At 38.5% G+C, this 112860-nt stretch overlaps 3 protein-coding genes across 7 annotated transcripts; all 3 read right to left on the bottom strand.

Annotated features, from left to right (window-relative positions):
- Positions 1-9593: 9593 nt before the first annotated feature.
- C1H5orf24 (chromosome 1 C5orf24 homolog) lies at positions 9594-18953 on the bottom strand. 5 transcript variants are annotated; one of them, XM_058540617.1, is made up of 4 exons: positions 18707-18953; positions 13653-14082; positions 11913-11986; positions 9594-11061 (listed from the first exon to the last, which is right to left on the bottom strand). In XM_058540617.1, the coding sequence occupies exons 2-3, from the start codon at positions 14077-14079 to the stop codon at positions 11946-11948; spliced, it is 468 nt and encodes a 155-aa protein (XP_058396600.1). In that variant the 5' UTR covers positions 14080-14082; positions 18707-18953; the 3' UTR covers positions 9594-11061; positions 11913-11945. The 5 variants fall into 5 exon arrangements, with proteins under 5 accessions (XP_058396600.1, XP_058396590.1, XP_058396560.1 ...); XM_058540607.1 differs by having other exon boundaries at positions 9594-11986; positions 18707-18952; XM_058540577.1 differs by having other exon boundaries at positions 9594-14082.
- A 6356-nt stretch (positions 18954-25309) lies between these two features.
- DDX46 (DEAD-box helicase 46) lies at positions 25310-95068 on the bottom strand. Its single transcript, XM_058540489.1, has 23 exons — positions 94917-95068; positions 91635-91823; positions 89826-89969; positions 85883-85979; positions 82286-82451; positions 79687-79838; positions 78778-78891; positions 78055-78220; positions 76647-76767; positions 75888-76063; positions 74834-74955; positions 73135-73213; positions 71311-71393; positions 60751-60915; positions 60069-60231; positions 43196-43389; positions 41351-41488; positions 40916-41065; positions 37579-37752; positions 36002-36220; positions 35272-35416; positions 27576-27649; positions 25310-26306 (listed from the first exon to the last, which is right to left on the bottom strand). Exons 1-23 carry the CDS (start codon positions 94931-94933, stop codon positions 26259-26261), a joined length of 3096 nt encoding a protein of 1031 aa, XP_058396472.1. The 5' UTR covers positions 94934-95068; the 3' UTR covers positions 25310-26258.
- A 3995-nt stretch (positions 95069-99063) lies between these two features.
- CAMLG (calcium modulating ligand) lies at positions 99064-106858 on the bottom strand. Its single transcript, XM_058540550.1, has 4 exons — positions 106585-106858; positions 104442-104902; positions 102717-102782; positions 99064-99681 (listed from the first exon to the last, which is right to left on the bottom strand). Exons 1-4 carry the CDS (start codon positions 106754-106756, stop codon positions 99490-99492), a joined length of 891 nt encoding a protein of 296 aa, XP_058396533.1. The 5' UTR covers positions 106757-106858; the 3' UTR covers positions 99064-99489.
- Positions 106859-112860: the final 6002 nt, after the last annotated feature.

The following is a 112860-nucleotide window of genomic DNA, read 5'->3' as shown; positions in this document are numbered from 1 at the left end:
TAGAGGACGATTGGCACAGATGTTAACTCAGGGCTAATCTTCCTCAAGCAAAAAAAAAAAAAGTGGAAGATTGGCAACTGATGTTAGCTTAGGGCAAATCTTCCTCACAAAAAAAAAAATTGCCATTTTATCAGCCCCTAATGAAATAATGAAGCTAAGCCAAGATCATTAAGACTACTCTGATGGTTAATTTTATGTGTGTACTTGACTGAGCTAAGGGATGTCCAGACAGGTAGTAAAACACTATTTCTGGGTGTGTCCGTCAGGGTGTCTCTGGAAGAGATTAACATTTGAATCAGACTGAGTAAAGATTGCCCTCACTGATGCAGGTGGGCATTATCCAATCTGTTGAGGGTCTAAATAGAACAAAAAGGTGGAGATAGGGCAAATTTGCTCTTTTACTTGAGTTGGGATATCCATCTTATCTTGTCCTCAGACATTGGCACTCCTGGTTCTTGGGACTTTGGACTCGAACCAGGACTTACATTATTGGCCCCCTGACTCTTGGGCCTTTAGTCTGGGACTTAGACCATAGGCTCCCCTGGATCTCAGGCCTTTGGACTCAGATTGAATTACACCACCAGCTTTCCTGGTTCTCTAGCTTACAGATGGCAGATCATAGGACTTCTTGGCCTCCTTAATCTTGTAAGCCAATTCCTGTAATAAATCTCTCTATCTCTCTATCTCTATCTATCTATCTATCTATCTATCTATCTATCTATCTATCTATCTATCTATCTATCTTCCATTGGTTCTGTTTGTCTGGCAAATCCTGACTAATACAGCTATGAAAACCATTAAGTGAAAAGCTGAAGAGGAATTTTAAAATGGATGAATCAAGCTAAGAATACCTGAACCCACAGATTAACTTTAATATCACAATAAGAGACTACCAGTTATTATGTGCAAACTAATATGATGCAATAGGAAATGCAAAACACTACCTAAGATGGCCAAAGTCTCAAATTAGAATCTCATCACACCTCTAGATCTCACTACCAGTTTACAGAAAATACAGAGGTTATAGGGGCCGGCCCCGTGGTGTAGCAGTTAAGTGTGCACGCTCCACTGCTGGCGGCCCAGGTTTGGATCCCCGGTGTGCATGGATGCACCGCTTGTCAAGCCATGCTGTGGCGGCATCCCATATAAAGTAGAGGAAGATGGGCATGGATGTTAGCCTTAGGGCCAATCTTCCTCAGCAAAAAGAGGAGGATTGGCATGGATGTTGGCTCAGGGCTGATCTTCCTCACAAAAAAAAAGAAAGAAAATACAGGGGTTATAGAATTTAAAATAACACCATGGGGATGCAATCAACAAAAAGGGGAAAAATGACCTAGTTTCTTCCACAAATAAATTACAAGGGGGAAAAAAGAGAAATGAAATTCATAAAAGAGACTTAAGAGACATATCAATTCAATGCAGTTGGGGACCTTGTTTGGATGTTGACTCAAATATTTATGTGACAAAAATTCTTAAGAAAATATTACCAAACCAAACCCAGAAATATATAAAGGGAATTATAGACCATGACCAAGTGGGGTTTATCATAGGAATGCAAGAGTGGTTTAACACCCAAAAACCTATTAATGTAATATACTATATTTGTAGGATAAAGTAGAATAAACGATTTGTAGAATAATGTAGAATAAGCCACATTATCAATAGATGTAGAAAAAGCATTTTACAAAATTCAACACCCATTCATGATTAAAAAATGAAAACAAAAACAAAAAAACCTCTCAGAAAACTAGGAACAAAAGGGAACTTCCTCAATCTGATAAAGGGTATCTACCATAAACATACAGCTAACATCATACTTAATGATGAAAGACTGAATATGTTCCCCCTAACATCAGGAAAAAGGCAATGATGTCCATTCTGACTATTTCTATTTAACATCATATTGAAGATTCTAGCTAGCGCAATAACCAGTAAAAAGAAATTAAAGGTATATGGTTTGGAAAGAAAGAACAACTGTCTTTATTCACAAATGATATGATCTTATTTTTTTTTTTAATAATTTTATTTATTTATTTGTTTTTCCCCCAAAGCCCCAGTAGATAGTTGTATGTCATAGCTGCACATCCTTCTAGTTGCTGTAAGTGGGACACAGCCTCAGCATGGCCGGAGAAGCGGTGTGCCAGTGTGCACCCGGGATCCGAACCCGCACTGCCAGTAGCGGAGCACGCGCACTTAACTGCTAAGCCACGGGGCCGGCCCAATATGATCTTATATGTAGACAATTTTATGGAATCTATCCAAAAAACTACCAGAACTAATAAGTGAGTTTAGCTGGGTTGCCAGATATAAGATCAATATACAAAATTGCATTTCTATATACCAGCAACAAACAATACTAAAGTTAAATAAAGAAAGAAATTCCATTCACAATATTATCAAAAATAATAAAATACTTAGGAATAAGTTAAACAAATGAAGTGCAATTTCTGCACACTGAAAACTATAAAACATTGCTGAGAGACATCAAAGAAGACCTAAATAGACACAGATATACCATGTTCATGGATTGGAATATTGTTATGATGGCACATCTCTCCAAACTGATTTATAGATACAACACAATCCCTAACAAAATCATAGGGATTTGTAGAAATTTACAAATTTATCCTAAAATCTATATGGAAACACAAAGGTCAAACAAGCCAAAACAATTTTGTGGAAGAAAAACAAAGTAAGAAGACTTACACTACCTGATTTCAAAACTTATTATAAAACTGCAGAAATCAAGACAGTATAGTATTGGCATATAGATCAATGGGATAGACATGAAAATCTACATATAAACCTACACATTTATGGTCAACTGAGTCTCAATAAGCATGCCAAAGTAATTCAATGGGGGAAAGGATAGCCTTTTTAACAAATGGTGCTGGAATAACTGAACAGCCATACAAAATACAATGAACTGTACTTACAATGGGTGAGCTTTTTGATTTGTAATTATTCTTCAATAAAGAGACATAACAACTAAAGAAACTTTGTATAATAAGGGGACAATTACGACAATTTTAACACTGGATACTTGATGATATTTAGCAATTATTACTTTTTTAAAGTGTAATAATTGTATCATGCTTATGTGTTTCAGAAAGTCTTTAGTTTTAGATATATGTATTGAAATATTTTAGGATGACATGATATGATTTGGAGTATTTGCTTAAAAATAATTGAGGGGGACAGAGATTGGGTGAGGATATAGATTTAAAAAGATGAGTCTTGAATTTTTAATTACTAAAGCTTGGTGATGGTCATGTGGGGGTCATGATACTCTATTTTTACTAAATTTTGTGTATGTTGGAAATTTCCAAAATAAAAAAATTTTAGAACAGAATTTTTACGAAGACTTTTTTTTTTTTTTTGGTGTTTTTGTGCCAGTTTTAGTTACTCTCAAAAACTCATAATCAGTCATCAGCCATTCTGCACCTGGCATACTGAGGATGCATAACACTTTGTAGTTCTTATTGTCTGTTTCTTTATGTGACCGAGGAAGCACAACAGCCATATAAGTAGTTCCTAACATGATTTAAAAGCCAGCATCATCACGATTTGTGAATGCTCTCTTATCTGATACTTGTGCTCTTATAGAGTAAGCACGATAACCAGTTTTTCTGGTGAAATTGATTTCAAAACTAGCCTACACCTTAGGACTTTAGATGGGCTGTAGTTTCACTGGCTCTGTGCTAAAATTAATTAGCTAATTTGAGAGAGAAGGCATGTTAAAAATATCAATTCAGAATAAATAAAAATTGGCATTAGCAGTGACTGGCCCCGTGACATAGTGGTTAAGTTCGATGCATTCTTCTTTGGCGGCCTGGGTTCACCGGTTCAGATCCCAGGCAGCCATGCTGTGGTGGCGACCCACATATAAAGTAGAGGAAGATTGGCACAGATGTTAGCTCAGGGCTAATCTTCCTCAGAAAAAAAAAAATTGGCATTAGCATGGTTTAAGCTCTACACATTAAGGCATTTGTGGGGCTGGCCCAGTGGCGCAGCGGTTAAGTGCACACTCTGCTTCCACGGCCCAGGGTTCACTGGTTCGGATCCTGGGTGCACACTGACGCACCACTTGTCAAGCCATGCTGTGGCGGCGTCCCATATAAAGTAGAAGAAGATGGGCACAGATGTGATCTTCTTCACAGAAGGAAAAAAAACAAAAAACAAGGCATTTGTTTCCTACTATGGATTCCTTGAGGACAGGGACTGGTGTCTTGTTCAGTATGTGAGCTGCTACACTGTAGAGTAGATGCTCAATAATTACTAAGGTTTGTTGAATTTATAAGACCAGTTGAAAGCTTGGGAAAATTACTAATTAAAATGGTTTTTTACTTAAAACACAACAAATTTTGTACATTCAAGAATAGTTCTCACACCTATTAGAATGGCTATTATCAAAAAGATAAGAAATAACAAATGTTGGTGAAATGTGGAGAAATAGGAACTCTTATGCACTGCTGGTGGGAATGTAAATTGGTGCTGCCACTACAAAAAACAGTATGAAGTTTCCTCGAAAAATTAAAAATAGAATCCAAAGAGGCTGTGTACCCCTGCATTCAATGCAGCGTTATTCACTATAGCCAAGACATGGAAGCAACCCGTGTCCCTCAACTGATGAGTGGATAAAGATGTGGTATATATATACAATGGAATACTACTCAGTCATAAAAAAAGATGAAATTGTCCCATTTGCAACAACATGGATGGACCTGGAGGGTATTATGTTAAGCGAAATAAGCCAGAGAAAGACAAACACCACACGATTTCACTCATATGTGGAAGATAAACCAACACACTGACAGAGGGAACTGTTTGGTGATTACCAGGGGCAAAGGGGGGAGGGAGGTGGGCACAAGGAGTGAAGGGATGCATTTATATGGTGACTGACTGATGTACAACAAAAACTTCACAATAAAGAAAATAAATAATAAATTTTAAAAATTAAAAATAGAACTACCATATGATCCAGCAATGCCACTTTTGGGTATTTATCCAAAGAAAACAAAAAGACTAACACAAAGATATATGCACCCCCATGTTCATTGCAGCATTATTTACAATAGCCAAAACATGGAAATAACCTAAGTGTCCACTGATGGATGAATGGATAAAGAAAATGTGGTGTGTGTGTGTGTGTGTGTGTGTGTGTGTGTGTGTGTGTATACAATGGAATATTATTCAGCCATAAAAAAAAAGAATGAAACCTTGCCATTTGCAACAATAAGGATGGACCTTGGGGGAATTATGCTAAGTGAAGTCAGTCAGTCAGAGAAAGACACATGACATATGATCTCACTTATATGTGGAATCTAAAAAAAACAAAAAAACCCCCAAAAGCCAAGCTCATAGATACAGAGAACAAATTGGTTGGGGGTGGGCAAAATGGGTGAAGGTGGTCAAAAGGTACAAACTTACAGATATGAAATAAATAAGTCATGGAGATATAATGTACAGCATGGCGACTACAGTTAATAATACCATATTGCATACTTGAAAATTGCCAAGAGAGTAAATCTTAAAAGTTCTCACCACAACAAAAAAAATTCTGCAACTATGTATGGTGACAGATGTTAACTAGACTTAGTGTGGTGATCATTTCACAATATACACAAATATCAAATCATCATGTTGTACACCTGAAACTAATATGTCAATTATACCTCCCCCCCAAAAAAGAGTAGTTCCTTTTTGAACCACAGTTTTTACTTTCATCTACAAAGAGGCAGATCTTGGGCTATACTAGAAAAAATATACCCCCTTGATATAGGCAGGAGCCAGCTTAATCTGTCATACTTGGTTTGGATCTACTCCATCTAACCACCTCCCCCCACTGTGTGTGAGTGGGTATGCACACACTCACATGGTCCCTAACCTCGTTAATACTACGTCACCACTCAACTTTCACATGCTCCCTAGCCTAGTTAATACTGGCACCACTCATTATCTTTGACTTTTCTCTTTTCCTCATTACTGACACCAAGTTTTATTAACTACCTGTCTCAGATCATAATCTGTCCACTTCTCTCTTCCCTGATGCCCAATTCTAATCTGAATATCTCATCCAAATGAGACTTTACCATTGTGCCTGCCTCCGATCTCTCCTCCTCCATGCCAACCTAAACTACAAATGTGAGCAAGACATTCCCTAATTTAAAAACTTCCAGGGCCAGCCCCGTGGCTTAGCGGTTAAGTGAGCGTGCTCCGCTGCTGGCGGCCTGGGTTCGGATCCTGGGCGTGCACTGACGCACCGCTTCTCCGGCCATGCTGAGGCCGCGTCCCACATACAGCAAGTAGAAGGAGGTGCAGCTATGACATACAACAATCTACTGGGGCTTTGGGGGGAAAATAAATAAATAAAATCTTTAAAAGCTTCCAGGGGCCGGCCCGGTGGCCCAAACGGTTAAGTGTGCGCGCTCCACTGCGGTGGCCCGGGGTTCGCCGGTTCAGATCCCGGGCGCACACCGACGCACCGCTTGACAAGCCATGCTGTGGTGGCGTCCCATATAAAGTGGAGAAAGATGGGCACAGATGTTAGCCCAGGGCCAGTCTTCCTCAGCAAAAAGAGAGGAGGATTGGCAGATGTTAGCTCAGGGCCGATCTTCCTCACTAAATAAATAAATAAATAAATAAATAAATAAATAAAATGAGGCTGACCCCGTTACCTTAATAAATAAATAAATAAATAAAAATAAAAATAAAAACTTCCTGGGGCCAACCCCGTGGCTTAGCGGTTTAGTGCGCGCGCTCCGCTACTGGCAGCCCTGGTTCGGATCCTGGGCGCGCACCGACACACCGCTTGTCCAGCCATGCTGAGGCGGTGTCCCACATACAGCAACTAGAAGGATGTGCAACTGTGACATACAACTATCTACTGGGGCTTTGGGGAGAAAAAGGGAAAAAAAGAAGGAGGATTGGCAATAGATGTTAGCTCAGAGCTGGTCTTCCTCAGCAAAAAGAGGATTAGCATGGATGTTAGCTCAGGGCTGATCTTCCTCACAAAAACAAAACAAACAAAAAAACCCGAAACAAACAAAAACTTCCAATGGCTTACCATTGTCCTCAAAAGAAAAGATACTTTAAATTGATTTTCAGGGCCCTGCTATGATCTGGTCCATTTCGTCTCCCCTTCTCAACCCTTGTTCACCACCACCACTCACCATACACAACTGTTGTTGAAAGAATACGCTTTCTAGGCTCGTGTGTGCGCTTTGCTTTTCCTGTCTCTAATACTCTCCCCTCCTCCACACACCAATCCTTACTCATCTTTCAGCTCTCAGCTTAAATGTCATTTCATTTTGGATATTCTCATAGCCCCCCCTCATCTACTCCAGAAATAGCATTCATCATATTGTATAATTGTCTACTTGTCTGAACCTTTCATTAGACTACAAATCAGTAGCCTAGTGCACCCAGGAGAGTGGCTCAAGGATGGCACTCAAATCTTTAGTGAGTCAACAATTTGTTCAAAAAATGACACCTAGAAATGATTTAAATTAGCTTCAGAAACCTCAATTTGGTTTCACGTAATCCGTAGGATTTTGCTTCTTCATTCCACCCCAACCTTCGCCCACAACCCGTACCTATAGGGATGTTGTAGAAATTGTCACTAAAATCCATTCTCTCCTTCCATAGCTGCACCTGGCTGTTCAAGTAGGGACTACACTTCCCATTGCCTCTTGCAGCTATATGCAGTCATGTAACCAACCTCTCGTCAAAAGAATGTGCAAAGTGACACAACTCATTTACTTAAAAGGGCTTAGACTTCCAAAACTCCTCCCTTCAGGCTGGCTAAAATGAAAACAACTCCAACTCCTTTGGCACCATTCAATAAAAACTTCAATGATTTAATGAAATATAGCATGTAAAGTGTTTATTATTTACACCAAGCACTGTACTAAGAAGCCATTATTACTGTACCCTATGATATTTTCACTCCAATGCAGTTTTGTATTTTGTTTTTTAGAAAAGATTTATAATTGGCATTTTGAAGCAGCTACAAGTTCCCTTTACGGCTGAACTTTTCCAATGGTATCACCAAAAAGGCCACACTATAGTGTATTCCACATTTGCCAACATCTCAACACAGGCCTCTGGGTAAGTCTCTTCACCTCTGCTACTCTAATGCTCTTATAGAAATCAGGCATTAAAATTCCCATTTACTTCATGAGATATGTGATGCACATCTTGAAATATGATTGAATGATATTCTGATGATGAAATCCTCATAAACCAAGAACAAAGAAATTTGGGTGCTAAGAAAGGAAAATGTATGGCAGCAACAAACCTACTTTCATTCTCTCATATGCTTAGCAACAACTATAACATTCTAAATATTTGTACCAAAATTCAAAATTCTATGTTACTATAAAGCTATCAAATGCCAATTGATTTGTATTTTCTAAACATTATTCATGATTCTCACATACCATGGCAACTGTTGAGATCAGAAACACAAGTATGTTAGTAACATTCAAGGAATAAATTCTAGGTGATAAATGGAGATTGCCTTCTCTTCAACCTATAAATCTTCAATTTGCTGGCTTTTTCAACTGAATAGGACACTGATTTGCTGACAAGTGCCAGAGAATGAGAATTTGGCAAATATAATTACAATGAACAAATAAGTTTTTATTATAAAACTCTATATAAGGAGCTATAGAAAATGGGATAAAAACATTGTTAGTGAACAATAAATAAGTAATCCTTTGAGTCCCAGCAAATGATCTAGTACTATGATGGTGCAGATCTTTTCCTAGATTAGTAATAGTATACCTCATCAATAGTACATTCCCATGTATAAGTGAAAGGACTTCAACAATTTGAGCAATAACACACATAAAATCACTTTTAAGTATAATCTGAAGAATATTTAATATAATGCAAAGGCCAATTAACAAAAAAAGCCATCATGTGCTCAGGTTTTGAAATTGAACTTCAAATTTTATTTGCCCTTTCCTACTCCAATTGATCCTTCTAGATGAGGGGTCAGCTCTGCAGGCCTTATGTCACAACTACTCAACTGTGCCACTGTAGTGCAAAAGCAGCAATAGACAATCTGTAAACAAACGGGAATGGCTGTTCCAGTAAAACTTTATTTACAAAAACCACTGTTCTAGATGATCTACAGCCTTCGAAGAAAATGGAAAAGGTAATTACATGTTCAAATAATTGGGGAAAAGTGTTTTTCTTTTTATATCTCCAATATCTGAAAGTTATGAAATATACACATGCTGTTCTCCCTAAGATTAAAAAAAAAACCAGCTATGTTTCATATCTGAACTTTTTAAACCAAAAGGATCAATCATGTTTAAATTTAAACATAAGCCTTTAGTAGAACTTATGAGCCTGACGTATCGTAATAATGGGAAGAAAATGCAAAGAAATGAGATTCATTTATAAGTAATGATTTTAAATTACAAATATATAAATATTACTATTTTGAGAAAAACAAGAGTACAGAGGGGCAGATTTCAGAAAGCACAACCCAAGAAAAATATAAGATCCACAGTCATGAAAAAGGTTTACCATTTACCATTCCTACTTGAAAAATACCCTGCTAAGAAATATAGTAAACATAGTTGGTTTTAAAGTAATGACTTTATTAATAAATATACATCCATATGATGATGTAGATACAAATCATGAACACTACTCCATTCCCATACACATAATTGCACATGAGTAGCTCAAGTTCATGGACATAAAAACATACACAGTATCTATTCAGACTTTTTACAGCAGAGGACAGCGTGCTTATATCAGTTAATTGGTAATTATTTTCTTTGTAATTATCTGTTGAAAAAGGAAACTGTGAAACTTAAAGAATCAAAGTGGTCTGATTACTATAAGTCACACACTTGATTTACTATAGCATTAAATTTTCCAAAAACTAAATACATTGTATGTGAGAGCACAGATTTTTCTACTTGAGAGAGAAGGGGGAAAAAGCAAAGGAAAGATTTAGATACATCCTAGAGTTTAACAGCATATAGTAAGCTATACTAAAAACAAAAAACATAACAGCATCAAAATATTTTATGTCCAAGGAAAAAAATGTTTTCAACAATTCTTGTGAATTCTTATATTTTACCATAAAGGGATCATAAAATTTTACTGCATATAGAGACAATGACTGACAGAGTAGCAGTTATCATCAACATCCCCTGAATTATTCTTTTAAAGCTTCTTAGAACATAAAGGAGAAGGTTTTTTTTTCCCTTTAGCTCATACACTAGTTTTTCTTACACTGGATGGATCACATTTAACCTAATAAATGGATCCAGATAATTTTTTTCTTCCTTAACTCAAAGAGACTCTATTCTTATTTCATGAAAATATACACGTAAATTCCACAAATATTACTTTGGAATGAATATTACTTTAATAGATGTTTCTTTTAAAATGTAAATAAAAAATATAAAGAATTTTTTAGTCTAATTGAAACACTGATTTTAAAAATGTCCCCGAATATTAAAAATTAATCAGATACTTATTTTTTCCCAATATATTGTACCAATAATTTTTTAATATCCAGTGCAAAACTCCAAAGATAGTATCAAAATCATCCCATACTAAAGATTAGTTATGCAAGGTTATATCTGTCAAAAAAGGAAAATTTCATTTGTATTAGCTCCTTATTTGTTAATAATGATAAGAATAATAAATAAGGCATGTTAAAATATTTTTTAAAGAAAAAAAGTAAAGCAAACTTACTTGAATAGCAGATCATTTTCTGACCAACAGTTTTAATATAGAATAGTGAAACCTATTTTGTGAAGAACAGAATTACACAATATAAAATTAGCAATTTACCTTTCAAGAAACAATCATACAGTGGGAGGAAAAGGCCAGTTTCCCCAACTGGTTATATTAAAGTATAGGCAATTGTTTAACATGCTATTTCAGTGTTCATCATGACAAGAGACAGTGTTACAAAAGAGGCCCAATGTAGTCTTTAGATTATAGAAAAGTAAAAATATTTTATATTTTAAGACTTCACTCATGTTATCACTTAGATGTCTTTCTCTTCAGCATGGCACCAATAAACTGTTCACAAGGAGAAAAAGAAGTGGAATCAGGAGATGTTCACCAGTATACATATCTAATACTTAAGGTAACTGTTCACATAAACAGAAAACTCAGCTTTCTTAATGATGTTATCCATTCACAACTGCAGCCACTTGCCCCTTTTTTTTCCTGGGACATAACTCCTGATATTAATAAACACTGTTATGAATATACTTCCTTTAGTTGATTTCACCATTTCATTAACATGTATACAAAATTCATTATACAATAATACACCTGCTTTATCTTCTGACACACAGCACAGCACCACTGAGTAGATGTGCTGGAGGATGGGGAAAGGGGGAGGGGAATGAATGTAGGAAAGGGCAGGGAAAAAGGGAAGGGTCTGTATAACAAAATCAGGAATGAAAATAAACTGAAAGGGAAATGTCAAATGGACATACTAGAAAACACAAAATGCAACCAAGTCTTGACAATAGTATATATTATTCTACGGTAGAACATTTAACTAAACAACTGTTTTCAGGAAACCAAAAGAGGATTTCTAAACAGCCAACTGCTAAATCTCATCTTGAGAAACACTTAAATGACAGATACATAATAAAAGTGGATAGATGAACTATGAATAAAGATGTAAGCATTTGTGTGTGTCAGAAGTTATACAGTTCTGAGTAAATTATTAGAAGTTTTATATTTTAAGCTTCTGCAAGAAGAAACTCTTGTAGCAATTTAGCTGCCAGAATGTTACAACTGATTACGTAGTCATCCAACATTGTTCTCTATGGTTTGTGCAAAGCTAAAATTGTTGAGGTCACTGTCTTAGATGCCAGTGCAAACACAGTCCCCACATACAATGCAACACCTCTTACTGTAAAGAGCAGCATAAAGTCCAGCTCATTGTGTCAGGCATCACTGGAACACCTGAAGGCTTGCTGCTTTTTTCCTGATAAAAAAGGTACGAAACATGACATCCGTTTGCAATCAGAGTTTGCATTAACTGAGAGCAAGCCCAAACACAATATGCGCCCTTTTAAAATCTTAATTATTTTAAAAGTTTTTGGGGCCTGCAAATCTACATTATAATCTCAAAGGCATTTAAAATTGCAAATACATACATTGTAACTTTAAAGTTCAATGGAATTTTTTTTCAAATCCAAAGTTTATAATAGTTTATTTAGAACAAACTCAGAATAAATAAAATGTATATTAACATAGACTATTACTTTCAGAAAGGGGGGAAGAGAGATTTCCCTCTGTCCCTACTATACATAGCTACCCAATACTTTTTTTTCTTTTCTATCTTGCTTCTAAAGCAAATATTGTTGGAAAAACATTTTCTTTTGGATGAAGTGGTCTCACCGGAGACACAATTAGATTTTTAATTAAACTAACCAACATATTTTTACATGTTTCATGCATAGATGGATTCCTATATATTTCTTAATTATTTGGGCTCTGACAGTCAAAAAACTGCATTTTGTTTACAGCAGTTTTACAGTCTACCATTCATATTGTGTCCTTTGGTAGATATGAACCTGAAACCACAGTAAGTGCTAATGCAATGGGACAATTTCTCAGAAAAAACGAACGTTAATAAATGTTTTAAGTATATGAAAGGCAAAATGTAGTGACTATAGCTACATGCAGACTTTAAGAATGTTTCTTTTTCTATTATATTAAATATGCTATTCTCAGAATGCATTGTATTTTACCAAAAATGTAATGTGCAGTTTTTATAAAAAAGTTTAATTTTCTTGTAAATATGAATTGTTTGTAGTGTTTGGTATATATGCTCTTAAGCAATTAAAATATACACAACCTATCAATGCTGAAAGGCAAACACTAAAGAATTCCTTTAAGAATAATAGTTAAATCAATTAATGCCATGTAGATCAATAAATAAGAAGCTGCTTAAACCTAGAACATTAAAAATAAGACCTTTAACATCTGAAGTCTATGTAAATGCCAAAGCATAGAAATAAGTGTCCTGTCTCATGAAAATAAATGTCACAAAACTCACAGCCATTACCTCAAGTAATCCTGAATCATTAATTTGCTTTGTTCCATCAGTTAAAAATACCTTAGATATTATCTTTATTATATTATAGACTTACTTCACAAACTAATAGGTATAATGGTTTTAGTCATTTAGCACATAAAGCATCTATTTAGAATGGCTCAAAAATAGTAATGAAATATGAGACACAACCATAATTCTAAAGGAAAAGCAAAAATGATTTAGTTAGGTGTAACACTTGAACCTATGTACAAATCCAATGCCACTGCTCATGCCCTGAGTGCATCTCTCAGCATATGGCAGTTTCTGAGCAAAACCAAGAAAAAAAATCAAACGGGAAAACAAATTTGGAAAGCCCAGGCCATAAAATCATGTATGTCATAATAAAACCAAGAAGCTTTGGGATTATTCACAATCTTCCTTCTAAACCTAGCCCTCCTTTCCTGCCTCGTTCACTCATTGGGTGGCTTGACTTCGCTGCTGGTTTCCTCTACCCCGTGAACCGCTCTGCCATGCATCACGGGGTAAGGAAAAGCAGCAGTGCCACAACCATAACCAAGATCGGCAAGACGGGATAGAGCTTTAATGCTACCTGGAGGTCTCCCTGGGCTGACTTTGTATCCCGCAGCTTTAGTTGTACCCAAAGGTCTGCCTGGACTTGTCTTAAATCCAGCCGCTTTGGTGGTTCCCAGGGGTCTGCCTGTGCTGGTCCGGTATCCTGCTGATTTGGTCGTTCCTGAAGGCCGGCCACGCTTACCAGATCGGTTGAGATTTTTCTTTTTCTTTAGTTCATCTTTTATCTCTATGCTTCTGCCACTTGTAGTCTGCAAGTGTGTTTCATTTAATGGGTCTTGCCTCTGACAAGCCATTGGTTTGTGGCTGACTGTGTGGCTGTATTTGCTTTGCTGGGAGGAATATATGTCAAACTGATCAGCAGCTCTCATGGCATCTTCACTGAGGCAGGAAGGCTTCCCAGGCCCACAGAAAGCCGGATTACTGCTGGCAACGGGATGCATCATTGTCTACCAAAAATAAAAGACAAATATGCATAAATACACATATACAAATATATATCTGTGTGACAGCATTCGGTGGGAAAATAGTCGGTCTTCCAAGTACTATGCAAGCTACCTAAAATTAAGCTAACAGGTAGGACTCCAGACCACTTATAAACGAACACACATCAGCAGATTCAAAGATGCTTGTTTTTCTCAATTTAATCTCAGTTAGGGACAAATGCCATACAAGATAACTATAACACTAATTTAGGAGCCATAATGTTCTCTGCTTAGGAACTAGACAAGTATATAAGTAGAAAATAAATCTGTTATATTTTGTAGGCTCTCTTCTTCTACATTACTAAACCCCAAAAGGATAACAATAAAGACAAGAACTCTTATTAACCTGATTCTTTCTTTTTCAGTTTGTCTAACATTCTTTGAATGTCTCTCCCTTTGGCCTTTTATTATATTTCTCATATGTATACTTCTGATCTGACCATAGTTTCCACAAGGTGGACACTTCCTCATCATTATCATAATTTAATATTTATACAGAATCCTGAGTGTATGTTACACTTTACAAAAGACAGAATGTGCCAAGCAAAGAACATAATCTCTTGGCCCAAGGTACTGACTCCCTTCAAACTACTCCAACAAAACAGGAAGCAGTACCAGTATAAAGGGTAAACAAAGCTTTCCATTAGCTAAAATGAGTGAACATTTACATAAGCAATTGAGACATACTAAAAAAATATGGGGAACAATCATAATAAAATATTTATTATTTTGAAGATATGGTTATCAAGACAAAAAGTTGAATGTGCGACAGCATTCTCCCTTGATCATAAATATGGTGTGGATCTTTTTGCCTTACAAGAGCCCTGTGACTTATTAACAAACAATCCAAAGTCTCTGTTTTGTCTGTGAGGACAACCCTGTGATTTTTTTTCTCTTTATAAAGGATGTATTACAACCACCACCATAGCAAGCCAGCCCTAAACAGCATTATCGTTTAAACACACAGTAAATGAGAGTTCATACAGACTATAGTATTATATTTCACTGAGGTAAGAAAGATAAAGAAATGGGTTCCAATTCAGATTTAGAAAAAGAGTCACAAATGTATATTAAGGTCTAGCCCCAAGTTGTTAGATGTTTGCCTGCACCCTTCATACATGTAAAATTGCACCAAAACCTGTTATGAAAATAGTTACTCCAGAGGCTAAGAATGGATAATTAATGTAAGCCAAAACCACTGTAAATTTATTTCAGTTTAGAAAAGCAAAGGGAAATGGGAATCAAGTCATAGAATTGAATTCTGTTAAATTACTAAATATTTGCTGAAAATTAACATAGAGCTGTTGGCCAGCTGGCTTAAAAGTCTTAACTATGAAGGAAAAAGATCTACAAGATGCTACTTGTTTATGGCAGAAGGCTTACAAACTTGAGAACATAAAATAAGACTGAGCTAAACACAAATATTAAAAGGAGTAATTCTTCAGCCATTTCAGAAGGATATTATGAGAACAAGGTTATGAATTATTACTTCACTATCTCAAATTCTAATTTCACATGGGAAATAAGACAAGATCATCAAGATGTGTTCCAAATGTAATAATATCAGCTGAAAGTTAACAATTTTTGAGTATTTTCTATGTGCCACGTAATAAGCTTAGCACTTTGCACTTTACCCAATTTAATCCTCACCACAACTGTATGAGGAACATATTATTATTAGCTCTGTTTTACAGAAACTGAGGCACAGACTTTAAGCAACCTGCCAAGGTCACATATTAGGAAATGGTAAAGCCAAATACGAATTCAGATAATCTGTTTTCAGAACCAACAATTTCAGTATACTATACAACTATATCAGGCTTTCTCAATAGCAGCACTATCACTTGGGTCAAATAATTCTTTGTTGTGGGGGGTTGTCCTGTGCATTGTTAAGATGCTTAGCAGCATCCCTGGCCTCTACCCACTAGATGTCAGTAGCTACACTCTCCCCATCCCCCTCCCAATTTGTGACAACCAAAAATTTCTCCAGACATTGCCAAATATTCCTTGGGGGAAAAAAATCCACTCCATACCATGAGAATCATTGAGCTATACTAAAATGAAAACACAAGACCCAATTTAAAATATTACTGCCTAACTTTTTATTCACCTCTTAAGCTCCTACCACCCCAAATATCCACAAAACCTTTCTGTTGATAACATCTACAAAGTCAAACAGATTTGTTTTCCAAATTGAAAAAAAGCCAATGCTGGGATTTGTGAAGGGACGGACCACATTATTCTCTCCTTTAAATTACAAACTAATTGAGAAATATACACAGGAATTAGGAATCAAAAGACTAGTTATTGCCAATAAAGCTGGACTAGAGACCACATGCAAATACAAAGAGAAACACACTCAGACCTTTGAGCAGAAGATTATAAGAGAAAAAGTGATCCCTTTTTCAATTTTATTATGCAGAAATCACCCTGCTGGGAAAGTTCCAGCAAAGAAGTAGAAAGGTAGACGTTCTCTTCTACAGGTAGCACTGCCAGTAGGGGAGAAAACGTTTCTTCCTACAATCTTTTTCGATGCTTTATAGTTCATGCCTTTTAAGTTCCTATAACTAACTTACCAAAACCTTCCCTCTGGACCTTACTTCCCTTAACTTCATTTTCTCTTAATATATCAGAACATTCACCATCTATCAGCACTCAGGATATACAGAGTCTCAGCCTACATTACATTAAGCTTTTAGAGGCAAGATGCTGCCATATATCCTTTACTCAGACACCAACCAACATTAAAAAAAAACACACCATTAAACCAGTAGATCTGCAATTAAAAAAAAAATACACCCATCTCCGATTCCTTTAATCTTCTCCAGTAATTTACATGTTTGGTTTGTATTACGTTAATTTACATTTATTGAGGGCCAACTCCACGCAAAACACTATTCTAAGCACTAGAACACAAAAGAGATAGGAGTAAAGCTTTTTATTCCAACGCAAAGACAATGAGACACTTAACATTTCTAAAGGGCAAGTCTTCTGTATGTTCTATATTTTCCCTCCTTGCTACTGCCAAGAAATCAGTACAGTATTCTGCTTATTCAATAACTGATTAACAAGCTGGACAAGAAATTTACTATGACAGTTACCCATGTAAACAATTAACTAAAAAAGAAAACAGAGCTAAAACCAATCCTTTTCTACTTCTAGATTTCAACCTTTTAAGATGGGAATCACCACCATTAGATTATTGTGTGCCAGTATTTACATTTACAAGCATTAATCCTACACTTAATGCCTCCCTATTCCCACTTCAGGGCTTGTCAGCTAATTGTTCTTTCTTGAAAGAGTCTTCCCATACAGAAGAGTTCACTGCAAGTATACAGTCCACATTTCTTAAGAGAGTCAGAATGAATACTACATTTCTAGAAAATTTGCACTGAATGAAAGCCAGGAGTTACAGAACAGATTGTGTGGACTACCAAAGGTTATCTTTTAAAATGGTTCAATGAACAGAAGGGAGCCAACTGAGAGCTTCTACATATTTTAACTATGACTAAATTAGAATTTTTAAAGCATACACTAAAACCTGCCATCCCTGAAGTTGTTTTACTGTGTGTTTAACCCCTAAAGACTTCCTGTGAGCCGTTCCTTATGAAATAATTCCTTTCCCTTCTCTTGAATGTGGCAGTCATGACTGCCAACATAAAGAACTGTAACTATTTTTAGTAACTTCACAAAGCATTCATGAAGCTTTCTAAACATGGAAAAAATTTTCCTTTCAAGAAATACAAGTTCTGCTCTCTTCGAAAGATCAAACCACATAATTCTCAGATTTATTTCAGGTCATTTGGCTTGTGACAATTAGCTGGAATCATATACGATTTTATAATTCTAAATGAAATTCCATTTGTGACCCACCTCACTCACTCAGAAAGTCTATTCAGCAAAGGCCAAAACAAATGCCAGTAGCCACGCATCCTGCCCCACCACGGAGAGTTTTGATACCAGGACAGAACATAAATAATGGCCTTCTTTGTCTTCCTTCTACTCCTTAATTGCGCCCCAAGGCGCAGTTTCCTCAGTGCCAGAATCCTTATTTGACACGAGGCGTTTAGAAATGTACTACTGGTTGTGCCCGAAAGCGATTATTAATGTATTAGCAATAACTTTGCAGAAGATACACGCCCACACTAGAGAAAGGGCTGTGTACCCTCCGATAGTCAAAATTCCTCGCCCGCTGTCCGTGCACTCGGAGTTTTGCACGCTGTAGAAGTCCAAAGGCTACTCCATCCAGACGTCCATCTCGAAGCCGGCAGGCTTTAATTTAAAGAGGGGCGGGAGGACTGCTGAGAAAAGAAGGACCTCTCTGAGAAAAGAAGAGTGACCCCTCCCCACGTCGCAAGCGGAATTCACCCCCAATAATGGCTCTATGCCGAGGGACGAGCAGGCTACGTCCGGAGCCCCTCCTCTCGCTCCGGGCTAGGCCAGAGCCCCTCCTCAGGCGCGGGTCGGAGACCTCCTCACACCAGCTGGCAAGGCGCCCGTTCTCGCCGCCTCCTCCCCTTCTCCAAGAGCGCCCGCCGCCCCGACTCCGCTCTCGGCCAGGCTGAGAAACGCCCGCGCGCCCACCTACCTCAGCCGCTAGTAGCCCGGCCCCTCAGCGCGCCCAAGGGCTGCCCATCGGCTGGGAATCTCACGCTGGCGCCGCTCCCTTCCCAGCCCGCCGCTTCTGCACTACGCGCAGCAGAGCCCGAGACAGAGGGGCAGGCGGTGGCGGCGAGGTGGGCGCTGGCTCCCAGCTCCGGCCACGGCCACCACGCAGGGTCCTGCCTCACACGGAGGAAGAGGCCGCCACAGCCACAGCCCTGTACTGCGATGGGCGGCGTGCGCGAGCTCGCGAGGACCGCGCACGCGCACGCACACTCTCACGCACATCGCGAGACCCAATCTCCCGCCGACGACCCGCACGCAAGCTTGGGAAGGTTAGCCCGGGGACCCAAGCTGCGCTTGCGCGCCGTGGGGACGGGCAGGAGGCGGGGCTCAGGCCTCAGCTACTGAGGCTTTGCTGCACATCGTGCGCTGAAGCTGAAGGAAGGCAACACACCAAGAGAGGGAGAACTTCTTTACTTACGTGTAGCGATTTTCACCCCAATTCTGTGATGTTGGAACTACTACTGACCCCATTTCTCAGATTACAGGTCTAATAAATGGTAGAGTTAGGATTTGAACCCAGCAGCCTTGTCCAGAAGCTGCTTTTAATCGCTGTTGGCAAAAAGATTTATCAATGCCTTATTGTGCTAGGTGCAGCCCAAAGCATGTTAAAAGGACTCAGCCTCTGCCCTTTAGCTGCTTACTAATGGGTAGGGTGAGACCTCCACTTGCAAACAAAATGGGGAATATTCAAATAATATGAGGTGTTCGGACGCTCAGGCCAAGAATCATATGATAATGAAAAGCCTCCTTTTGTGGAACGCTCCAATTTTTAAAAGTTTTTACATCATGACCTCCTCAGAATTGCCATATTCTTCATTCCACCATCACAGGAAGGGATGGGACAAGTAGTTTGCTTACAAACTCCGCCACTTTAATGTAGTTATTGTGAGATTTCTGACATGTCAGTTACCCCAAACAAGCCACTTAGCAGAAGGGATTAGTTTTCCCAGTTCTTCCGTCCATGAATTCCATGTCAGAAAGGAAGGGATCCAGAAAGGAAGGCCGCTGAGAGGAAGACACTTGATTAGGCGGTGTGAAGAGGCTAGAGGCAGGTGCTTGTCCTTTTTGCCCAGGCAGTGAAGACTAAGGAGATAATTCTTAGCACTGAGTTCTACTACCAGCACAGTACTTTTGGCCTGGTGCGGCTGCCGACAGGAAAGAAAGGAGGAGCAACAACGTTTCCGGGTGAACACACAAGCCAGGAGGGAAACCAAATACAGTACATAAAACAGGTCAGCCCATTCATTTTCTGGCAGGCAGGGTTTCATAACACGATTCTAAATATCATTCTAACTAATTACTCCTACAAAATACTATAAAATAGGACTGATCATACTAGTATTGTTCATATATAAAAGGTAAATTACCAATACAGAAAACAACTAAAATATGTACACAGATTTGAGGGCATATTAAGTAGCCTTCCAAAAAACTTCTTTAAAACAAGTTTTCTCTAAAAAAGGCTTTTTTTTTTCATTCTTGAAGCGGAATTTCAGAATGCCTTGTAGCACTCCCATACCATATCATGACTGTTCCAGATCCGTTAACTCTAAACTTTTGTCTGAGATAGCATTTGCATATAAAACCACTTTAGAAACAGAAACTTGCATACTAACAAGGTCAAATGATTTGCAGGCGCAATGGAAAAGTAGCCAGAGTAACAGAAGAAGTCAGACATTCCTGGGTTTGAATGCTTTTCTGCCATTTGCTTCCTATGGTACCTGGGGCAAGTCACTGCTCTTTCCAAAAGTTTCCATATGTGTGAAATGAAGACAATGTCCTCCTTGTAGGGCTGTGAAATTAAATGAGTTAATAAGTGAAGATAGATGTGGATTTAAATCCTAGGTCTACCACTTACTAGTTGTGTGACTGTGGTCAAGCAATTAGTCAATTCAATTCAGTATATGTTTATTGAATGCAAAGTACTAGGATACAGGACAGACATAGTCCCTGATCCGAGAAAGTTTACATTCTGGTGAGATAGACAAATACTCAAACAGATAATTAGAATACAGTGTTAAATGCAATGATCTGGTGTTTTCTGATAATTATCTCAGGTTGGTCTTAATGAGGTGCTATACTACACACAACACAGGTACAATGTACAACTAGTGCTGAATGTAGAGGCTTTTTCAGGAGCACAGCCATTTATCACTTCATTTGCAACAAGAGCACACTTTAAATGTCACACTATTTGACTTATCTCCCAAAATTTCTTCTTCAAAAGTGTAGCCCCTTGAAATATAGTTTGGACTCAATCTAACATTTTTCATTCCTTCTCCAACAGCTTCAGCCTGGCTCAGGGTAGGCCAGATCATACATAGAAATCACCAGTTAATAAGATTTTTGAATGATAAATGATGATTGTATACATGTGAAAGGAAGGCCATGAAGAGTATTCGTCTAGAGCTGGCTGCCTCTAAAGACCTTCCAATTGAGGCAAAAAGTGTTCTTAAATTACTTTAATATGAACAGAAAGATATACATAGAAAAAATGAATCTCACTTTCTACACTGACTGTCCTTGTTAGGTATATGACTTATAGCAATATTGACAGGTATAGCAATACTGAAAGATAGCATAAGAAAACCCACTCTCATTCACCCATTGTAATGATGATAATATTAATATTTACTGAATGCTTACCATATGCCAGGCACTGTCTTTATAGGCTTTAATGCTTTATGTGTATTATTTCTCCTCATCCTCACAACAACTCTGAGAGATAGGTATTATCATATCCCCATTTTCTGTATGAAAAAACTGAGACTTTGAAAGCATTTAAGCAACATGCCTAAGGTTGTCCAAGTACTCCCCAATATATGTGAATTTATTTATAATTATGTATATAAACTGTTAAAGCAATACTGTAACAATATATCATATACAATATATCATGTAACAACATATTATAAAATCCACTAAAAAAAAATTTAAAGGATGAGATTTAAAAAGAAATACAAATAGAAACTCCAGTATTTTCATCCTGCTTTTCAGTGGCTTACTATGCATGTGCCCCATTTTGGAGACCACTGCTTTAGATCACAGGCAGTCAAAATCCAAAAACAAAAGAAAGTGAAGATTATCAGTGGTTTTCAAACTTGAATGTGTATCACAGACTCATTACCACCCAAACATAATAGCAACATCAGACCAGTAAAAAGTTACAGAGGAACTTGTGCTCTCTTCGAAGCTCCCAGGCATCCATTCCCTTGCTCTTTCTGCCACGCTTTCCAAATTTGAGACTCCGGCCCTGGGCTGGTTTGGGGGATGGCGGAACTCTTTTTCAAAAGTCTACAGTATAGTTCTGGGAGTCTCAGCTCCCAGAAGACTCCCTTAGGCAAAGGCATGGAGAGAAAATATTGCCTTCAAGGATCCTTGCACTGGCTGGACCCACGTACCCAAGAGCCTCCCAGGAATTCAGGAATAAAGACCAAGGACACTTTAACAGCCAAGGCTGCTAGAAGTGCCTGCAATTAAAAGATGGCTGCTAAAAATCTATCTACTACCAAGTGCTAAGTTCAAAGGACATGCTTTTTCTGTGGAGAAAGAGCATATTTTTTGTACTGAATCCTCACATTTTCTTTATTCCATAATAGGCAAAATTGTGAAAAGGGAATAATATTCAAAACATGGACTACCAGGTATTTCCATATATTAAAAATGATTAGGATTTTTTAAATTCTGAAACTCTAGCTTTTACAGAAGTCCTAATAATATCTGAGAGAGTAACTCTGAGTTCCAGTTCTCCAAAGGGGTTAAAACTTTTTTTATTTCATACTTTTTTTTTTCTCCCCAACAGAACAAGGTTAACGCAAATTTAGAATTTCTTTTTAAAGGCTTGAGCTTCAAAATCATAAACTCCCATAAGCTGATGCCATATTTGGAAGAGAACAACATCAAGAAAAATAATCAAAAGTAAATTCCTCACCAGTCATGTGATTTGACAGTATGCACTTATATATACATACACACCAGCTAAGCCCTAAGGTATTATAAAGGTGAGACCATTAATATTGTGGGGATTTTGCAAAGAATACATTTGTTTATACTTTTTCCTCACATTTCTACTTGGATTCCTGCCCGAGGAAAATTATAAGTTGATTTACAGAAAAAAAGGACCTTCGAATATCTGCAATTGGTAACATATTAGGGAATCTTTTACCTAGTGGGGGAAATGTAGCTACCTTTAGCTCCAGAGAGCTGGCCTAAGAGCAGAGCATATGTTTCATTAAGCAGTCTGTAAGAAGATGTTGTTATACCAAGTTAAACGCCTCATTCCAATGAGTTTTATTAAGGTTTTCTGATGATTACAACACCTAAACGGAATAAAAAGTTAAGACATTCCCTCTACCTCTCCACACATAGTCATTCACTCTCTTTCTCTCTCTCTCTTTGTATTTATGTAAATACACATCTTTTTTAAAGATTAACTTCAACTTATCATGCCAGAAGCAGAAGACATAAGAAAATGCCAGTAGATTCCAATTCTTACATAAACCTGTGTACCAAAATGTGAAGAACTGGTAGCTTCAGACTCAAATCTAAAAGGAAGAGTATGCTCATGGACCGCATTGGGCTAGCCACTCAGAACTCTTGCCTGCTATAAGAACTTAGCATCCATCATCTATAAAGCACCAAAACAGGCATTTTACTAAACAAAGTGTAGCTTTTTACCCTAGACTTCAACTATCATTTTTCCCCCAGCTCCTATTTTAAACAAGCACCATGTTATCTATCACTAAAGAACGTTAGCAGATGGTTTTATAAAGCAAAGCAAGGCACCACAGGGAAAGAGCAAGGCACAGCCAAGTTACAACGTTGGAGGCTCTGCTTTCTAGCTTGTGATTCTTAAGATGCTGGTGTATTATTCAGAAGCGTCCCCCACAGCTGACTTCATGGGATTTATAAATCCCAGGTACTCAAAAGCTGGTTCTGCTCAAACAAACAAAAGCCTCTTAACACATAGGGGCTGCCTGCCTCAAAAGAAGGATTGCAGTCACAGGTACACTGTGACTACCAGCTGAACACCATGTGTACACCAACAAGGCTGATAAGACATGAAATATGTCAAATAATAAAGTGTCTAAAAGGAGATGGAGAGAACTTAGCCATTATCATTTCATTCTATATTTCCATTTCATTCTAGACTTCCATTTTTTTAAGAGTGTCACTGTGAATGAGTGTCATGTGCCGACTGGCACATGAACCTATTATTTCACCTATTTCATCTGTCTTATGCCAAATACAAACACCATCAAAGACAAGAGCCTTCTTCAGGAAGATATTTTTGGATAGAATTGTATATTTTGGATAGTAAGTTGCTAGAATTTTTGAATAAAGATACAGAGAGTATAATACTTCTCTCACCTGCCTACCAATGTAAACAACATTAGATAAATAGAAAACATTTCAGAAAAGATAACTTTAGGAAAATGCAGAATGAATTAACTTTATTTTATAAGGAATTTAGAAAACATGAGCAAATATTGATATTGCATTAAAAAAACAAATTAGTCTGTACATCATTCAAATTTTAAAAATCAAAGAGTCAGTATGACACTAAAAAAATGTAATAACAGAGAAATGTGTTTCATTTTAGAACAAAATACTATCAGTGGCTTATTAGAACTAGATATACAAACATAAAGGTAGTAATGCTAAAATGATGTAAAAGTGAATCTCAAAGTGATCCAGCAGGCTGAAGGGAGCACCAATTGTCACCAATGTGGGACTGCCACATACTCTATCAAAGGAAACAAACTATCACTAGGTAATAAAAATAAGCAAACAGGGGCTGGCCGGTGGCGCAAGTGGTTAAGTGCACACGCTCCGCTTTGGCGGCCCAGGGTTCTCGGGTTTGGATCCTGGGCATGCACCAATGCACTACTTGTCATGCCATGCTGTGGTGGCGTCCCATATAAAGTAGAGGAAAGTGGCACAGATGTTAGCTCAGGGCCAATGTTCCTTGACAAAACAGAGGAGGATCAGCATTGGACGTTAGCTCAGGGCTGATCTTCCTCACATACACACACACAAAAAAAAAAGCAAACAAATAAATTTGGGGAAAAAAGGAGCCCAAGATGCCTGGAACTTTAGAATGGTTTATTTAGTTCTGTTGTTACATGTGTTTTGTCTGTTTTCTTCCTCTAAAAGAAAGTGGATATGCGAAGGATCCAAGGATATTTCCCAGTTATATCTTAGTTTTTTCAGTAAGGATAACTTTAACTTAAAGAAATAATGATTGATACTCCTTGTCACTTTAACCACTTAATGTACTATTAAAACGATTTGTTTGAACAGCTGTAGTATGCTTTGATTTTTTTCTTTTTTAAAAACTATAAGTCAAGAATATTCAAAGGAACTTCTATGTCTCTTAATTTAAGAAATGTATCATTAAATTTCTGAAAATTTTCTTTTTTCAAGAAGTGACAACACTATGAAGTTCTAATACACCAAGAGTCTTGAAAAGAATATTAGGCGATTCAATTATAACAAATTAAATTAGAATATTCAGTAAATATATCTGAGAGCTCAAAAATTTAATTTATGATTCCTTGTGAACTAAATTTCACTGAGAGATGCTTAAGTCTAAGTCTAAAACGTGGGTACCATTATGCTTGAAAATTTTTAAGAAAGAAAATTCACAACCTACTCAATAATCCTGAAGAAAAACCAGATTAAAATTAGTAGGGTGTTTATATATACAGATGTATAAACAAACACTTTCAGGGGAAGAAAGAATCATATTAATATTTACAAGCTATAAATCACTTTCTTTTAAGGAAAATTAAAAAATAGTTAGTAGCTAGGCAGAGCCAGAGGTTGTGAGGGGAACCTAAAAGTAGTCAATACTAAAACGCTTTGCAGTGTAAAGAAATGCAAAAAACTTTTATACTACAAATCTTTAATTTTACAAAACCAAAAACCAGTCCAACTATTGTCCATTTATGATGATAAAAACTGAAACAAAAACTCTGAACCCATTTTGTAAAAATTCTATATAACATTCTTAAATCCAGTTCATATTGTTCCACTGAGTCAAGTATGATTTAAGCTCAAGGAGGGGGACACAAAATTAGAAAGAGAATTTTACCTTTTCTGAGCAGATGATCATAATTTCATGGCAAGAGGATAAGGTGAATAGCCCCTTAGCAACTTGTGTACTTTATTACCTTCAATAGAAAGTCCAAATATTTCCATTTTTTTAAACTTCTGGAATATTATCCAGATATTTAAGCTTTACATTAAAGGACGTCACACTCTGAAAACAGGCCTGCTTTAAATATAGTTTGATAATCCTGAGGTACTTACTGAAAGAAGATTTCTTTAGCAAATACTGGTTCCTTATATTTAAAAAATCAGCAAGACAGAATTTTAAAAATCTTAATTTACAATACATTGTAAACTGCAGACAACAACTGCCACATGTATCACAGACCAGTACAGGTAAAAAGTTTTTTCCAGATGTTTTATAAGACTTTGTATCTTCCTTTATTTGTCGGTTGGTATGAATTTTGCTACAATAGAAAATAAAAGATACATGGTCAGAAAAAGAAAAAAAAATATGTTAAGGTAGTTTCTTTTAAAAACTTATAAAACTATCAGATATTTAAAGTAAAAAATGTTATTATTGTACTGAGGAAGTTCTGTTCAATAACTGATCATTTCTTTTTGTTCACTCGACTACTCCTTGACAACTGTTTTAAACCAACTCAAAGGTGGTGGCATCAAGGTTCTTTTTCTATCACTCCTTGGTGAAATAATCTTAAGCACTTGATTTAAAGCTTGTTTTTCTTCTTCCCTCTTGTTTTATGTACCATATTCTTTAAACGTTTTATCCCCCTAAAAGAATGTTCTCTAAGGGGAATTTCAGAAAAACCCTCAAAAACATTCTTAGAGAAAGGATCAAGTTTTCTTTCAAAGGGCCCTCATCCCAATGGACACATTGTAGGGAGAGTTTACAAGCTTCTGCTAACACTAAAGACACAGGGATGTGTCTGCCTCCTTTGGAAAGGGGGTCTATAAAAGGCTGCTTTTGCCAAAATCAAATTAAGTCCTTACCTAAGTTTAAAAACACTGACAACACCTGTATTGGCAAAAATATAGAGAAACTGGAATTTTCATACACTGCTGAAGGGAATGTAAATTGGTATAACCACTTTGGAAAATTTTTTAGCAATAGCAACTTAAAGCTAAACTATACATAACCTATAATTAGCAATTCTACTCCCTGGTGTATACCCAAGAGAAAAAGCATACTAATATGTACCAAAGAGACATGGAAGAACGTTCACAGAAGCATTATTCATAAAAACAAAAAACTAAAATAACCCCAAAGTCCAATATATAAATTAATTGTGGTATATTCACACAACTAAATACTATATAGCCATGAAAAAGAATGAATTACTGCTACATGCAACAACATGGATTGATTTCCTCAAAGTAATGTTGAGTGAAAGAAATTAGATACAAAAGAGTAAATAGCATTTGATTCCACTTATATGGAGTTCAAAAATAGGCGAAACTAATCTATGATGTTAAAAGTCAGAACATTGTTACATTTGGGGGAAATGAAGAGTGACAAGGAGGGGCACAAGGGGGGCTTCTGGGATGCTGGTAATGTCTATATTTCTTGATCTGAGTAGTGATCACACCAGTGTGCTTCCTTTGTGAAAATTCATTGAGCTATATGTTTATGACTTGTGTACGTTTCTGTATTTATATTATAGTTCAATAAAACATGTATTAAAACACATAAATAAGTCCTTGACGTTTTCACTCACCAGCCGGATCAGTTCTTCTTTTATGAGCCTGGTGATTTCCGCCTTTGCTTTCTGCACAGCCAGTTCATTGGCACCTGGTAAGTGAATGGAAAACATTATTCATATTATTAGAAATTACACTGGATGTTGATCCGTGTCATGGAGATCCAGTAGGAAATACTGTAGGTGACTTTCAGGAACACTGTACTGCCTGCCAAGACAGCCTTTCAATACCTGATAGAACATCATCTAGATTATGTATTGGCTGCTTATTATTCTGATTACTTCTAGAGTTTCAAATGTAACCACTGAGGTCACATTACAAGTAGCGTTAAGAGTTCTTGGTATGTTCATTAAAAAGAGCAAAAAAAAGATGATTAGTAATTTGTTCAAAAGAGAATAAGAAAAAGTTAAAGGGAAATATAACTTCCTTGGTTCATTTATTTAACAAATATTTATTGGACATTTAATGTCAGCAAATATTTCAGAAAGGTGTCATCTGAGCAGTCTTAGAGCACTAGCCAAGTTGAGGGAGGAGAGATGACATGGAGAGTATTTTGCAAAGGGAATCACACGCGCAATGGTACAGATTAAGACAGGCATGCTGGGCCGGCCCCGTGGCTTAGCGGTTAAGTGCGCGCGCTCCGCTGCTGGCGGCCCAAGTTCGGATCCCGGGCCGCACCAATGCACCGCTTCCCCGGCCATGCTGAGACCACGTCCCACATACAGCAACTAGAAGGATGTGCAGTTATGACATACAACTATCTACTGGGGCTTTGGGGGAAAAAAATAAATAAATAAAAAAAAAAGAGAGAAAGGCATGCTTAATTACTGAAGAGTAAGAGAAGTGTAGTGTGGTTGAAAGAGTATGAAAGAACATAGCAAGATAGCCAAGTGGATGAGGCAGGCTGGAAACATTCATTCAGTTATTAATTCAAGAAACATTAAGCAGGGGCCGGCCTGGTGGCGCAAGCGGTTGGGTGCGCGCGCTCCGCTGCAGCGGCCCGGGGTTCGCTGGTTCGGATCCCGGGCACGCACCGACGCACTGCTTTGGCAAGCCATGCTGTGGCGGCGTCCCATATAAAGTGGAGGAGGATGGGCACGGATGTTAGCCCAGGGCCGTCTTCCTCGGCAAAAAAAGAGGAGGATTGGCGGATGTTAGCACAGGGCTGATCTCCTCACAAAAAAAAAAAAAAAAAAAGAAAGAAACATTAAGCACCCACCATGTGTGATATACTGTGAGAGATTCATTATACAAAGAATTCGTTCAGGCTCTTTATGATCTTGTAAATATTACAACAGGATGAACAGGTAGGAAGTAGTCTACCACAGTAACTTTTACATATCACTTCTTCCAAGAAGTTTTCCGTAAGTTCTCCAGGCAGAGTTGTGTTTTTGTTCCTCAGTGCTCTCACAGGATTGCGTTCACACCACCACGAAAAGCATATTTTTAAGGTAGAATGAACAAGGTGTTTTTTGACTAGATGTGAACAGGGAAGAAGAGGATCAAAGTAAGATGCTAAAAGTTCAGTAGCAAGTAAAGAAAGTAAGAAGTAATAAAGAAGATACTGAATCCAAGAGGAAGAACAGGTGTTATGAATGGTGATGGTGGGTGAAATTCAACTCTGAGATTGCTGTAGTTGAGGTGCTCATGAGATATCCAGTTAGAAATGTCAATTAAGGCCAATGGAAATATGGACCAGAAGTAGAGGAGAGACGGAGGTTAGAGAGCCATAGGTGTGGAAGGATCTGAAGCCAGGGGACAATGTCAGGGAGTAGGTAAGTCTAAAGAGGTAGCACAATGCACACTGATAAAAGGCAAAGAGCTGGACCAAAGAAGTAGACTAGAGATTAAGGACTAGAAGTGAAATGTCAACGAACAAAAGGAAAACTGCAGTTGCAATGTAGAGAACTACATTTTTATCATCTTATATAAGAAAACCAAATGAGGGAAACAATTCACAAGAAATAAGAAAATTTTCCTCTGTATTAGATAAGAATAACCTTTCTGACCCGAGAGAGAGAGAAGAGGAGGAAAGGAGGGGAGGAGGGGGAAGGAGAGGAGGAGGAAAGGAAGAAGGAAGAGGAGGAGAAGGAGGAAGAAGAGGAGAAAAAGGAAGAGAAAGAAGAAGAAGACACAGTTTAATAACAGGAAGGAGGGCCGGCCCCGTGGCTTGGTGGTTAAGTGCGCGCGCTCCGATGCTGGTGGCCCGGGTTCGGATCCCGGGCGCGCACCGAGGCACCACTTCTCCGTCCATCCTGAGGCCGAGTCCCACATACAGCAACTAGAAGGATGTGCAGCTATGACATACAACTATCTACTGGGGCTTTGGGGGGAAAAAATAAATAAATAAAAATCTTTAAAAAAAAAAAAAATAACAGGAAGGAAAGGGCCATGAGTATGGCTGAGAAATCATAGCAACATATCTAATCAAAGTCCTATGCTTCCACTAGCCACCAACCACAACATTTTAAAACTGTGGGTGCTGGAAGGGAAGAGAGGTGGATGAAAGTGAGGGCAAGGATAGAATCAAGAACCAAGCCAGACTGAAAATTATAACCAAAATGAAATTCAGGAGGAAAATACGCTACTTGGCATGAGCTGGTGTGAAGGCTGTTGCTATTCTGTGCTGTTTTAAAAGGAAGAAAAATGACACTCCCACCTAGATCCAAGTGGAAGAGTAATGTTCCTACTTTAGTTAGAGTCTGACCCTTTGGACCAGTTTAAAGTTTTGACTTATACAGCTTCTTTAGGTAATAGGTTACATATGTTTATAAGCTGCCATGAAAAAGAGGCATTTCCTTTCATTGGCCCTAAAACAACTCTGGCTGCTTTTAAGGGATTCTCCACTAGTAAAAAGAGAGGGTCACAAAACAGGCTATAAATTATGCAAGCTGGCTAGTCACGTAAGTCCTTCCTGTTCTCCTTCCCGCTGCCTGGTGGGAGGCCTGGAACTGCTGCGCCACACAGAGCCTCCAAGGAGCCAGGCAGTGGGTTCCCTCCAATTACAGAACTAAAAACAGATGACACTAGGCTCCTTCCAACACCTGTTTTCATCCTATTAGTGTTCAGTTGATTTGGCTGAAGTTTCAAAAACTAAAAGATCCCTTAAAAATCTAATCATCAATGAAAATTCTCAAAGCTTTAGATCATTTTAATTACCAATCTCCAGCTCTTATTCAGCATCACTATGTCCCTAGAATTCTCAAGATTAATTTCTGACAAGGTTATCTTTTCACTGGGGCAAACAAAGCTTGCGTAGATTATAAAAATTAGACATTATTTCCTGAGTACAAGTTGACAGTGGAAATAAGTGACCAGAACCAGTTTAGGTGGATGGAATAGTCAGCAGAAGCTGTGGGTTTCTCACTTCACTTGGCAGTACAGGAGATGTGTTCTGATAAAGTTACATGTAAATTGAACTTTGATACATTAATTATACTGTACTAAACAAGCATAATTACCTTTAAATTAATAAATTACACAGAGGATTCTCTTTCAAAGCAAATAATCATGTCTCTGATTTACCTCTTCATAAGGCAGGCATTTAAAATACTGGTTTTGTTTAAATGATGCCCATGATATTCAAGATGAGAATAAAAAGATGACTCCATGTAGTACACCAAAAGCTTCATCATCAGGTTCCACTGGATGACATTGTGTCTCCAATCCTATATGGCCTAACGAACACAGTAGTAAGGGAGATCTATCCAGTTCCAAGTGAGATGGACTGTAGAGATGTCAGTGTAATTTTCTCTCCTTGAAGATCTGGATGCCAGCAACCAGTATTTTACTACACAATAAGGAACAGTGTCACATGACTTGGAAACGCACTGAGTCACTGGCAGACCAAAAGTCTTTCAGGACACATAAAAGGGTGCCATGTAAAAATCTGACTTGAAAGAGGTATGAGTCAGTTTCTCAAAGCCATAATCACAAATAAAAAAATGCCATTTGCCTACTTCTGGGCCCACATCTTTTGCACACCATTTAATAATAAGTATGGGGGCCAGCCCCATGGCATAGTAGTTAAGTTCAGTGCACTCCACTTCAGCAGCCCGATTCGCGGGTTTGGATCTCAGGCACGGACCTACACCACTCCTCAGCCATGCTGTGGCAGTGACCCACATACAAAATAGGAGGAAAACTGGCACAGATGTTAATTCAGGGCTAACCTTCTGCGAGCAAAAAAAAAAAAGAGGAATATTGGCAACAGATGTGAGCTCAGGGCAAATCTTCCTCAGCCAAAAAAAAAAAGAAGTATGAATCTTACTTTACAGTAATGGTAGAATGGCAACAACATGGAAAATATAAAGGCTGCATTTGAGTTCTACCTTTGCCACAATTGATCATTATTAATTTAAAAAGTCCAACAGTGAGACAGACAGGCATGAAAATGGCAGAGCAGGGAACTCAAAGGCCTGTCCCTCCACAAAAGCAGCAAATAAACTAGCAAAAACTGTTAAAATCAACTTCATCAGAACTCTGGAAACTAATCACAAGTTTACAGAAACCAGGCAAACACTTATTAAAGGGGGAAAAAAAAAACAGCTGAATCTTGGTAATAGAACTTTCCAGCATTTTAACTTACTCTGACCCCACCAAGCATTTCTGGCCAGAAAACAACTTCTACTTAGGTGAAGATGGGATGCACACTGCACATATGTTTCTCTTCTTGTAGTCTTTATACTAAAAAGCCACACAAAAACAATCTAAGGTCATCACTTAAAAGGAAAGTGACCAAATAGGCACAGTACAGTGGGCCCTCCATATCCGTGGGCTCCACATCTGCAGAATCAACTAACTGTGGGTTGAAAGTCCTATGATGGTTTGCATCTGTACTAAACATGCAGACTTTTCTTCCTTGTCATTATTCCCTAAACAATACAGTATAACAACTATTTACATAGTATTTACTTTGCATTAGGTATTATAAGTAATCTAGAGATGATTTAAAGTATATGGGAGGGCCGGCCCCACGGCTTAGTGGTTAAGTGCACGTGCTCTGCTACTGGTGGCCCGGGTTCGGATCCCGGGCGTACATCGACGCACCGCTTCTCTGGCCATGCTGAGGCCGCGTCCCACATACAGCAACTAGAAGGATGTGCAACTATGACATACAACTATCTACTGGGGCTTCGGGGGAAAAAAAAAGGAGGAGGATTGGCAATAGATGTTAGCTCAGAGCCGGTCTTCCTCAGCAAAAAGAGGAGGATTAGCATGGATGTTAGCTCAGGGCTGATCTTCCTCACACACAAAAAATAAATAAATAAAAATAAAGTATATGGGAGGATGTGTGTAGGTTATATGCAAATACCATGCCATTTTATATAAGGGACTTGAGCATCTACAGATTTTGATATCTGCGGGGGTGTGTGTCCTGGAACCAATCCCCAGTGGATACCAAGGGACAACTGTACTAATTTACTTTGTCACATCTGTGAAATTCTCTTTGTTTTGGCCAGAAAAGAGTCAAATCCTAAAAATAATTCCTAATATACAATTAAATTATTTTCAGTTTCTATTTATTTCAGTAAGGAACTTAAAATTATAAAGTCTTCACAAAAATCAAAGGAATGCCAAAATATAACATGAAAAAATTAACTAGTGACAAACCTTATTTACAATATACTTTCATCTTTTCTTTGTCATAAACATTTGTTTTCTTTTCTTTTTTGTTTTTCCTTTTTTCTCCCCAAAGCCCCAGTACATAGTTATATATCCTAGTTGTAGGTCCTTCTAGTTCTTCTATGTGGGACACTGCCTCAGCATGGCTTGATGAGCGGTCAGCAGCTCTGCATCCAGGATCTGAACCGGCAAACCCCAGGCCGCTGAAGCAGAGCGCGTGAACTTAACCACTATGCCACCAGGCCTGCCCCTACAATATACTATCAATGGATCTAAATACCTTCCATTGATCTTTCCAACAACAAATTTTAAAGCTGAGCTATCCAATACAGTAGCCACCACCCATGTGACTATTTAAATTTAAATTAATAAAAATTAAATAAAATTTGGGGCCGGCCCGGTGGCGCAAGCGGTTAAGTGCGCGCGCTCTGCTGCGGCGGCCCGGGGTTCGCTGGTTCGGATCCCGGGCGCGCACCGACGCACTGCTTGGTAAGCCATGCTGTGGCGGCGTCCCATATAAAGTGGAGGAAGATGGGCACCGATGTTAGCCCAGGGCCGTCTTCCTCAGCAAAAAAAAGAGGAGGATTGGCGGATGTTAGCTCAGGGCTGATCTCCTCACAAAAAAAAAAAAAAAAAAAAAAAATTAAATAAAATTTAAAATTTCTCAGCCACATTGGCCATATTTCAAGTGCTCCATAGCCATCACAGAGAGTTTTACTGGACACTGCTGCTTTAGAAAGCTCAAATGGATATGCCTGTCAAATAATACTTTGTGTCCTGAAGACAAGTGCCTATAGGGCTTAATCAGATGCATTCTTCAGAAAATTCATCAAGTGCCTACCATGTGCCAGGCACTGGGAATACAGCAGATGACAAAGTCACTGCATTCATAGAGCTCTAGTAGGGGAGACAACAAGTGAAAGTATATTATAATTTCCACGTGATGAGTACTGTGAAGAAAAACAAAGCAAGTAAAAAGCTATAGAGTGGTGAAGTGGGATCACGTAAGGTTCCTTGTAAGAGTGATGTGTATGACTCAAAGTACTAGACTGGTGTCTGACATGATACAAATTGTAGGAGCAGCTCCTTTGCAGCCATCTAAGAACTAGGTATGCAGACTCTGGGCTTACAAGACACACGGAGTAAGCCTCTCCACAGCTCCAACAACAGTATTCAACAAATATTTAGTTCATTAAACAGATGAAATGGATCTGGCTAGTCTACACTTAAAAAGTCTATTACAAAGACGTTCAGATAAATATAAATGAAGGGACGCAAGTTGTCCTGCAATGCAGTGGAATAACACATTAGGGGGAAAAAAATCAAAATGGAAACTACCTTGTGAATTCATTCATGAATGTACGAAATAAGGTTAAAAAGCAAACCTGATCACTCTTAGAGAATGCATTACTTATACCCTTAGAGTTATGGTATTGTCTTCTTGTTATTTTTTTTAAAGGTACGCATGAACTTTTATGGGCATAATTTCACAGGCAATATTTGCTTAAACATTCATGAAGTGGACTAATATAGTCTTTTTTTTTTAATTTAATTTTATTTATTTTTCCCCCAAAGCCCCAGTAGATAGTTGTACGTCATAGGTGCACATCCTTCTAGTTGCTGTACGTGGGACGCGGCCTCAGCATGGCCGGAAAAGTGGTGCGTTGGTGCGCGCCCGGGATCCGAACCTGGGTCGCCAGCAGCGGAGCGCGCGCACTTAACTGCTAAGCCACGGGGCCGGCCCAAGGACTAATATAGTTGATTTACTTTCTAACCTAAACTTTGGCGAGAATATTCTACTTACTAGAGGCATAAACAGATCGGTCCTTAAAGTGCATGTTTTCTTTTTAGACCGATTTTCAAATGCGACTGAATTGTCAAAATTGAAAGAGTTCCAAACACAGATCATTCACCTTTGTATATGTACTGAACTTCTAAGTAAAGACCTCAAATGATATATGAAATTATTTTTTTCTCACAGGTGTTCCTTATTTTCAGTCCTCTCTAGAACTGACCTCACTTTCTCTCTGTGTCTATTACATCAACCTTGATCTAACTCAAGAATGAAACAGAACCAAAAGTACATACTTTCAATTGCCAAGTAAATTTTCCGCTCTCCTTCCTTGGGTTCTTTGCCAGGTGGGAAGTAGGTCCCTCTGATTGTAATTGCGGCTTCAGAATATTCACTGATTCTCTGCAGAGCTTCCTTAGAGGTAACTTTCCACCTAGCAGTCTATGAAAAAAAGGGTGGGGAAAAAAATCACTTCATAACAGAATAAAAAAAACTTGGTGTACTGACAAAGAATAGGTTGGCTAAATCATATTATGGTCCATATTAAGATTATAATTAATACCTTCATCATAAATTCATTTAGATCCTAATGTACCTAGAACATATTCATAAAAATGGAATTTCTATTGTTGTCTCCCCCATCTAGATAAAAAGTAAAGTAGCTATTAAAATGTTCATGGGTTGTTTTTTTTTCTTTTTTTTTTTTTTTGTAAGACTAGCCTTGAGCTAACATCCAACGCCAATCCTCCTCTTTTTGCTGAGGAAGACCGGCCCTGGGGTAACACCTGTACCCATCTTCCTCTACTTTATGTGGGACGGCGCCACAGCATGGCTTGACAAGCAGTGAGTGGGTGCATGCAGGGCATCCGAACCTGTGAACCCTGGGCTGCCGCAGCGGAGCACGCGCACTTAACCGCTGCGCCACCAGGCCGGCTCTTGTTCATGGGTTTTAAAGAACGGATTTTCACTTCTAAAGAAGCAAGAGCTTCTATTTCACAATAACAAAGGTTTAAACCTGCTACTTGCCTGTGGGAAGTCATTGATCTCTAATTCTTCCTCATATCTCTTAAAAGATTCATTCTGTCCACCATCCTGTCTCTCCTCTTCTTGTTTCTCCAAAGGCACATAATTGAGCTTGGCATTGATCTTTTCAGCAAGTTGCTCTGCAATGGTTTTTGCAGATACAGTGGGAGCCAGGATGGTGCCACCTCTGAGAATTGCATTGGTGGCCTGTTGCATCACATCCTGCAGTTAAAGAAGATCTACAGTCAAATCTCAAATGAGGGCAGAGACAAGATCTGGGACCCCACCAGAAATTATTCTCCGGAAAGTCATTGACTAAAAGCATCTTTCTAATGTAGAGTTCTACCCATATGTGCAATTTTGCAGCATATATTTATAACTGATAGTTTAATATGTCTCCCTTTGATGATCAAACTAAAGAACATTCAATTTTATATTAAAAATTCTACTGGATCATAGATAACGATGTAACTCTTGATATGAAATATAATACAATATTTCTAAAATCATTTATACGCTTTGTGGCTCCTAAGACTTTACACTGAATTAGAATCTTTGTCCACTACCACCACTGACCTCCTCCTCCCTCCATGGCCCAACCCAACAGGCAATAATTATAGTAAATGACTTACTCAAAGCCTTTTTTAAAATCTGAACTTCATCTTACTATGTGCCTAACGTGGACAGAATTCTGCAGGTAATACATGACTCATACTTCAAGCTTTTCCAACAACAGTGAAAAGTCACAGCTATTTGATTTCCCTAATAAAGAGTTATTAGCAGTAACAATACTAGAGAATCTCAGACTAGGTGCTGTAATCCCTGTTCTCAGAGGAGGCATGGGCTTTAATACAAGAAACACTTCATAATAATTCACAACTAAACAAAACAGATGCAGAGACCCGAGGCTCCGAGCCCTGACTGTGGCTGCCTCACTGACTCAGTCCACTACTTTCTCACTTGGTCATCCCAGCTTGGCCACTACAGACCTGAACCTCTACAGCCTACTGGACAGAGGGCCTTGCAGGTCCCCAGACTCTCAAAATCGGCAAAACACTGTTAAAATTAACAAACTGTTCTTGGGAATGCTATGAAAATTTACCATCAGTTAAAAACTAAGTTAACAGAAAAGCTCCCAAGAGAAAGATGGCATGTGAAATATTTAACCCATTTTCCCACTGTTAAAACCTATATTAGTTTGAGTCATGTAACAGGATATTTGTATTTCCAAGGAATTGTTTGTGTGCCCAACAACCCACCCAATAAAAACAGATCAAGAGAGAAAAAAACTTCTTTAAGATTTTGGTAAGATCAATCAAAATACTACTTTATAACACTATCCATGACTAACATGCCTAATAGGCCTTCCAGAATAGGCACTAAGACCGCAGTTAACCACACTAGAGAAACCATCCAAATGCAATAATCAAAGAATTTTGTATTCAGAATAATGTTAAACTCGCACTAACTCAATGTCTGGGACAACTTGTTCACTTGTGCCAACATAATTCCTGAAAAGCATTTAAATCAAAGAACTTGTAAAAAGTATTGACTAAGACTCGGAACAAATTACTTAATACCTGAGATTCAATGCCCAAATTCTTCTGAGCATTGATTCTAAGAGCCAATCTCTTAGCAATTTCTAATTTCTCAGCATTTCCTGCAGTTGGAGCAGGTACACTAGATGTTCCAGGAGCAGCCATATCCTTCACTCTCTTCTTTGAATTAAACATGCTTTCAATCTGCTCATCAATCTAAACAAGAAAAAAAAAGGATTAGTAAAAATCAGATTAAAAATACCAATTTAGGTATACCTAATAAAGACTATTTCTACCAAAAGACTAGAATCAGACAGTTAAATTCGTGTTAATACAACCACACAGATCAATAGGAAAATAGACAAGCTATTCTTAAGGGTGAGACATTTCATTTTAAAAAATCAGTTGTCTATGGTGAAAATAGAAAATAGAGATACAACGCTGCATGAACCACTTAAAACAGACTCCTGAGTGGCCCAGAAAATACATCCCAGTTAAGCAAATGAGAAACATGTGCTGTCAAGATAAAGCAGCCAATATGATGCAGCTAGGTTGCTCTAGGGCTCAGGCCTTGAGGCCAAATTACATTGAAATGAAAGAGGCTGGAAGAAGGGCAATAACTCAGGCCAGTGGACAACTGACAAAACAGTCAATGATTTGCAGGGGGAATGATACAACATGTTCCTAATGCAGGGCTCCCAAAATTCTTCCCAACTCCTAAAATGCAACTGGATTTGCCTAAAAAACTGGGTAACAGACTCAGAACAGCAGGCTTTACTGTTTTATTCCTTTGAAGCAAGAAAGGAAAGAAATGAAGGTTGGTTTCTCCATCAAAGCAAGAGCAATGCAGAAAACCACAGCTCTCCAGGAGTTACATGAGTCCTACTGCCACTACGTAATCCTCAGGTTAGCCACATCTACCTTATAAACTATTTGCATTTCCTTTAAAGATGCCTTTTGCCCAAAAATGACTACTGACATTGCCAACTAAAGAAATGCAAATCTTTTCATACACTCAGATTAGGCTAATAAGGCTTTATCTTCCAAATCGCAAATGCAGAGAAAAGTTTGTTTCAGGGTTTAAATTAGTTAGGTTAATTTAGAAAGCCCTTTCACTGAAATAGAAATAGCTTAGATTTTTAAAATATTTGTGATCTAATAAGGGGTTTTAGTTATCAACTACTTTTAAACTTAACATTTAACTAAGCAGAACTGTTTTAAATTAAACGGCATATATAGCATTAAAATCTAAAACAAATGCATAAAATCAGGAATGGGAAATGTGTATGCTGCTAGTTGATAGGGGTAACTTTACTTTTGACTTTATTCACTTCAGTACTGTTCTAATTTTTACCAAAAATTATATATTATTTTAATAACCAGAGAAACAATCAACATTTCATTATGAGATTTGAAAAAATGTTCAGGTAACAAAAAAACTGAGGTGATTTAAAACAAGGCCACAAATTCTTTAAAACTCTTCCCTTCAAGAGGTGGAGCCCCTCCTTGAGTGTGGGCTGGACTTAGCGACTTGCTTCTAACAGATAAAGTGGAAGTGCCTGTGTGTGACTTCAGAGACCAGTCACAAAAGGCAGTAAGGCTTCTTCTGCTCTCTCTTCCAGATCACTGGCTCTGGGGAAAGCCAGCTGCCATGCTGTAAGGACTCGCAGGCAGACTAGGAAAGAAAGGAGGCATCCTGCCAACATCAAAGTGAGCAAGCCATCTTGGAAGAAGACGGTCCTGCATCAGTCAAGCCTTCAGATGACTGCAGCCTCATGCAACCTCACGAGACTCTAAGCCAGAACTACCTGGCTAAACTGCTCCTCATTTCCTGACCCTCAGAAACTGTGAGATAATAAATGTTTACTGTTTTAACCTACTACGTTTTGGATTGATTTGTTACACCATAACTGACAACTTACCGACAACTGAATTTTAAGCCAGTAAGGTATACTAGAAGGAAATGGCCTAGGGTTAATAGGAAACCTGGGTTCTGGTCCTGGCTGTGCTTAACAGCTAGTACGGTCATGGACCAAATACTTTTTTCCAGGTCCTCAATTTTCTCAAATGACAAGATCAGATTAAATTCAAGATCAATTAAATTTCCAAAATTGTGTTCTGAGCTAATTTTTAATAGGGTATATAAAAAAATCTTCTATAATCAAAGATTAAATATATGTGAGGATTTCTGGGTTAAACAAAGTCAAACAAGCTTCTCTAATTAAGAACTTTTCACATCCTTTGATATGCTAATACTAGTGGTATACATTAGGCAGATTTTCCAAATTTATTTTATAATGAAAACATCCTCTTCTAAAGCTGAAGCTCCTGGGGTTTTGGTTCCAAAGGATACTCTGTGAAACCCTAAACTAGCTGAGTCCTCAGGGTCCCTCTTTGCTGGGTCACAGATAATGCCATAAGCTAAGAATATGGGCTTTGAAGTAAGAATGAAATGGGTATAGGTCCCAGCTCTTCATCATAATAGCTATGTAAATATGAAAAGGTCATTACTTCTTTCTAAGCTTCAGTCTCGATTATAAAATGGAAATACTCTGAGTATCTACTTCATATGGTTATTGTGAGGAAGTAAATGAAATAATCCCTGTAAAGCATTTGGCACAGTGCATGGCAATTAGTAGCAATCAATAAATGTTGACTATTATTAATAAGGATGTTCTATAACAATTCAATTTCAAAAGATAAAAAACAATATGAGTATGAATGTTGTTAAAGATATGTGGAGCCAGGAATTCTCACATGCAACTATGGTGACCGCAAATTGGTATACTCATCTTGCTGGAGGACAATCTGACAATGTTTTAAGACAAATTAGATATACCCTTTGGCCTAGCAATTCCATTTATACGCTCATCCTCAAGACTTAATCTGATGAATGTGCTAAGTTTAAATGTACAAGGATGAGCAATGAAGTATAGTTTACTATGGAATATACTTTACTATTGGAATACACTTTACTATGAATTAAAGTATATTCCAAATGATAAATATATAAAAACAACCCATGTATTCAAAAATAAGGGTCCACGTCATTAAACTGTGGAAGATCCATGTAATAAAATATTATGTAGCCATCAAGAAAAATGTAAGAGTAACTTTACTAAGATGGGAAAATTTCAACATAAGACTGTTGTTGTAAAGGTTATAAAGCATTATGATCTCATTTTCATGAAAATACATAAATATGAGCATATATGAATATATATATACACATACACACAGACAAAGAAAAAGGTTGGGAAGGGTACACACCAAAAAGGTTTCCAGTAATTGGCTATCTCAACAAGCATATGGCAAGACCTCCAGTACAAAAGGAATAACTGCTTCAACTGGCGAGAATGAGGCTTAGAACAATACTTACGTCAACGGCAGCATCCTCATCATCTGAATCTTGTAGACCAAGAGCTGCTTTTTGTAACTTCTTCCTCTCATTAGCCAAAGCTTGTTCCGTTTCATCAAACTTGAATCCCTTACCAGAGAACCCACTACTCTTTTTAATTATTTTCCCTTCCTTTCAAGGAAAAACAAAATATAGTAAAAAACTTTAATGTTCACAAATTTACGGCAATTAAATATTTTTCACGGTGGTGTATGCCCATTTAACAAAAACACTTCATCTAGCATGACTACATAAAATACTAAGTTAAAGCAAAAGGGAGGATTTTTTCACTCCTTTTCCCCTCATGTCTAAAGAGATAAATGAAAATAATCCTATCAAGATTTATAAGCAGTAAATATTCAAGGTTTAGAACACAATGATGATTTACATAAAAATAACAGGAGCCAAAAAACTCACAGCTTTCTGTTGATCTTTGAAATCACTCCAAAGTTTCTCTAGATCAGGAGGCACGGCAGTCCCTGACAATTCAAGAGCTTTAATTATGTCACCAGCATAGCGAGCTTGATCTTCTGTGATAAAAGTATATGCATAACCCTAATGAACGATGAACAAGTGGAACTATTAGACATTAACAAGATAAAGCCTACTTAGATCACAAATAAGATAAAATGTGAACCACCTAACAAATCCTCTTAAGACTGACTTCATCACCAAAGAATTTTAAAGACCATAAAAAAAGTCCTACTAAATTCTTCAATGGTTCAAAGTGAAATATTTAAGTTTAATATTTAAAAATAAAATAAGTAAAACCATAAAATTTTTAATTTCTCTACGCATAAATAGAAATATATGTGATTTTACATAAATGCACAATTGTGTTATCATAGGTATTAACTTTCTTTAATATAGTATTTTATTTTTCCTTTTTTTGCTTTCATTCCCTTCCTCCACTACCTACTGTGCCATTCTACCCCAGCTAAACCGTATTAAATTCCTAGGATGTAGCTTTCCATATTTTTTTAAGACCAATAAAAGATATAAAAACATGTATGTGTGTCTGTGTATATATGTATGTATATATAATGTGTTTTTAAACGCAAAAAAGTAGTCAGCTACATCATCTCTCTGGGATTCTCTAAAGCCTAAGGCTTCACATGTCCCCAGTAGCTTTTTGATTCAGGCAAGAGAAAGACTGGAGTTGGAAGCAGAGGAACAGCAAATCACAATCAGAGTACCTTCTTCACAAAATACTCTGCCCCTACCAGTGTATAAATTTTAAAATATGGTTTAATATTTTGTTTCAGGAATCTTGGGAAAGTAACATAATTTCTATGTGCCTCAACTTTTCTCATCTATGTGCCTCAACTTTTCTCATCTATTGATTGGGGTAACATCCACCTCAAAGGGAAGTTGAGAGGATGACTTAGAACAGTGCCTGGCACTTAATAAGTACTCCATAAAAAAAACCTACTGCTATTAATATTATTATTGCTTCAGAATGCAGAAAAGTCCAGGGTTGGAATATCAAATATATTATCATCAATGCTTCCAAGAACAGAATATTCCGCTGCCTTCAAAAAGAGTAACTTAGGGCCGGCCCCGTGGCTCAGCGGTTAAGTGCGCGCGCTCTGCTGCTGGCGGCCCGGGTTCTGATCCCGGGTGCGCACCGACGCACTGCTTCTCCGGCCATGCTGAGGCCGCGTCCCACATACAGCAACTAGAAGGATGTGCAACTGTGACATACAACTATCTACTGGGGCTTTGGGGGAAAAATAAATAAATAAAATTATAAAAAAGGAAAAAAAAAGAGTAACTTAGACCTATATACTTACCAGAATACAGGTGAATCAAAAAGGCTAGTAATACAATTGTGTGTTGGGGAGGAAGGGAGAGGAAGGAACAGGGGTGATAGGTGTGGGTATGAATGTATTTTATGATCCCATATTTTTTTAAAAAGTAATGAAAGATCCCAAACTATATGCATGTGTATATATATAGGTATATAAAAATTTTTAGGCAGGAAAAAACAAACCTAAAAGGTTAACATAAACAGTTAACACTATCTGCCTAAAGAGAACAGCTAGGTATCTGATAATTTTAACAATACTCAGACACGTATATGTATATAAATGATGAACATCAACTATTCTCCATTCTCTGATGATTGAGGATTTTCAAAATGTCCCCATAACTCCTATTATCTACTCCTTAAAATCCTAAAGAAACACCTATATTTTAATATAATAGAAATCAACTTTAAAAAAACTTTTTTAAAAGTTGTTTTAGAAAAATTCTTTTTACTTTGTTGCCTGCTCTTCCAGTCCGTCCTGCTCGGTGCACATAATCCTCATAATGGTTAGGGCAGCTGTAATTTACTACAAGAATCAGATGTTTCACATCTAGACCTCGGGCAGCAACAGAGGTAGCCACGAGAAGTTTGCAGGTCCCATTCTTAAAGTCATTTATGATGCTATCTCTGTCATATTGATCAATGCCTGCAAGTAAATTAAAGAGAAGAGTTGTAAAACCACATGTTCAAATCAAGTTTTCCACTGCCTATGATACTCAGAAAAAGAAGTTAAACGTGGAGTAAAGAATAAATCCAACTTATATTGTCCAACAACTACGATACAGAAATAAAACACTAAGGAAATTTAAGGGCAAGATCAAAGGTTCCTGCTATTAACCTATATATGAATCTTCCAAATCTGCCCTTGTTTTGCCATCTTTCTTGTATATAAAGCTTATAATTACAGAAGCCCAATATCAGAATCACTACCCGTTTGAGGGACAAAATGAGAAAAGGCAGGTACATTCAGCCTATATTGATAGGATTCACATCTTTCTCCTTCTCCTGCAGGTTATAGAGCCTTGCTATTCAGTTTTGAACAAGGAACAGAAGCAGCATCCCATGGGAGCTTGTTAGAAATGCAGAATCTCAGATCCTACTCCAAACTACTAAATCAATTCTGCATTTTAATAAGATCCTTCGGTGATTACACATGCACACTAAAGTTTGAGGCATACTGGTAAATACCAAAATGTTTTATTACAAAATGCCCAGGTCATGGGGCCGGCCCTGTGGCTTAGCAGTTAAGTGCGCGTGCTCTGCTACTGGCGGCCCGGGTTCAGATCCCGGGCGCGACCGCTTCTCCGGCCATGCTGAGTCCATGATGGGGTACCCAGGAATCTCTAGTAATTAGAGACGGGCATGGGACAAATCTCAAACCTTGAAACTTATTTTTAAGCAGGAAATATTCTAGGATTTCACATAAAACCTGAGTTTAACATACACAGAATATTTAGTGTTTACATATTTATCAATATTAATCTATATTATTACCCAAAATTTTAAACGTACTTTTCAAAGACTGAATTAAAGAAAGTATTTGGATCTTATATCAAAGAAACTAGGATCCAACCCTGTACTCAAAAATCTCGTAAGAAAAATTAATGGAATCAATATCAACATAAATTAAGTTTATAACTAAAAGATATCAAAACTTTTACTTTAGAATGAGGCATCTTGACTATTAACCCAACGGCACGTTTTACTCCATGGAATTGAATATAATACACTAACTGAGCATATGGGATGGCTGCCCAGCAACCATTAACCTTCGTGTGTGTGTGTGTGTGTGTGTGCGCGTGTGTGTGTGCGTGTGTGTGTGTGTGTGTGTGTGTGTGTGTGTGTAAGATCAGCCCCGAGCTAACATCCATGTCAATCCTCCTCTTTTTTGCTGAGGAAGACCGGCCCTGAGCTAACATCTAGTGCCAATCCTCCTCCTTTTTTTTTTTTCCCCTTTTTCTCCCCAAAGCCCCAGTAGATAATTGTATGTTGTAGTTGCACATCCTGCTAGTTGCTGTATGTGGGACACTGCCTTAGCATGGCTGGACAAGCGGTGCGTTGGTGCGCACCCAGATCTAAACCCAGGCCGCCAGTAGCAGAGCACGCGCACTTAACCACTAAGCAACGGGGCCGGCCCACCCTCTTCCTTTTTAACCTAACCTCAATGTTCACATATCCACCGAACACAGGGTCACATATATCAAACTGGAGATGAGCCTAATTCTCAGTCTCAGGACATGAATCATGATTAGTGTAAATCAGCCCGACTCCAACCTTCTGGGCTCAGATTGCCTTTACACTCTTAAAATTATTAAGGATCAGACCCAGAGAGCTTTAGTTTACATGGGTCATCTCTATCCGTATTTAATGTATTAGAAACTAGAACTGATGGGCGGCCCCGTGGCTTAGCGCTTAAGTGCGCACGCTCCGCTACTGGCGGCCCGGGTTCGGAGCCCAGGCATGCACCAACGCACAGCTTCTCCAGTCATGGGGCAGCCGCGTCCCACATACAGCAACTAGAAGGATGTGCAACTACGACATACAACTATCTACTTGGGCTTTGGGGAAAAAAAGGAGGACTGGCAATAGATGTTAGCTCAGAGCCAGTCTTCCTCAGCAAAAAGAGGAGGATTAGCATGGATGTTAACTCAGGGCTGGTCTTCCTCACAAAAAAAAAAAAAAAAAGAGAGAAACTAGAACTGAGGATATTTTAAAATACTTATTAACTTGTTTAAAAATAGCAATAAAGCAATTGCATGTTAAAATTAAAAACATATTTTTACGAAAAATAACTTTTCCAAAACAATAAATTTATTAAGACACTTTACATTTTTGCAAATCTCTTTAATGTCTGGCTTAATAGAAGATAGTTGGAGTCTCATATCTTCTGCATTCAATCTGTTGCAATGTAACATGCCATGCAGCCTCTAGAAAACTATACTCAAGACCCATGAGAAAGTAAGAGTCAAAGAGGCAAGTAACAGGGTAGGGTTACTATGAAATGCTTCTGACCTCATGAACCCCCTGAAAGTCTCAGAGACCCTTAGGGGTCCTAGGACAACACTTTAAGAATCATTAGGCGTTCCCTTTGCCTATGAATGATTTAGGCATAAGCATGTGACGCAATTCTGACTAAAGAGATAAAAGAAATACAAACAGGGGGTTACAGGGAAAAAGTTCCTTACTTATATAAAAAACACATTTTGGGCTGGCCCCGTGGCTTGGTGGTTAGGCGTGCGTGCTCTGCTGCTGGCGGCCTAGGTTTGGATCCTGGGCGCGCACCAACGCACCACTTCTCCAGCCATGCTGAGGCCTCATCCCACATACAGCAACTAGGAGGATGTGCAGCTATGACATACAACTATCTACTGGGGCTTCGGGGGGAAAATAAATAAATAAATAATAAAAATCTTAAAAAAAAAAAAAACACACACACATTTCCATCAACATAGGAGAAGCTCTTATTGGACCAACCCTCCTGCAGATAACAACTATAAATTCTGGACAAAACATAAAGAACAACTACCTGAAGGCACCAGAGAGTGATTAAGAGCAGGCAGAAACTGGAAGGGAGTTGACACTTATAATTTTATTTATTTATTTATTTTTCCCCCAAAGCCCCAGTGGATAGTTGTATGTCATAGCTGCACATCCTTCTAGTTGCTGTATGTGGGACGCGGCCCCAGCATGGCCGGAGAAGCGGTGCGTCGGTGCGCACCTGGGATCCGAACCCGGGCCGCCAGTAGCAGAGCGCACGCACTTAACCACTAAGCCACGGGGCTGGCCCAGAGTTGACACTTAGAAGAATGTAATGGCACTGGTTGAGTTCACAGGATTTTATTTATTTATTTCGAACTTTTTGTTTGGAGGCAGACCCTGGGCAGCCCAGGTAGGGAAGTCAAAACTTAAATAGAAGCACAGTTTTACTAACAAGAAAAAACAGAAGAAAGAGTTCAGGACAAACTCAGGACCAGAAAATCACGGGATAAATCCAGGAAAGAACAACAGAGTGGGCACGCTCAACTGCACATAAAAACAACGCCCAAATTTCTGATCCCTAAACTACACGTGCACTGGGCAGAATTCGAGCAGCCTAGCAACAGCTAAAAGAAATTAATATAGATTTCAGATGCCGCCCATTACAACAAAGACTGTATTTAAAATGGGTCCAGCCAAGTTCAGCCCCTAATTAAAAAAAAAAATATATATATATATAAAAGAAAACATAACACAATTCAGACTCCACAATGTATGATTCACTCACAAAGGCCAGTATACAAACTAAAATTATTAGACATACAAAGAAACAGAAAATATAAAACAAAATCAAAAGAAAAGACAATCAACAGAAACTGACTTCAGATGACCAAGATGTTATCATTAATAGTCAAAGATTTTAAAGTAACTGTCACAACTGTGATCAAGGAAAAATTTTTTAAATGCTCATAATGAATGGCTAGGAAATCTAATTAAAGAAACAAGAAAATATGAAAGAGAATCAACTGGAAATTCTAGAACTAAAAAAATAATTGAATTTAAAAATTAACTAGATGGGCTTAATAGCAGATAAGAGATGGCAGAAAAAATCCTGAACTTGAAGACAAAGTCAAAGAAATGATCTAAGGGAAAAAAAGGTTGAAAAACAAACACTGAACAAAGCATCAGTGATATGTGAGATAGTATCAAAACGTTGAACATACACACAAGTGGAGCCCCCGGAAAAGAGAGACAATAGGGCAAGAAAACAAATGAAGAAATAACAACCAAGAATTTCACAAATTAGATGCAAGACATAAATTTACAGATTCTAGAAGTTCAGTGAACCCCAAGTAGAATACAAAGAAAACCATACCTAAATTCACCTACCATATGACTCAGCCATCCCATTCCTGCCTATCTAGCTTAGGGAAATAAAACTCATGTTCACACAAACACCTGTGCTTGATTATTTAATAGCAGCTCTATTCATAATTGTAAAAAACTGGAAACAACCCAAATATCCTTCAATAGATGAAGAGACATACAAAGAGTGGTATATCCACACAAATATTACTCAGCAATAAAAAGAAATGAACAATGCAACAACCTGAATGGATCTCAAAGTCATTATGCTGAATGAAAAAAGCCAATTGCACAGCATTAAGCCCTCATAAATCAATAATCACTCATATATTAAATCACAATCAATAAATGGATTGAATTCCCCAAAAGACACAAAGTGGCTGGGGCCGGCCCTGTGGCTTAGCAGTTGGGTGCACGCACTCCGCTGCTGGCAGCCTGGGTTCGGATCCCGGGCATGCACCGACACACCGCTTGTCCGGCCATGCTGAGGCAGCGTCCCACATACAGCAACTAGAAGGATGTGCAACTATGACATACAACTATCTACTGGGGCTTTGGGGAGAAAAAGGGAAAAAAAGGAGGAGGATTGGCAATAGATGTCAGCTCAGAACCGGTCTTCCTCAGCAAAAAGAGGAGGATTGGCATGGATGTTAGCTCAGGGCTCATCTTCCTCCCAAAAAAAAAAAAAAAGACACAAAGTGGCTGGATGGATTAAAAAACAAGACCCAACAATATGCTGCCTCCAGGAAACATATCTCAGCTCTAAAGACAAACACAGGCTCAGAATGAAGGGATGGAAGATGACACTCCAAGCTAATGGCAAACAAAAGAAAGTAGGTGTTGCCATACTTGTATCAGAAAAAGCAGACTTCAAGATAAAACAGGCAATGAGAGACAAAGAGGGGCAATATATAATGATAAAAGGGACACTCCACCAAGAAGAAATAACACTTATAAATATACACTTATAAATATATATGCACCCAACAGAGGAGCACCAAAATACATAAAGCAACTATTAACAAACCTCAAAGGAGATATTAACGACAACACAATAATAGTAGGGAACCTTAATATCCCACTTACATCAATGGATAGATCATCGAGACAGAAAGTCAACAAGGAAATACTGGAATTAAATGAAAAACAAGACCAGATGGACTTAATAGATATACATAGAACATTCAATCCCAAAACAGCAGAATACACATTGTTCTCAAGTGCACATGGAACATTCTCAAGGATAGACCATACGCTGGGAAACAAGGCAAGCCTCTATAAATTTAAGAAGATTGAAATCATAACAAGCATCTTTTCTGACCATAATGCTATGAAACTGGAAATCAACGACAAGAAAAGAACTGGAAAAGTGAAAAATATGTGGAGACTAAACAACACGCTAATGAACAACCAATGGATCATTGAAGAACTTAAAGGAGAAATCAAAAAATATCTGGAGACAAATGAAAATAAAAATACACCATACCAAACTCATGAGATGCAGCTAAAGCAGTCCTGAGAGGGAAACTCATAGCAATACAGGCCCACTTTAACAAACAAGAAAAATCTCAAATAAGCAACCTTAAAGTACATCTAACAGAATTAGAAAAAGAAGAACAAACAAAGCCCAAAGTCAGCAGAAGGAGGGAAATAAAAAAAAATTAGAGCAGAAATACATGAAATTGAAACCAAAAAAAACAGTAGAAATGATCAATGAAACTAAGAGCTGGTTCTTAGAGAAGATAAACAAAACTGACAAATCCTTAGCCAAACTCACTAAGAAAAAAAGAGAAAAGGCTCAAATAAATAAAATTAGAAATGAAAGAGGAGAAATTACAATGGATACCACAGAAATACAAAGGATTATAAGAGAATACTATGAAAAACTATATGCCAACAAATTGGATAGTCTAGAAGAAATGGATAAATTCTTAGACTCATATAACCTCCCAAAACTGAATCAAGAAGAAACAGAGAATCTGAATAGACCAATCACAAGTAAAGAGATTGAAACAGTAATTAAAAACCTCCCAAAAAATTAAAAGTCCAGGACCAGATGGCTTCTCTGGAGAATTCTACCAAACATTCAAAGAAGATTTAATACCTCTCCTTCTCAAACTATTCCAAAAAGTTGAAGAAGATGGAACAATTCCTAACACATTTTACGAGGCCCGTATCACCCTGATCCCAAAGCCAGACAAGGACAACACAAGGAAGGAAAATTACAGACCAATATCATTGATGAACACAGATGCAAAAATCCTCAACAAAATATTGGCAAACCAAATACAGCAATACATTAAAAGGATCATACACCATGATCAAGTGGGATTTATACCAGGGATGCAGGGATGGTTGAACATCTGCAAATCAATCAATGTGATACACCACATTAACAAAATGAGGTATAAAAACCACATGATAGGGCCGGCCCCGTGGCTTAGCAGTTAAGTGCACGCGCTCCGCTGCTGGCGGCCCGGGTTCGGATCCCGGGCGCGCACCGACGCACCGCTTCTCCGCCCATGCTGAGCCCGTGTCCCACAGACAGCAACTAGAAGGATGTGCAGCTATGACATACAACAAACCTACTGGGGCTTTGGGGGAAAAAATAAATAAATAAAAATTTAAAAAAATAAAAAAAATAAAAACCACATGATCATCTCAATAGACACAGAGAAAGCATTTGAAAAGATCCAACGTACATTTATGGTAAAAACTCTCAATAAAAATGGGTATAGAAGGAAATTACCTCAACATAACAAAGGCCATATATGACAAAACCACAGCCAACATCATACTCAGTGGGGAAAAACTGAAACCCCTTCCTCTGAGAACAGGAACAAGACAAGGGTGCCCATCCTCACCGCTCTTATTCAACATAGTACTGGAGGTTTGGGCCAGAGCAATTAGGCAAGAAAAAGAAATAAAAGGAATCCAAATAGGCAATGAAGAAGTGAAACTCTCACGGTCTGCAGACGACATGATTTTATATAGAGAAAACCCTAAAGAATCCATCAGAAAACTACTAGAAATAATCAACAACTACAGCCAAGTTTCAGGGTACAAAATCAACTTACAAAAATTGGTTGCATTTCTATACTCTAATAACGAACTAACAGAAAGAGAACTCAAGAATACAATCCCATTCACAATCATAACAAAAAGAATAAAATATCAAGGAATAAATTTAACCAAGGAGGTGAAAGATTGATACACTGAAAACTATAAGACACTATTGAAAGAAATGGATGATGACATAAAGAAACGGAAAGATATTTCATGCACATGGATTGGAAGAATATAGTTAAAATGTCCACACTACCTAAAGCAATCTACAGATTCAATGCAATCCCAATCAGAATTGCAATGACATTCTTCACTGAAATAGAACAAAGAATTCTAAAATTCATATGGGGCAACAAAAGACTGCCAATAGCTAAGGCAATCCTGAGAAAGAGGAATCATAATCCCTGACTCAAAAATTTACTACAAAGTTATAGTAACAGCATGGTACTGGCATAAAAATAGACACAGAGATCAATGGAACAGTACTGAAAGCCCAGAAATAAAACCACACATCTACAGACAGCTAATCTTCGACAAAGGAGCTAAGAACATACAATGGAGAAAGGAAAGTCTCTTCATAAACGGTGTTGGGAAAACTGGACAGCCACATGCAAAAGAATGAAAGTAGACCACTATCTTTTGCCATACACAAAAATTAACTCAAAATGGATCAAAGACTTGAAGGTAAGATCTGAAACCATAAAACTCCTAGAAGAAAATATAGGCAGTACACTCTTTGACATCAGTCTTTTTTTTTTTTTTTTTTTTTTGTGAGAGAGATCAGCCCTGAGCTAACATCTGTGCTAATCCTCCTCTTTTTGCTGAGGAAGACCGGCTCTGAGCTAACTTCTATTGCCAATCCTCCTCCTTTTTTTCTTCCTCAAAGCCCCAGTAGATAGTTGTATGGCATAGTTGCACATCCTTCTAGTTGGTGTATGTGGGACGCGGCCTTAGCATGGCCGGAGAAGCGGTGCATCGGTGCGTGCCCGAGATCCGAACCTGGGCCGCCAGTAGCGGAGCACGCGCACTTAACTGCTAAGCCACCAGGCCGGCCCGTGACATCAGTCTTAGAAGGATCTTTTCAAATACCATGTCTACCTGGGCGAGGGAAACAAAAGAAAAAATAAACAAGTGGGACTTCATCAGCCTAAAGAGCTTCTGCAAGGCAAAGGAAACCAGGAACAAAACAAAAAGACAACACACCAGCTGGGAGAAAATATTTGCAAATCATATATCTAACAAGGGGTTAATCTCCAAAACATATAAAGAACTCACACAACTCAACAACAAAAAAACAAACCACCCAACTAAAAAATAGAGGATATCAACAGACATTTTTCCAAAGATATACACATGGCCAATAGGCACATGAAAAGATGTTCAACATCACTAATCATCACAGAAACCCAAATCAAAACTACACTGAGGGCCAGCCCCATGGCTTGGCGGTTAAGTGCGCGCGCTCCGCTGATGGTGGCCCGGGTTCGGATCCCGGGCGCGCACCGATGCATGGCTTCTCTGGCCATGCTAAGGCAGAGTCCCATATACAGCAACTAGAAGGATGTGGAACTATGACCTACAACTGTCTACTGGGGCTTTGGGGGGAAAAATAAAATAAATAAAGTTAAAAAAAAAATTAAAAAAAAAAAAAAAAACTACATGAGATATCACCTTACACCTGTTAGAATGACTATAATCACCAAGACAAAAAATAACAAATGTTGGAGAGGATGTGGAGAAAAGAGAACTCTCATACACTGCTGGTGGGAATGCAAACTGGTGCAGCCACTATCGAAAACAGTACGGAGATTTCTCCAAAAATTAAAAATAGAAATACCATACAATCGGGCCGGCCCCATGGCTTAGCGGTTAAGTGCGCGCGCTCCGCTGCTGGCGGCCTGGGTTCGGATCCCAGGCGCACACCGACTCACTGCTTCTCCGGCCATGCTGAGGCTGCGTCCCACATACAGCAACTAGAAGGACGTGTAGCTGTGACATACAACTATGTACTGGGGCTTTGGGGGGAAAAATAAATAAATAAAATTAAAACTTGCCTACAAGGTAGCAGCTTTTAAAAAAAAAAAAAAAGAAATACCATACAATCAATCCAGCTCTCTCACTACTGGATATTTATCCAGAGAACCTGAAATTAACACTTCAAAGAGACTTACGCACTCTTATGTTCACTACAGCATTATTCACAATAGCCAAGACGGGGAAGCAACCCAAGTGCCCATTGACTGATGACTGGATAGAGATGTGGTCTATATATACAACGGAATAGGGCCGGCCCGGTGGCGCAAGCAGTTAAGTGTGCACGCTCAGCTTTGGTGGCCAGGGGGTTGCAGGTTCGGAGCCCGGGCGCACACTGATGCACCGCTTGTCAAGCCATGCTGTGGCGGTGTCCCATATAAAGTAGAGGAAGATGGGCACAGATGTTAGCCCAGGGCCAATCTCCCCCAGTAAAAAAAAAAAAGTTAAAAAAAAAAAAAAGAGGAGGATTAGTATTGGATGTTAGCTCGGGGCTGATCTTCCTCACACACACATACAAAATATATATATATATATGGGGCCGGCCCCGTGGCTTAGCGGTTAAGTGCACGTGCTCCGCTACTGGCGGCCCAGGTTCGGATCCCAGGCGCACACAGACACACCACCTCTCTGGCCATGCTGAGGCTGCGTCCCACATACGGCAACTAGAAGGATATGCAACTATGACATACAACTATATACTGGGCTTTGGGGAAAAAAAAGGAGGATTGGCAATAGATGTTGGCTCAGAGCCGGTCTTCCTCAGCAAAAAAAAAATGAGGAGGATTAGCATGGATGTTAGCTTAGGGCTGATCTTCCTCACACACACACACACACACACACACACAAATATACATATATATACACACACAACGGAATACTAGTCAGCCATAAAAAAAGACAAAACCGTCCCATTTGCAAAGACATGGATGGACCTTGAGGGTATTATGTTAAGCGAAATAAGACAGACGGAGAAAGACAAACACCGTATGATTTCACTCGTATGTGGAAGATGAACAAACACCTGGACAACGAGAACAGATTAGTGGTTACCAGAGGGGAAGGGAGTCTAGGGGTGGGCATAAGGGGTAAAGGGGTGCATTTATATGGTGACACTGACAAATGATAATGTACAAGTGAAATTTTACAATGTTATAAACTGTTATGACCTCAATAAAAATTTTTAAAAAAGAAAAGAAAAAAGCCAATTGCAAAAGGTTACATAATGTATGATTGCATTTACAAACATTCTTATAAGAATACATCAGTGGTTGCCAGGGGTTATGGACAGGAGAAGAGTTAACTTTATAGTTACTTTTAAAGGGATAGGACAAGAGAGTTTTTAGGAGTAATGAACTATTCTATATCTCAATTATGGTGTATCCTGTGGGATGGTTAAAGCAGCCAAAAAACTGGAAACAGCCCAGCTGTCCAACAGGAATGACTAAACAAACCATACTATATTTATACAATAGAGTATTAGCAATAAAAGGGTAAATATCAGAACTACTGATATATGCAACAACATGGGTGAATCTCAAAAATATATACTGAGTGAAAGATACTTGACACAAAATAGTTCATAATGTATGATTAATCTGAAATTCTAAGACAGGTAAAACTAACATATGTTGGAAAAAAATTTTTAAAGTGGTTGCCTCTGAGGAGTAGGGGCAGGGATTAACTGAGGGAAATTTTTGAGGTTATATCTTAATACAGGTTTGGATTTCACAGCTTACACACGTTTATCAAAACTCATCAAATGGTGCACTTAAGATCTGTACATTTCACTATAGTTTATCTATAATTTTTTTATTAAAAACATTTTTCAACTAGTGTTAATAACATGCATATTGAAGTGAAACATGCTGATACTACAACTTACTTTGAAATGTATCAAAAAACTAAGAAAAACTGATGAATGAGTAGAAGAATAGATAGATGACTAAACGTGATAAATACAACAAAATGTTAATTATAGAATCTAGTATTGGATATTCAAGAGTGTTCACTATACAATTTTCTCAGATTTTCTGTGTTTGACAATTTTGGTAATAAAAATAAGGGACAAAAAGACACACAGACAAATGGAAAACAGTCCTTCTTCTTCAAATGAAAGTTGTCCTATCTGGAAGTGATGACTCAAACTGCAGAAACCTTTTTGCTGCCGTGAAAAAAGCTAGCTTAAGAAGTAAGTTAATACGCTCAGGATGGGGGCACAGCAACTACAATATGGTGGTGACGTTGAGCCACCGAATAAAAGAATCCAGGAGTCACTTCGCCATGGGATTTCATGTTTTGTAAAACAATAAAAATTTCTCAGGATTTAGGGCAGCAGAGTTCATATTTTCTGTTACTTGCACAAAAACAAAAGAAAGAAGTAACTGATTAATAGTACATATGAAAGGCCTCAATGAAGCATTGTGCCCTATTAAAAAATAGGTCTCTGTTCTCAAATATCATAATTACTCAGAAGTAGAAACCGTTGTGCTGCTTTCCTAATTTCAACATTATTTACAATATTAAATACAAGTGTATTTTTAAGAAAATTTTAAATTATTTGATGTGAGTGCAAACATGAGGAAATGGATGACTGACAAAATAGAAACTGCAGCCATGGTTTAATGAAATATTTTCAGATTTCTTCTTTCATTTTTTAACCCACTTTAAGGAAATGCAGGTATGTGATAAGTCAAAAGCAGAGTATTAAGAACAACATGCTCTCCATACATTTTGTTCATAAACCACAATTACCTGGCCTTTTGTGCTCTGACAAATCTCTAATAAAAAAATCAAGCAACCATGGAATGCTGTGATTGTTATACTGAGAAAATTATCTCAAGTTAAGAAGACCAGGAATGGGTAGAACACATAATCCACTCTCCTACCTCCTGCCTCCCATCCTCCCCTCACTAGACCTGAGAAACTACAGGTGGCTCTGTAAAAGCGGCAGCACTGAGCTTCCTTCTGCCTATTCAGAAGAGTAAGCAGGAATAAACAGCTATTAGCCCATTAAGTGATAAGTTGTGCAAATTAGCCTGACAGCCCTTTAAGGAGATCAATCTTAAAAGAGCAGAAATACCACAATCTCCACCCTTACAAATGAACATATTCAGTACCTTCCCTCATTTGGTCACAATTCCGAGTTAGTAGCATCTTGTAGTTGTAATAACCATAGCAGGAAGAATGGGCCAAATGTTTTGCAGTTTGTATTTCTTTCCTCTAAAGGGGTACCAAATTGTATGCATTTCAGACACGCTAACACCCACAGTTCTCACTACCAATGCCATTACACTATTTATTATGCATAAAATGCACATTAATTACATGTGCACATTAGGAATTTCATGGTTACACCTTATTTTTAATTCTTAAAAAGCCCTAAATAATTTCTACATTTATATACATATACAGCAAATAGGCCTTTATTTACTTATACATTAAGAGAGCTTAATGACAAGACTTATAATCAAAACAAAATTTCTCTCTGGTTTTCCTTCAGAGATTCAGAACATTCTGTTCTACTATAAAGCGACCTGATAAAAACATCTAACCTAATGCATACATTTTTACAGGGGCACTGAATGAAAGCATTTACTTTGAGACACAAGATCTACATGGACAGACCTGGTATAATCAAAATACTTAAAATTTAAAAGTACAGAAAGACAAATATAGCGCAGACAAGAAATCACGAAGGGAGAGAAAGCTGAGCCCAATGTTTCAAATGTGGCGAATAACTAAAGTTCTGGACTAGAAGCTTCGCAGCTAATGGCAACCAAAACATTTTCAGGATAGTGACACTAATACGGCCAAAAAATACCTTACATGTAAGTCAGTATTGACTATCCTAGTGATTAAAAGTAAATGGGGGGCCGGCCCTGTGGCTTAGCGGTTAAGTGCGCACGCTCCGCTACTGGTGGCCCGGGTTCGGATCCTGGGCACACACCGACGCACTGCTTCTCCGGCCATGCTGAGGCGGCGTCTCACATACAGCAACTAGAAGGATGTGCAGCTGTGACATACAACTATCTACTGGGGCTTTGGGGGAAAAATAAATAAATAAAAATTTTAAAAAATTAAAAAAAAAAGTAAATGGGGACATTCTGGAAAGGGCAAAAATATAGAGACAGTAAAAAGACCAGTGATTGCCAGTGGTTGGGGGAGAGAGGGATGAATAGGCAGAGCACAGAGGATCCTCAGGGCAGTGAAAATTTTCTGTATGATACTATAGTGGTGGATACATGTCATTATACATTTGTCCAAACCTACAGAATGTATAACACCAAGAGTGAACCCTAATGTAAACTATGGACTTTGGGTGACAATGTTGTGTCATTGTAGGTTCATTGATTGTAACAAATGTACCACTGTGGCGTGGGATGTTGACAGTGGGGGAGGCTATGGGTGGGTGGGGGCAGGGGCTATATGGGAACTCTTTAACTTCTGCTCAATAACTGCTCTAAAATTAAAACTGAACCTAAAACTGCTCTAAAAAATAGTCTATTTTTTAAAAAAAAGTAAATGCAAAAAGATCAAAACTAAAATGAAACGACTTTGGCATAACACAAACATATAGACCAATGGAATCAAGTAGAGAGCCCAAAAATGAACCCTCACATAAACGGTCAACTGATTCTGACAAGGGTGCCAAAACCATTCAATGGGGAAAGGACAGTCTTTTCAACAAATGGTGTTGGGCAACCGAATATCCATATGCAAAAGAATGAAGCTGCACCCATATCTTATACCATATACAAAAATTAACTAAAAATAAATCAAAGACCTAAACTTAAGAGCTAAAACTTTAAAACTCTTAGAAGAAAATGGAAAAATTTTCATAACCTTGGATGTGGCAATGATTTCTTGGATACAACACCAAAAGAATAGGTAACAAAATAAATCAATTGGACTTCAAACTTAAAAACTTTTGGCCATCAAAGAACACTACCCAGAGAGAAAAGATAACCCACAGAATGGGAAAAATACGTGCAAATCATATATCTGATAAGAGATTACTATCCAGAATATATAAAGAAATTCTACAACTCAGCAACGAAAAAACACAAACAGGCTGATTAAAAAATAAGCAAAGAGGGCCCAGCCCAGTGGCGCAGCGGCTAAGTTCACGCCCTCTGCTTTGGTGGCCCAGAGTTCGCAGGTTGGGATCCCGGGAATGGACCAAAAAAAAAAAAAAAAAGATTAAAATGGTAAATTTTATGTAATGTATACTTTATCACAAAAAAAAGGGAAACATAATGAGCCATTTTCAAACATTAAAAGTTAACCAAATACATATCCTCAAAGCCCTTTTTTCTTTTTTTCTCAGTAAGGAAGATTAGCCCTGAGCTAACACCTGTGGCCAATCCTCCTCTTTTTGCTGAGGAAGACTGGCCCTGGGCTAACATCTGTGCCCATTTGCCTCTACTTTATATGGGACGCCGCCACAGCATGGCTTGACAAGCGGTGCATCGCTGCACGCCCTGGATCCGCACCTGCGAACCCCGGACAGCCGAAGCGGAGTGCGTGCACTTAACCGCTAGGCCACTGGGCTGGCCCCCTCAGCACCCTCAAAGCCTTTTTAATTGCATCCCCATGAAGCTTGGCGTGGTTGAGTGTATTTTCCAAAGATGAAGCAAAAGTTTATCCTATCCCACATGATTTTCTGCATATGGAATGACACTCTCCCATCAAGAGGTGGAGTCTACGCCTCCATCGCCTTGAATCTGGGCCAGTCCTTGATTATTTTGATATATAGAATATGGTGAAAACAAAAGTTCTGCCAATTCCCAGTATGGTCCTTAACTGGCCTGGCAGCTTTTGGTTCTTTCCTTCTAGCCAAGCAGCCTCATAGAGAAGCCCACAAGGAGAAGAGTCAGGACCCCTGGCCAACAGCCTGACTGGGCTCTCAGTTAAGACCCAGTATCAACTTGCAAGCCATGTAAGTAAGACAAATTCGAAATGGATCCCCAGCCCAAAGCGAGCCATCCCAGTCATCACAGCATGAAACAGAGAGCAGATGATGTGCTGAGCTCTACCCAAACCACAGATTCATAAACAAAATAAATGATTGTCTGTCTTGACATCAGTACAACCATGTTTGGCCGTTCCATGGACCTACAGCCACCAGTACACAAAGAAATAAAAAGCGGCTTTCTATGTGGTGGGAACTGGCCCTTCTCCCGGGGGACTGGCCCATCTCCCACAGATAGTTGCAATTTGTAAGATTACAAGACTCTTTGGGCGTCGTAGCCCGGAGCAGACTGGCCATCTATGCCGGGCTGTGACAACAGCCAGGGGGCTCAATGCACATACACCACTGATAACCATTTGCGCATGAGAACACCAAATGCTTACTCTGCAAAAGCTTACTCTGAAACTTGCCCATGCTATATAAGCTGCTGGAAACTGGGGCCTGGTGAGAGTCTTGCCTGTGTGGGGGACGCCTTGCCCAGGACCACTGTTGATTGGAACGACCGCCTAGCTGTGTCAATTGAAGGGACTCTCCCCAGTGTAAGGGCATGGATGTTGTGAGTACTCGATCTGATGTTTCTCTATTTGGCCAATCTGATGTCTCTCTTTTCAAATGATCTGATGTTATTTCCCTTCGGTCAGTCTGATGTTTCTCTTTTCGATCGACCTGATCTTTTTCCCTCTTGTTATTGGACCTAATTTCAATCTGCTTCTATCTCGGTCGATCTGACGTTTCCCTTTTCAATCGACCTGATGCTTTTCCCTCTTGATATTTGACCTATTCGGATCTGTTTCCTGCCTTTGCCTTTACCCTTCCCTATATAAAAAAGTTTATATTCAGTCCATTCATCTGGGTTGGAAAGTTTCTTTTACGTCTCCAATCGAATCCACTGAACCTCTCAAAACACTGTTGCCACTAAATTTTGGGGTGGTTTGTTACAAAGCCATAGATTGCCAGAACACTTGGTTAATGAGGATAATTCAAACTGTCTCTGTTGCACATCTTTAGTGTTCTAAGTCCCACATATATGTAACAATGGTAATGTTAGACAGAAATTAAAATGTTACTTTAAAATTTCAATTAAAGCTCTAATGTGAATCATGAAAACCTCTAGGTAGCATGGTACAATGGAAAGAATATAACATGAATCAGAAAATCTTTAGTTCAATTCCTCTTTAGCTGATTAATGGCTATGGAATTTGGTCAAACCAATGTATTACTGTCTTATTTTCTTTATCTCTAAGATGGAATAATAATAATGCTTACCCCCACAGAGCTGATGTGAATAAAAACTGAGATAGATGATAAAAAATTTAGTTCTAAGTTAGAGTACCAAATAAATATTATCATTGAGAACACATAACAACACTTGGCCAAGTTAAGTACTTAACAGATATTTCATTAAACATTACCTCCATGAAGAGACATGCAAGGATAAGATGCTCTCATTAAATCTTTCAGAAGACCATCAGCATGTTCCTGCTTATCCACAAATATAATGACCGATCCCGATTCTTGATAATGGCCTAGAAGCTCAAGTAACTTCAAGAATTTCTTTTCTTCTTCAATCACAATCTGAAAACACCAAATTGCACCAAGTTAATGCAGTAAAAATGCCAATATGTCTCTTGAACAAAAATATTCATTTTATTTGTAGCAACTGGATAAATGACCACATCTTACTATATCTTTAGGAAGGGGTAGGAAAATGTTGATTTTAATCAGTAAACCAGTAAGACAAAAAAAAAAATCTGTAACTTCCAGAGAGTAAGAGTTTGCAAATGCAGGCAAATGATAACGTGTTCTCTCTGCCTCCTAACTTCACATTCTATTAACCAAAGAATAAGATAGGTATGTGAGATTTCTATCTACCAGCCCACCACTTCTGGTGATAAAAACTAAAAAGAGCATTTAAACAGTCAGTCCCATGGAGAAGCATATTCAAGTGTATCCTGTAAAATGTTAAAGGCTCTAGTTGATGTATACTATTTAATTTTAGAAATTAGCTGCCTACATCACAAACAATGATCCCTAAAGGATCACATACTACCTAAACATCCAGGGAATTGGGGATTTCCTAAAGATTGTACCCACCACTTGCTGCTCCACATCTGAGCAAACCACACTCCTGCCTCCAACCTGCACTTCAATTGGTTTACTCAAGATTCTGCGAGCCAGCGCCTCCATTGCTCTGGGAAAAGTAGCTGAAAACATAACTGTCTGCCGGTCAGGACGGACATTATCCACAATGCGCATGACCTAAGAAAACATTACAAATAAATATGGTGAGTGTAGTCTCCAAAAATCACACAATGTTAAAACCAAGTAGAAGGGACTTTTGAGAACATCTATTCAGTGACTCTTAAACTTGTTATGTTAGAATATTACAATTGATTTCACCCCATAATTTGCTCCTTTCATAGTTTCCCCCTATCGAGAATTGGCAACTCGACCAGGGGGGTGGGAACAAGGGGTGGAGGGATGCACTTACATGGTGACTGTTTACAAACAATAAAGTACAACAAAAATTTCACAATTTAAAAAAAAAAAAAAAAACGAAAAAAAATAATAAATAAAATAGCTCCAAAAATTTAAGACAAGGAGAAAAAGAAAAGGTTAAAGGGGAAGGATGTTCTAATCTCCTTATATTCCATGGCAGAGAGTAAATTAAGGCTGTTTAGAGATTAAAAAAAAAAAAAAAAAGAACTGCCAACTCTAGTCATCTACATGTTTAGGCCAAAAATCTAGGAGCCATCATGATTACTCCCTTTCTCTTACTCTCTCACACTCAATCCATCAAAAATTCGGTAGTCTGGATGTTCAAACTATATCCAGGATGCAACCACTTTCCATTGGTATCACTGTTTTCCTTTATTTATTCAACACTTTTATTGAGCAACCGTTATGTGCCAGGCATTGTTCTAGGTGCTTGGAATATGCAATAAAAAGAGACCAAAACTTGTCTTCATGGAGCTTATATTCTAATGAGGGTGGACAGATTAGAAAATACATTACATGTCAAATGGTAAGAGCTACAGAAAGAAATATAACAATGTAGGTGAACATACTGTTGAAGGGGTAGGATACAGGCAACAACTGCCTCAGTGTCTATGAACACTGGAGGAATCAAGCATTCCTAGAATTCTTGTGATTCGTATAAAAAAGAAAAAAAGACATAACGAATAAGATTATTAATGAGGGTTTCAAGGTAGATAGTGGTGAGTGGTTGGCAATTGGGAAAGGTAAAGGTCTTGCCAGGAATGCACAGAGTTCTAGGACTACATCCTCACTCCAACCAAACATGATGTGAAATCTGTGAAGGGGGCAGTCCTATCCAGGGCACTTGGAAATTCTGGGTTCTGGTCCACGCCTTGACCATCTCTCATCTGGATTATTTCAACTGTCTCCTAACAGGTCTCCCTGCCTCTACTCTTGCCCAATGTGAAATCTATTCTCCAACCCACAGCCAGAATGATGGCTTTAAAACATTTGCCAGTGCTTTCAGTTAAAGACTACTGGTTGACCACATACATTTACTTCTCTTCCCTGGAAAAACCCGTAAAAGATAACAATACAGGGATTGTTTTAAAAAACTGCACAAACCAACTAAGACAAAGAAAGTAAGACAGGAGATGACAGCAACAACATTTTGATTAAGTGATACCTAACTTAGCAGACCCAAAAAAACTAAATTCTAAAGTGAAAACGAACTAGATTTTCAAGAAGTGGTTTTCCTCACACCCTATCCTGTTCATCCTCTTCAGGAGGGTTACACTTTACCACCTGATCTTTACATAAATTGAGAGTCAACTTAAGTCCTCTTTAATGTTTTCCAGTAAAGTTTCATAATTTTCTCCAGATATATCTTACACATATTTTTCAGGTTTATTTTTACATGCTTTAGTAAATTATATTTTTTAAAGTACATTTTCTCACTTATTGGGAAAAGAAATGTAAATGATTTTTGTTTACTGACTTTGTGTTCAGAAACTTCACGATCCTCTTATCAATTCTAATCATTTATCTGTAGATTATTTTGAATCCTCTACAAAGACGGTCACATTATCTGCAATTAACACTTGTTTCTTCCTTTCCAAACATTATACCCTTTTCTTGCTTACCGTGCTACGACTTCCAGAAAAATTTTGAATGAGTGTTAACTATTTTACCTTGTTTCTTATGTTAATAGTTTCGAAGTTGCACCTTAAGAAACTTAAACTTAGCAAACTTAAGATGTTTGCTATAGGCTTTTTTTATAGATACTCTTTATTAGATAAGAAAGGTTCCTCCACTAGTCTTAGTGTGCTGAATTTTTAAATCATGAGTGAAATTTTGCAAATCTCTTTTCTACATTATTTGAGATAACGGTACATTTTTTTCCTCTATTCTGATAATAGGGTGGATTATATTACTTCATTTCTCTAATTTTTCCAGTCTTGCATCCAAAGGATACTAACTTCAATATGATTTATTATCTATTTTAAGCATTGCTATATTTGGTTCCCTAATATATCTTTCAGGGTTTTTGCATCACTGTACATGAAACTGTAACTTAACTTCTTTGATTTTGATGTCAGCATTATATTGGCCTATAAAATGGAATAGCCATTATGGAAAAGTCTGACAGTTTCTTAAAAAGTTAAACATAAATTACCATTCAATCCAGCAATTCTACTCCTTGGTATCTACCAAGAGAAGTGAAGACATATGTTCACACAGACTTGTATGCAAATGTTCATAGCAGCATTATTCATAATAGCCAAAAAGTGGAAATAATCCAAATGCTCATCAACTGGTTAATGGATAAACAAAATATGACATATGTCCATACGATGGAATACTAACTACTCAGCAATAAAGCAATAAAAGGAATGAAGTACTGACACATGCTACAACATGGATGAACCTCAAAGCACATTATGCTAAGTGAAATAAGCTAGACGTATATTGTATGATTCCATTTATAGGAAATGTCCAGAAAAGGCAAATCTATAAAAACAGAAAGCAGATTAGCAGCTGTCTTAGGCTGGGCTGGAAACAGAAAATGACTACAAACAGACACAAGGCAGCTTTCTGGTGATAAAAATGTTCTAAAACTGGATTGTGATGATGGCACACAAATCTGTGTGTTTACTAAAAACCATTGTATTATACACTTAAAACGGGAATTTCACAGTATAGAATTATACCTTAACAGAGCTCTTTTAAAAATAAAAGATTACAACAATCTTATCAATTGATGAGATTTCCTCTTTTTAATACTTTGAAATAAAGTATGATTAGGAATATAATTATTCATTCCTTGAATGTCTGGTAGAACTTGCTAGTAAAAAACAGTCAGAAACTGGTGTTTTCCTTGTGGGAAAATTAAAAGTTGATTTCTTTCAGGAATGTAAGACCATTTCAGCGTTCTTGTTTTTGAGTCTGTTTAATATAAAGCTTTCAAATGTACTGGCATATATAAAAAGAAAAAAGCAACACGGGGAAAACAGACTATGCAAGGAGTTGAAAATTTTTAAAAACTACTATCAATATCCAGAGAAACTTAAGAAATTTCTGCATCGGGGCTGGCCCAGTGGCGTAGAGGTTAAGTTCACGCACTCCACTTTGGCAGCCCGGGGTTCGCCGGTGTGGATCCTGGGTGCAGACCTACACAGAGCTCATCAAGCCATGCTGAGGCAGCGTCCCACATAGAGCAAGTAGAAGGACGTACAACTATGACATACAACTATCTACTGAGGCTTTGGGGCGAAAAAAAGGAAAAAAGGAGGAAGCTGGCAACAGATGTTAGCTCAGGGCCAATCTTCCTCAAAAAAAAAAAAAAGAATTCAACACAAAAGCAACTAATTAAGACAGGGTTTCATTGAGGGGTGATGAAAATGTTCTGGTAGTGGACAGTACTAATGGTTGTAAAATTCTGTGAATATAATCAAAACTACTGAATTGTACACTCTGAAAGTGTGAGTTTTATGGTATATGAATATCATTTTATTTGTCAATAAAATGAAACAAAAAGCAACAAAATGTTAGAAGATGGTAAAGATTGAGCAAGCTCCAGAAAGCAGAATCCTATGCTGGCAGTGGGGAAAAGTCAAGAACTAACCTGTTCCCCTTTACGGAGACGAAAGGTGGGGTGCTAGAATAAGGAGAATTGATATAAAGTCTGTTTAAGAAGCAGTAAGATCAGCAGACTTCCACCTAACTCTACTCAGCTAGGCAACAGTCCCTCTCTCATCCCAACCAAAGACTTAAAGGCTTAGTTTCTGGAGAGAATAAAACAGAGTATGTCTGGATGAGGGAACTTGATACACTGTTGAAGGCAAGGATAATATTCTAAGAAGAGCATTAGGTGAACACATCATACTAGATGCTAAGACTCCCAACTCTCTCTCAAGCCCTCTTTCCCAACACCAGAACCAGCAGACAGGCCTTCACACTCCAGGCAGGACACTGGCCATGATTTCTCTGGAGGAACCTGCCCAGCTCAAGAAGACAGGCAGAAGTTATTAACCTTGAGGGGTCTCCAACTAAAATACCCAGCCAGATAACAACTGTGAAGCTCAGCGTCAGTAAGTCTCACTCTGGCACACAGAGCTTTGAATTTTAAGTCACCTTTTCTCTACCCCTTACATATAAATAGGTAACTACGGATTACCAGACATCTACAGAAAGCCTCCTATCTGAATGCAAAGACCAAAACAAACAGAAAATCAACATGGAGGACACAAACTTTATGCAGGGTAGAAAGCGATCTTTAAAAATGAATTAATTAAGAAAAGATTTACTCTTGGTTTACAGAATTTTGAGGATCCCAACACAAATTAGAAACAAAGGGGACCCTCAAAATGATGGAGATTTCAGGATGACAGCTGTATGTCAGGCATAGAGAACAACAAATTCTGACTGGAACAGGTCAAGAGGCTCTGAAGAAACTCCTTAAGGAAGATGAAACTAATAGGAAACTTTGATATGTCTCAACTATTTGATAGGAGATTTATATATCTAGTAGAGTTTGGTATTGAATTAGTTTTAAGAATATAGAGACCAAAGAAACCCAGCCAACAAACATAATAAGACAATTATTAACTCTAGGGAAAACAAAAAGTTATGGAGGAAATTAAAAATAATCATAGTTTACTACATTGCCCAGCTGTGAATAACATTTAGATTGTCATAACACAGTATACTGATCCAATTAAAACACCAACACAACTTTACTGGGAAAATAAGGGACAAAAATGATGCATAAATATGGCAGGGGGGAGGAAGAAAACACAAATTATTATGTTCCACTGTGGAAAGTCAATAAACAATATCAAAAAGTAGAAATAAAAGTATGCTATGGAGGCAAGTGGAGGTAAATACCAAAATAATCAGCCAAGAGATGAAGCGAAGTAGTGGAGGGATTACTGTTAAACCTATGTGCATGTGTAACTGCTAGGACTAAAAAGTTAAAAAAAAATCAGATCAGGAATTCCTCTGCTCAAAATCTTCCGAAAGCATCTCATCACATCAGAATAAGATCCCAATTCCCAGACCAGGTGTACAAGGTCTTAAATCTTCACCACACCACCAGCACCACATCTCTTTCTGCCCTACTCTCCTACTATCTCCTGCTGTCTCCTACCACTTTCCCCCTCCTTCCCTCTGCTCCAGGGACACTGGCCAAGCAAGCTCCCAACTCAGGGCATTTATACTTGCTCTTTGCCTATAACACTTTTCTTCCAAATAACCCCATGGATCAATCTCTCACTTTACTCACGTTCTAGTTCACAAGTCACCTTATCAGCAAGGCCTTTCTCGAATATCCTACATAAAGTAACATCCCTTTCTGCTCTTCTCCTTTCATCACTTTCTAGTGCCTTACTCTATTTTCCTTCACACTGCATACCAACTGACATACTATTTGTCCATTTCTTCTTATTAAAAAGTAAATGTCATGAAAGCAGGGACTTTTTTATTCATTGCCATTTCCCCAGCAGCTACAATGTGTACTACATGGTACTCATTCAATTAACAACTGAATGACTAAAATACACTAATGAAAAATTAGGGGGCCTGGCCCCGTGGCCTAGTGGTTAAGTTCGGCACACTCTGCTTCGGCAGCCCGGTTGAGTTCCTGGGTGCAGACCTATACCACTCAGCAGCCATGCTGAGGCAGCAACTCACATACAAAATAGAGCAAGATTGGCACAGATGTTAGCTCAGGGCAAATCTTCCTCAGCAAAAAGAAAAAGGAATCATTAACCATGCTTAATTTGATAATATGAGTTTGGCAGTATTATCACTGCAAGTTCACGTAGGCATATATTTAATGTGTCCATCTTTTAAGACATTACATAAGAAGCATCATGACTTTCAGATACTTGATCATCTAAACAAGTCTAAAGACTGCTCAATTAGTCTCAACTTCTCATTTTACAGATGTGGAAACAAGGGTCAGACAGACAATTCACATTAAAGCCCACATTGTAGCCTTGAAAATCTCTTCAAAGAATAATACATAATACACAATCTTCCTTTCTAGAATGTTCACAAATCGCTTTTTGTTTTCAGTATATACAGAAATGCAAAATCAAAGGATAAAGGTTTTCAGAAGAACCAAAGCTAACTCTTTCATTCATCATAATACGAACAGTAATCTTCCTGAACTAAGTTACAAATCCTGTGCCTCATGTAACAGTCTACTGCATGTGGGAGCTTAGATTTACCTTATGAACACCTATTACTGCTTAGAGTTGTGAAGATGTCCCTAGAATGTCCCTAAGTCATGAAACACTTTTTCAGTTATGACTGGCCAGGGTTTTGATTGCTCTCTCCCCTTCACTTGGCTATCAGACTGCTGGCTACTGATTGAAAGGTGTTCCTGAAACTTTTCAGTATGCTCTCTCTAACTCATAGTACACAGATACTGCAAGTCAGCTATGAACTGCCAAGTTAAGACCATAAATTTCTCCTTTTACACTCATAGGCTAAAACTAAATATATCAGTCTAGTCACTTAACGCTACAAAGTTGGCGATTTTTCCACTTTTCATTGATTCAAAGTCTAGATCACTGGCATACGTTCCTTTTAAAGATGTTCTAAAAATTTATCCCATTCTGTCTTATACTTCGTATAACACTTTTCTTTACCTTCACGAAAATAATTTGCTACCAGAAGGTTAATGATTTACTCATCAATGTAAATGTCATAACTTTAATTTTTAAATCACAAATCAGATCCTTGTGAAGTTGATATCTATGCTGGTAAAAATTACCCTGGATAGAATATACTCTGAGATAGGAATAAAACTTGGGGTGGGGGGCAGGGATTGTCTCTACAGTCATTATTTGCCAGAGTCTGCTTCCTCTAACGTAAAGGATTACATAACTTAAAAATAAGTCTTTAAAAATCCCTCTTTTTTTCAATACTTCAATTTCCTTAAAGCAGCCATATTATTAAACAGTAACTGCTTATGCATCAAACCCTTCACAGGCGGCCTGAACAGAGATGACTTAGAGATGCTGAGGCATCTAATCATCTATCTAGTTACCTATTTTTGATGCCAATTTAAGATGGGATTCAAAGTTATAATAATCTCCCATAAGAGCGTGAGATCCTTAAGATGACTGACACAAGCATGGTGCTTTGCAGTGTACAACCAACAAATACACTTATGGTCTCATAGCTTTAAAACAGTGAGGGGCCGGCCCAGTGGCATAGGGGTTAAGTTTGTGCATTCCATTTTGGCAGCCCAGGGTTTGCCGGTTTGGATCCTGGGTGTGGACCTACTCACGGCTCATCAAGCCATGCTGAGGTGGTATCCCATATAGAAGAGCTACAACTCTACAACTATAATACACAACTATGCACTGGGCTTTTGGGGAGATCAAAGAAAAGAGAGGAAGAGTGGCAACAGATGTTAGCTCAGGACTAATCTTCCTCAAAAAAAAAAAAAAGAAAGTAAAACTTGGAGTAAGCTTCTTTAGAATCTTCAGCTCACTTCATTTTGTGCTAGGCACAGGTATAAACAATAAATTTAGGTCAATTAAAAAATTCTTGGGGCCAGCCCGGTGGCGCAAGTGGTTAAGTGCGCATGCTCCGCTGCAGCAGCCCGGGGTTCACCGGTTCGGATCCCGGGTGCACACCAACGCACTGCCTGTCGAGCCACGCTGTGGTAGCATCCCATATAAAGTGAAGGAAGATGGGCATGGATGTTGGCCCAGAGCCAATCTTCCCCAGCCAAAAAAAAACAAACAAACAAAAAGAAGAGCAGGATTGGCATCAGATGTTAGCTCAGGGCTGATCTTCCTCACCAAAAACAAAAAAAATTCTTGACTTTCTTCATAATAAAAATAAAACATGTTAATAACTATTGTATGTAATTAATAGGAACATTATTTACACACTTTCACCAAAGGATGTACAGCCAGCTCCATAATGGGTTAACTTAAGCTAAAGCTCAATTTCCATATTCAATCAATTCCTTCTCTTACTCTTTGTTTCTACTAAATTACAGAAGAAGAACAAATCCAGAAGCCATGGAGCAATTTCTCATGGAAAACCACTTTTTAATACTCTTTCAGATGCTAACTTTAATAAGATTCCAACTTCAGACATGGGAACAATGGATTCCTAATCTACTCTTCAGTTGTATTTGGTTCTGAAAGTATTTCTTCACATTCTGTTGCAGCACTTAGAAAGACGTCCACTAATAATTCTGTAATTTTTTCTTACGTAAAAATAAAAAATCAGTAAGGTTTAAGAAAGAGGCAAACTAAGCAATCAAGCCATTTGTACCAGTTTGGACTTCTTGAGAAATCCCATTATCTTATCCTTCACAGTAAAAACTCTTGTTTTGGCTCAAAACTGTTAAGTTTAAAACAATTTACAAAAATTTGCCAAAGTCTCTTTCTACCTACCAGCCTGCATACACTTCAATGTGGAAAAGTAGAATCTGTACCTGCCCATGTCATTGTATAACACATACACTTTGTGTACATTGACACTGCGAAAGATACACCCTCAGCAGCCATGATTTGATTTAATTCACAACTTTCACTGTTTTTTTCAATACAGAATCATGTCTGGAGGCAAACTGCTGCCAGCCAGTTCTTCTCTAGATGTAAGTCAGTGTGCAGATTTGCATTCAGTAGCACCAGCTTTGATTCACATGGGAGTGCCTTTACCTGCTGTGTGTCCAAATAGTGCTCCATGGCACCAAACACCGACCCAGGGTTTTTTAATGTACACTAAACACATTTAGCTCCCAATAAAATCATTAACTTAACCTAAAATTTCTTCTCAACAGGTTTTTAGTAAACAACAAATAAACAATAACTCAGCATTTCTCCCTCATGAACTTATGTAGATGTATGTACTTACAGCAAGGGATGATTCACACTTTGCATATCAATGGGAAATGTCATTTTGACCTCCTTCTGGAAAAACTTAACTGATTCACCAGAAAGGCCATATCACTATACCTACCTTAAGCATTATCATAAAATCTAAGATTTCCCATGATTGGGAAAGAAACATTAAAGTGCACCTAGTTCCATCTTCCATCTGATTCTTCAATTCCCTGTACTCTATTTCCACAAATGGACCCCTTGCCTCTATTCCAACACACGGATGAAAAGCATATTCAATATCTGACCCTCTCCCACAAAGTAATCTGTTTCATCTCCAAATAATGCTTCTCTAGTCCTTTCTCACATTATGCTCAGATCAAGCTCCCTATAGCTCCCACACTGGGTCCCAGTTCTACTCCTCGGGACCCAAAGCATAAATTCAATGCTTCTTTCATGTGACAGATTTTATCTGAGAGTCAAAGGATGCTATCAAGTCCTCTACTCCAAGCAAAATACTGCTCATTCCTTTAGCTGTTTCTCACATGGTTCAAGTGTTACTATAATCCTATTTACTCTCCTTCGTGCTCCTTTCTATCTCATTTAGAATGTGGTCCCTAAATCTAAACACAACACATGCCCCAGCATATGACACGCAATACATTTTGGAGAATACAAGAATAAACTGAAAAGACTGAACATGATGTTAACGTTATCCATTTCCAATATGCAATTTCTATTATTGCAGTTTGTGATCAAAATTTATTGTTTTTATTGGCATCCATAGCACACTGACAACTCACATTGCTCTTCCTGTTCAGAAAAATTTTTACCACCTCTCAATATGTGTTTCTCTAAGTTTATATCACTGAAATTTTATATCCATGCAAACAGTATGTATGAGGAATATAAAAGTCTAAGCTAGACAAATGCTTTGGACCTTAGTTTTTACATTTAGAGAATGTAAACAACATGTGCTATCTAGATCATGAGACAGTTAAAAGCGTGAATTAAAGCAATTTATTTGGACGTACAATGAAAACTTTAAAATATGAAAGCTTAAGCTTCTATTATTAGCACTCCAATTCTAATTTTACCAATGATGGTTTTAGATGGCTAAGGAAAGCCTGCACAAATACATCCTAAACAAGTTTTATGAGGAATTCAAAACAAAAATATCTATTTAAATTCCATATGTATTCAACCTACTGTATGACCACACAACAGAAATGCGTGTGCGATTTCAGAAACTATACAAACATTTCATTCTCGTGGCAAGGTTTATTTTACAGTTCAAAACACTACAAAATTTAACGATTACCTGTGGTTCAAAACCCATGTCAAACATTCTGTCTGCTTCATCTAAAACAACATATGTCACTCTTCGAAGATTTGTGACCCGACCTAAGATGAGGGCAAAAAATAAAGACAAAAAGACAACTAAAAATCAGTTACAATTCATTTTATGACTACCAAGAACTTAAAAAAACTGTAAAGGGAACTAAAATGCCTGACTTAACCAGAGGGGTAAGTTAGGTATCTTTAAACAGTGAAAAGAAATTTTGGTCTATAATGTCTTAATCTAATGGCAAATACTTTCTGACAATGGGTATATGAGGCCCTTTATTTTGTCAAACTCGTCTCTTGCATACCATCATAGGGCCTGAAGAACCTGTAAAATTCAGAAAACAGCCCTCTCCAAAACACATCATAAAACTAAGACTGAGATGAAGCATCGAGCCACATCAGCCATTATCTGACAGCATCACCTAGGAAAAAACATATTAGAGATTACAGCGTATGTGTGGAAAGCAAGTTCCAGTGCTAACTATGTCAGATGCAGCAAACCTCTCTTTATATTACTTTATTACCTACTTCTATATAGTTAGAAGCTTCCAATGGGCATGTCAAAACATTAATGAGAAGCTATTCAACATTTTTAGGTAACTAATATATTACACAAAAACTTTAAATGCCAAATGTACTACATATACATTTTTTCCTATACAAACCAATTTTATTAAGTGCTCCTACTAGTTTAAATAAACACAACTGGCTTCTCAGCCAATGAAAACTAAATATATACACAGGAAACCCTTTCTAAAGGATTAACACAAGCATGTCTACCAATTGTTGAATGAATTGCCTAACAAAAACATGTACAAAATAGTTATTAAATATAAATCAAAAGGACAGATAAGGGAAAAAGGTAAAATTAATCAAGATGAATTTCAGGAGACTTAACGCAGCATTGAGAAAAAACAGGGATTATTTCATTAGCATTCAACCTAAAACTTTTCATATGTTGTACAAGCACAAGGACTTATCAAACAATTTCAATGTCACTTTGCCAACTTCAAGTAGAATTAGAATTAAATGTATACAGAAATTCAAGCACAGTGCTATCAGAAACATGCATTACTCACAGTTTTTAATAACTCTATTATGTACACATTGAATACCGCAAAGGAAACCTTTAAAAGCATTTTCTTCAAAAAACAGATATGAGCCAAAATAAATGCTTTCTAATATTTAAAGTATTCCATACTAATATGTGCAGCCCCAATTAGTTTTGCAAGGTTGGGAACAGCATTAAATTACCTACCTTTGATGGTTTAAGTCTCGGAAGCCCAGTTCTATAAATCTTGAAGGGCCTTTCTCCACAGAAGTTAAATAATGTCAACAGTTTAGTAAGTTTTCATAGGAAATAATTTAACAAAGCACAACATTTGAGCTAAAAACATGCAATATTTACAAAAGATAAAATTTCTTAAAGCTGCAATATCTTAATATATCCAGTATTGTAAGAAAATACTAGCTCTTGTGGAGAAAAAGTCTAAATTTTATAATGAAGAAAAAAATAGTCCCCCACCCTTTTAAAAGTAAAGTTAGGCTAAAACTGGATTAAGAATCCATGTTAAGTTAAAAAGATAAATGGAGTTAGTTCTGAACAAAAATTTGAGACTAAATTGCACAAATATTATGAACACTTACAACAATAAGCTTGTTACAATACAAATTTTAAGATATTACAGCTTTAAGAAAAAATGTAGAAACCGTTTGGTGGTTTCTTATATCTGCTTTAACAAAAATGTATAGAATTCAAAAAGGAGAAAAGAGAACCAAAAAAATACCCGTGACTTACCACTGTTAGCTGCTAACATGTCAATCATTCGACCAGGTGTGCAAACAATAATTTCAGCACCTCTTTTCAGCTCTGCAATCTAATAAAAATGACAAAATTTTATACTCTATTTATCACTAATGCTTATTTAAACAGATTTGAAAATACTGCCCGTGGTCCTTGCACGGCTCCACAAGGCTAGTGAGGTCTGATCAGAAGACTCCAAATCTTCCTGCTTAATTCTTAGGAATGCTGGAGCACTACTAAAGGAATAATTAGTAGCAGCATGACTACATGGTGCTGCAACTTTGAAATCAACTAAAACTAGAGATTTTTACCAATTTTAATTTGACACAGTCCCTCAAAACCAAGAAAGGAACATGAGAGAGCAGTAAATATAGCAATTATACAGATCAATGTTTTTCAAATTGAGAGTGTTTCCATTAGTGAATCATGAAATCAATAAGTCACAACCAGAGTTTTTAAAATAAAATAGAAAAGAAAACATCAGGATGCATTAGACATCATAAAACTTTTGTTTGACTTCTTTATAAATATAACATGCATGCATGTACCAGGTTATTTTGTAAATGTATTTCTTACCATAGGCTGTGGTCAAAAAAATTGACAAAGATAAACTTAGAAAACTAAGTTCAAGTGTTTTAAACAGGACTGGGATAACAAAAGTAAATATTCCCAAAGTACGTTCTAGAACCTGGGAACACTAGTCCTCAGAAAGGGTTTTGTGGTTAAATAAGCTCAGAAAACACCACTTAAATTCATCCCATTTTTCTAGCATCACAATATACATTAGGGGCCGACCAAGTGGCGCAAGAGGTTAAGTGCGACTGCTCCGCTGTGGCGGCCCGGGGTTTGCCGGTTCGGATCCCAGGCGCGCACCAACACACTGCTTGTCAAGCCATGCTGTGGCAGCGTCCCATATAAAGTGGAGGAAACTGGGCATGGATGTTAGCCCAAGGCCAGTCTTCCCCAGCAAAAAAAAAGAGGAGCATTGGCAGATGTTAGCTCAGGGCCAATCTTCCTCACACACAAAAAAAATCACAATATACATTAGCTAATTAAAGACTAAAGCAGTCTTGCAGGAAAGAAACCTATTTTAACTTCGTATAATCCAATGTTTCCAAAACTTATTTGATCATAGAACCCAGTTTTTTTCCTTCTTCTACTTAAAGCAAAATATCCGATGACTATCACTCTTTAGAAGACACTTGGGAGAGATGCCAAACTAAACAGAGTAAATGAAGGTGTTTACACATTCTTGCCCAAATCATTTAAGAATGCAGATGAAACTGATATTAATGCATCCCACTCATCGCCACCTTTTAAACATGTCACGTGGATTAGAGAAAATACATGCTGGACCAAGAATCAGAAGACCTAGTTTGTAGGACAAAGTAAGTCTTACTAACTTCGGTCAACTTAACCTTTCTGAGTATTTGCCTATCTGTAAAATGGAAAAAATAACTGTCTTCCTTGACTGGGGTAAGAGGAAGGGGAAAGCTAATGTAAAAATGACTCAAAAACTCTAAAACACAACATTAACAAAGTTCAATCTTACTATTATTATCACCCTTCATACCTTTCAAGATTTTAGAAGCAATCACTATACAAAACACTAAAATGAAAAATCACTTTTATTTGATTAAATCATTCGATTTAAGAAAAGAATGGAAAAAATGAATGTTCCTTTTATAAATACCTGCTCACTGATTCCTGTTCCTCCATAAACACAGACCACTCTAAGTCCCAAAGTCTTCGAAAACTTCTTACACTCTTTAGTAATTTGTAAAGCCAGTTCTCGAGTTGGTGTCATGATGACAGCTGAAAAGATAAATACGTCAAAAGCCTAACCACCAAAATTCTTGAGAGGCTATGCTTTAAAGCGTTAAATTTAACCTCCGCAATCAAGTTCAGATCTCTTAAGTCTAATTTTTCTTTTAATGTGTTTTATGTACCTCGGAAAACCCGATTTCAAAAGCTTTATAATAGCAGAGATTGTGGTGAAGGATAATTTTAAGTAGATTTCAAGAACATGCTATAGGAAGATAAACGAAAGTTAAATGCCTCACTTAACCCTGGGAAAATACTTGGTTGAACAGAATGCAAATCATTCTCAACTGCAAATCACAAAGATAATCACGTAACTCACTGTGCTGCAGAGTCATACCGAGGCTTCCAGAAACAACCTTGCTCTGAGGGGCACACACAGAGGAGAAATATATCATGCCCTCTGTTTCCAAGAGAGGAGTGGAACAACTTTCCAAAACCCTACTCAAATTTGCAGAAGAGATTTCTGCCAAATGTATGAAATCTGAATCTGAAGACCTCATCCTGAAAGAAATGCTGGCACTATAGCCTGTCAAGGCCAAAAAAAAAAAAAAAGGAAAATACATTTCCCTACAATCTTCTATGTTGAGTTTATAGATCCACTGAAACTGGGCTAAGAACAAACCTCAACATAAATAAACAGATAGATGCACGAGGAGTCTACCTGCCGAGTCAGAGTTTAAAAATTGAGCTGTGCCAGGAGAGGCTGTTTTTGTACTTCTGAGATGTCACTCCAGAGCTCTGAAGATTCTCACTCCACCTGCTGGTAAGGGGAAATCAGCCCCAAAGTGCCAAATTTATAAAGAAAATCTACATAAACACATCTTTATTGTTATAATTAAGAACATATTAAAGTATCAGGTCTTTCTGATTAACTGACAACCATGTTGTTATCTGAAAAAATAGTTTAATGAAAGAAATTATACCTATTGGTCCCTCTCCTTCTTCTAATGACCGCTGATCCATGATGTGTCTAAACATCGGCAAAAGAAAAGCAATGGTCTTTCCGCTTCCTGTCTTGGCAATGCCAATCAAATCTCGTCCAGACATTATAGCAGGAATTGCTTGGGTTTGGATTGGTGTGGGCTTTTCATAGCCATGCCTCAAAAAGCAAACAAAAAGAATACAAAGTAAGAACTGAGATCACTGGGCCTCTCAAAGTCCCATAAAAATAAGGTTTTCCAAAATGTGGTATATCCCTACAATGAAATAATATTGGGCAAAAAGGAATGAATTACTGAAACATTCTACAACATGGATGAACTTTGAAACTACTATACTAAGTGAAACAAGGCAGTCACAAAAGACTACATTAGTATGATCCCATTTATATGAAATGTCCAGAATAGACAAATCTATAGAGACAGATCATTGGTTGCCTAGGGTGCAAAATAAGGGAGAAGACTGACAACTAATGAATACAGTCTCTTTTGGGAATGATGAAAATGTTCTAAAATTAGATTATAGTGAGGATTGCACAACTCCATAAATACACTAAAAATCACTGAATTGTACACTTCAAAGGGTAAACTTCATGGTATGTAAATTATATCTCAATAAAGCTGTTTAAGAAAAACATAAGTTTTTCTATTAGAGTGAAAATGTAACCAAGGGAAATATTTGTGTGAAAGGGCTATTCTGTGTAGCAAGACATTGAAAAATGTGGACAACTACTAGCCACTTACTTTTTGAGAGAATTTAAGATCTTCATGGAAATTCCACACTGGACCCAAGATTTAATTGGTTTGGGGCAACCTTTTCCCTTGACTGTAATGCCCTCCATTTCCAACCGAAATACATTCACCTCTACAAAACAAAATCCACATACAAAACTCTTAAATATTATTCTATTAGTGCCTTCTACTTTTCAATTAGGCATTTTCAATTAAGAATCTTCAATTCTTTTTTTTTTTTAGTGCTATCAAAGATAATTCCATAGAAGAGCCACAGGAAAAAGCACTGAACAGCTCAGAGACAGTTAAAGTGATTACTATTGTAACCAACTAAAGAGGAAAAGAAATACCCCACTCTCCACAATTTTGTCTTAAATTGCAACAACAATAAAAGAACTATGGACAAATAACACAACCTTTTTCTCTAAGCAGGAGTTGTCCAGATTATCCTTATTCTACCAATATTATACAGATTCACATTGGTTCCTATCTCTCATATCACAGAAGGAAAAGGTTAACAATATATTTTTTTAATTTTTTTTTTTTACTATTTATTTATTTAGTGTGTGTGTGTGCATGTGCGCGCACGAGGAAGATCAGCCTTGAGCTAACATCCATGCCAATTCTCCTCTTTTTGCTGAGGGAAGACTGGCCTTGAGCTAACATCCATGCCGATCTTCCTCCACTTTATATGGGATGCCTCCACAGCATGGCCTGACAAGCGGTGTGTCAGTGCGCGCCCGGGATCCAAACCCGGGCCACCAGACGCAGAGCACGTGCACTTAACCACTATGCCACAGGGCCGGCCCAAAGGCTTACAATTCTTTATTTGCTAACTTCACAAAAAGAGTATTTTCAACCCTAAAAATCTCAACTACATCGGCCAAACTAAATTTTTTTTTTTGGAGGAAGACTGGCCCTGAGCTAACATCTGCTGCCAATCTTCCTCTTTTTTTTTTTCTCTTTTTTCTCCCAAAATGCCCCAGTACATGGTTGTATATCCTAGTTGTAGGTCCTTCTCAGTTCTTCTATGTGGGATGCCACCTCAGCATGGCTTGATGAGCAGTGAGCAGGTCCACGCCCAGGATCCGAACCAGTGAACTCTGGGCCACCGAAGCGGAACACACAAACTTAACCATTGTGGCACTGGGCTGACCCTGGCCAAACTAATTTTTGCTCATTTTTTTAATACTTCCAAAAACACTGATTCCCTACTGCTCTGAATCCTTGCAGATGATGTTCTCACTTTCTAGAATGACTTCTCATCTTCTGGTTCCCTCTGTCACTTCTCCAGGTAGGCCAAGCAAACTCCTCCTGCTCGTGCATCAACTCACAGATCTAGCCCCATTCTTCTCAGGCAAAGTGAAGTGTATCCTCCTCTGTTCCCTCAATAACCAATGAATGAATAAAAGAATTTTACCCTCTTGAGACATTTTTGCTAGTTCTGGAACTTCAACATAAAAGTTTTTTCTGAATGGTTCATATTCAATTTTTCCATGATCTACTGGTTCTAGAAGCTTTCTCTGTTTTGTCTGATAGCCTGTAAGTGCTGTCTGAAGATCAACTTCTTCCTCCTCTGAAGAATACTACAATTAAAAAAAAATTAAGTAAAGAGCTAAATCCATTATTATTTTCTCATTACAGGAAGCAATATTCCTAGCTTTTAAAATCCTCCTCTCCTAGAAAATATTCTTTGGTTTTTACTTTCTAAATTTTTCAACTTAATTTCTTTTTTCTTTGCCCTTACAGAAAGTTATGACAACAATATAAAGCTAAAATAATAAAATAATTCTAATATGGCTTTAATTAAGTTTTGCTTTAGTACTCCCTATATAAATCTCTCCAATGCACGTTAGTAGGAAGAAATTTAATTCATTCTGTCACTTCATTTCTTCTCTCCCTATTGTATGTCTGAGGTGAGCTGATAAGGGGCAAGGGGGAATCAAAACATGGGCTTACAGCAAGAGGTCAAAGATGTCAGAATGTTCTACCAACTAGATATCTAGCTACAGTATTGTTGAGAACAGCAAGAATTCCTCCTAACAGTAGTTTGCATAACTGAAAAGCACATCTCCATCAAAGCTTTCTAACAAATACTTCTAGGATAGCGTCAAGAACAAAGTCAAAATTAATGAAAAATTACCTCCATGGCATCCTGATCATTCTCCATCAGCTCACCTTTCTTCTTATCAGAATCTACGACTGCTTTTTTGGTTGTCACAACAGTGACAACTTTTGTGACCGTTGGCCCAGACTTCTAAAATAAAAAAGGAATATAAAATATTTTGCAAAGTTGAAACATTATATGCAACTGAAATGCGTAACTGTCACAATTTATAATTCAAACTAATTTAGTTATTAGTGACAACTTAATGAAAAGACAAAAAGTAGTCTGCTTTCTCCTTATTAATTTGTTTAAATTTTAAAATATAATTGCATTATATTTTGTCATATATTAATATATACGTAGTTTGTTGTATAATATATAATTTTATATAATATTATGCAATAAATTTACTTTAAAAATACTAAATGGTATTTTTCACTCATTCAACAAGCCAGACACTGTTCTGGGAGCTCAGGATGAATCAATAAACAAAACAGATAAAGGTCCCTGCTCTTCGGGAGCTTTCATTTCAGAAGGCAGAAGAGACAAATAATAAACATGATAAAAAATGTAAATTATAAAATTTGTCAACAGGTAATAAATGCTACAAAAAAGAAAAATAGACTAGGGTAAAGGGGATCACGAGTACGAAAGATGGAAGTGCTGGAGAAGTCTGGAGAGGACCTACTGAGTAAGTAACAAGTAAGCAAAGATATTGAACAAAGATGGTGGTAAGAGTGACTTTCAAAAGAGCATTCACAGCTAAACTTCACTAGTACCTCTGGTATTTAGAAAAAGCACTGGCATTTCTGAGATTGGGGAGGAAACAAAAACATTAACATTACAAAGTCATGCAAGTCAGTAGTAGTTCAATGCAACAATGAATTCAAGTTATTCAATTAGGAATATATATCTTTAAAAATAAAATAAGAGAAAATTCCATACCTTTTCATTTCCCCCACCACCTTTCACACTTCTCATATTAAATTTTTTTACTTCCTCTTTCACTTCTTCCATGTAAGCATCTAATGGATCTAACTCCTCACCCTCCATTTCATTTCCTTCCTTTTCAGCTTCTGCAGGATCATCTTCATCATCTAAAATATCAGAATACACTCTTTGTACATGTGTTTCAACAGGAAATACTTCACAATCAGACTATACCCCACCATTCTAAACTTTTCTCTCACCACCCAAACACTCTCCTTTCCAATTAACCCAGGCACACTGCAGCTCAAATACACTTGGAAGTTTTTAAATCAAGCATGTATTAGTTTTGAATAATAATAATACTAATAGCAAAAGAAATAAATTATAATAAGTTATAAATTATTAAACTGAAAAGAGGCAAAAAGATTAATTATACCTAAAAAATGAATTTCTAGTATTAAACTTAACAACTACACTATTAGAAGCAGAACTAAACAGTAAATGATGTTTATTTCTTTTCTTTCAATTACCTTTCTTTAAATTACCAAGAAAAAATAATAGTATATTCTTAATTCAAGATAATCTAATCTTTTTTATATAACTAAGACATCACCACCACTTAAAGATACAATCCATTCCTCTATTTAAACCATTTTGTGGAACTTTCACAGAAAACAAAACATTTACAGGATTGGTCACAGAAAACAGAGCAGAATTCCATCTTACTACAAAATTCCACACTATTCCACTTGACTAAAACCTCAAAAGGCAAACTCAGATATGGAGCGGAAATGTTTCTCTTCTAAGTTATGGAGGGACTTGAAAACATGCCCTTAATTTACCCTTATTACTAACATTCTTATTTGTAGTAAAAAAAAACTTAAAGAGCTATTTACTGACTATGCTCATAAGCACCCAACTCTCCACTCTAAAGTAAAATCAGTGATCCTTACTGACCACTACTCCGCTATGTAAATTTTAACATAATTAGCAGGGGCATTTAAAATCTCAATATGAATCCAGCAATTCCACTTCTAGGTATATATCTAAAAGAACTGAAAGCAGGGACTCAAACAGATACTTACACATCCATATTCATAGCAGTATTATCCACAAAAGCCAAAAGGTAGAACCAACCCATGTATCCAACAACAGAAGAATAGGTAAACAAAATATATATAATGGAATATTATTCAGCCATAAAAAGGAATGAAATTCTGATAAATGCTAAAACATGGATGAACCTTGACAACATTATGCTAAGCGAAATAAGCTGGACACAAAAGGACAAATATTGTATGATTTCACTCATATGAGGTACCTAGAACAGGCAAATTCACAGAGGCAGAAAGTAGAATCGAAGTTACCAGGGGGTGGGGGTGGGGGTCGCAGGATGGAGAATTATTAATGAGTACAGAGTTTCTGCTTGGGATGACGAATACATTCTGGCAATGGATAGTGGTGATGGTTGCACAACACTGTGAAGTACTTAATGCCACTGAATTGTACACTTAAAAATGGCTAAAATGGTAAACATTATGTTATATATATCTTCCCACAATAAAAAATAGTCTAAAAACAAATGAAACCAGAATCAAGATGAACAACCAACCAACCAGCTGGGAGAGAATATTTGCAAAACATACATCTGACAAGGGGTTGATCTCCATAATATATAAAGAACTCACACAAGTGAACAACAAAAAAACAAACAACCCGATCAAAAAATGGGCAGAGGAAATGAACAGACACTTCTCCAAGGAAGATATACAGATGGCCAATAGGCACATGAAAAGATGCTCAACATCACTAATCATCAGGGAAATGCAAATCAAAACAACACTAAGATACCACCTCACGCCCGTTAGAATGGCTATAATCACCAAGACAAAAAACAACAAATGTTGGAGAGGATGTGGAGAAACAGGAACCCTCATACACAGCTGGTGGGAATGCAAATTGGTGCAGCCTCTATGGAAAACGGTATGGAGATTCCTCAAAGAATTAAAAATAGAGATGCCCTATGATCCAGCCATCCCACTACTGGGAATCTATCCAACGCACCTGAAATCAACAATCCAAAGAGGCTTATGCACCCCTATGTTCATTGCAGCATTATTCACCATAGCCAAGAAGTGGAAGCAACCTAAGTGTCCCTCGACTGACGATTGGATTAAGAAAATGTGGTATATATATACAATGGAATACTACTCAGCCATAAAAAAAAGACAAAATCGTCCCAGTTGCAACAACATGGATGGGCCTGGAGCGTATTATGTTAAGTGAAATAAGCCAGAAAGAGAAAGACAAACACTGTATGATCTCACTCATATGTGGAATATAAACCAACACATGGACAGAGAAAACTGGACTGTGGTTACCCGGGAAGTGGGGGTGGGGGGTGGGGGGTGGGCACAAGGGGTGAAGGGAGTCATATATGGGGTGATGGACAAACAAAAATGTACAACCCAAAATTTCACAATGTTAGAAACCATTAAAACATCAATAAAAAAAAAAAAAAAAAAAAAGTCTAAAAAAATCCCACTATGAAATATTACTCATGAGTCTAGAATATTCTACTGAATTGTCATATTAGTCTAACAAATGAATATACCATCATCATCTTCTAAACTCCATTTTTTCCCTTGTTTCATCTCTTCAATTTCCTTTTTCAGTTCCCCTATATTTTCCATGGCCTTTTTACGTTGCTCTTCTCGCCATTTTTCTACTCTTTCTTTTCGCTTTCTCATTTCTTCTTCCAGCTTATTCTGGTCAAAGTTCTTGGAGGTGAAAAAAAAAAAGAGAGAGAGATAGAGAGAGGGAAACAAGGGTTAACAATTGTATTCCAAGTGAGATTCCAAATAACTTCTCCAAAGTATAAGACAGGAAAAGGAATTAATAGAAAAGAAATAATAGAAAAGCAATTTTCTATTACAAATTAGCGAGTAAATGAAAGCTATTTATCAACATGTTTAAGAAGTTTTTGTCTTTTAGCCCTAGGTCTAAGTTTCCTGGTAACAGCCATTCTAAAGCCTGTATCAAGATTATTAATAATACTCTCAAGAGGAGACAGCACGGGGCCGGCCTGGTGGTACAAGCAGTTAAGTGTGCGAGCTCCACTGCGGCGGCCCAGGGTTCGCTAGTTCGGATCCCGGGTGTGCACCAACGCACCACCTGTCATGCCATGCTGTGGCGGCGTCCGATATAAAGTGGAGGAAGGTGGGCATGGATGTTAGCCCAGGGCCAGTCTTCCTCAGCAAAAGGAGGAGGATTGGTAGATGTTAGCTCAGGGCTGATCTTCCTCACACACACACAAAAAAAAAAAAACAAGAGGAAAAAAAAAAGAGGAGACAGCAAATCATTTCCACAGCTATAATGAGGAACTTTAGATTAAGCATTATAGAAATCAAAAATTTACCTATGCTACCATTACAGATAGGTATGGACATATACATAAAAAAAGTTACAGAAAATATTACAAAATTATAATGGTGATGGTGTTTGGGGCACCTAGGATTACAGAGAATTATTTCTGACTTTCCAAATATTTTATCATATGGTTATATTATGTTTGTATTTTTGAAATAAATTTATTTCTTAAACAAAAAAAAAGCTTTGCTCCAGAATTTACATCCTTTATAAGAATTTCATCCTCTCTAAAGATGAGTCCCAGAAAGCTTATATGTTTTCCTCAAGATCACCCAGTCACTCAACGGAAGACACCAGATCAGAAAACAAACCCGAGGGGACTGGCCCCGTGGCCTAGTGGTTAAGTTCAACGTGCTCCACTTTGGCAGCCCGGGTTAGGTTCCCAGGCATGGACCTACACAACTCATCAGCGGTCATGCTGTGGTAGCAACCCACATACAAAATAGAGAAAGACTGGCACAGATGTTAACTGAGGGCGAATCTTCCTCAAGCAAAAAGAGGAAGATTGGCAACAGATGTTAGCTCAGGCTGAATCTTCCTCAAGCAAAAAGAGGAAGATTGGCAACAGATGTTAGCTCAGGCTGAATCTTCCTCAACAACAACAAAAAAGAAACCCAGACTTCTCATGTTGTATCCTTTCTTAGCTACCCTGCTCAGTAAGCAGGTCCCTTAAAAAAAGAACTACTTAAAAAACAGAACTCCAGAGCCGGCCCCATGGCTTAGCGGTTAAGTGCGCGTGCTCCACTACTGGCGGCCCAGGTTCGGATCCCGGGCGTGCACCAACGCACTGCTTTTCTGGCCATGCTGAGGCAGCATCCCACATACAGCAACTAGAAGGATGTGCAACTATGACATACAACTATCTACTGGGGCTTTGGGGAAAAAAAAGGAGGAGGACTGGCAACAGATGTTAGTTCAGAGCTGGTCTTCCTCAGCAAAAAGAGGAGGATTAGCATAGCATGGATGTTAGCTCAGGGCTGATCTTCCTCACACACACACAAAAAAAATAGAACTCAAAAAAACAAAGCATAATAAAAAAAAGAAGTGAAGTTATAATGTATTTTAAAACGGGCAAAAGATATGAATAGGCAGTTCAAAGAAAAGTGCAAATAGTAAATAAAATACATTAGTACGTATATTATAAATTTATATTACATTATGTTCCCAGCATTTAAAAATATTCACTGATATTTAAAGATGTAACTCAAAAATAACAAGATACCAAGTACCTCCTATTAAATTAGTGAAAATTAGATTCTGAAATTCCCATGTTGGCAAGGATGTGAGAAAACAGACATTTTCATATGTCTAAAATCTTAAGTCAAGATTTATACAACTTCGGGGCTGGCCCCGCGGCATAGTGGTTAAGCACAAGCGCTCGGCTACTGGCGGCTCGGGTTCAGATCCCAGGTGTGCACCGATGCACCTCTTGTCAAGCCATGCTGTGGCAGCGTCCCATATAAAGTGGGAGAAGATGGACACAGACATTGGCCCAGGGCCAGTCTTCCTCAGCAAAAAGAGGAGGATTGGTATGGACGTTAGCTCAGGGCTAATCTTCCTCACGCACACAAAAAAAATTAAATTTATACAACTTTTTTGGAGGGCAATTTGATACTATTTATCAAAATGTTAAATGTATATACCCACTGACAAACTCACTTCACTGATACCAATTTACTCTATACTATATTCACAAAAGACATATGTACAGGGATTAATGCACCCTTGTTTATAACTGCAGAGTGGAAACTACCTAAATATCCATCAAAAGTGATCTCTCTACCTTGCTTCAACAGAACAACATGCAGGCATTAAAAACAATGAGCTATATCTATGTATGCAGCTACAGAAAGATCTCCAATAAATAGAAAATGAAAACAGCAAGGTATTCTATTTTTTAAGCTGAATGGTTGGTATACTGCTGTTTATTATTCTTAAGACCTTATATATTGATAAAATAATTCACAACTTAAAAATGAACAGGGGGCTGGCCCCATGGCTTAGCGGTTAAGTGAGCGCGCTCCACTGCTGGTGGCCCGGGTTCGAACCCCGAGCGCGCACCGACGCACTGCTTCTCCGGCCATGCTGAGGCCGCGTCCCACATACAGTAGCTAGAAGGACGTGCAACTATGACATACAACTATCTACTGGGGCTTTGGGGGGGGGGAAATAAATAAATAAAATTAAAAAAAAAAAAAAATGAACAGGGCCAGCCCCATGGCTTAGCGGTTAAGTGCGCACGCTCCGCTACTGGCAGCCCAGGTTCGGATCCCGGGTGCGCACCAACGCACCGCTTCTCCGGCCATGCTGAGGCCGCGTCTCACATACAGCAACTAGGAGGATGTGCAACTATGACATACAACTATCTACTGGGGCTTTGGGGGAAAAAAAAGGAGGAGGACTGGCAACAGACGTTAGCGCAGAGCCAGTCTTCCTCAGCAAAAAGAGGAGGATTAGCATGAATGCTAGCTCAGGGCTGATCTTCCTCTAAAATAAAAATAAAATAAAATAAAATAAATAAAATAAAATAAAAATGAACAAAAAGATACAGAATAATGCATATGGTATGATCACATTTTGTAAGTCAAAACAGATAACGTATATAGACCTGCAACTTTTTTCAGAAAAAAATTTTTCCATGGGGACTATTCCTTTATCTGTTTATCTTATATATCTGTTACCATTTATTTAAAAATAAAACATATACCATTAAAAAAACAAACAATTTGTCACTGTAGAAACAAGTTTGATATTATATGATTATTTATGTTAGTAAACATACGCCAGCATCTTTTTCTTTTTCATCCTCCTTGTCATCTTTGTCTTTTTTCTTCTCTTTAGAACTTTCCCCACTATCTGTTTTCTCTTTGGACCTAGACCTACCAAAAAACACAGAGAGAGAGACATCATCTATTTGTACTTGGAAATATTCATTTTAAAATACTTCTACAAACTTGTATTTTACTTTTTAGGTAAGAAATAAACTTCCAAGAGTTAAGTGCATTTTTACATTCTATTAATAAATACCTTGGAAATACAATGAAAAATTAATCCCATGACACTAATTGCAAATATTAAATATTGGGAAATTCGCCGAAGAAAAACTGGACATTTCTCATAAAAATAATTACAAAATTTAAATAGGAGAGATAAAATTAAACAAATGGAGAAATATACCAAGACATTAATATTCTACAAGATAATTTGTATGTATAACAATATTTAAAATCCCAGTAGGCTTGCATTTTGACCCTACATGGTATCTTACAATGAATAAAATTTCTTAATTTGAATATAATCAAATTAGTCAATGTTTCCCCCCTTTATGATTGGTGCTTTTTACAGTACCTCAGAAATCCTTCCAGATTTGATGAAGATATCCACAAGTAAAGAAGATATTCTCTAGTATAAACTTTTAAAAGGTTTATAGTTTTGCCATCTAATTTGGTCTTTACTCTGCTTGAAATACTTTTTGTGCACAGAATGAGGTAGGTGGTCCTATTTCATTATAGGATAGCAAATGTCCCTAGCACCATTTATCAAAAAAACTTTTTGCCACTGATTGCAATGTCACCACTGTTATTTATCAAATGACTATACATGTGTGGATCTCTTTCTGGGCTCTTTATATGTTTCACTGGTCTATTTCTCTATCCCTACACTAAAACCACACTATCTTGGGGGAGGGCAAAAGGGGTAAAGGGGCAACAGTGACAGATGGCAACTAGACTTTTGGTGGTAAACACGATATAGTCTATACAGAAGTCAAAATACCATGATGGGGCCGGCCCCGTGGCTTAGCAGTTAAGTGTGCTCGCTCCGCTGCTGGCGGCCCGGGTTCGATCCCGGGCGCACACTGACGCACCACTTCTCCGGCCACACTGAGGCCACGTCCCACATACAGGAACTAGAAAGATGTGCCGCTATGACCATACAACTATCTACTGGGGCTTTGGGGGAAAAAAAATAAATAAATAAAATTATAAAAAAAAAAAAAAATACCATGATGTACACTTGAAGTTATGTTATAAACCAATGTTACTTCAACTTAAAAAAAAACACTATCATCTCAGGGCCAGCCCCAGTGGCACAGTCGTTAAGTTCGCACACTCTGCTTCAGCGGCCTGAGGTTTGCCAGTTCGGATCCTGGGCATGGACCTACTCACTGCTCATCAAGCCACGCTGAGGCGGCATCCCACACAGAAGAACTAGAAGGACCTACAACTAGGATATACAACTGCATACTAGGGGCTTTGGGAAGTAACAAAGAAAAAAGAAAAAAAAAAGGAAGATTGGCATCAGATGTTAGCTCAGGGCCACTCTTCCTCAAAAAGAAAAAAAAAACTATCTTAATTTCTATAACTTTATGACAAGTCTTGATATCTGGTAGAGCAAGCCCTCCTACCTTGTTCTTTAAGAGTGTTTATGTCCTCTGCATTTCTAATTTTATGATCCATTTGTCAAATACTTTTCTATTCATGTCTGCTAAGAACTTGTAAACATGGACATATGTTAGTAAAATGCTTTACCTGAATCTACGTAGGTAATTATGATTTTCCTCTTTAAATATTGTTAATATAAAGTATTACACTGACTGATTTTTTAATGTTAAACCAACCTTCCATTCCTAGAATAAATCCAACTAGTTCATGATTGTACTATTTTTTATATATTTTGGACTTGGTATGCTAATCTATGTTTAGATTGAGTACAGTTTATAATTTTCTTTTCTCATATTGCCCTTGTCAGGTTTTAATATCTATATTCTTCTCAATTCATAAAATGAATTAAGAAATGCTTCTTCTTCCTTAAGTCTGTTCATCAAAAGTGTCATTACAGAATGAAAAGACAAATCACAGAGTAAGAGAATCTGCCACTCATATAACTGACAAAACACAACTATCCGGGATACTCAAAAACATAAAAAAAACCTCCTATAAATCAACTTTTAAAGAGAGAAACAACCCTATAGGAAAATGAGCAAAAAATCTGAACATGTACTTCAGAAAAGAGGAAATCCTTTTAATTCAATAAACATATGAAAAGGTGTTCAACCTCATCAGTAATCAGGGAAATGCAAATTAAAACCACAATATTGGTATTACATGTCTACCCAATTAATAAAAATGAAAAAGACTGACAATACCAAACATTGGTAAGGATATGGAGTAACACAATTCTCCTGCACTGCTGCTGGGAGTATAATTAGTACATACTCTTTGGAAAGCATCCAGGATTACCTTGTAAAAATGAAGCCATGTTTATTCTATGACCATGCAATTTCACTCCTAGGTATACACCCTAGGGAAACTCATGCACATGTATACTAGGATATATATATATACAAAAACGCTCATAATAGCCCAAAAGTTAAAACCACGCAAACATCGATTTCAGCAGAATGGATAAATAAATAGTGGTATATTTATACCACAGAATAGTATTCAGCAATGAAAATGAACTACTGTTAGAGGCAACACAGATAAGTCTCAAATAATGTTGAGCAAAGACATAAAAGAATACAACTCGTTCATGTAAAGTTAAAAAACATGTAAGTCTAAACTATTCTTTTTCAGATATGAATGCAGGTGGTAAAACCATAAAGAAATATAAGAAATTACTAGCACAAAAGTCAGGAAGTGGTTTTCTCTAGGGAGTAGAGAGTTGGGTTAGAGAAGGGACATGAAGAGCTTCTGAGGGTACCAACAATGCTTTTTCTTGACCTTGGTGGTGGATGCATGGATACTGCTTTATAATTATTTAATAAACTGCATATTTATATTTCATTCACTTTTCTAAATTTCTATTTTATTTTTAATTTAAAATAATCTCAATGGTCATAATACACTGACCTTGGTAAAATAAAAGTAAAATTTATAAAGTTAAATGAACACGGGAAAAATGCTCATGACAAATATGAATATACAAAAAACAGATACAAGTCCATATATCAACTGTCCTATGACATCACTTTAAAAAACAGTAATAGCAGGCAAAAAACAAACCATTGAAAAGAGAAATATAAAGAGTAAACATACTATGTCTAACAGACATAAATAATATTTCAAAATTAAATGGTACTGGCATCTTAAAGAAACAAGTGCACTTAACTTACACAAGCAAAGTTCACCCATCCTGAACAACAATTCAGCAACGCACATCATGAGTTAAAAAGCTATTTGTCAATCAATAGCAGAAATACTAAGGGGCCGGCCCTGTGGCTTAGCGGTTAAGTGCGCACGCCCCAATGCTGGCTGCCCAGGTTCGGATCCCGGGCGCACACTGACACACCGGGCGCACACTGACACACTGCTTGTCGGGCCATGCTGAGGCTGCGTCCCACATACAGTAACTAGAAGGATGTGCAACTATGACATACAACTATCTACTGGGGCCTTGGGGAGAAAAGGGGAGGGGGAAAAAAAAATACTATCTAAGAAAATAATTTCGAAGAAAAAAATATAGTTCCTAAAAAGATGTTTATAAAATATATTTCTGACCAGTAACAGTAGGTATTAAATAAGGGAACAATGCATTATGAGTGTTAAAACTAACAGAAGTTAGTATTTTCCAAATAAATTATAAGCTTTATAATCTATATCCAACCATCCATGGTAGGAGCCAAATTCATAATTATTATAAAGATTATTTTTAAAAAAGGAAGGCATAGGGAAGCGAGTCAGTTCCCAACCCACATGATAGATACAGCCCATTGATAACATTACCTATTCTCAGCCTTCTTGCTTTTATTACCAGGACTGGAGGATCGGGATCGCCGGCCCCGGCTTCTACTCCTCGAGCGTCTCCTGTCTCGACTTCGAGATCTTCTTCGCTCTCGACTTCTGTCTCTCTCTCTACTTCTGGAACGCCTGCAAGGGGGACACTTTTCATGTATTCTATGACCAAGTGGAGCTTCTATTTCAGATCATGGCTCTTTCCCATGTTGGAAGAGGCTTCGTAATTATTATCATTACTAAAGGCAGAGATTTCAATTAACTATCAAATCAGCATAGGGAACAAGTAAAGCCAGTTCTTACAAGTGGTCAATGAAAAAAATGAGGATACTAATTTCAAAATGTTTGTTGAAAAACACAGCAAATCTGTAATAATAACTATTTGAAATCTATGGCCTAGAGTAGAAAAATCTAAATTTCAATGACAACTAAGTATTAAGGATCGGCAGAATGGGGCTGTGGAAAGATCACAGATATGAAGATTAAGAGACAAGAATTTCTACCCTGGTGCTGCTACTAACTAGTAACATGACATAGGGCAGATCAACTCTCTGGGTCTCAGTTTTCTCATCTATGAAATATGGAAACTTCATTAGGCAATCTCAAAATCCTTCTTGCTCTAAAATCTCATGATTCTACTTTCACACCAATAAGTCAAAGACCAAACCTTAAATGACCTATTTCACTAAACAAGTATTTGACTGAATTGTATGAAACTGTTCCTGGAACCACATAATATGAAATTAATAAGTTAGCACTATCCATATTGCCATGAGTATTTTCCCTGAGTACCACGTAATATCTTTGCAATCTCTTTCAAGGTTTGAAAAATATAAAGTCAAAGTTCTATGATCAGGGCCGGCCCCATGGCTTAGCGGTTGGGTGCGCGCGCTCCGCTGCTGGCGGCCCGGGTTCGGATCCCGGGCACGCACCAGCGCACCGCTTCTCCGGCCATGCTGGGGCCGCGTCCCACATACAGCAACTAGAAGGATGTGCAACTATGACATACAACTATCTACTGGGGCTTTGGGGAGAAAAAGGGGGAGGACTGGCAATAGATGTTAGCTCAGAGCCGGTCTTTCTCAGCAAAAAGAGGAGGATTAGCATGGATGTTAGCTCAGGGCTGATCTTCCTCACCGAAAAAAAAAAAAAAAGTTCTATGATCAGTTCACAGCACCTGTACAACTTTGTCTTCTTTCCTATTTTAATGAGAAACTGCATTAGAAATTTTTTTGGTGTCAGGGAGGTTATTTTTATTTAAAGACTGTGTTTCACCTCCAGAAAGGTTATGACTACTTGACTCGTATCAAGGAATATGTAATCAAGTAAAAGTAAAATAAAAATTAGGGTGTTCCTCAGTTTAAATCTAAAACAGTTCTTTAAAATAGTTTCAAACAGCAAGGAGGGCTTGAAGATGGCTCCATCCTGTTCCCTTCTTCTGTCAGCTTTAGTAGCTGCTCTGAACACAGTGGTCAGCTCTCTTGGGACAGAATTAGAACACAACTCCCTTGATGGCATATTATCTTATGTTTTACTTCTTATTTTAACTTCTCAGGGGGCTTCAAGGGTTCTCTTTGGATTACAGGAAATACAGCCTAAAGTTTCCAAACCTAAAATAATGTTTGAGAGAGTCTTTGTTCTATGCAAATCACTTCCAGATCTAATCAAAGAAGCTGGGATTAAAGCAGAGGGCCTGCAAAAGGGGCCACTAAATTCTAGTCCAAAACACACTTTCAAAGAAGCACAATTTAGCCAAGAAGGCCCAATTTACCATGGGTCCTCTGGAGATTAATGTCTTACCTCAGACGCTTCCTGTCTCTTGACCGAGATCTTCTTTTATCTCTACTACGAGACCTCTCTCTCCTTCTATCTCTGTCTCTGCTTCTAGACCGTCTGTCATCTCCACGTTTACTTCTTTTGTCTGAGGGTGAGCGACTTCTAGATCGACTTCCAGAGCGTCCCCGTGAAGCCGATCGCTTCCGATAGTGGCTGAGATGTTAAGTTACAGATTAAGCTTAGCAAATACAGTTGGCTTCTATTATATTTATTACATTTTTCAAAAAAAATCTCAGCAGACAAATTAAACACTGAAAGGACACTTTATACATACACTTCTTTAAAATTAGGGGGAAAGAATATAGCTATAGCACATGTTGGGGGATGGGTACTGTCTTGAAAAGGAAATAAGGACAGTGAACAAAACAGACCAGGCTCCTGCCTTTGGGCCTTAAATAGCTTGCATTGTGGTAAAGGAAGAGACGACAGAAAAGGAAAAAAATAAATATACAATATGTCATGCGGTGCTATGCAGAAAAACACATCAGAATAAAGGAAAAAGAGAATGAGAGGTAGGAGGTTTGCTATTTTATACTAGGTGATTAGACAAGGCCTTGCTAATAAAGTGACATTTTGATTGCTTGAAAGAAGTAAAGGAAGGAACCACGTAGACATGGGGGAGGAATCTTCCAGGCAAAAGGCGCAGCAAGTGCAAAGTCCCTGAGGAGAAAGCTTGATTGGCGTGTTGCAAAACAGCAAGGAAGGCAGATGTAGCTAGGGTTGAATGAGTGAAAGTGGCACGAGAGAAGGTCAGAGATATAGCAGGGTAGCCAAATGTGGAGAACCTTATAGGCCATTATAAGGACTTCTTCTTTTACTCTGAATGAGATGAGAAGCTACTGGAAGATTTTAAGCAGATGTGTGAAATAACCTAACTAATGTTTTTAAAGCCTTACACTGGCTGCTGAGGGGAGAACAAACAGAAAGAAGGCAAGGGCAGAAGCAGGGAAAACACGTAGAATGCTATAGCAATCATCCAAGTAAAAGATAATGGTGGCTTGGATCGGAATGTCAAGTGTGGAGCCGTTAAGAGTGTCAACATTTGGATATTTTGAAGCTAAAGCTGATTGGATTTAACGACTAATTAAATGTCAAGTGTGAAAGCAAGGGAGACATCATGCGTGTCTCCAAGATACTTGGCAGATCGAGTAGAAAAATGAAGTTGCCATTTACTAAGGTGGGCTGAGGGAGGAGCAGATTTGGGGGGAAGGTGGGAAATCAGGATATTAGGCATCCAAGTGGAAATGTACAGTAGGTAGTTGAAATATGAGTCTGGAGTTCATGAAGGAAATATAAATTGGGAAGTCATCAGTGTACAAAGGCTACTTAAAGCAATAAATCTGGATAAGACTGCTAGGGAATGAGGACACCTGATTTATCCCTCAAGTACCTGAAATTCAATGTGTAGAAACCCAAACCTGTTACCTTTCCCTCTCCAATTTATCATCCCCAATTCCAGTCAGCTGGCTCAAAGATACCACTTATCTTCAGTATTTTTCTCTTTCTCATTCTACACAACCAATAAAACACCAAGTATCTCCAATCTCACCTCTGTAATTCTTTTCACAATACACTGCCTCCTCCGAGTTCCCACTGTCACTACTCCATATCAGACTTATCTACGTAGGACATTTTAGGAGACCCCTGGTCTTCCTGCTTTTACTCTCTTTTCCCTTAAACCTGTTTACTCATTGTTGCTAGGGTAATCTTCATAAAGCAGAGTTCTGATCCTATTATATACACATAAACACACACTTCTTACTCAAACTCTTCAAAGGCTCCCAAATAAATTCTTATCCTCAAAACTACAGCTACAAATTCATCCACATTCTGGGCCCGAGTCCCTTTCAGAATCTACCTCCCACTATTTCTTTTCAACCCTTCATGAAACCTATATATGGAGGCAAACCAGGATCTATTTATTTCTCCAACAACCTGCTCTTTTCCATCTCTGAGCCTTTCGTTATGCCCTGAACAAACCTAGAGTACAGGCCCTGCGAGGCAGAGAATTAGGGGAAAAGGCTGAAGGGACTTTCTCATGGAGGGCCTTTAAGGCCGTGCTGAAAGAGTCTGACTTTATCTTGGAAGCACCAAGAACCAATGGAGAGGAAAGCAGGGGAATGACACGATCTTAGCTTTATTTCAGAAGTATCACTACGGCTGCAGTGTGAAGATCTACTAGGAGGGCAAGATCAGAGGAGATAATCAATTTGAAGCAGGTGTAGCAGTCTGAGCAATAAATGATTAGGGCCTGAAGACAGAGACAGTAGGAATGGGGAAACAGCACAGAATCCAACAGGATGTAGGCAGTAAGAGAGAAGAACGAATCAAATAAAGATCACTCCTAGGTTTCTGGTCTGGGTGGCCAGATGAACAGCAATGCCTTCACAGAGAGTTAAAGACCTTTACAAGAATTTTCCGCAGTTATGGAAATATTGTTTATCTTTACCTAGGTGATGACTACACGGTTTATATATTTGCTAATTTCATCAAGCTCTACCCTTAAGCTTCGTCCATTTCCCTGAATGTTAATTTTACCTCAATAAAGTACTATTACTTAATTATTTACAACCTAAATACAAAGGATCTTTCAGTCACTGCTAAATACATAGTAAACACCCATCCTTAAGATAAAAATCTCCAAGTCCCAAACCAGGTAACGATCTCAAGTTTTGAAAAGATATCATAGTTCTAATGAGACCTCCCAGTCCACAGGTTAAAAAGGATAGAAAACATAACAAATATGGTCTATTTGCAAAATAAATGTCCATGCAATAGTATTTATTGTAGCCCAATAAAAGCCTAGAAACGTAGAGTGGTGTAGGTGATGTAAAAATGTTTGTCCACACGCTCCTTTCAGCTGACTTGGGAAGATATCACACACGCACAAAGAACTCAAATAGAGAGCGATGGGCTCCAATGAAATGTTGCAAAGGCGAAGCGGTAAGAAATTCAACTGGGATCACTACTGACGAGGCCACCAGGGCAGGCTCCGCGGAAGTGGCGGGATGTGGTGCCCAACCACTGATGTCCTGGAGGGGTGTTCCCGCTCCAGGGGCTCGAACCCAGCGATGGCACTACCGTCGCCAGCCCAAGTACAGCCACTTCCTCAGCCGAGGTCTCCCAGCCCCTCCAGTGGCCGCGGGCAGCGCTGGCCGCACGTGGGGCCGCGCCGGGCCGCGGCCACCTCAACTCCCGCCTCTTCCCCCACTCTCAGGAAGCCGCTCGCCCGCCGCGCCACCTCACCGTGACTCCCGGCCCATGCTGCCGGCCGCCAGAAGGGGCGCCCCTCAGGACCACGCGCAGGACAACCGGACAAAGGAGGAGGCCGCGCTGCCCTCGGTTCGCCGTGCGAGAAGCAGCACTAAGCGGAGGCAGCAGCTACAGCGGCGGCCGCCATCCGAGCGCGGCCAACGAAAACAGGACGCGCTGGCGCTGACGGCAGAAGGAAGGAAGAAGCGGACCGGAAGCTGCTGCCTCTCCACAGCGCCGCCTCTCGGCTGGAGGCCGCACACCGCCGGCCGCGCAGACAGACGGTGCCAAGGCGCGTTTTCTGTGCACGGCCAGGGAAGCCCCCGCGCGTTGGTGCGGTGGAGGGCGGCGCATCAGCCTTGAGGGTTTTGGGAGAGTGTTTTCTGCAAGGTCCACCAACGCGCCATGTGCATCCACGAGCTGTCCTGGACGTGTACTGACGTCTGCCTTAACCTGCGCTAAGAGATGCTACAAACATCTCCATTCACTCTCATTCATTTATACATTCATTCATTTATATATATTGTTACGTGTCAGGCATGCGCTAGATCCGGGGGAGCTTACAGGCTAGGGGGAATATAGACATTACTAAAAACACAAGTAGTTGTAATACAACAAGAAAGAGATTCCACCGTAGGAGAGGGGTTCAGAAAAAGAATTCCCTGAGGAAGTGACTTTTGAGGTGAGATTTGAAGACTGAGTAGGAGTTAACTTGAGAAGAGGACGAAGAGCGAAAAATACATTCTCAAGATTATAATGGTTCTCAATATTGCTTGCACTTGGAAGCTTTAAAAAAATAATACAGATGCTTGTGTTCCATCCTGATATTCTGATTTAATTGGTTTGGAGTGCTACCTGTGCATTGGGAATGTTCAAGCTTCCTAGGGGACTCTGAAGTACAGTCAAGCTTGAGAACCGCTTGCCTGATGGAATACACACAAAAATGTTGAGTTGCTTAAGCAGAAAGCTGTAATGGAGTTGGGGAGAAGCTCTCCTATTTACATGCCTCTGTACTATTTTACTTTCTTACATATCAGGATGATAGAAAAGTTCTATATCTTGATTGTGGCGGTCGTTGGTTGAAAATAACGTTTGTCAAAATTCATTGAACTGTACACATTAAATTGATGCATTTTATTGTATGTAAATTTTACCTCAAGAAATTTGGTTTTTAAAAAAAAATGAAACCGAGTTAAGACTCCAAGACAAGCTTCTACTCTTCCTCTGTGGCTTACTGCCCACCTGCGGCAGCAGTGCAGTCCACCCCAAGGGTAAGGTAGGCCTGAGCGATTATGTGACAAAATGGACACCAATGAGGGTCAGGTATCAGAGCCACTGTAAATTGCTTGTATGTTGGTTGAAGGTAAGGAGTATGGTTTTCAGTCTAAAAGAAATAGGAAACCACTGGTTACTTAAACAGCGGAGACACTGAGAAGTGGTCAGATTCTGGATGTATTCCGGAGGCAGCACTCCAAACAGTAATTGATAAATTGAGTGTGAACTGTGAGGGAAAGGGTGGAGTAATGATGACTCTCAGGTTTTGAACAGAGGTACTATGGATTGTTGTGAATTTAGGGAGATGAGAAAGGCGTGGGAGCAGCAGATTTGGTGGGGGGAGGGGAGAGAAAAATCAGTCGTTCTGTTTCAGTGATGTGATGTTTGAGATGTCTACTAGATATACAGGCCATACTGGCTACATAAGGGAATACAGTTGTCCCCCCTTATCTGCGGTTTCTCCTTCCTAGGTTTCAGTGTCCTCTGGTGACCATCTGGGTTATCAGATCGACTGTCACAGTACTGCAGTGCTTGTGTTCAAGTAACCCTTATTTTACTTAATAATGGCCCCAAATCTCAGTATTAGTGATGCTGGCAATTCAGACATGACAAAGAGAAGCCGTAAAGTACTTCCTGTAAGTGAAAAGATGAAAGTTTTCAACTTAATAAGGAAAGAAAAAACTTGTATGCTGAGGTTGGCTAAGATCTACAGTAAGGATGAGTCTTCTGTCTGTGAAATTGTGAAGGAAAAAGAAATTTGTGCTAGTTTTGCTGTCACACCTCAAATATGTATGTAGCACAGGAAAAAACAGCATATATAGAGTTCGGTACTATTAGTGGTTTCAGGCATCCACTGGGGGTCTGGGAACGTATCCCCCTCGGATAAGGAGGGACTACTGTATATGAGTCTGGAGTTCAAGGGAGCAATAGAGGTTAGAAAGGTAAGAATCAGAGGCACTTTACAGAATGTATAATAATACATGGTATTTGAAGCCATGGAAATGGATAAGGTCATGTAGAAGTTAATGTTACTGCTGGAACAGATTTTTAAAATCACATACTCAAGTTTCTTGATTTTAAGCAAGAAAACTGAGACTCGGGAAACTAATTTAATCCTCAATCACTCATATTTTTGGAATCTAAGCTGGAACCAGAACCCAGGCATTTGATACCCAGGCCATAGCTCTTTCCAAGATACTTCATTTCTAACTCCCCTTTAAGAGAAGGGGATGAGTCTTCACATCCTGTCACATTCACATGACAATTCTGTCTTTTTATGCCACATATATATATTTATATATGTATTTATAATACATATATTATGCATATATATATATATATATATTTTTTTTTTTTTGCTTAGGAAGATTCGCCCTGAGCTAACATCTGTTGCCAATCTTCCTCTTTTTGCATGTGAGCCTCCACAATAGCATGGCCACTGACAGACGAGTGGTATAGGTCCGCACGCAGGAACTGGGCCTGGGCTGCCAAAGGGGAGCGTGCTGAACTTAACCACTTAGGCCACTGGGGCTGGCCCTGCCCACAATATATTTATGTAAGTTCACAGCACTTCTACGTCCTGGAAGAAGCTGCTTTATCTATTACCACAGGTCTAAGAGTAATTATAGTCTACTATGTCTCCAATATATCACTTTTAGCAAACTGCCCTGGCTTCCAAAGCAGATTTTGATTCTGACTAATTAACCCAGTTCTGAGTATGTCATGATCCTCTTGCTGTTTTTAGTACCAACTGTGATGTACACATGTCCATTTATACAACTAATCAGACTAAAAAGCTATTGATCGAAGATGTCACCTCTCAACAACCATCCTTGTCAATCTAGTTTAACTCATATACATTTCAAGTCCCTGAAATTTCTAAATAAAATATTCTTTTTAATTATTCCAAACACTAAGAAATTTCCATTTCCATTTGATATTATTCAACACTCTTGGTGAGAGATGCAAGCAAATGATCAGGAAGATGCCAATTAGCTGAGGAGAAAAAGCGGCATTGACAGACACGGATATATCTTACAGCTCTTCTATTTGAAATAAATTGGATAATGATCTACAATTACTAAAACTTTACACATGTCAACTGGCTAAATGGGGCTTTTTTCTTTAGGAAACAAAAGAAGTAAACGTGCAGTTGAAGACCTCTAGCGTCTTCCCAGGGATTGGGGAGAAAGTGACAAATGCAAGGATGCTTTCCAATCCTCTAGATACTAGATTCCTTATGGAATCAGGAAAAATATGTGCTTATAATCTTAACCTAAGTCAACAGAACAGACTTAAATTATTATACTTATTCTCCATTATTCTGGTTCAAAATAAAATGCCAAAAACCAAGACTTTGTGAGTAATAAAAAAAAAGTATATGTTTTTAATATTACAAAGATTAATCAAATAGACCATACAAAAATCTGTAGGAAATGTAATACCAAGCAATATAACACTTATGTTTTATACTTTTTTAAGAAGACAAATCTTCCAAATATAACAGCGTTACCAAGTTAGTTAAAAGGATATTTATGCTATTGGGTTGTATACCTCAGTCAATTCTTCAAATCCCATTTTTATATCTAATCATTCTATTCTAGTTTGCTTAAAAAACACACTTCTGAAAATTGAAAACTCAAAAGTGTAAATTTCCAATTCTGAGTTTGGTAATAAAAATTTTCATAAATATAAATTAAGATTTCATAAATACCTTCTAATTTCACACGTATGAATCTTAATAATTTCTTCCACTAAATATTTGCACTGGAATAAAAATTAAGATACTGACTCAACAAGAAAAGATAAAATTGGCTACCTTATTCAGCTCTTATAAGTTAAAATGTGCAGACTTAACATTAGACAATTCCGTTTCTTTCATTTTATTTTTAAGATGGCTCCATTTCTTAAGACAGAACAACACAAACACAAGATACAGTCATTGGGGCTGGCTGAGACCACATTCACCTGCTCTCCTAAAAGCACTAGGTCAGCCCCCAAAAGAAGAATTACAAATCTGAGAAGTTAGGGAAAGGCGTAGGACTAGGGATTCTAATTAAACAAGAAAAATCAATTAATGACAATGGTATTCTATTCTTCACATCATTATTAATACAAACTCAACCCTTTTAAATCAGGGAACCTGCCATGCCAATCCTAATCAAGTGGCTTTACAACCCCTATAAAGTAAAAGAATTACATAAAGGTGTAAACTGATTTGCCTCTTTAAAGACATTGCAATATAGAAGAGAAATTGTTTTTTTTAAGCTTCTCCTTCTGAGTTCTGCAGGCTTCATGGTACTTCACAGCCCCAATAATCAAGCAGTTCATGACAAAAGATAAAAGTGAAAAAGTAGACACAGAGATCTGTGAAAACTTCGCCCATTTTGCTATAGGTATCCATCGATCGATTTATCACTTCAGCAGGAATTCCAGATAACAGAAGTGCAGCTGTTAGTACTGTTGTCTTTATCTTCTTTTCACTCTGTATAGAAAAAGACTTAAATAAATCTTACAGCTTTCAGAAGACTCCTTAAGCTCTATAAAAACATTATCAGTATATTTTTGCCTAACTGATTTCAAAACTGTTAATGAAGTTTCAAAACATCAATCAATAATATATCAGCAGACATTTACTGAGGATATAATATGTAAAGCAGCAAACCGCTAGACAGTAGGGAAAAGACCATTTTTGCTATCAAAGGTTAAAAAAAGTCTTATCTTGGAAGCAAGACAAATAACAATTTAAGATATATACAACAGCATAAGACAAAAACAGGATAAACATTACTAGACAGGATATAAAAGACTTCTAAATGAATGACATGGATAATGTGTGGCATGGTGGCTCAAAGGAGACAGAAATTAGTTCAGGCTTTTATGTATAAATAAAGCACAGAGAAGGATTTCAGAAGGAAGCGGAATTAAAAACAGGTCCTCAAGAATGAGCAATATTGGGGCCAGCCCAATGGCATAGTGGTTGGGTTCATGCACTCCGCTTTGGTGGCCCAGGGTTCATGAGTTCAGATCCTGGGTGTGGACCTGTGTACTGCTTATCAAGCCATGCTGCGGCAGGCATCCCACATATAAAGTAGAGGAAGGTGGGCAAGGATGTTAGCCCAGGGCAAATCTTCCTCAGCAAAAAGAGGAGCATTGGCAACAGATGTTAGCTCAAGGCTAATTTTCCTCATCGAAAAAAAAAAAAGCTACAGTTACCCAGAGAAATCAAAGCCTATGTTCACGAAAAGACTCATACAAGACAGTTCTTAGCTGCTTTAGTCATAATAACCCAAGACTGGAAACAACTAAGATGTCTATCAACAGGAGATTAAATAAATGGATATATTCACACAATAGAATATTACTCAGCAAAAAAAAAAGGGAATGAACTGCTGATATACGCAACAACATGGATGAATCTCAAAAATATTATGCAGAATGAAAGAAGCCTTGTACAAAAAAAGTATGTACAGACATGATCCCATTTATATGAACTAGTAAAATAGGCAAAACTAATCTACAGTGAGAAAAAGAAAATTAGACCTTCAGGGTGTAGGGGCTGGGGCTGCCTGGAAAGGGGCATGACGGAACTTCCTGACAGTAGTGTTCTAAACTTTGAAAGGATTTAGGTTTCACAGGTTGTCAAAAACTCATTAAATGATATAAAGACTTGAGCATTTCACTGTATGAAAATTTTACCTTAAGGAAAAGAACCATAAACAAACACTGAATTGTAGTTAATGATATGTAAGCTGAAATGTGTAGGGGTAAGGTATACTAATGTGTACATCTACATCATACTTTGAAATACATCAAGAAAAAAAGATGTACTGAAAATGGATAGAAAATTGGATGGATACATAATAAATATAATGAAATGTAAATTATAGAATCTAAGTGGTAAGTATAAACGGGTGTTCACTGCACAATTCTTTCAACTTTTCTGTGTGTTTAAAAACAGTTATAACAAAATGTTTTGTTGAGAGAAAAGTATACAGTATTCTCCAATCTCTTTTCTCTCTCCCATTTACCTAGTAACCTTTACACACTCCTATCACAAATAACAAATGTTAAAAGTTCCACGTAATATTCTTCCAGAGTTTCTTTACACATATACAAGAAAAATCAAATATATATTATTTTCCTCCTTTTCACACACAAAAAATAGTATACTATAGATCTTATTCTGTATTTTGGTTTTTCCTCTCAATATTTATTGGCGAGCTTACCATTAACAGTACATGGAGAGCTTCATCATTCTGAATGGACATGCTGCAATTTTTTTGTGTGTCTGTGTGAGGAAGATCAGCCCTGAGCTAACATCCATGCTAATCCTCCTCTTTTTGCTGACCAGCTCTGTGCTAACATCTATTGCCAATCCTCCTCCCTTTTTTTTCCCCTAAAGCCCCAGTAGATAGTTGCATGCCATAGTTGCACATCCTTCCAGTTGCTGTATGTGGGACACGGCCTCAGCATGGCCAGAGAAGCGGTGCGTCGGTCCGTGCCCGGGATCTGAACCCAGGCCGCCAGTAACGGAGCGCACGCACTTAACCGCTAAGCCACAGGGCCGGTCCTGTAAATTTTTTTAACTAGTCACTTACTAGTGAATATTTAGGTTGTTTCCAAACTTTTGCTACTGCAAAACTACAATCACTGTTTCAAGAATAAATTTCTAAACAAATGCTTTAATTAAAATTACACTTTTGGGGTAAGTCAATAAATATACATCTGTATCATAAAAAAATAAAATTACATTTCTTTCTTTACTCTTTCACTTTGTGTATCTGACCCCTCAAAAATATAAATGTTTCAAATCCATTAAAAACACACATGAGGTCTATCAGTGCATTACAAATGACTAAGCAAACAGCCAAGTAGCCATTTTTTAGCAAAAAACTCACACAAAATTCAATCACACAAGTAAGGTTAGCTTCTATGCCAGCCAAGCCAAGTCCCATAAAACTATGTATACATCTGTAGGTAAGCAGACCAGGCAAAGGACACACCCCATGATTCTGTTCTGCAATTTGGGCCAAATATTTCTTGCAAATATCAGGCCCTCAACACTAAAGATAAAGTGTATTGTTATTAAGTGTCCGGTAAGGAGCAAAATAAGATAACTGAACACATTTTAAAATTAATTTCCTTTATTATAGATAAAATGTATTACTGAATTTACTAAGTAATTAAATTGAACACTTTCTTAGACAAGTACTATTCAGACTCTGTCATGAGGTTTTTCCCCCCATCCATGGTGGACCAACATTTTTGTAAAATACAATAAAAATGTTATGGCAATGTCAAACTGCTATAAAAGTTTCTAATTACTCACATTCTGAACTTAACTCATTACAAAATGAAGCAAATAGTTTGAAGATCAGCACTGGTGGCCCAATCACACTTTGGTGGCCACTAATTCAGACCATAAGTATGGCTAATTTTTGAGAAGTTCTTAAAATTATCTAAGTCATTAATCAATCTAAATACATCACCATAATTTAGAAAAAAAATTTAATTTACCTTGGGAAAATATTTGTATAGTCCCATGTATGCAAGTTGTAAAGTAAGAAATGGAGCAAATATGGACTGTGAAGATAGAAGATAAAATTATATATTTCCAACATAATCATTCACAAAATAATCACAATAAATCAAACTAACAGCAGCTATCAAATTCCAAGCAAAAAAACTGTAATATTTAATTTTAGTGGCTAAAAGCAGTCTTATTTCTGCAGAAGGGTAAAGTAAATAAAGGGATTTGATTTCTTTATCATAAAACACGTTTCTCAAGTTAAGTCACATTCTTTTAATGTCCCCCAAAATGTCTTCTCTCATAAAAACTTATCTTTGAAATGATTTAAAGTAGTCAATGGTGATAGATGTATAATATGTCATGCAGTAACATCTCTCTCATCTAGAGGTAATTACCTGACAATTTAAAAGCACACAGAAAGGGCCCAGTAGTTGAGATGCCAAACATCCCCCAAACTTTGGGGCAAGAAATTAACTTATATAGCTAAATCTCTGGCCCTCAAATGATGAGCTATTCTTACCATAGATAAAATGGCTTGGTTATCCTGCTTCTCACACAATAAAATAAAAAAGATCAAAATAATACTTGATTTACATTATTTTTAAAATTAAAAATATTATGAAGGGAGTGAAGGAGCAAACATTACTAGAAGTACAGTGAGAGCAATGAGAAATAACAGTTTAAAATGTGATAGCAAAGAAAACCAGAAAGCCAAAAAACCTCACACAAAGATGAGACACAAAAATAGGACATAACTTGAAAAGCATGAAAGCACAGAGCCCTTTAGAGAAGAGAAACAAGCAGCTACATATCTCATTAAACGCTGAAAGCTATGATGACAATTTACCATCAGGAAAAACAAAATCAAATCTATTAAACAGATTTTCTTTAAGAAAAGATTTGCATAAAAATAGATTTTAAAAATCTTTTTTGCTTAATAATATAAACCTTAATTATCTGAACAATTTACTTAAGTGGCTGGTACTTGGTAGGTATTCTTAAAATGTCTACTGAATGGAAATACCTCAAAGAGCAAGATAGTGAATCATGAGCTATGCTTTTCTGCATTCCTCATTATACTGTAAAACAAAAGGACCAGTAAATCCCAACTTTCAACAAATAGCCACTGGCACGTGAAAGTACAATAAAAACGGACTGCCATAATACTACAACATTATAAAATGCTAAAATGCCTTCTGAACCATAGAAAAACTACACCATGTTCAGGACCACAAGAACTGCATTTTAACGATTCAAATTATTTGAAAAGTAGTAATTAATATATAGTACATGTAGGTACTTTATACCCTTTGGTTTTGGAATGAAACTTTGTGGGTTTAATCTCAGCTGTCACTCAGTAGCTGTGTGACTTTGGGCAAATGATTTAACTTAACCTCTCTGAGTCTTCATTCCCTCATCTATAAAACACAGATTCAAATGATACCTAGTTTATAAGGAGAAGGATTAAGCAAATTAATATATACAAAGTACCTAAAATGGTACCTAGCATGTAGAAAGAGTTTAGCAATATTATTAGGCTCTGTATTTAATCAGAACACCTCATTCTGTAACTAAGGTGAATAGCAGCTTATAATACATCTCCAAATAGCCACGTGAATCTGGTAAATATTAAGTTAATATTGGCAATGAATTCTATGGATTAACAGCACTCATTATTATAACCAATTTGCATTTTCCATTATGTTTCTTACCAAGTATTTGCAAACAAAAGCTCTGACTCCAAAGGCAAGAAGAGCACATCCCACCAATCTAAATATTCGAAAAGAGTCAAATTCTTCTGTTGTATTTCCATCCTCTTGATTGGGTTTTTCACTAATCAGCTGTTTCCTGAGCTTCATTGCTTCTTCAAATCGGGAGAGATACTGTTCTAGGCCATGGCGAGAACCCCTCTGAACAGTGTCCGCTGTCAGGTCCCCTCTGTTCCGCTGCCGGAGCTCAAGGCTTACATCATTGCTGCACTCAGGTGATTTAATGAAAGAGTCCAATTTGTCTCCCAGCTGAGTCCCCTTTACCTCGGCCACACTGCTCTGCAGGTCAGTTGTCCCTGTACTGACCGAATCACCCAGCACTACTCGCTTTGCAACTGAAGGAATGGTGAGAGAGTTCAGTTTATCACTGTCCTGCTGCTTTGATTTTGTTTGACTTTCTTCTTCTGAGAAAAGAAATTTAGAATCCTTATGTATTACATACTGGCAAACACCTTTCATATTAATATTAAAAAATATGCTGCTGCTGCTAGATCTCGGCAGTTTCTGAACCTAAATTAACACTGATTCTGCAGACAAAAATAAACCAGTTCCTCTACACCCTCAAAATATATCACCCAAAAAGAGTATTCCTGCAGAAGATATAATCCAAACTTTGGAGGTAGCACATAAGACTAGGAGACAAATTGAGAAAGATAGTCAGGGATGAAGCAAGCTGTAAAGACCAAATTTTCATGGATAATAGCCCAGAAATATGATTGCACTGCCTCCTCTAGCTTATTTGGTTAAAAATATAGAATTATTAAAGCTCTTTAAAATCTACATTTCAATATTATACTTCTGAATCCAGAATCCTGTCAGCATAGGGTGTGGCATATCCTTCAGCTTCTGTTTACATAAGCCTTGTACTGTAGTCAGGGAGCCATTAGTAGGTACTTGAGCAGTTTTAGGATGCTGTTCTGGTTTAAAACAAAACAAAACCTTTAATGACAGATAAAATTTTCAAAACAAAAGAACAAAATATAGAATGTACCTCGAGAAAGATAATCAATGCTTTGGGAAAGAATAAATATCCTGCTATTAATCATTAAAGGAAGAAATGTGTCTTCTAACTCCAGTTCTAAGAGAATCTGCAATAGTGGTCTTACCTCTCTTGGTAGTTTTCAGCCGCAAACCTGTGAACTGTCTAGAAGTTCAGAGCTATATATCTAAAGCCCCACAGAACAGAAGTCACAAGGTCTAAGGAGCTTCAACCAGTGACTACAGGCCAATTACTAAAGGCAACACTCAATGGAAACTTAGAGAACACTAGCACATACTAACTGTTAAATAAATATTCACGCGAAAAAAAATTTAAGAAACTCATTGTACATGTCATTAGGGGGGGAAATGAGGAACTCTCTTGAGGGTTAAATGCAGTTCCTGACATCAATCACCCCGATCTCAGCACACTAGGAGAGAAGACCTCCGGTGGGCACGTCCCACTTGTTGGGTCTATAAAGAATGGTCGCTCCCATCTTTTTGACCTGTTTTAGAAGGGCTATAGATAACCGTGTTGAGGGCACTGAACACAAACAGTAGGAAATGACCGTAAGAGTCCCTGATCCACGTAGGAAGGACTAGGGGGCAGTTCAGGCAAGACAAGCTCATGCGGGCCAGGCAGAAGAAGGTAGACGCTAGGGAAGGCGCTGGAAGGGAAAGCATTTGGAACTAAAGGAAAGGAAAGCAATCTTCCTGCGGGGCACAATAGGCAAAGCAGTCTGAATGGGCATGAAACGTGCGCCCTTCAAGAAAGGCGAGTGGGTGCGGAAGGCAGAAGCGGCTGTCTCAGGTACCTGGGCCAGACGGCACCATGGCTGAGGGACTCGGGAGCGAGGGCTTCGCAGCCCGCGGTGGAGGTGCGGACAACCTCAGGGCGAAACCCCCAGAAAATTCAGGAAAGCGACTAGAAACGTCCGGGGGTTAAGAAATGAGAACTTGGGACAACACCTAAGGAGCAGGGAGACAGGGGAGGTCAGAGAGCAGGGCTCAGCCAAGAGGGTCCCAGCGAGTGGAGGAGGGAAAGGAAGAATGATCCTGAAGACTCAAAGGGGTGCACGGGAGCCTGCAGGGAAACCGAGGTCCTTACCCGCGCCGCACCCGGGCCTGTGAAAGCCCATGATCCGGTTGATGCGCTGTTCCGAGTTCATGAGCAGCTTTCTCCGCCGCAGTTCGGCCCGACGCTGGGAAGCCGACAGGCCTGAGCCCGCCGGGGCTCCGGGCCGGTCCCCGCTGTCAGTAGCGACGGTCACCGGCTCCATCTTCCCCTCCGCAGTCAAGGACTGGTGACGGTAGTGCTGGTGGCGGCAGCGGTGGCGCCGATGACTCCAGGCCCGGCCGCGGAGCGCGCGTCCCCTCCCGCCGGAGACTGTAGGCTAAGCACGCGCGCCGCCCGACGGGACCAATCGCGAGGCTTGCGCCGCCATCTTGAATGAGGGCAGAGCCGGATGCGCCAGGTCCTTCCCCCTCGGCTGGCTTTCGCTGCTCCCCTCCCAAGCCCCCGGGCTCCTCTGCTGTTCAGTCGGAGGTGAAGAAAACCGGCACCCAGCCTCACAAGCGGGACAAGGACGGGAGTAAGGAATGAGCATCCCAGACTACTGCCAGGAAGCAAAATGGAGGATACGGCAGCAGGCGCTTGTTTCCAGTGACCTTCTGCGGCCTCGCTTATAGGCCGTAACTCCGGGAGCGACGCTGTAGGAGCGTTGCGGCTGGGATTTGTTTTCTGTGGTGATTCCTCCTCCTCAACCGCCCTTCTCCCACGTACGTGCTTGGGTTGTTGTAGCCTTTCCTCAGGTCTTTCCTCATGTGTTTACCAGGGAAGCCTTCCCTGTCCGTTCTGTTTAAATTGCCACCCCCGCTCAACTCTCCCTGTTCTCCGTATCTGCTTTATTTTTCTCCTTAACAGTTATAACTGACTCGCAAGCTAAATGTATTTTGTTTATTGTCTCTCACTAACTAGAACGTCGGCTCCATGAAGACAAGCAGTTGTTTTGTTCACGGCTGCAACTCCTAGAACAGTGTGAGCGCCCAGCAGGGCCGACTCATCCGTTAGGCGGTGTTGAGGGCTCAGGACAGTCTTAGGGGCCCAAAAATGTGTTTTAATTTCTTGTTAAATCAGAAGAAAAATGTAATAATAATATATAATAATGAATCCATCCTGGGTTATAGTCGTCCTTATACCAACACAGTCCGAAGGAGCCCATGTAAATTAAGTGCCTAGGGCCCGCAAGTCATAATACAGCCCTGGCGCTCAGTAATGACTAAGTGAATGAGTAACTGTATGAAGGAGTTGAGTGCCCTGTCAACCCTTGCTGAGAGGGCAAGGGCACTATGGACTGAACCTGAGGCTGCAGAGGGTGAAGCAGCCTAGTGAGCCCCCTGTAATGAAGCCTGCTGCACAATCACACTCAAAATCAGGAAGCGGGTGAAACCCCACTTAGACGGAAAGTAATAAAATACTATAATCGTTAAGGGCTCGCCCAGTGGCGCAAGCGGTTGGGTGCGGGCGCTCCGCTGCGGGGAACCGCTGTTTGGAACCCCGGGCGCGGCAGGCACCAACGCACTGCTTGTCAAGCCATGCTGTGGTGGGGTCCCATATACAGTAGAGGAAGATGGGCACGGATGTTAGCCCAGGGCCAGTCTTCCTCAGCAAAAAGAGGAGGATTGGCATCGGATGTTAGCTCAGGGATGGTCTTCCTCACAAAACCAAAACCAAAACCAAACAAAACCACAGTTGTTAGTCGCCTGACCCTGCCCCAGACAGAAAAGAAGTTTGGGGAAAAAACTGTTAAAAAACCCCAAACGACAACGTATCTTTTGGATTCAACAACATAAGGAGCTCAAGTATAAACACTGCATTTCCCACTTGAGTGGATGAAAGCTAAATCCCAGGGACACGCCTTAGTTGATAGTTTTAAAGCACTGTTAGAAGAGTTTCCCCTGCATATCCGTACAGACCTATTGCTCTGTACAGACTGTGCCTTAAAAAAATTCTACAACTGAAATAATTAAGTAGTAAAAAATGTGCAGAACTTGATGAGATACAGTCTTGTTGAGTCAAGAAGAAATACAATTCCAGGATAAACAAAAGATTTTTTTCATTTGAGAGAGCTTACAGAAGTCAAATGAAAATTATGGTTCTTCAGATAGACGTGTTGTATGATGACTCATTCAGTCAGGTACAAATTAAAAGTGTCAAGATTTCATATTACATGCTTACTTATTTCTGGGGAACCATTTCCTCTGGGGTTTTTGTAGTTTATTAAACTTCCTGGTACTTCTCAGTGGTATATGTGATTGTTTGATAAATGATGTGCTTACTGTAACTCTTGTATTAATTTCTATCTCCCTTACTAGGGAGGGAGGCTATCCCTTTTCTTGCTTTCTTTTTTTGGTGAGGAACACCCATTGCCAATCTTCCTCTTTTTTTGCTTGAAGAAGAGTGGCACTGAGCTAACATCTGTGTTCATCTTCCTCAATTTTGGACGTGGGACGACACCACAGCATGGCTTGATGAGTGGTGTGTAGGTCCGCACCCAGGATCCGAACCTGCGAACCATGGGCCGCTGAAGTGGAGTGCGCAAACTTTTTTTTTTTATATAATTTTATTTATTTATTTTTTCCCCCCAAAGCCCCAGTAGATAGTTGTATGTCATAGGTGCCCATCCTTCTAGTTGCTGTATGTGGGACGCAGCCTCAGCATGGCCGGAGAAGCGGTGCGTCGGTGTGCCCCCGGGATCCGAACCCGGGCCGTCAGCAGTGGAGGGCGTGCACTTAACTGCTAAGCCACGGGGCCGGCCCTGGAGTGCGCAAACTTAAAGCATTATGCCACCAGGCTGGCCCCAATCATTTTTTTTGTGTGTGTGAGGAATAGTGAGCCTGGGCTAACATCTGTTGCCAATTTTCCTCTTTTTGCTTGAGGAAGGTTGTTCCTGAGCTAACCTCCATGCCAATTTCCACTATTTTGTATGTGGGATGCCGCCACAGCATGGCTCAATGAGCAGTGTGTAAATCTTTGCCCAGGAAACAAACCCACGAATCCCGGGCCACAGAAGCGGAGCATGCAAACTTAACCACTATGACACCGAGCCAGCCCCAATCTTTTTTTTTTTCCCTCAAAGCCCCAGTAGATAGTTGTATGTCATAGTTGCACATCCTTCTAGTTGCTGTATGTGGGATGCCGACGCAGCACGGCCAGAGAAGCTGTGCATCAGTGCGCACCCAGGATCCCAACCCGGGCCGCCAGTAGTGGAGCGCACGCACTTAACCACTAAGCCACAGGGCCGGCCCCCCCTTTTTTTTTTAATTTACCACTTTGCCCCAAGCCTACCACTGAGAGCACTAGATTAAAGTGCTCTGAATAGTTGCATTAAACTTACCTGAATAACTTGTCTTTTAGAGGAAGTGTCAAAACTTGGCATTTTCAATGAGTTTTATGTGTAATTTTTATTTGATCTTGTGTTGTTTAGGTAGGCTAATATTAATACTTTATTGATAAACTAGATACAAAGCTGAACAGATTGAGTCATAAGTGATAAAACTAGAATTCAGTTTCTGGGGTTAAATTTAGGCACTAAATTCATGCTTGGACCCCTCTCTACTCCACACAGCAATAACGATAACAGTTATAAATATAAAGGGAGAAAAAGAAATAGCTGGACTCGGAAACAAGAGAAACATCTCAGCAGATCAAAGTATGAGAAACACAAAGCATTGTGGAGCTGAAGTCAGGTATTGTTGGGCTGCAGGTCCAGAAGCAGGCAATGGTAGCACATTCTATGGGGTAAGGGGCACTCCACATGAGACATGGGGACAAACAGGCCAAACTCACTGCTTGAGGTCAGCCCTCCCTACAAAAATATTCAAAATATCATTTGCTATTGACCCACATAGCCGTGGACTTCAGCTTTATAAACAGGGAGGCAGAAGAGAGAGCAACAACTAGACTTTTCACTGTTGGTAACTGGAATGGTGATATCCCAAAATCATTGCAGGACAGGAGCCTGAACCATCACTAGGAGCCCTAGATTTTTCGAAGGGGCCAGGAAATGCAACTAAAAAAACCCCCATTCTTAGGGAGAGGGTGAGGGAAAGCTTGGACAGAGAGAGAGGAGCTAAAATGAAAATAAAAACTCTCTCACTCAAATGAGCCTACAAACCCAAATTCTAACAAACGTGTAGAAATAGAAAATTTAAATTCTGCCAGCCATGGGGCCAGCACGGTGGCGCAAGCGGTTAAGTGCGCGCCTTCCGCTTCGGCGGCCCGGGGTTTGCAGGTTCCGATCTGGGCGTGCACCGAAGCACAGCTTGGTAAGCCATGCTGTGGCGGCGTCCCATATAAAGAGGAGGAAGATGGGCATGGATGTTAGCCCAGGGCCACTTCCTCAGCAAAAAGAGGAGGATTGGCACTGGATGTTAGCCCAGGGCCACTCTTCCTCAAGAAAAAAGGGGGAGGATTGGCATAGGATGTTAGCTCAGGGCTAGTCCTCCTCACAAAAAAATAAATAAATAAATAAAAATAAATAAATAAATTCTGCCAGCCAAATTAAAAATTGGAATTGGAATTCACTCCAGAAAGAATTTTACAGAACAGTTTTAGTACATTATTGAACAAAAACAGGCAGAAATGAATCAAAAACAGATGGATATAAAAAAAATCAATCTTGAAAATAAAAAATGTAGTTATGCAAATATAAAATTCAATAGATGAGATCAAATTCCAAACTGGACACCACCACAAGAGGAATTAGTGAAAACATACATCTAATAGGAATTTTGAGGGTAAAAAAAGAATAGAGGAGGGGCCGGCCCAGTGGCGTAGTGGTTAAGTTCGTGTATTCTGTTTCGGTGGCCCAGGGTTCGCCGGTTCGGATCCTGGGCATGGATCTACACACTGCTCATCCAGCCTTGCTGAGGCGGCATCCCACATAGAAGAACTAGAAGGACCTACAACTAGGATATACAACTATGTACTGGGGCTTTGGGGAGAAAAAAGGAAAAAAAAAAAAAAGAGGAAGATTGGCAACAGATGTTAGCTCAGGGCCAATCTTCCTAAAAAAAAAAAACGAGGGGCTGGCCCCGTGGAGTAGCAGTTAAGTGTGCGCCCTCCACTGCTGGCGGCCAGGTTGGGATCTCGGGTATGCACCGATGCACCACTTGTCAGCCCATGCTGTGGCAGCGTCCCATATAAAGTAGAGGAAGATAGGCACAGATGTTAGCCCAGGGCCAGTCTTCCTCAGCAAAAAGAGGAGGATTGGCATGGATGTTAGCTCAGGGCTGATCTTCCTCACACACACACACACACAAAATAAAATAAAATAAAAAGAATAGAGGAAATGACAGCAAAGCAAATATTTTAACAGAAAGTAGCTTTATATGTCAATTATACCTCAATTTAAAAAACAAAATTTTAAAAATTAAATAGCTGAGAATTTTCCAGAATTGAAGAGAGACAAGCATCTTTAAAGTATGCTCTGGAAAACAAGTAGGATGAACAACAAACTCAGACTAGTAAAACTATAGAATATTAAGCATAAAAGAAAAATCTTAAAAGCTAACAGATTATCGATCACCGGACGTCAGCAACATGGCAGGTAAACTTTCCCTGTAGACTCTCCCCACCTAAGATACAACAAAAAGGGCATTCATATACCAACAGAGGACGTTTACACAACATGAAAGACGTCTCAGAGACCCACATAGCCATACGTCTGACGGTGGAGGTGCTGGATCCCAGAGGAAGTGGAAGGAGGTAAGGAGAACTCCTCTCCTCCGGGAACAACAGTCACCCTGGGACCAGGTCAGCACGGCTCTCAGAGCGGGGTGGGGGCAGCCCTCCTTGGGAAAACCATGGCTTTCCAAGTTCTCTCGCAGCCTATGGGAAAGCCCCATACGGAGGGGACTGAATTGTTGCGGGGGTGCCTTCATCAAGCTAGCACCCCAGGAATGCAGATATCGAAGTAAGCGCGAGAAGCCCCCAAGATCGGGCAGGTGAAAGAGCCCCTCCCTCCCACCCTGCACACCAGCACAACTGGCTCAGAATACACAGATCTTGACCCCCACCTAGTGGCGGCAGGTGTAAGCTGTGACCAGATATTTTCAGAATCAGGAAAAATAAGCCCACACCCTCAAGCAGTATGCAAAAATATATTAAATCTCCAGACCAGAAGGAAAATGGCAAGCACCTAGAAATCAATCCTGAAGGCACAGAAATTTATAACCTAAACGACAAACACTGTGTGATTTCACTCATATGTGGAAGATAAATTAACACATGGACAGAGAGAACAATTTGGTGGTTACCAGGGGGAAGGGGGTTGGGGAGTGGGCACAAGGGGTGAAGCGATGCATTTATATGGTGACTGAC

This window comes from Diceros bicornis, chromosome 1 (assembly GCF_020826845.1).
Source record: "Diceros bicornis minor isolate mBicDic1 chromosome 1, mDicBic1.mat.cur, whole genome shotgun sequence".
NCBI lineage: Eukaryota > Metazoa > Chordata > Mammalia > Perissodactyla > Rhinocerotidae > Diceros > Diceros bicornis.
This window is presented reverse-complemented; position numbering and strand designations above follow the sequence as displayed.

Coding starts and splice junctions, on each gene's coding strand:
- C1H5orf24 (XM_058540577.1), bottom strand. CDS start 14,079: ATGATGCATCCCGTTGCCAGCAGTAATCCGGCTTTCTGTGGGCCTGGG.
- CAMLG (XM_058540550.1), bottom strand. CDS start 106,756: ATGGAGCCGGTGACCGTCGCTACTGACAGCGGGGACCGGCCCGGAGCC. Junction 104,903..106,584: donor CAGGCCCGGGTGCGGCGCGG/GTAAGGACCTCG, acceptor TTCTTTTCTCAG/AAGAAGAAAGTCAAACAAAA. Junction 102,783..104,441: donor CTTTTGTTTGCAAATACTTG/GTAAGAAACATA, acceptor CTATCTTCACAG/TCCATATTTGCTCCATTTCT.
- DDX46 (XM_058540489.1), bottom strand. Junction 79,839..82,285: donor GAGTTTAGAAGATGATGATG/GTATATTCATTT, acceptor CTGATATTTTAG/ATGATGAAGATGATCCTGCA. Junction 41,066..41,350: donor TCAAAGATCAACAGAAAGCT/GTGAGTTTTTTG, acceptor TTTCCTTGAAAG/GAAGGGAAAATAATTAAAAA.